This window comes from Pithys albifrons, chromosome 20 (assembly GCF_047495875.1).
Source record: "Pithys albifrons albifrons isolate INPA30051 chromosome 20, PitAlb_v1, whole genome shotgun sequence".
Taxonomy (NCBI): Eukaryota; Metazoa; Chordata; class Aves; order Passeriformes; family Thamnophilidae; genus Pithys; species Pithys albifrons.
In genome coordinates, this window is record NC_092477.1 from 13,256,609 (window position 1) to 13,400,175 (window position 143,567).

The following is a 143,567-nucleotide window of genomic DNA, read 5'->3' on the forward strand; positions in this document are numbered from 1 at the left end:
AAGCAAAGGCTTGTCCTGGCATCCACCTGTCCTGTGGCAGTAGGTCTCTGACCCCGAGCCTGCCCAGCCCTTCTGGCTCATGCTGGCACAGCCTGGGAGCTGCAGGCATGGTGCCTGTGTGGAGGAGAAGAGGCATGAGCATGGGCACAGACATTGCTCCCCAGGTGCTCTGGAGCAGCTTTGTGATCGTACCCATGTTCTGGCTTTTCTCCCTCATAGTCATGGTCTGTGGGTGAATTCCCACACCAGTTCCCTCCTGTGCCTCCACCCGTTTGGAGTCACCAGCTTTTATACTTTTTATAAAACAAGGTCCATTCCCTCAGGGAATTTTGAATTTAGAGCAGTTCTGGGAAGTCTCTGGATTTTGCATGCAGTCTTCAGCCATCACTAGAGATTTTTTATGGGTTTGTTTTTTTATTTTGAGAGGAACCTTTGGAGAAGTATTACTTGCCTAGGGGCTGCCCCAATTTTTTCCATTTGTGCAGGCAAAATAATATTGATGGGGAGGGGCAGAGACACCCACAGCACCCTCAGGGCTAAAGATCTTTCATAGGAAATTGATGTTTTCAGACAGATGAAAGCAGATCCTCTTCATTTTTTGTCAGTGCACGCAAGGAGCAAAGCACTGTTCAGGTGTGCTGACGTTATCCCTTGGGTCCAGGCTCGGTCTTGGTGGAGCAGCCATGCTGCAAATGAAATGTTAAAGAATAGCAGAAGCATTTTGTTTGTAAAGAAGTATCCCCTGCATATGGGTTGCAGCAGGTTGAGGGCACCGTGGGGCTTTCGGCTGTCCTGGCAAGGACACGGTGACAGGCTGGGGCGGGGTTCCAGCCCCCTGGATGGAGAGTGGCTGCCTGACTGACCCAGGGGGCTGCTGCTGGCACTGGGGCCTCATCCCCTTGCCCACCCTCTGGGCTGGGCCACAGCCCTGGGGAACTCTCCCTTGATCCTTGCCCATATTGATGCATCTACTGCCTGCTCTTTTCTCCCCTCCTGCCAACAAGGAAGGCAGTGTGTCTGCTTAACATTTGAGGGAATGATTTACAAACAACCCTTAATGTGCCTTTTAACCTCTGTTTTCATTGTTTAAATTTCAAATTTTTTGGATGTAAATTCCTTAAATCAGTTCAATATGCTCTGAAGGGTTTTTCTCGAATTTGGGATGAACTGCTTCCAAATGGAAACACACCACCAAAAAAGTTCATCAGTGATTTTAATTGACTCTTCACTGTGAGTGTACCCTTAACAACTGAACTGTTTCCAATACTCATTGATGCTTCAATTTGGCAGTGGTTTGGGTAAGGTCATAGAAAAAAATGCAGAACATAGAAGTATTATATCTAGAGTTCACAAGGGATTCCCTCTGGGTTTAATTGGGGTTCCTGTAAAGCCATGCAGAATTTTGCCAATGAAACTGGAAACCAGGTGAATCAGCATGAGGTTTGGTGAACCTGTATGAGGTTTGGTACAACCCAAGTGGCTGTGAAGTTTTGGATGGGAACCAGGAAAAATTCCCTGATTTCACCTGGTTCCTCTTTGAAATTGAAGACATTTTTTTAACTTGATACACAAAACCAAATCTGAAGGCTCTGGATTTCCCTTCATCCATTTCTTCCTATTTAAGGCTACTGTGCTGGAGTGGAAAGGGAGAACTGTAAAAGTGAGACTGGATGCATAAAAAAACAAAACGGAAAAACTTGCAGTGTTTTAAGGAGACTGAGTCGATGATTTCAAGGTAATGTTTTGTTGAAATCTGAATGTCTTGAGTGTCATAAAATGATACAATGTCTTAACAACAAGAAAAAAAGGCAAAATAGTGAAACAAAGTTTCAACAACTTCTATCTATCAGGCAGAGCTAGGAGCCAGAGTACACCGAGTGTAGTGAAACAAGATAAAACTGGAATAAACTGTTCATTTTTAGGGAAAATAATTCGGCTTTTCTGCAGATAAGGAAAGCCAGGGCAAGCACTGCCTTTTGGTTGTCTAGTCCAGGTGAGGTGCAGGTTCACCTTAATGCAAGTGTTACTTGTGCAGGTCAGTGCAGATTGGGCAGCAGTGAAAGCTCAGGCTCAGTTGTCCAGATCAGCTTTTCTGAGGGTAAAACACATGGACATGGAGAGGCTGAGGGTGGGCTAAAAGTTCCCATGTCAGATTTTAACATTTGAAACTTCATAGACTTCGTGGCTTCGTTGTTCATGTTTGAACCCAACTGAAGCAGTTTCAAAAATTTCTGCATTCTACTAAGGAAGGATGGTTTCCAATGCTCCCTGTCCCTGGCTCACAGCAGCTGCCCTGCCGATACTGGGGTGCAGGGTGGCCCCATGTGGGGCAGGAGAGAACCTGCTTTTCCAGCTGCATGTCCATACAGAGTTTTACTGGATGGCTGGAGTGAGCTGAGGGTTGCTCACACTCCTAGAAAAGTGCAGTTTGAGCATCTCCACTCTGGACCAGCAGCACATGAAACACCTTTTGCTTTTTTCCTGTTTGTGTTCTGTGAGAGGAATATCTAATATTCTTATTTCACCCAGAGAAGAAGGCTGTGGTGTAGTAGTACAAGCACTGTGAGGACAGTAAAAAAAGGCCAAACCCATTCAAAACATGTGTATGGTGCTGTGTTAGTTTAGGCTCAGTTAGAGGCATGTCAGGATGCTGCTCAGGGCATTGGCTGCATCCCTGTGTAATCTCCCCTAGTTTTACTCCCACGCTCTCGGTTTAATGAAAACTTCTTGAGGTCATGGTGCCCACTCTTCATGGCTGGGGGACAGGCTGGTGTCTGGGGAGGGTCATGCACCCCTCAGGCTTATCCTCACACAGCTCAGGTCCTAATCACTGTGGGGGTGGTGGGTGCCAGGCTGGGGCATGAGGTGGTCGCTGTGTTGCCTCACAGAGCTGCTACTTAGTGGGAGCTCTGAGTCTGTTACTGTATCTGTGCCCTTGATTTTAAATGTGAGATCCAGATTCCAGGCCAAATTCTGCCTGTCTCAAGTTTTTAATATCACATTTTTTTCAATCGGTTTCTAGCATGGATAAAATAAGCAAATTTTGACTTCTAAAGTGTATTTACTACACAAACCATACAACCCTCCATGACACAGTTATCTCCCACTCTTTGTATTGCAGCACTTCTCACAACCAGACTGTATGTTCAGATTTCAAACACTCCCTAAATGCCACCAGGACCCAAGTCAGCAGGTAGCAGAGGAATCTGGCCCACCATCACAGACTAAAATGTTTCTTTCCTGGATACAAAAATATTAACAACTGCCTGTTATTTTGATAGTGTGTAAAGGTTGTTTCCATTCTATTTGCTGCTGCATGCGTTGCATATGTACTGCACTGCGGGGGAAAAAGGCACCCCATAGATTCTTCCATCATTCCTTGCTGGAAAGGAGAGCACACTAGATGGGCTATACCAGAGCAAAACATACACGTGTCTATTTTACAGACCAAAGTCCAAAACATCACCTGCTGTCTGTTCTCTGGATTTCATGGTGCATTGGCACATGTTCAGTCTTTTCATGTCAGTGAGCCAAACCATCAGGAAAGCATCTGGGCAGAGTGGCTCATCCCCTGGCATGCAAACTATGCACATAGAGGAAGATGCTGAGGAAAAAGAAAAAAAGCTGGAATTTCCAGTCATGAGCCTGAAGCAGTCGTGCAGGATGAGTGGTCTAATGAAGGACAGAGCAGACAGCCTGGTGTTCTGGGATTCACAGTCACTCTGTCCTCCTGCCCAAACACTGGCTGCACAGAATCATCTGAGGCTGCATCATCAGGGCATCCAAGGCAGAAAAACTTAGGGGATTTGCTCCTTCTATTTCCTGTTATTCCATGTGACTTTGTGAATTTTGACTCTTAGTTTCATGGTTGGATCATAACAAGGTCTCAGGTGCCCGAAAGGCCCAGTTCAGTCAGGCTAGGGCAGCGTCAACCAAACTAGTTACAGGCAAGGCAAATAATACAACTTTCTTTCAAGCCTCAGAAGAGAATCACCTCTGAGGCCTGGGAACATCCTGCAGAAGTGTGTGTGGCAGGAGGCTGTTTTTTCAAGTCTCCCATCCCCACCATAGGCACTCACATGGTCTTGTGCTGTCGTGGGCAGAGTGGGAAGAAGGAGAGGCAGCCAAAGCCTTTGCTGTCCTGGCTGCCAGTCATGCCCTCCATGATTTACCTGTTCCCTGTTACTGCCTGCTGCACTGAGTTGCCTTTTCCTGTAGTTTAATTGCCTTCCTACTTTCTCTTGTGCCCTGAGCTTCAGGTGTTCAACAGAGGAACAGTCTGGACTTGGCCAGGAATTAATAGATACAAGAGCATCTCTGTTGACATGTTTCCAATCTGGAATAATTAAGAAGTATCAAGCATCTTGGAAAGCAGTTGACTCTCGTTAGATTTCCTGCCTGATCTCAGAGCCAAAGGAATCAGATAAGATGTGGTGATGTTGGGGAATGTTTATACAAACCAGACTCACCCTTGTTGCATGCTGTATACATGATTGCATTACAGCACTGATCTTTCACTAGACATCTCAATAAGTAGCCTTGAATGTATGCAATAACTTAATCCTCATCATCTCCCTGTTAAATTCTTCCTCTCTCTTTTTTTTAACACTCTGCTGTTCTTCTCCTTCTGAACTGTCTCACTGACACTGGCAGGATTTCTGAGTGATCATAGTCCCTTGTGCACAGTGGACTGGCTGCACCTGTGTGACCATCTCCTCTATGTGCTGTGTCATCACCCTGCTCTGCCTTTGCACATGTGCTGGATAATTCTGGGCAAGGGGCCAGAATGTGGTAGTAAGAGCCGTGACCCCAGGAGTCCCAAGGTCCTGAAAAACCTCAGAACTGTGTGCTGGGTGCTGCATCTGTGCACTGCATCCACCCATGAGCCTGTGGGGGTGGCAGGAGGTTGTTAAGCCATTGCTGAGGCCATTTCCCAGGTTCTGGGTAATGCCTGTGGCCAGCAAACGTGGCAGGTGCTCAGCTGCAAGAAGCCTCTTGCTTGGGTTTCCTTTGGTGGTGGGACCTGGGCACACAACCTGGGTACAAAGCAGATGCTCCAAGCAGTGAGGAAGAGGGTTATGGGTTATAGCCAAAGCACCCTGAGCTTGGGACAGTCTCCTCTTCCTTCCTCGTGTCTGTGCAGCCCAGGGTACAGAAGTGCAAATGCAGGCTCTGTCTCTCCCCAGGTTGGTTGCAGCATACCTGGAGACAGCCCATTATGGTTCTCACACCTTTCAGGTTGTTACAAGAAATGCACATGTTTTGAGGTTTCTCTGTGTCACACATACAGGACATTTGCAAGATGTAATTAATTGTGCCCACAGTGCAAATATCCAGGAGGAAATAAATAGTTTTCAAGGTGCATAATGTCTGGGAAGTGTGTGCTGAGCGCTGAGCTCTGGGGAGCAGCTTGATTTCCTGAATGCATTTTGAACCTACCACTTCTGACAGGTCTCAGTGTTTCTCCAAGCCATTTGCCCATCAGTCACAGAACCTACTTCAAGCCTGAAATAAGATTACCAATGTTTTCTAGTATTTTTTTTATTAACCACCTTCACCATCTTGTAATTTAAAGCACCTGTCCATTTAAATTTTCCTCCTGAGCTACTAAATAACCCTGCATGATACATACAATGAAACTAATGGCTTTTGGATGATTTTGTTGAAAACTAGCTTAAGAAAAGGGAGTTGAACAAACTGCACTGCACAAAATCCTTTTCATATTCCCTGGAAAACTGAGCTGGAAGAGCTTTCTGATTCAGAATATGGGGCTGAATTCTTATACAGTTATAACTTACTTCATACTTGAAAAATGAGGACTGTCTTGTGATTTCTCAGCATTGTTGGTGTCACTGTGTAGCTCTTCCTGTGGCATTTTTGAGGAATGCCAGAGGCTTTGTATGGCCATGTGCATGGCACACCCAGGAGCACTTGCCCACTAAAGACAGCTGTACAAAGAGACTATCCGCTGCCTTCTGCTTCACCTAGTCTTGTTCTTACAAAAATAGAAAGCTTTGACTTTTGCCAAGGAGTAATGAGTAGATTTGTTTCCAGCCAGAGCAAGAGCAGCTTTGTGCCTTTGCTGCAGTTACCACTTCAGTGTCTGTCTGAACCCTGAAGCACGAACCTGGCACAGGGGTGAGAGCACCCGAGGAGGGTGTGGGCAGTGCGGGGAACGAGTGAGACAGCAGATAGTTGTGGGCTCTGGGGGCTTTCACAGGAGGTTTCTGGGCTCTCCTGAAGCTGGGAATGGCTGTGCCAGCATGGCTGTATGCAAAGCATAACTGCAGCCCCACCTGGGAGACCCCTCTCTTGCTGACTCTGTGGCCTGCACCTGGGGCAGAGGCAGCTTGGCTCTTGCTTTGTGGCCAGGCAGGGGTGGCACCACTGAAGCTGATGAGGCACTTGGTCTCTGAGTGCTCTGCTGAGGTGGTGGGGCTGTGTCAGCCCTGGATGTGAGCAATAGGGCTTTGCAAGCCCATCCTGTGGCCAGTGTTACTGCTTGAGGGACAGAGCCCCGGCAGCTGCCCTTCTCTTCTTGGGAGCAACTGAAGATGGACAGCCTTGTGAGTGCTGCTACTGCTGCAGCAGGTCCCCAAGTGCAGTGTGGCCTGGAGCTGCCGTGGGGGCAAGGAGTGACTGATGGTGACCGACTGATGGGGCAGAACAACTTGATATCTTTTGATGGGCTTTTCCCTATTTAAACAAGGTCTTCACACCTCTGAAGGCTCCAGCACCAGCCTTCAGGTGTGTCTTGGGCTCCCTGTGAGCTGTGCTGCTCCATGGGGTGATGGATCAGGCCACACACCCCGGAGCTGGGAATTGGAGGAGGGAACTAGGTATTCATGGAGGGACACAGCTGCTACCCTGGGCCCAGCAGCCAGCACCACACACTGGTAGAAAGGATCAGGGTTCTCTACTGTGGGCCCCACAGACTCTGCTCAAATTTGGCAGTGCATCTCTGAGATCAGTTCAGTTGGTTGGAGCGTGGTCCTACAAACACCAGGTTCATACAGGTTTGATAACTGTATGGGCTAATTGCTTTAAGAGTTGGACTCTATGATCTCTGTGGGTCCCTTCAGAATATTCTGTGATCTCATACTCAGACCGTGCTGAGCTCCAGAGATGGCTGGCAGCCATCCACATCCACAGCTGAGTCTTTCTGTTTTTCCGCAGAAAGCCACCTCTCCTGATGGCTGGTCAGGCATCGTTATCTACATCCTGCAAGAGCTTGCCACAGGCCTCTGAGATTTGTCATAGTGAGTAAGAAAAAGGTAGTTCAAGAGTTAGGTAATGATGTGCGCTGAGAATTGGAGACTGCAGAGATAAAAGGCAACTAGTAGCAAAGCATAAAGACTGACACCACTTAAAAGGGCAGGAGAAGTAAAATGGCTAGACACATCATAGCCCTAATAGGAAACACATGAGAGATGCTGATCAGAGAATGCTGGCAAACAGATGAGGTCTCTGAAAAAAAAAAAGGAGGAAACAGAAAACAAGATGGAAAGATAAAATTTCAAAGCAAGCCCTAAATGGGTAGCAGTTCCAGCTAATAGGAAGACCTGTAGTGATTTTGCCAAGTAGTACACAGAGAAGCTGATGATCATTAACATCTTGATAAATTTATTATCAGACAATTCAGTCCTGTCAGTGTCAATTCCCTCCAAGAGACTAGAAGTGATTCTAAGGTGGGCAAAAGCAAGTGAATCCCTGAAACAACTGATCCTCATTGCCTGCATCTCCATATCCTAAACGCTCAGGAGTCAGCAGTATGACAGGCATGGGAGCAACCACCACAAGCACTGGGCCCACAGCCCTGTCACCTCCTTCCATCTTGTCCCAGAATCTCCTGTGTTCCCCTCATGGGATTGCCTATCCTATGGGATTGATTGCCCACTGGCTCCTGGCACAGATGGGGAGTAACAGTCTGAGTCCCTGCTCCATGCCACACCTTCCTATCTGCTGCACAGCTTCGGGAAAAGCCATTTTTAACACCTACTCTGTGCACATGGAACACAGGGAGGATCAACCACAGTGAGCTGGAGGCATGTTGGTGGCCCCCAGTATCACTGTGGGGAGGTGCCAGCAGAGCTTGGGGTAGGTTCCCACTGGAGAGACACTGGCTGTGTGTGCATGTGCTGATGGCAGGGATTATGCTGTGCAAAAGCTGCATCTCTACAGACCCAGCTGAGTAGGGAGGGCAACCTCTCTCCACATGCAGAGCCACTGAGCCCCCCATGGAGAGAGAGAAAACTGGATTTCCACAGTCCTGTCTGCTCCTGCCACCACCTGGAGACCTGCTCTGCATTTCCCCCATCACTTTCCAAAGGATTTGCATGCTCTGAATGTATGCTGAATTTGTTTATGGGGTAGGGAGTCACTAATTTGTAACTCATGGCCAGTAAGACTGGATAAAACACAGAAGTTCAATGAGACCTGAAGAACTGGCTGTCCCACAGGCAGCACAGCTGCAACACCACACTCTGCATGCTGGGTGCATCTCAGCCAAGGCAGAGCTCTAGGGAGGATTCACTCATTAGCTTTATGGAGCTCAATATACCTTGATTTTTTTTCCAGTTAATTATTCATAACTCACACCATGTATTTGCAGTAAGGCTTTGGCACATTCTGAAACTAAAAATAATCTTATATTTTTAATCAGGCTTCAGTATGAATGGCAGATGCTTGAAACCAAAGTAAAAATCATCATCAGTTGTATTTATTGGCTAAATTCCTGCAATATTCAAAGCTTGAGAAAAATCAAACATGTTTGACAGCTGGTAGAATAAAAGGAAAAGATAAATCCTACCCTGACATCATGCACCATATTTATCATAAGTTGTTAAACTCAGAGAAGCATCAGCCTTACCCTGGAATGCCATCACTGCTGTAACAGGGCCCCAGAGTTACGGCACAGCTGTCCAGGGCAGAGGCACCTCTGTGGATGCTGAGAGCACCTGTGGTCCTGGTTTGCTACTGACAGTCTGCCCAGGTGCTGTGGTGTGAGGGCACAGTTGTGCCTGCTGGGGTGAAGGGGCAGGCAGGGGTCTGTGTCTCAACTCCAACCTGCCAGCAGAGCTGTAGCTGCTGTTGGACACTGTGGGACAGTGCTCCTGGTCTCACCCCCCCTTCCCAAGCATGGCTGGTAACCTGCGCCAACAGCAGACGGCGTTGGGGACTTGGAGAGCTTCTGACTTCTCATTTGCTTCTCACTTGACAGCAAACTACTTGTGTTGTCTGTAGACAAATGCCTGATAGACATGATCACTTAGGTGGCTTCAAGAGCAGAGATGTGTTGGTGCTTGCTCCACTCCCATGTGTGCCAGGCAGAAGCCACACACGGTGCAGCGTGGGCTGCAGTGGGGCTGCAGGGCAAGGGCAGCTGGGGCTGTGTCCAGGGCAGCTACAGCACCTGGACAGGGATAGTGGTGGACCCTGCAGCTTTTTGGTAAACAGAGTATGATTGGTATCTCTTCCATCAGGGCAGTAAGATGATTTCCCAATAATTTAAGTACAGAAAGATAAAGTTTCAGCTAACTTGTTATCCTGATTGGTGACCACTAATTCCAGTGTCACATTTCACCCTCCAAATAATTGGGAAATTGGGATTTGCATTCATTCCCACTTCACCCATGGGTCAGAGGTCCAAGGCATGTCCTACAGCATTTGAACAGCTGGTTTGAGGTAATGGTAATGTGTCGGTACCTCAGAGTCACCCAGGCAGGTTACATCACCCTGGGCAACTCCTCCGTCCCACCTCAAAGGCACAGCAGGGCCTTGGCAAGTACATTATTCCAGGCTTTCCTGCTAAGATGACTTTTCTTTGTGAGTGGCAACATAAAAATTATTTTAAAGTCTATGTTTTAAATAAGCTTTTGGTTTTACTCCCTTTGAGATATATGTGAAGAGTCACATGAGTTAGACTAACCCTAATTAAACATCAGTATGGGCTAAGGTAGAATTCCTTCTTGTCCCAGGACTCCTGTTCAGGAGCAGTAACTTTGTGTCTGACACTTCCCTGTCCCTGCTGCTGCTTCCCTGCCAGACCTTGGTCTGGAAGCCATGGCTGGAAAAGGCAGAGGAGGCTCTTGCTGGGCAGCATGCACAGCTTGGGCAGAGGCGTAATTCCCACTGTGGGTGTCCACTTAGGCCTGTGCTGGCAACAGGCTTCTGCCAGGTGAGGGCAGGTTCAGTGGGCAGAGATTGTGAGATGTGCTGGAGTCAGTCAGTCACCTGCGTTCCAGGGTGGACGTGCAGTGTGCCAGCTGCCTGTGGGGCAGGCAGGGACGTGGAGCAGCTGGGTGGGCTGGTGGCTCTGGGGGAGCTGTGTCTCCCTGCCAGGCGCCTTCTGTTTGCAGAGTGGCACTTTATGCAGAGCCGTAGCGTAGACAATGTGTAAACTGTTGAGAAAGAAGAAAATGATTTTGGGTTGAGTGCCTTGTCTGAACTTTGTCCTTTTCTCAAGCAAAAGAAAATATTATTTCACCTTTTAAAGAGCCACACATAATAAGAGGCAAAATGTCAAGACCAGTGTTGATATAAACCCTCAAGGAAAACAAACATCTATGTGACTTCTCCAAAAGGTCTCACTTCCTCACCCCTCTCCTAGTTTAAACAGATTTAGTAACTGAGGAGGAAGCAGAGAGGGCGGGTTCTCCCCTGGTCACTGCTGAAGGTCCTGTGCATGGGCCCAGTCCCACAGCATCCCTGGTGCATGGGTCTGACCCCACAGGCAGCACTTGGCAGGATGTGTGTCTAGGGTGGGAAAATTTCCAACTGTCCCAAGGGAAGCTGGTTGCATGAGGCAGAGCAGGACAGAGCTATGGACACATTTTAGCACGTGGGGCAATGCAAACCCTGCCACAGCGAGGGACCTCTGCTGCTGGGGAGAGCGAGGACTCCACTCTTGTGTGTTATTCATCCAGCACTGCAGGAAAGTCTCACCAGCCCAGGTGGGCACACAGACACCCTCAGATTATTATCTGTTTGGATCTGTTGGCCTTTTCAAGGATTTAATAGGAGTTAGAGCTGGTGGCAACTGGCACCAAGAAATTAAAAGTTGCTTATATGTAGGGTCATCCCATTCTTGTATAATCTTTAACAGGAGTTATAGAGAAGTCTGAGGCCACTCAGAAGATGGAGATGTGCTGCATATGTGTAGAGCAAGGTGCCCTTCTAATTCCACTGTGCATCTTTGTAGTTCCTCTTGGTCTCACCTTCCTTCCACAGCTCTGCACTCCACAGCATCCTGATCCTGCAAAAGGGCCTTCATTTCAATGACGTGTCCCCTTGCTGAGGGCAGGTCCAAGCTCTTCCAAAGCCATTCAGCAGTTAGCCTGAAATATGAAATTCCCAATGACAGTGTTGTTACCAGAGAGCACAGACACAGTAATTCCTATCCACAGCAGCAATAACTGTCATGTGGTGCAACACAAAGTACAGAAATTAATAATTAAAAGCATTGAAGAGGTTCAGAAGAGCTGTGTTAGTATGCACAATCAGAACCAGGATAAATCACAAGCAGTTCAGAAGTATATTTGCAGGTTCACTCATAACCATCATGGTATTTGAAGTCCCTTTGGGAGCAATAAATGACACAGAGTCCATATTATAAAAGTAAACATGAGCTTAAGTGGCAAGGATTCATTTAAACCAAAAGGAAAAAGACTTTTCTACTTACACTGTCAGTTTAACATGTAGGGCAAGTTTTACCTAGGAGTATTTGTCCCATGCTGGGAGGAGGGGACCACAACAGAGGGAACTGGTTGACATTGGCCACTTCACCTCGAAGGTGTTCACCCCAGTAACAACCATGGGTTTCTAACTAAATTCTGCAAAATATGAGCCTCAAAATGCTTTTCCAAAGTGAAAACAAAAGGCAAAATGCAACTGTTTTTCCCATGGCATTTTTATTCAGTCTTTTCTTATATAAGTGACTATTATCCCCCTATATACAGCACTGGGGATTTATCATGGATGTCATGGGGTTCTATAGTACTTTTAGAGCCCCTGCTCCAAGGAGCTCTTGGACTCCTTGCTCTGAGATTCCAATCTTTGTATTTACAGCTCAGACCTCACAGTGCCACTTGTTCTCTGAGAGCACGAGACAAGCTCAAAATTTATTTATTGATATTAATGGTTTTAAACCACCTAAGTGGATCTTAAGAACCTGTTTTTGAAGCTTTTTTCTGAATAAGAATTTCAGCATTTTGCCCCAAAATGCTTGTTTAAGTTTAAATGATGACAGGCTTTTCCAATCTGACACTTGTTTTTGTTTTTTTCCTTTGGTAAAAAGCTTAGAATGTCCTTCAGCACAGACAGACAAAAAGACAACAGTCAAACAATCCCCAATCATTTGTTCAGTCAAAGCAAATGTGAAATGTCTTTGCCCCTCTGCTCCATTGGCACTTGGAGAGGGCACAGCGTGGCTCTGTCATGAGGTTCTTGGCACAAAGGACAAGGGACTTGGAAGAGCCAGGAGCAGACAGAGTGCCAGCACTGGTGGAAGCAGCTCTGTATCACCACTTGGGGAAATTACCCAGAGGCTTGAGCGAACAAGCCTTTCCCTGACAAACCAGCTCCCGATGGCAGCCCCCCCTCCCAGCGGGAATGCTGCCTGGGTGAGGGCACCAGCCTCGGCCTCACTGTTTGCTCTTTCTGCCCACAGACACCACACATTCTCTGATCTTAACTGGATCTCGCTTCTGATGTTGGCTCCTTCTTACAGGCTCTGTTTCAATTAGCTCCCTAAATAAATACAATTTTGATGTGTGGTCTCATGGTGGGTTATTAAACTGGCTCCAAAATGCTTTTCATTGTGAAGCAGCTCACTTTCCACTGAGTTATCCTACCCTGTAATGCACTTCACACTTCTGAAGTAAAAACGCCTCGGGGTAAACACACACAAGCACTTGTCTTTCGCTTGATAGTAGATTTTTGCCTAATCTCTTGAAGAATTAGCCTTCAAACGATTCTTGGTGGTAGGTGGAGCAGGGCTGGTGCCTCAGCCGTGTGCAATCTGCGGCGGCAGCAGCAGATGGAGCCAAGCGAGAAAAGAAAGCTTTGAGGGTTGGAGCGTTTCTCCCACGGTGCAGGTTTGGCGCTTGACTTGACCCGATTAGGAAAAAATTTCTCATTTATTTCCTGATGCTTTGAAATTAATATAGGGAATAATTATGCATAGCTCTACCAGCACAATACCCGGTGGAAAATGGTGGCTTTTGGAAAGTTTGGAGGTAGTTTAGCTTGAGGGGTGAAGTATACAGGGAAAGGGAGACAGAATAGTTGTGGGGTTTTTTTTCTGGAGAGTAATCTGGGAGGGTGGCAATAGGGTTTTGAGCACCGAAATATTCCTTCTTCTTCAGAGAGCTCTGAAAAGTTACTCAGCTGGGCAGGAATTATCCTCAACATCACCAAGGTTGCACTCGGAACACTTTGCCTTGAACAGCAGATTCAGAGAGAGGATGCAGCATTGGTGCCAGCACCCACTGTCCAAGGCTTCCTCAGAGGCGTTGCCTTCTCGACAGCAATAGCAGGAGGTACATGGAAGGTGACATTCGTGTGCAGTAGTAGATTGGCACAATCTGGTTCTCGGGCCCTCTGATCTAAACAAACTGGGGCTGGTGAGTGGTGGCACATTCTGTAACTGTGGGCCACATGGTTCCCTGAGCTCTAGAGGGGGGGTATGCTCAGCAAACCCTATTGCAAAACTCCTGGGCTGTGTGCACCAAAGTCTGAGAGCTCCTCTTCCTACTTGCCTCAGTTAAGATGCTCACAAGCAAACTTGTGCTTGACAGTCATCCATAATTTTTGACACATTTTCTGATGTCTGGTAGTCTTTTCCAACTTTGTGTCAGTAATTTTATTTGACTGTGCCTTCTTGACAGTGCTGTTGTTTTAGTGTATTGCCCATATCAGACAGGAACCCAGGAGGAACCCCTGACACTTCTGTGCAAAGTGTGATACAGAGAACACAGAGACTAAAGCAGGAAAAGCGTGACTCTTTTGCATCTTTCTGCTACAATCTAACAGTGGCAACCTGTGAGGAGATGGTATTACAATTGCTAGAAAAACAGATGACATTTATTTTCTGCACTCTGAGTGACCTGTACATCAGTACCTGTTGCACCAAAACAAAAGACCACATCCACCATAAGCAGTAGCCTGCTTCATTAAGAAAGGTGTTGGAACAGTAACATTTTGCCCCAGGCACATTCTAGAATCTGTGCTGATTTGGTGTAAGCACTATCTCCATGGACTAGGGGAAAACAGCTTACCAGGAGAAATGGAAAAAACTCAAGTGCTTCCAAAAGCCTCTGGGTTTGGTACAGGATAGTTACTAACTGGCCTGATGGTTCTGCAGAGTTGTGCTGCTTGGGCTGTGCCTCCCTGAGGGGAGCAGAGTTGTCCTCCTACCCAGGTCTGTCCTGTCTTGTGCTGGCTACTTTGGTTTGGCCAACACCAGAGCTCAGGGATTGAGGCAGGTGAATGTCCAGGTAAGACCTCAGCAAAACCAATGGAAGCACTTCCCTCCACCATCCTGGAGACCTTGTCCCAGGCCTCCTCTGCTATTACTTGTCATTTTCCTTTCCTGGGGCTGCACTGGATGTGACAAGGACAGCTTTGCTCCTGAGGCAGGACACTCAAGGTAGAGCTCTGAGTGCTTACACGACAGTTTTAGTACATGACCAAAGGTACTGACAGATCGAAAAGAGATGAATCAGGGGTTTTAAAGAGGTACAGAGAGTGCCCAATGTGCTCTGCTTAATGAATTCTTGAAGCAGTGTTCAGGAGGGTATGTGAGGCCCCTTGGTTGCAGACACTCTGGGGGAGGAGAGGCATGGCAGCAGAGGATGGACATGTGCTCTCCTTCCATAGACCCCTGGGCAGGCGGCTGGGAAGGGCTGGAAGTCCCTCAACCTCCCCATGCCCCTTCTCCACATGTTGCAACCATTTCAGAGACAAAAATGAGTAAGATCTTTTCATGCAAACAGGAAAAATTCTGAAGATATTCTATTTCTCTAAAAGTATTCAGAAAATGAATAAAAAGAGTAAAAGGATGGTTTTGAAAAGCCTCTAAAACTCCAGCCTTTTTTACAGTGCATTACTACACACACATTGTGCTTGTGGTCCTCCAGTGTCAATCAGTCAATGCAACTGGCAAACAAATCAATGCTTTACAGTTGTAATTACCCAAATGTTCTACACTTAGTGTATAAATATTAAATCCTCGTAAATAATCTTGTCAGATATATTTGATTTCAACTGTATTGTATTGTTGTTAAATGAAATGAACACTCAATTTATTCGCCTTGCAGTTCCATTGTTCAGCTTTATTTTGATTTCTTTCAAAAGACAAAGAGAAAAGCACATCCATCCTATGCAGCAGGCTACAGCCAAAACAAATGCACATCAAATAAGTTTATTTAAGCAGATGTGCTCATAAAATGTTAACAAGATGCCAAATAATTACAGGAAAAGGCTAAAGTCCGACTCATATGGAGTCCAAAGGTTTGAATTCTATTTAAGACAGAGATCAAATAAAATACTCACTGACAGTGTAACACCAACTCTTCCATCAGCAGTGATGCAGCCATTATTTTCAAGGCCAATAAACTTTAATGTGCCAGTGGAGTTGTATTCAAATCACATAAAACACCTGACCACAGAACATGCAGAATATACTAAAATGGGATTTATTGTTCAAAATACCATCCTAGGGCAGATTTGTTTATTCCCACTCCCATTTTGACATGGGGACTAAGTTGCTTATGACATGATGTTGCTTCAAATGTTGGTGTTTCTCCTCCAGAGAAAAACACATCCTTATTCTTTGTAAACTGATGGTCTTTGTTTACCTAAACCAGCCCACCATCAGCATCAGGTGTTGCAGATCCCTTGGGATCCCACATGAATCAGCCAGCTGATGGACCTTTGGCTCCCTGGATGTGACCTGCAAGGGTCTTGGTGACATGAATGCAGTCCAGGATAATCGGGGAGAAGGCTGAGGCCTTGAGGAGGGGGTGGCTGCAGGGCTTGGGCTGCCTGTGCTGCTTGTCCTCCCTGCACGTTAGTACTGCTGGTTAGCAGTGCTGGTTCATTCTTCTTCACTCTTGTGCAGAGGGTGCCCTAATATTTAGTGTAAGCTTAAGAGCCAAAGAGGTTCTTTGCACTGAAAGTCTCTGGGCTCTAAATAAATGACTTGTTCTCTCTTTGTGTCCATGCCTTACCTATGGAAAGGGTTTGAATACTCTCCCCTTGGCAGAGCTCAGCTCTCCTCTCCCACGGTCCGCAGGTGCCATCAGAGCCTGGCAGAGCAGCACATGCTCTCATGGGCACAGAAAGGAGGAGACCCCGGTGTCCCCCTGCTTGTGGGTGTGTTGGGATGTGAGGTGCCTGAGGCTGGGAGGGGACAGAATCTCTGCTAAAGCCAGAAGCCTGCCCCGGGACTGCAGCTGTTAATGTTGGTTCTGGCCCCATGGTCCTGTCTCCTCTCAGTCTGTGTAGAATCCACATGGGATGCTCAGCGGGGTGAAGTTTGGCTTTTCCCTGCACACAGGCACATCCTGAGCAATGCTTTGAGGTTAAGAAAGTTCTTTCTTTTTCTGCCTGCAAATTAAACTTTACAAATATGACCAGAAAGGATCCTCTGCTTTAGCCACTGGGAATGAAAATAAAGGGTAGTTTAAGATCCCATGCTTTTAAACTGCTCTTTTGAGCTCTGATGCACTTTGAGCACCTTGGCTTAGTGCTGCTGGAACCAGCTTCCCCCTGATGATTATTTTATTCTTATTATTTCACTAACAACAAGCAGTGTTCCTGCCTCCACCTGCTGGAGATCTGCGGGTCTTGCTGTGTCATGCAAGAGAAATTTGGGTAACATCTTCCTTTTCCTTCCAAATTATGGATCCAGCAGATATGATTTGCATGTAGTAGTGTTTGTAAACACTCCAGGTTGGTGTTGCAGGATGGTGACTAGAAAGTATGTGTCGGCAGATGCTTCTTTTTACGTATTTCACTGTAGTGAAACCAGGGCTGAAATTCAGCCTCACTTTGTTTGTTTGTTTGTTTTTAAGATGCCTACCTGATTCTAGCTCACTTTAGAGTGTATAAACAAGCTTTAAAATGTTTTCCCCGGACACTATCAGGATTAGAACTGCAGTTTCAGAGGTGAACATCCTGTAATTAATACAGCATGCCAATCAAATCCCATCAGTGAAACACATTTCATTAATATTTGCTTTTTTACTGATAGGCACATTATAAACTTTTTAACCGTTCACATCTGTGTCTCATAGAACAACTGTAACTGTAATTAAAATGCTATTTTTTCCAAGGTAATTGTATTTTAGAAACACACATTCTTGCTGGTGGACACAGTGTTTTCAACTCTGTGTCTCAGAGCACCGAAAGCTTTGTTTAGCACCAAGCATTCTATGTGTCTTTCACCTGCCACAAGGAAACAAAATGTTACCCTGAAAATTCCTCTTCATCTTTACCATGTTTTGCCTTTCGTACCTCCTGCTCTGGCAGAAGAAATGCTTTCGGACGTCACAATGAAATGCTAACGTGCAATGTTTCTTTGTGGAACTGAGCTTGAAAATTCAAGGTCTTATCGGCTTCACAACTGTCTTTTCATGTTTAACAGAAGCATTTTAATATTTTACCAATAACTTCTATCGATATATCTTACGAAATATTTTAATATATCTTACTAATTAACCACACATTTTCTTAGCATCTTTGACTGCACAAAGGCAGGGAATAGATTCGCTCGCATAAAAGGTGTCAGAAACGAAATTCTGAAGGCACTACAGGCTGTTGGTGTGTGCTGGTGGCTGGGAATCAGCTCAGGGAGGAACCTTGCCCTCCGTGTGCTCTGCGTGGAGATTGCTCCGTGCGAGAGAGGGAACCTGAGTGTGTGACCCCTCATCCTTCACTTCACTAACTTCCACAGCTAAGGAAAACATGACGTGGAAGTCCCTTTGACGGGCTGCACTGGCCTCCAGAGTAATCTTAGACCCTGTCAATATGAAAAAGCATCAAGATATTCGGTCTTCCCCTACGTTTATGAGAATGGGTTTATTCCTTGACACTAGTAAAAATGAAGACCCAGGTGCTGGTGTGCTGTTGATATTTAAGTGTCTGAGCTCAGTGTCTGCCCCAGCAGATCGCGGCTCCGCCGTCCGGAGCGAGACCGGAGCTGCCCTGGGGTCCCGCTCGCCGGCCGGGGCTGTGCAGCGCGGGAGCCTCCACAGGGGGAAGACACCGCGAGAGGGGCAGGCCGGCTGTGTCCTGCCTTTCCTTCTGTTAATTCCCCTTCCGAGCCCCCAGGGCCCCGAGCCCGGAGCGGTGCAGGGTGCAGAGCGGGACTGGTCCCGGTGCGGGGCTCGCCTACGACCATCGAGCGGAGCCCCTGCGCTGCCTCGATCGCACTGCTGCAGCCAGAATCAGGAGTGTAAATGCATTTATCGATCAGTTTATATGACGGGCTGTTTGGGGTCGGGGCTTGGTTTTTTTTTTTGTTTTCTAAAGCAGACTTAAGCAACGATGCACGCTGAGCACGCGCGGAACTCGTTCTACGTGGGCAAGTGACAGAACAAATCGGAGTTTGTACTCTGGAACTCGCTGCTTTCAAAGCATAAGGTCATCACCGGGGAGGTGGGAGGTGGTATGCTGACCCCGAGCTTTCAGGTGACTGAGACTGCAAACGAATGAGTTCACAATTGCAGGGGTCACATCGAAAATCACACTTTGAAGTTCTCCATCCACTGTTTTTCTCTCTGTATGGTCTCTTTTCACCCAGTTCGGTCTACCAGTCTGTGGTAGATGTGACTGTTTCGGTGGGCATGTGTCGGATAACCTGGTGTTCCTGGTGAACACCGTTCCTTGTGTGTTACACAAAGGTTGAATGTCAGAAATACCCAGGGAATGTCTGCGGGAAGAGCAAAGGCGAGACTGGACGAGGAGCAGGGACCCAGTTCCGTAGCCCTCTGACTCTTTCTCCCCGTTTTTCACACAGGGTTACGACACACCAAAACCTCTCGACTGAGGCAGAATCGGGCACTGAGACTCCAGTGAAAACCATGCAGGTCCCTCGTTTTGAGAGGAGCAACTCTGTGTTGCAGGGAGGGGTGTAAGATGGGGTCATCTGTCCTTGACTAACTGAGGCTGAGGTGAAAGTACGTATTGTCCGTGATAACCTCTGAGCCGCGGAGTCAGAGGGGTTCTTCCAGGAAAACAACTTGGGTTTTCTCGTCAATCTGGTGCTACAGCTGAGTTTATATAAATTTAAGTTTCTAAATAAATAGAAACAGTAAGCAGTAAGTTTGTGTTATTGATAAGGAGAGGGAAAAAATAACCGTGTTCCTCCATGCCCTCCGTCATGGGACAGAAACGGGACAGGAGTGCGGGCAGCAGAGAGAGCAGCGGGAGCGGGGCGATGGGAGCCCTCTCCTCCCAGAGCCCTCGAAGGGCTGCTCCAGGTTTCGCCTTGCCAGCACCCAGCATGTCAGATAACGTAGACAACGCAAAATACGGCAAGAGGACAAGGAAACTCTGTCAGGAGAGCCTGCAGCCTCTCGTGCATCTCTCGAGCGATCAGCTGGCAGCAGGTGAGGAATCCCACGCTGGGACTTTCATCACACACCGCTCGGCGTGACAAGCCGCCAGACGCGTGGTGCTGGAGAAAAGGAGGGTCTGAGGGAAGCGGGGCAAGAGCAGCTCCTGGACGAGTTGGCTCGTCGAGGGAGTGGGACGGCCTCCCCGGCTACCCCTCAGCCTCTCTTGGGGCTTGTTCAGCGTTATCCCGCTTTCCGTGCGGCACGCAGGGTGCAGCGTTTTGTTTCTCTCTTCTACCGCATGTACTTGGAGTTCCAAAGCAAATCCTTCCACCCCTGCATTCCTCAATGACAGCGCAATGATCGCTAATACAAACCAGAGCAGAGCGCTCCGCTCAGGGCAGCGCTGCTTATTCGCGCGGCTTCTGATATTTTCCATTTTAAGTGATGGTTTTGTACTGACAAAGACACCTCTGGAGAGCCCCAGCTGCCACTGCAACGCCGTCACCCCCGACTGCCGCTCCTGCTGTTCGCATCTTAACGTTAAAAGCGACGCCGTCTGTAGACAGAGCCCTCTCCTCTCTTCTCGTTCCCTCTTCCTACCAAATGCGTTATTTTTCATGTCTCTCTTCAAGAAGCGCCAAGGTAGCGACGCTTCGTGGGTGTGCCAAGGGCGCGACGTTGAAGCGGTGTCTGCGTGGTCCTGCCTGGCACACGCACCACGCCGGCCCCACGCGGGGCTCAGGGCGGCCCCAGCGGGGGAAGGAGAGAGGCTCAGGGCGGCAGCGGCCCGCGCTCCCCTAGGCACGGCGTGGGGAAACATTAGTCATACGGAGAGGCCTCTCAGCACCAAGAGGAAACGATTTCTCGTTGTTACAATTTCTTTCCCTGAAAATCGAGTTATATTTAAGTTCCTCCTTTAAACCTACAGAAATGACTTCGCATCGCCTGGGAAAAGCAGAGGAGAGGCCAGCTCCCTCCGCCTCCAAGGAGCTGGCTCCTCTGACGGGAACCCCCTTCCATCCGGCGAGCGGTCCAGCCGCCCGAGCGCTCCCGCCGCCGCGCCGGTCTGATGGCCCCCAGCACCACTTGGCACGAGCATCCCGCCCGGGCCGGGAGCAGGCCATGCTGCTCGGGGAGCGGGGGGTCCCGCGGGTCCCGGGATCCTGCTGGGCAGCCTGGCGCTGCCGCCGCACCGCCGAAGCGCTGCCGCGCGTTCCGCGCTGCCGCCCGCCCAGCTCCGTGCGCTCGCCGGTCCCCGCGGACAGCCCCTGTGCCCCGCCCGGGCTGCTCCACGCACCTGACAATTCTCGGGAGAAAAAGCGGAAGGCCGGAGTGGCCTCGTCCTTTCCCGTCCCTCCGTCGCACCGCTCCGCTCACGCCCGCGCGGGAATCGCGGCTTTTCCGAGCTGGTGCTTTGCGGGAGCGCATCCCGCCGGCAGCGACAGTCCCGGGACAGGCAGCGGTCCTGGGGGGCTCCTGGCGTCTGCCCGCGCTCCTGGGGCACCTGCCGTGTGGCAACGCGGGAGAGGCCGCCGAGGCGGGCACGGCTTCTGCCGCGCCGGCCCAGCCCTTTCCCCTGGAGCGATGGGGCTCCGCCAGATCCCCGGGGACGCCTCGGGGGCTGTCGAACCCCACGACCTCGGCAGGGTCCCCAAGGGCCCTTGTGGGCCGCTCTGGCCGGCGGGGCTGGTGCAGAGGCCCCGCAGATGAAAGGCTGCGCTCGCAGGCGTGCCCCGCGCCGGCAGGTCCTGTCCCCCCCGCAGCTCCCCGCGGGTGCACATGTCAGAGTTCACAGACCTGGCTGCTGCCTTTTACAACACTGAGCTGTAAAAGAGCGGATATTAAACCCGTATAATGGATCCAGCTCCAAGGAGAGGTTAAATTTCCCAGTGTAACGAAGGTATTTGCCCTGAACTGGGAAAAGACATCCCACTTACACCCCCACCCCAGCACCCTGGGCTGGGAAACTCGCGGGGCCGTCAGAGACTGGCGGTAAACTCTGCCCCCGGCCTCGCACCTGGCATCGGTTGCCGCGGGGACACATGTGCGCCACACACTGCTGCCAGACAGGGCTCGGCCCGCGCGCCCCGTCGGGTTCCTGCCCACGGGAACCCCTGGAGGGCGAGCGGCCGGAGCGAGAATGCTTCCGTTCGGTCCGAGTCGGGCGTGACTGGCGTCCGCCACTGCTGTCATGAGGCTTTTGCCGCCTGCCCGCACCGCCGGACCGTGCGGCTCAGGGCAGGTGAGGGACAGAGCTGCGCCGGTACACGGGCCGGGAGACACGGGGACCTGGTGAGGCCGAGGCGCAGCCTGCACCGCAGGTGCAGCCCCTGCGCGTCGCGCCCGGCGACGTGCGAGCCGCGGGGACAGCGCGGAGCCGCCCGGCGCCGCAGGAGAGGCCTGGCGGCGGAGCGGCTCCGCGGCGGAGTAGCGCGACCCCGCGGGGCCTTGGTGCCGGGTCGGGTCCTGCGGCTCCCTCGGGCGGGGGGGAGCTCGAGATCTCCATGCCCTGAGGCCGCCCGGCCGGGCGCTCAGCCGGCTGAGGGGATGCGAAGCTTAAGCCTGTCTACCGCCCTGACCTCAAAAATCTATTTAGGGAAGATGAAGGCGCATGCAAATGCGTGGCGCCTCCTCGCCTGTGCCTTTAATCATGGTAAATTGGCTCCCGTTCCTGCAGGCCCCCCGAAAAGGCGCACGGCGGCACTGCGCCGCGGCGGGGCTGGGACTCCCAGCGCCGCGCAGCACCCGCTGCTCCCCGGGGCTTTCCGGCTTCTCGGCGCGGCTCCGCCGCCCTGCCCGATCCGCCTCTCTCAGCAATTTTCCTACCCAAATGCCGCCGTGACGGGAACAGCGCGCAGAGATAGCATCGGGCGGCCTATATCAAAGAGATCCTACTTAATTAAAACACCGGCTCGGTACTCGACGGTTTTCACGCGGCGTGGCCTCCGACCGCGTTCTGCCGGATACCGTCGGCTCCACCTTCCCCATCAGCCGCCCTGGCTGGCCCCGGCCCAGTCCCGGTCACTGGCCCGGTCACCAGCTCCGTGAGGCTGTCGGGCTAGCAGGAACCCTTCCCAAACCTGGGGCGCAGCCGGTCGGTGGACGGGCCAGTCCAAAGTGGGTCGGCTGCGGGGCACGTGAAGGCTCCGCGTGGTTCATGAAGCATTTGTTTGCGCTACTGAGCAAGAGCCCGATAATTTATTGTTATTGTTATTAGTAACTACACTTCGCAGCTCGTTCACATCCATCCTTCCGAGGGGTGGAGCGCGGGCTGGATCCGTTGCCGCCGTGCGTGGCCGGGGCTCCTCCCGGGCCGGAGCCGCTCTGCCGTGGCTACCGAGCCAGTGGGGCCAGGTGGTAGGACTGCCCCGCACGACAGCGGCCGGGGACAGAGCCCGGCGACGAGGAGGCCCAGGGCGGCGACTGCCGCCCCCGGAGTCTCAGTCGGAGCTGTGGGCTGCAGAGCCGGTCTGGGGAGCTCCCGGTTCTGGGGACTATGGCGAGTCCGCCAGAGGGGAGTCCGCCGGTCTCCATGCCGGTGCCGAACCTGGGCAGCTGTCCGTTGTGCCGCCGGCCCGGTGCCCCGGCGCTCCCCGAGTGCTCCTGCCACGGGCGTTTTTCCGTGCGCCAACGCTTTGGCGTTCGGCTGGCCAGCGGGGAAGGACGGCGTTCCGGAGGGCAGCGACTTGCAGGTTCCAGCTGTGGGTGGAGAAAAACAGAACAAAGTGAGCCGGTGGCCCCCAGCTGTCCCGGGGTTCTCCCCAGCGTCCCGCCGCCGAGGTGCTGCAGAGCTGGGGCCGGCGGCCGCGCACGATGAGGAGGGAGGCCGATCCGCCCCGCCCAGGGCCGGGAAGCGCCGCCGTCTCCGCGCTGGGCAGCACACGGGCCGGTCGACCCCGTTCCCCTTTGCCCGCTCCCCCCGGCCCCGCCGCTCGCCCCGGCTGACCCCGCGGAGCTCCGGCCGTGCCGCCGCGCGCCGGCAGGGGGCAGGCTGCTCCCGGCCCCGCCGCACCGGGCACCGGGCCCGCAGAGCCGGGGCAGCCCCGCCGGGCAGCGCCGCCGCAGCCTCCCCGCACGGACACCCCCGCGTGCGCCGATCCAGCCGCGCACCTCGCGGGTCAGCCCGCGCAGCATGGCCCGACCGCACGGCCCGCACCACACCGCAGCCTGCGGAGCGCCGGGCACCCCGCGGATCGCGCCCACGTCACCGCGGGAGCGGGCGGTGCACGTCGGTACCGGGAATAATCCGCGCGCTAGCAGCCGAGAATACACGCGTTTGGGCAGAGATGGGGCCGCACGCGCTTTGCGGCAGCCAGAGAGCACAGACACGCACCCGCCGGCCCCGCACGCTTTCGCGGAGAAGGTCCGGCGCCAGCCTGCCCTCGTGCCGAGACGCCCGCGGTCCCCCCGCGTCATGTGCGGTTCTGTCCCGCACGCGGCCGGGGTTCCGCTGACCCCCCCGCAGCACCGGGTACCCGCGTGCGTGTGCACCGGGGCGGCACCGACGGGCGAGGAGCGGGGACCAGGCTGCGCGTCCCGGAGGCCCGCGGGAGAGTCGGTGCAGCGGGCTCGACCCCTGTTCGTTAAACCGATGCTTTCTTCCTCTTGCGGGAAGGGCAGGATTGAGACTGGCTGCGTTTCTTGTTCGACTTTCAAAATTAACCCAAAACAAGGGGATATGTCTTGCAAATAAATGGAGAATTCGAAGGAAGCCTCTGGGAGCGGGGGCTGCGTTAGTCTGGTTTGGGTTTATTTCTGCGATGGTTTTGCGCGTGGGTGTTTTAATTGCATTTTGTTTTTCGTTAAAAGCATCATATAAACCGATATGACGCCTCATTGAATTGTTCTCAGGGCAGGAGCAGGGATAACAATTATCCGACGCAGTGTTCGTACACACACAGCAAGAAGCAATTTGGTGTGATATTTGCGAGTAAAAGCCCATGAACAAAGCTGGAATTACTGCTACGGCTGCGGGGCTGGGGGATCCCGTTCTGCTTCCCAGTCCCGTCACTCAGAGCTGCATTTTGGTTGGGTTTGGATTTTCTTTTTTTCGTTCTTTTTTATAACGAGAATTTACGAAAACTCCTACAGAAACAGGGGCTCTAATTTTCCTCGCAGCTGTAGAAGATAATTTGATGGAAGCCCTGTGTGATGGAGAACTCTGAATCCTTAAGAGAAAATAGGAAAGGAATATAAAAAATTAATGTGAACAAGCAGCTTTTTCACTGCTGATTGAACTCTGAAATTTTAGCAGCCTTTATCTTGATCTCGGAATTAAATAATCATATTTTATTTTTTCAGCATTAGCGACAAAGATTTTCAGATTTGTACTCTCCAGAACAAAAACCAAATAAGCTCTATTACTGAAAACCCTTTCTAAAATATTTAACTAAAACCAAGTCACGAATTTCTTTCAGAGATTTTTGCTTACGAAAACGGCACAAAAAGTGGCTTTATTTTAAGATCCGTAAAACAAAAGCATTAAGTAATTCAGGTTAACACTTGTCCTGCTTATTAAGTATCAATATTTTGGGAGCATTACAAAATAAACTCCTTTCTTCGGCAGGGTCATGGCACACATTAAGAATCTCCGCATGGAATCCTTTCTGGATTTTCATTTCCTCAGATTTAGATTGTTAACGGTATCGGAAAGAAAAAAAAAAGAACCAAAACAAAACACAACTCCCCGTAAAAAAAAAAAAAAAACAAAACCGAAAGAGGAGGTGGCGGCTTGGGTCCGGCGCTCCGTGAGCACGGGCAGGCCGGTGAGGTTCGCTTTTCCCGTCGGTTTTGTTTCCTCAGAGGGAATCCCCGCGCGATGAGTTCGGACAGGGCTGTCCCGCACACACACAGGGTGCGAACACTCGCACCGCGCTCTGCACCGAGCCCCTTCGCGGCCAAACGCGTTAGTGGCCAACCCGAGCGGGCAGCTCTGCCACAGGAGCGGGCGCGAGGGCGCGGGCGCGGAATCGCAGCCGCGGAACCACCCGCAGCTCTCAAGCCGCTGCTCCGTCCGAGCTCTCCCGCCGGCAGCCCTTCAGACAAGGGCAGGAGCGGCGCAACCCCCCGCGCCCCTTCTCGCATCCCCTCCGGGGCCGGTCGCGTCGCCGCCGTCCGCGGGACGCAGCCGGATCCCCTCCGGGGCCGAGCACCCCGAAGGAGGGTCCGCCGCCACCTGCCCGCGGCTCGGCGCTGGACGCGCGCTGCTACCTACCCCGGACAGGGCAGGAGCCAGAAGCCGCCGTCGGACCGGGAGCGGTGCGGGGCGCGGACCGGGGAGAGGAGCAGCCGGGGCCCCGCTCCGCCGTCACCCTCGGCCAAGATCATTCTCCCCCTCCCTGGCCCGCGGGGGCTCGCCGCGGGGGCCAGCCCTGGGCCCGCGTTGCCCACGCCTCTCAGCCGCCCCCGGGGTGCGCAGAGCCCCGCGCCCCGGGCGCCGCCGCGCGTCGGGGGCCGCGGGGGCCCGGCGGGGCCAGGGCACTATTTGACGTCGAGCAGACGGATCACCGCGGCGCAGCGATACGGCGCGCACCAATGGAGTTCAAATGTCAGCAAGTTTGAGGAGGGGTGAGGCGCCGGGGGGTGTGTTCCTCCGCCGCGGCCCCTGCTCTAAACGGCGCGGCTCCTCGGGCCGCCGCACGGCTCAGGGGCTGGGAGAGCCGGGAGCTCCGCGCCCCGCCCGGCCTGCCGCGCCCGCGCTCCGCCCGGCCCTGCCCGCCCCAGGAGGGTCCTCCGCGCCGCGCAGGGCGTGTGTCTGGCGCTGCCGGCAAGCAGGTGACACCGCGGCTGCCCGGCGCCGTGTGCGCGGCATGTGCGCGCCCGTGTAGCGGGGCGGCTCCATGGGCGGCGGCTCAGGCTCCTGCCTCTGCCCCCCGTCTCTGGAAGCCCGGGCAGGAAACGCTCCTCATGTCTCCCAGATAAAAATAAAAGCGACTCCCTCCTCCCGGCCGCAGAGTGTCCCCGCGCCCGGCCCGACGCGGGGCTGAGCTGGCCCCGCCGCCGGGCAGCGCCTCGCCCCGCCGTCCAGAGCGCCGGGCCGCGCCGCCGCCCATGGACATCGCGACGGGCCCCGAGTCCTTGGAGAGGTGCTTCCCGCGGGGCCCGCCGGACTGCGCCAAGATGCTGGACGGCATTAAAATGGAAGACCACCCCCTGCGTTCGGGGCCGGCCACACTAGGAGTGCTGCTGGGTGAGTTGCCGGTCCTTTCTCGGCTACGCCGAAAGCGGCCCCGCGCTCCGCTCGCTCCCCGGCGCTGCGGTCCGAGGGGCCCGGGCTAATGTGGGCTGTAGCCGCTCAGCCCCGTACCGGCGCCGGGCGCGGGACTGTCTCCGCGTGTGTGGGGCGCGGTGCCGGCGGCAGCCGTCGAGCTCGGTGTCGCCGAGCGGCTGGGCCGGGCGGGCTGGGCTTCCCGGGACTGAGGCTGAGAAGTGGGGCCGGGCCGTGTCGGGACTGGGAGCGGGGCCGGTCGGGGCCAGGGCCGGCGCCTAACGCCGCCTTCTGCCGTTGCAGGGTCGGAGTGCCAGCACCAGGCCGTCTGCGAGGGCTGTCAGCGGCCCATCTCGGACCGGTTCCTGATGAGGGTGAACGAGTCCTCCTGGCACGAAGAGTGCCTACAGTGTGCCGCGTGCCAGCAGGCGCTCACCACCAGCTGCTACTTCCGGGACCGCAAGCTCTACTGCAAGCAGGACTACCAACAGTAAGGGCGCGGGGGGCGGCGGGGGTCCCACCGGGGCAGCCCGGTCCGACCCGGGGTGCGCTGCGGGCTCTAAGCGCGTTCCCGATCGGGCTGAGCCTGGCGGAGCGGAGCAGCCCCGCGCCGGGGCCCGCGGCTACGGGGTGGCGGCTCCGGTGAGCCGGGAGCCCGGCGCAAGCGGCGCGGCGGGCACAGATGGGACCGAAGACACCAAGCCGCGGCGCCCGACCCGGCTAGGGCGCTGCCCTCCCGCCCCGGGCCCGCTGCGGTCCGGACCCTGCGACACTGTCGGAGGGGACGGCGGTGGGGCGGCCCGGTCCCGGCTGCGCAGGCAGCGCCGCTCTCGGAGCCGCCCCGCGGCACCCTCCTGCCCGAGGCGAGCCCCGTCCCGCCGCTGCCCGCTGTCCCGGAGCCGCCCCGGGAGGCCCGAGGCCAGCTCGATCCGCGGAGCGCCTGATGTCACTGCCCGGCCGCGGGACTGCGGGCTCTGCGGGGCCGTCGGTGGCTGCCGCGGACTGGCCCGGCGGAGGGGCCGTCGGGAGCGGTGGGAGCACGGCGGGGCTCGGCCGAGGGACCGGGCAGCAGAGGGAAGAGCCGGGCGCTGAGCTCGGCGCTGGCCCCGGCGCTGCCCTCGCTCTCTGTTATTCCGGCTTTATCCCCAAATGTCAGGCGCTGTCGGGAGCGACCCCCGCCGCGTCGCGGCCCCGCGCGGGGACAGAGCCCGGCTCCGCGCCGGGCCGCCCTCCCCAGCAGAAGCCCACTTCATGCTTGTCACCGAAATTGAGGATCCTTTTTGTGCCGGGACGGGGGCGAACATGGGCACTTCAATCACTAGGACATAATATGGCTCTGCTAGAAGTCTGGCAACAAACAAAGAACAACAACTATTGGTTTGCATCAACTTTTGTCAGGCATTCAGCAGGCTTCCAGAAAGGCCTGAAGTAGCTTAGTGGCAACAATGTGCATTTCATAGCTACAGCATGAAAATCCATCTCCATGGAAACGAGTAGTAAATGCTAACATGACATGCTGAGTATAAATATTGTGAGGGTTATAACTCTTGTATAAATGGCCCAGATAAATGTCCCCCTGTTTAGGAAATACAACAAAACACGTTATTTCATGCCACAGCCCTCACCAACTCCCAGAGATTCCTCCACGGTCTGGGCACTGCACATGGGAATAACCCGGAGCTTGCCCGTGGGTTGCCTCGATCCTGGCCCTTCCAAGGCCGGGGCCACGGCACCATCGGGTTTTCTCGTGCCCCGTGCAGGGAACACGTCCACAGACTTCACCTTGTGCTCCTGCAAAAAATAAACCACCCCGTGATAGCTGTAGTTGTAGATCAGTGAAACTTCTGCCTTTGTAGGTAGCAACAACTTAAATATTTTTGCTAATTAGGAAAGAGTTTAGAACAGTCTTCAGGCTACCTAAAAAAGCGTTATTTGACAATGTAAGTATTTACATTAATTGCAAACAAATGTACCCTCAAAGTCTCATCTTTAGTTTCTGTAAAATAAAGGATCGCAACACAAAAAGCAAGACCAGAGAATATTGTTTTGTAAAACCAAAAATACTTTTCCTGACTGAAAATAGAAATGTTACTGGTTCAGAACTTCCCATATTATCAAAGGTGTCCAGTTGTAGAGGGGGGGAAACGGGGTAACCAGGCTGCTGAACAATAAAAAGATATCAACATGTTGGCCTTTGTTGAATCCCAGCACCTAGTGTGACATGACATGGTGCCCCGCTGTGTGTGCCCCCGAGGACTGACAGCGGCAGCGGTTCACGGGAAGGGGAGGGGAGACACGGTAAATCAGAATTTGTTTTCTCTGGGATTTTATTAGCCCAAAAGAGCAAACGTGAAACTATGCTGACAGAGATTGTGCACCCTTTCAGACTTGGAGAAATACTCGTTTATGGTAGCTAGAAGATAAAAATCGCTGTCCACCCGTGTGAGTGGCTCTGGGCTGTTGCAGTGCAGCGGGTCAGTTTTTGTCCGTCAGACCGCGGGGGCGAAGCCGTGAGTGAGCTGTGCGAGCGGGCACAGCCACAGTCCCGTGCTGGGACACTTGGACGGAAAAAGCCCGTGTGTTCAGTGAGCGTTCCTGGGGGTAGTGAGATGGAATAGGATCGGTACGGAGGAAGACAGGGATCAGTAATATCAGATGCTTTTTGTTATCCTGAGTTCTATTTACAGTTCTCGGGAGGGATGGGGGTGGGGAAGCGAGGGGGGAGGGGGGGAAGGGGGGGGAGAATAAAGTTTACTTAAATATCTCAGTTCCTGAAAATTGCTTTAAATAGATTTTGCTGTACGTATTAATGTAATTTTAAAGGTCAGATTTCTCCAGAACTCCCAGGACTATAATCAAGCGCTGTGTGTATATCTTTGGGAAACTGGTGTCTCATCTTTCTAATGAAAGCAAGCTTCTGATGGGTCAGATATCAGACCTTACACCTTTCCCTGGGTCAGGAATGATTGCTGCCCATCCTTGGATGAGGGCATTTCACATTAGGGGGAAGGGTGAAAACAGTTTTTCTTTTTCTTTGCATTTTTTTTCCAATAAAAATGCTGGCTGCGTGAAGCTACCCTTATGCTTGGAATGTTAGAATAAATCCTGGGGGAGGTGGATTAGTGGCCCAAGCCCGGTTTGAAGTAGTCAGAGGTGCCTGATAAAGGTAATTTATTACAAAAATATCATTAGTATGTCAGTAGGACAAGCGGGGCATGTATTTTGGTCTCTCTTAAAAGAAGGAATTCAACACATGAGTACATCTTGATGTTTTGAGTTAATGCAAAGTACTTATTTTGCTAAAATTTAAGATTTTGAGGGTCAGGTGCATTCGATGGCAAGGATTTTAAGCGAAAAAGCCCAGAGCAGTAAAATGGAACGAGGGAGGCTGGCTCTCGCAAGCCCAAGTCAGACAAAATCTCTTTGATTTTAATGAGAGCTTTACCAAATTGCTGCACACTTGGAACCTTGCACTTAACATAGTTTTGTGTTTTTTTTGTTTTGGTTTTTGGTGTTTTTTTTTTTTTTTGAGAACGTTTTTTTCCGATAAACTGAAACCTTTAGAATTAATGTTTTTCAAAAATAGAAGGCTTGAGGTAGTTGTATTTTGGTTCTTAAATTAATTTGTGTATTGTACCATTCATAGTAGTGATTCATGCTAAAAAATAGTATTTATAAATACTACATTTCCTTCCCATTTGTATATTTCCATTTTTTTGTGATTGTGCTTTTCTGGTTTGTTTTTCTCTCACTGCTCAGTGTTACATAACGATTTGCCCTAGTTATTGCTGATAGTACAAAAATACATGAGAAATAACTGTTTCAGGTTACGTATTTCATGTATAAGCAATGCTTATAACGTCTAGAATCATATATTCCACTTCTAGCTTTGGAAATAAAAGTTGTAAAAGAGGTTTTTATTCAAGGGACCAGATAGTAAACGCTCAGAGTTGCTATTTGGTAATTTTTCATTAATGCATTCTAAGTTTTGCTTTGGGTGGGAAAGATAAATATTCAGGTTTTTGGTCTTTTAAATGTGAGAGGCATTGTTTTAGCATCGCTTTTGGGTGCTATTAGAAAAGACCCACGATGTATTTCTGGTATGTTTTTGTACTGTTCTTCATCTTTGAGTCCTTTCTTGTCGTGGACTGGGCTTGTTTTTGCTGTACAGTCAGCACGGAGCAGCACGTCCTTCACAGGAAGGAAAGAAAACCCCACGAAGCCTCCGTGCTGTGGGGAAACCTTCCCCTCTCCAGATTTTGGGAATGCTTTCACGTGAGCGTAACATTGAGGCTGATGTTTGCCAGTTGAGTTGTGGTTTATATTCAAAATACAGCAAAAGCTTCTCTTCACTGAGCATCTCTTGGTTTTGTGACTTATTTTTCTCGCAGACCACGGTCTGTGGAATGTGGCAGGAGCCCGGTGCAGGAGTTGCTCCCGGATTCTGCTGCATTCGGCTGCCCGGATTCAGAGCGGGCAAGGCAATCTGCTACCAACAGGATTTGGTTTGTTTTCAGTTTTCCTGTTTTATTTTTACCCGAGGAGCACCATTGCTGTGCCGCTCCTGGGTGCAGTTGTGCAGCACCGTGAGCTCGGCAGAGCCGCTGAGGAGCTGGGGCTCCCTCCAGCTGCCCTTGCCTTATGCCGGACGGCCACTGGTGCTTGTACGCGGGTCACCAGGAGACAGCACAGAAACCGGGTGAAACTTAGAGACAGGAGTAGCCTAAGCACATGCCCTGGACATGGAGTAATGATTAAAGTTATGTCATCCACTAAAAATGCTTTTAAAAGTCGCTGAAAGACTCTGGCACTTTTGCTGGAAATCCCTCCAGCCCCGCAGCATCAGTCACATCAGCCCCATCAAAAATCCACTGCACGGTCAGGCTTTCGTGGCACCTCGAAATAGTCCCCAAAGCGGGAGTGTTGAGGAAATGTGTCTGTTATTCCAGGCGGTGACGTCAGCAGAGTGGCCGTGCTGGGGCCGAGCCCCCGCTGGTCCCCCGGGCCGGGGGGCTCCGTCCCCGCGGTGGGAGCGGCCGGGCCCCCGCGGCAGCTCCGGGCACGGCCACCCGCTGGGCTGCTGAGAGCTGGCAGGGGGCTGCGACGGGGCGTGTTTCCAGAATTTGGGGAGACATTTTGGTTTTCTGCTGCAATCACGGTAACACTACACAAAATAATTGCAAGGAAAAGATGGGATTTGCAGGGATCCCTGGCAGAAAACAAAAGGAAGGATCATTGTGCAATGTAGGTAATATGCAATTAAATTAACAGGAGTATAATTTATAATACTTTGCTACTAATCTGAGGAAAAAAACCCTGTAGATGTGAAATACACTGCAAAATTTTTTTTCACTGAGTATTGAAATAAATAGGAATATTTTGTATTCTGTTTAGAAGTCAGGCCTGTTATTTTTTGGCCTACACTTTTGAAATAGTTCAAAGGCATACATCACCTTTCCAACTATCAATAGTATATCATGATAAAACAGCTGGATTATAATGTCTCTTCTTAGATTATTAGTGTATTTCGATGGTAAAAATATACCCCTCTCACTTCCCTCTGTTGTGGAGCAGCCTGTAAAGTCTGGTACATCCTGAAGTTCTCACTGCTCTGGTGAACCTGAAAGTGGAGGGTGACAGATTTAGTAATGGGAGAGGCTCTTCATTTGGGCAGATATCTGGGCAGAAATATTCAGGAGGAAAAGGAGTACACTTTTCATAATGCAGCTGTGGTTTTTGTTTTTCATTCCAGACAAAATTTGGATTTATACTAAATTCACTACTTCTTGTGGTAACAGGAATTGATTTAATTTTATTTAATATCTCCTTTTGGAATGGTGAGTGCAGCAGATAGAGGGAGTGATTAGAGGAGGCCTGAGCCCCTGTGTGCCTGGTGTGGAGGCCAGTGGGAAGTTCGGGAGGTTTCGGTGCGGGAGGAGCGACCGGGGCCCTCCTGGCTGTAATGAAACACTCGACAGAGTCCCTGTGCCAGCAGTCGCGCTGGGGCCCACGGAGGGACACGCACAGGCAACCTCAGCACCCACAGATTTCTGCTAGTGTGGTTCAGGGGGCTGGACTCGGGGGGAGAGAGGGGTCAGTAAATTCTTCATGTTTGTTGTCACTGCCAGGCAGAGCAGGAGGGTCTGTGTCTGTGTGCCATGCATGGAGCTCCCTGTGCTGCGTGCTTGTGGCAGTCTGGGGAGAGAATGGAGTGTAAATATAACAGCAACATTTCATGGCAAAATTAGAAAGGGATTTTCTACAGCTTGGACTGGCTTGGACTATGCCATGAGTTGCATCAAATGCAGAGCTAGGAAAAGGCTGTGAATTTTAAACCCCAGCAAGATGGGAAAAGGCCATTGCTGTGTCCTCTGTAGAGGTGTATGAGGGCAAATAACAGACTTGCAGAAAAAACGGGAAAATGCTTCTCTTTGCCTACAGTTTTTTTCCCTACATGATAAGTCATGTTATTGTTCGAGTCAAGTAAGAAACAAGCAAGTAAATAAAACTGTAAAGCGACTCAGAGAGCAATCTCCAGTAAAAGTAAACAAAGCAGGTATTTCTCTGGGATGGTTTGGTGTGGTAGGAAGGGGTTTTGGCATGATTTGGGATGATTACCTTACTCACAAGGCAAAGATTGACTCGAGATGACAGTTTCTTGTTCATTGCAAAACATAAGACTGCCACGTTTGTTTTAAAACAAAGGACAGAGTTAGCTGTAAGTAACAATGTGTTACGAGCCCCAACAGCCAAGTCTGCAGCAGCAAAAGAATGGAACTAGAGGAGTTACTTTGGAGTTAAATTGGTGCAATTAGGAACAGAAATTTCCTTTCTCCGGGTGAACTGGAATAACTAAATGAAGTCGGCAGGAAGTTTTCATCAAATATCCACCTTGCGGACTGTGTAGTTGTGTTATACTGTAGCCAAAGCTATGAATGAAAACTGATCTTTTAGTTAAATAAGTATGACAATTTAGCAGAGGTATTTTCTCAGTTACAATATTTTATAAAATGTGACAGAGAGGTAAGATCATTTTGCAGCAGTGGAAGCCTTAACAGCACCAGTAGCATTTGGGCAGGAGACGTTGCTTTTCTCTATTAATAACTAAGTACAAAAAATAATTTAAAATAAATGTTGAAAGTTGAGCTAGACTTCTGAGTTTGAGAGTAGAGACCATGAAGGAGAAGAAAAATGTCAATACTCATAAGGTAAAATGAGCCTGACTTTTGGTTTGAAATAAAATGTTACTCTTTCTAACATGCATGCTAATATAGCTCTGAATCTTTGGTGCTTTGTTCAGGCAAATTATTCATTGATTTTAGATGCCTCTTTAAATTCAATATAAAATTGAGGTAGATACCTTTTTTCCTTTTTTTTCTTTCTTTTTTAAAATATTTTTAAATATTAACCTTACATTTACTTTACATTCATAGACTTGCTTTGGCTAAACTGGCACTACTGAAATGAAATACTGTCTTACCCTTGCTTTGCTCTCTCACAGTTGCTCTGGCCACACTGTGAGAGCTGTGCCCAGTGTCTGTGGCTGCTCAGCCCTGAGCCCAGGGACAAGGCCTGGCACCAGAAGCACTGCCAGGAGCAGGAGTGGACAGACGAGGGCTCTTGTCCCTGGGCCTCAACAGGCTGCTCCCAAAACAGCCATTTTGCAAAATAGGCTCTGGTTGTTACCAAACAACATACTGATAATTATTTTCTCCTTTTATATGACCCACACATACCCAGAATAGATGTGCAGCCGTAACTCTTTATCGCACGATGAATATACCTTGTTGGTAGAAACACCACGTGTGGCATATAATGCTGTTTGAGTGCAGAGTATGTTGAAGCAAAATCCCAAAATCCTTAAAATGAAGTTCTTGTTGCCACCATTAAGTATCTGCTGTCTTGAGGGGTGTAATGTTGGGGTCGGCACTGACAGAGGTCCACAGGGTCTGTTAGGCTGGGTGTGGGACCCCCGAAGCCCAGCCCAGCCCAGCCCACCTGTGCACAGCTCTCCCAGAACAGGGGGTTTTACTCACCTTTCAAAAACTATTTGCCTCTGGGCAAATGAACAAGTAGACTTTTGTGAGATTGTATTACAGTAAAGGAATTGTTAATATGACTAATTTCAGTTCGTTATTTTCTTGGGTTTGAAATTTTACAGTGATCTTCTTCACAGATACAGCAGAGCTGCTATGGAACAAATGTTATATCAGCCTAACAAGGAATAGCACAAACCTTGATAAACGTTTGTGCTCTGATTCTCCTGTAACAGCCAAATAGGTTTACAGAGAACACTTTTTTTGTTGTGGAGGTTTACAGAGAACACTTGTTGTGGTGGTCATTTGCTTTGCTTGCAAAACATAATATTTTTTAATATGCAAATAATTTTCCTCTGCAAACATTGGCATGAACTTGTGATCATGCAATTCTTATTGGCTTCAGTGAGAGCCATCCTTGCTCATCAAAGGAGAGAATTTGGCTCTTGATTTTACTGCAGTCAGTGTTCTATGTATAATGTACACTCTCCCAGTAAGAGTTGACAGGAGTTATGTGCTGAGGACCAAATCCTCCTGGTAGCTGTTAGGAAGTTTACTTTCATGTGCTTGTTCCTTGGTGTAACCTGAATTACCATTCACTGATTACAAAAACAAAACAAAACCAAACAAAGAATAATAGTTTGTATCAATAATATTTTTTGCCCTTGTTACTGCTGCCATATGTTAGTATTATGATCGAGCATACTTTAATTTGCAGAAAAAATTATGAATATTGTTTTAAAGCATTTCTAGTTACAGCCGGTGCTTACTCTGACAGAGAGAAGCACCATCGCTCCTTACAGGCTGGCTCTGGTGAATTCCTTGTGTGTTAGTGAGGAGGGAGCATGTGTGTTGCAGCCTGGGAATGGGGGACCGAGTGGTGGGGACAGCATGACAGTGTGGTGGGGACACGGTGACGTGGTGGGGGCAGCACTTGCTCCCAGAGGTGGAGCTCAGCAGGGCGCCGGGCACTGCCACCTGTGGAGCTGAGCCCGAGTCCTCAGCAGCTCTGTGGAGCCGGACCCTTGGGCTGCAGCACAATACCTGCCAAAACTCATTAGCCAGAAAGGTTACAGTTCTCACTAACACCTGTCCCCTGGAACAGTTGTTTCCAACCTGTGGGATCCTGTCCTTTGACAGAACCAGCTTGACAAGAGCTTGCATTTTTCTATCCTGTAAAAATGCAGTTCCTTCCTTCCCAATAGAAGCATCTTCTCTCTGTTCTGATTTTTTCTTTCATGCCACAATTTTAATCCAGTTTGGCGGGTATATGGGTGCACTTGCTGAGGTTTTCATTTGGTAATGCATGTAAAATGAGACAAGTGATTAATCTGGTATCATACAAAGCACTATAGGAAATCATGAAATGAAGACAAAAACCTCAGAACAAAACACTGAAATGACTGTAGAAGAGGTAAGCTACCTGGGTCAGGGAGATACCTGGTACAGTGAGGTCCAGCTGTAAGTGACAATCTGGTAACCAGAGCATTGTTCATAAATACTCAGGATTTTCTTCAGGTGTTTCTTGGTAGTTGATGCTCTGTGCTGAGCCATCTTAAGTGCAGCAGTGCCTTTGCTGTGTCCCTCAGTGTTGCTGTGCTCTGGGTGTGTGGCAGATTGTGGCTGGGAGCAGGCCCTGCCAGTTCATGAACCTAGTTCCAACTTTTTGAATGGTCAGGAGCCACAGGAGAGGTACTGGATGCTGCGGGGGGGACTCTGGAAAGGTAGTGGGCAGGGTGAGGAAGGGTTGACCCAGCTGCTCTGGCCTCACTGTGGCTGCACAGGCTGGAGCTGGCCAGGCACCATCCATCCTCCCTGGCATGTTCAGCATGCTGGAGCCATGCTGGTGTGGCTGGTGGCTCACAAGGGCCCAAAGTCATGGGTTAGGGTGGATTGATGGCAGCTGGCAAGGGGCAGCAAGCTGGTGCTCCCTGCCTGTGTGGGGTGGGGCCATGCAGGTTACCTGTCCAGGTGGGTCTGCTGGTCTTCTGGAGGTTGGCTTTTCTGACTTTCAGGGAGAGAAAGAAGAGATCCTCCCTCCGCCTCCACCCCTGCTGTTAATAATCATGGTTTTCAGGCTATCTGCTCCATGGAAGTGTGTGTGTACGTGCAAGCTTGAGTCAGATTGTTTTCCTGCACCAATACTTGTTACGATGCTTTGAATTCCACAAGGCACAATTACTACAGTGTGCTATAGCCATAACTTTAAAACTAGTTTTCCTTAAATTTCAATAGAGTTCAAGAAAATTAATAGGCAGCTTGACTGTACCTTTTTGCTTTCAATTTAATCCCACAGATTCAAATTCAAAACACCAATTGGCAGTTGATGTATCTCCATCTGATGCATATCAGAATGGTAGCTTTTGATGGAAATTAAACACCACTGTCACAGTCAAATCTAGAGTAATATCTCTTGGTTTACCCGAGAGTGTCTTTCTAATTTGTGGTTCAAGAGTGCAGAAAGACATTCCCACTAGAGCAAAAGAAGATCATGAATATTAAGAAAATTAATCCTTTTTCAATCTTTACAAATTGTGAAGAAGTATTTCCATTCAGAAAAGACAAAAAGGATTCGTAGTTGAAAAATTTAACAGTACACATTACAAGAAGTAAAGACCTGAGCTTGGACAATCTGTTTAGTTGAATATACATTTTTTACCTTAATCAGAGACTCAAGAGAATAGTTGTTTTAGCCTTAACTGTAATCTGTGTGTTTTTCTCAATTTTGATCAGTGTGCCATGTATTCTTTCTTGTGTTCTATGTTCAGTTCATCGTAGCTTTGCAGAAATCTTTAGACTTCATTTAGAAAATAAAAAAGGGGAATTGTAGGAGAACAGAAATTTTCAAGCTAGTGAACCAAAGACAAATTTGCAGGTGCAAGCTGCTAAGATAAGAATGGAATTTGTCTAGAGACCTTGAGACCTGTCCTGCCTTTGGACCCCTACTCGATGAGCAGAGTGTGCAGCGGGTGTGAGCACTTGCAGGGGCTGCAGTACATTCTCCAGCAGCCTGTCAGCACCTGTGGACATTCCTTGGGGAGAGGAGCTGATGCTGCCACTTGACAGGCCCTGGCGGGGGCCTGAGCCAGTAAATCCCTGCTCCCAGTAGTGCCAGTGAAGCCAATTGCCCTGGCATGCAAAGGCTTGTGGTATCACGCAAGGTCACTTCACCTGACAGTGAGTGTCTAGTGAGAGCTCAGTGGAGTTCCTTGCTGAAATTTTTGGGGATGTGGCTCTTCACAGGCAAAACCCACCCTAAGCAGAAGTTGCAGTTTAACATCATGAGTTATCTTTGCAGGTGAATCTTGGTATGGGCTTCATCTGGTGACAAGTTTCCCCAGTGGAGTGTGACCCTGTGGGGTCAGCCCCCACTCACACTGGAGTTGATGCATAAAGTGTGGTGGTGCCCTTATGTGAATTTTGGCACCAGCAGTGAGGCTGGTTATTGTCAAGAGCATTTATGAAATGGTGCAGAAGTACAAATGGAGTAAAACAATTTGAAGGAAGAAATGGCCTGTGAAATGTTGCAGCAATGCTCTATCTCGGCATTATTGGTTTGAAACTACTGGGCTCAGTGCTTGGAGCTGCAAGAAGCAATTGATTCAGCTGATGGGAGCAGAAAGCATTACACTGACAGCTAGTTTGGTAGTGGAGGAACAGGTGGATCCCACTGCCAGGGACTCTCACTGCACCCTGGCTGCTCCTGAGCGAAGCTGCTGTGAAACAAGGCTCCACAGAGGAAGCAGAGTTTGTATTTCAGTGGCAGGCTTCCCTCGTGAACCTCGTGTCCCTCACTGGGGTCTATGGGGGCTTGTATGACCTTTGTGGAGTCCCTGAGCTCCCATGGGGCTATTCCATTCTGCCACCAGCTCCTTTGATTGCACTGCCTTGGCCTCGCTGCCCAGGCTGGGGCCAGTTCCCACCATGGTTTTGTGAGGGTGGAATAAAATAGCCGTGATGGCACCTGCACTCATTTTATGTGGGAGAATCCTCAGGGATTCCAGGGCAATTACAGGGAGAGCAGCCTTGCCCAGTGCAACATCCTCCCCGTTCTGCCACTGCTCCCCACAGAGAGGACAGGAGGGCTGCGTGAAGCAGCGCCGGCACCTGCGGCATCCCCTGTGGCAGAGCCTGGAACAGGGTTGGCATCAGGGTGGGCCATGGTCCCACCACGCTGGCCCAGTGTGCTGGCACTGAACACCACAATCAGTGAAGCTCACTCTGCTGATCTGTGTCCTACAGAAAAGCTGGAAAACAGGTCCAAGGCAAGTGTGCTGTCTTGGTTTCACACATGTCCCTTGAACACTAGTTGTCTTGAGTAATTGAAGCCTGTCTTTTCCATGGCTTTTCTCTTACTTAAAATTCAGCTGATGTTTTGGCAGGGGTTTGTCTGAGCGCATAGTGGATTCATTCAGTAACAAGAGCTGTAACATTCAATTTGTTGGATGCCACAATTAAACCTCAGATTTTTCACCCAACCCTCTGAAAGGCAATTGCACATTGTCACTCAGGTAGGAATACACACAAATAAGGGCAGTCTGTGGTCCCGGATCCCAACAATGTGATTTTCATCACCTTACCCGTCTTTGGGGAGTCTTCAGTGTCCATCTGGAAGTACCTTCAACCCTTTCCAGCTACAGATCTTGAAACAGCTAGAACAGAGAGAAAACCAAAATTACATGTAGTTTATTGCCATTTCAGAAGGAAAAGTGTTTGAAAAAGTTTATTCAGGAAGCCAGGGGAAGTTAAGTGGGAGACATTTGCCATTTCATCAGTCTGTTGGTGATAGCCATTCATGTCATAAATGGCTTGTGTCATTTGATGCCAAAAATAACACAATTTTTCTCCCCAAAGGCCTATAGGGTTTTTTTGCAATAAATGTTTATTTGTTAATAATATACTTTAAACAGTCCAGCCTTGACCTCAAGTCTCCAAAAGAATCCATCTTCTCTCTGAAAAATCCTACAAAGTTTGTGTAATTTTTTCTGGGAAGGTGTAATTGATGGCGAAGTGAAGGGCAGCGTGTTTGCTTTAACTACTGCAGCTGGGTGGATTAACTGTTTATAAGGGCCTACTGTGCTTTGAATGGTGACTTGCTTAGATTTCAGGCTTTACTTGACAGCACTTCCTAATTGTTCCTTGGATTTGCTTAAGTTTGATCAGTAAAAATAAATTTTTGTGCTGAGCTCACCCCTCGTCCTTCCCTCATCACTGCCTTTAAAGCTGTGAAACACTTGTTTGTGTGGGACACCCTGCTCCCAGCAGCTTCCAAATGAGGTGACCAAGATGGGGGCTGAGCAGGGCTGGACTTGTTCAGTGTCTCCTTTTGATTTCAGAAGAAATGTCAGAGGAATTTGGGTGCTGAGCAAATAATCTGTATGCAAATATTTTTGACAGGCTTTCAGGGTAGTAATAGGAACCTCTAGAGTGTAACATTGAACTGGCAGGTATGAAACCTGATTAATATTTGAAAATGTAATAAAGGATTTTGTAAATATGCATGATATAGAAACTGTTGTTTTGAAAGAAAATAGTGAGGTAATTAATTTATAATATGTTGCACTGTTTTGAAATAGCCTTCTCAAAAGCTGGAGTTGGATTTCCACTGGCAAAGCGCTTGTGGAATGCCAGTGACATGTGATCAGTAGCCCAGTGAGGCAACAATTGTCTTTTCACTAAATCACCAACTACCACTGATTTAACCAACGTTAAATCACACTTTTCAGCTGCTTTTGTTTTGCCATCAACCACTCTGATCCTTCTCTCTTATGATTTTTCATGCAAACTTTTACTAAACAAACAAAGTATTAAGGCATTTGTCAGATATTTTTTTGTTAGTCCTTAAATGAAAATGTAGTTTTCTAGAAGAACTCTGGAGGACTTATTTCCTTTAAGATGATCAGAATTATGAGAGAGTTACACATTTAATTTCTCAAAGCATTTCAGCTCCAAGTGCTAGTTTGTTCTCAGTGCGACAGGCCCCTGGAGAAAATAAGGAACAATATGTGTAAAATGAATGGAATTCATTTTTTTCTCTGAACATTTTGTGTTTGTGGAGCTAAATTATTTAAATAACATGTACACTCAGGTGCTTTGTGTAAAACTTATTTTAGTGGAACTCCATGCCACTAAATGTTGTTTACTGAGAATGTTTGTAGTTTATTAATTGTGACAGTTATATGATGCTTTAAAAATCTGTATTTTGAGACTCCAAGCCTCTGGCTTGGGCTGTGCTCTCGGATTTAGAAGTTGGTTAATTTTACTCAGTCTCCTCAGTAGCAGGACAAAGTTACAAGCATAACTGGTTGAAGGACAGGGGTCCTTCGGCTGACCAAGCTGTGTGGTGAGTGATCATTTACTTCCCAGGGGCATTTTTCTGGGGCAGTTTGGGACGCAGAAACCTGAGCAGCTCCTCACCTCTACTGGCAAGGGCTTGGCTGTTCACAGAATCCCAGGATGGATAAGGCAGGAAGGGATCACAGGATCCACCTGATCCAACCTCCCTGCTCCATCAGGGTCATCTTAGAACACGTGGCACAGGGTTGTGTCCAGATGGTTCTGCAATATCTTTGGTGAGGGAGACTCCACAACCCTTTTTGGGCAATCTGTGGGTGATCACCCACACAGTAAAGGAGGTCTTCTCATGTTCAGGTGGAACTTGGTGTGCATCAGTTCCTGCCCATTGTATGGGGCAAGTACACATTTGTGTGCTTGTGTAACGGCTGTAGTCACACAGGTCACCTGCTGCAGGGTGTGCAGCCTCCTCCTCTGCACCAGGGCTCACGGTGTGATGGGCAGTGTGCTGTCCTCCTGCTCTCTCCCAGAAACAATTCCTGTGCAGACCTTGTGTGTGTCCTCTCAAGCCTTCCTTGGGCAGGGGAGAGCTGTGCTCCCCGGGCTCCTCTGGTCACCCTGACCTGTGTGAAGGCTGACTGAGGCTCTCCCAGACAAGCCCACGGCATGGCACGGCAGGGCCCACGCGCCAGGGCAGGAGTACAGGGGGCGCAGCCGCTGACACTCCCTGAACTGCCCCTCCGGGCTCCGAGAAGCTTCTGATTCATTCCCGAGTGATTCATGCTGTCAGCCTCAGCTGCCTGTTTGTGAAACTGAAAAGAAGCAACCTGGAAATGAAACAGTCCCATTACTGAGACTAACATGGATTTGCTTCTGTAAGAGGATATTAAAAGTCCCTTTGTTTGTTGTACAGAGACTGACTTTACCATGTTTTAGTCTCTTTGTCAACTTTCTTTGGTAATAAAGAAATTGACAAAAAATTTAACTTTCTCCCTGTGCATGAGCACTTATGCTAATTAATTCAGGAACTCTTTTGACCTTCTGTTTAAAGATCACAACTGGTTCTGTTCCTGCCCAGGCACAACCATCCCTCAGCACCTTTAGCTGTTCATGTATAGAGAGCGTGGCTGTGTGGGAATGGCTGGCATCTATATGCTGTAATATTCTTGTAATAGCTAATGTTAACAAAGTTAAATGGACAAATGAACAAGAGAAAGAGTAGAAAAGCAAAGGAGCAATTAAATGTAACTTTTCATCATGAAAAGGATTTCACTGGTTTATCTTCTAATAAGATTATGTCACCAACACAAGTGCCCAGGAGCCTGTGATTGACAGCCTCCTGTACTTTTATCAGGCAGTGTGACACTAAACCTCAGGGCCTTTTGTCCGATAGAGTGAGCTCACGGAAACTTGCCGTCCTAATCCCCTTATTCATGTCAAGCACAGAAAAGGAGTCCTGATCAGATGGCACCTTACAACAGTGTCACCTCCACCCCCTCGGCGCTGGATGGACATGGGACATGGGACGCTTTGTTCTCGGGCTGCGCTGTGCTCTTGCCTGCAGCACTGCAGCTCCACTGCCTCGCACGCCTTGCCCAGCACTGCCCTGCTGGCCCTGCTGCTGCCCAGGGAAGCCGTGCACAGGCTACGGGAAAATCAAATCCCAGGGAGATGGCAGGAGGATTTACAGGCTAACTGGTTTTGTTTGGATTCTGCTTTTATTTCTCTGAAGAAAGTAAGGCCTCGAAGGAAACATTCCCTTTTGCATTTTTCAAACTTCAGCTTCTTCAAACTTTGCACATAGGCAAAAAAGTGGAACTAAACCCCCTGTCTTTTCAGAGAACTAGGATCAATGTTGTAGAAGTCAGCAACCCATTCCAGTGCCAGTATTTAAGTTTCATAGCTCCAGCCCTTTCTTAGTTGTAGGAATTCCTTTGTGCATATCCCTGTGGTAACCTATTGGAACTAGCAGTTCCCTGTGGTGCCTTATTTACTTGTCCAACTGTTTGGAAGTCTGTTAGTCTAAAGATCAGATGCTCTGAAACAAATCTTATTACTTTAACCAGCTCTGCAAATTCTTCTTTCTCCATTTTTATTGACATCTCTTCAGCTAGAACTAATACGCATGCAGCAGGTGGGCAAGCACGTCTCTCAAAGTTTAGCCCCTCAGATTTAACATGAGAAACTATAAATCTTTTTGTTTTCCTTGGAAAATGTGGGAAACCACAGGTATTTGAAGAGTTGCCTTCTTGGTGGATTTGTGAAATTTATATTGGTTGCTGCAATTTTTGAAACAGAAGTCTGGGAAATTTTGAAAGAATGTTGCATTCTGGAGCATAGCGTCGTTAATTACTTTTTTCTTGCATTCAAGCTGTAATCAAAAGCAAGGGAATTGGAAAATTTTAAGATTTTTTCTTTTTGTTCAAGCTGGCACCACTGTCAGAGAAACTGTGTCAAACTTCCTCTGCCTCATCTGCTACAAGCTGGTTCCATTGGCACTACTCACCAGTCCTCATTTGAGAAGGCGTGTCCAGCTCCTCTGTATTTTTCATCTCTATGCACATTTTTAAAGTAATTTCAGATGTTAAAAGTCAGTGCTAATTAAACGTTTTAAGAAATCATCCTTCAGGAATTCCCCTTTCTCCTCCCTGTCCCCCACCCCGTCTCCTGGCGACCTAGTGCTCCCCAGTGGGTGCTCACATCTCGTCCTGGGCAGATGCTTCATCTCTCATGGCACCTTGCTCCAGCAGATATCAAAGTCCTTTGCAGAGCGACTTGCCTGGGGTTCCTGCAGGCTGAGGCCTGTCCTGGGTGCATTTATCCCTGGGACACACCATTTCTTCCCATGCCTTCTTAGGACCAGGCTGCCCCAGGAGTCAGGATGGGAATGTTCTCATGTCTGGGGTGTGCTGAGCCATTTGCTGCTGCTTCACCTGCGTTTGTTTTTCCACCGTAAGCACCGGTGGCTGCTGACATGCAGTCCAAACAGGAACATACACAGGGCCTTATTTAGGAAACCCAGCATTCAAAGGAACCCTCAAGGCTGCAGCTTCCCTGCAGCAGAGCATGTTTGCTTTGAGCAGCCAGCTCTGTTCAGATCTCTGGAGTGCGATCCTGTGTCACTTTGCTGTGGCCTCTGCAGCACAGACAGGGCTGGAGGTGCTGAGCTGAACACAGTGTTATGTACCCTGCAAATAGGTGAGGCCAGTGCAGGAGTCCATAAATGTCTGTAAACTTCTCAGGTCAGCTAAATGATAGGCAAATTGAACAGTGTGATGTCAGGGTGAGCTTGGGAAGAAGCTTAAGTAAAATGTGTAAAACATCATCAAAAGCCTCACTGAAATGTAAGAGTAGGAGGGTTTAACACAACCAAAGTGTTAAATGCAGACAGAATTGGTGTGGTATGAAGCTGCATTTATGTCAGAGAAGGGGACTTCAGACAGCATCCGAGATCCTGTTACTCTCCTGGGTTTGAATCTGGGGGGTGTTCACTGCTCTCCTGGGATCTGCCAGCTGTGGTACCTGTGTGCGGTGTCCTACCCTAACACCAAACTCTTCTGATTCAGAAGGTAGCATGTTCTGCCTCTTCCAGAGGGAACCAAACCTTATCCTCACTGTGTGCCCTGATGCTTTACACAACAGCTTCTCTGCTCCTCTTGATGTGGCCTGCCCTTCTCTGAGCAAGGTCAGTAAACAGGGGAAAACCATCCACCCAGAGTGAGTTTGGGGTTGTGCTTCTGTGTTAGCAGCACTTGATACTACAGCATTCTCACTGAAAGAAAAGTAACTTTTGTTTGGACCAAAAAAATATAAAAAACCTTTGGGGATTGAATTTCAGAGCCTCCCTGCCTTCCTCTCAGCCCCCTCTGAAGGCTGAAATGATTTGTGAGCCAAGGCCTGTGACCCAGGGAGGCATCAAGCAGCAGAGAAAGGAAACATTTGGAGTTCAGAGGGACACTGGGTCTTGATGGCCAGAGTAAGACAATGCAGATGTTTCAGATCATGAGGTCTGTGATAGCAATGAGGAAATGCCCCCAACTGCCTCTGGGCTAGGGTCTTCTCTGCAGCCCTTCTTCCTTGGTGTAGTGATGCCACATTTCACCTGATTGTTTTTAGGATTTATTGCAGCAGAATCTCGGTGTTTATTGCATTAGGTAGCTCTGATGAGCAGTGAGGGATTTTAATTTCTCACTGGGAAGTGTGTTACTGTCCTGCCGCATCGGTATTGAAGGTGGCAGGGACACCCAAAGCAGTGGTGGCAGGACTGGGCTGTGCATGCTGCCAGTGGCCCATGGAGGAGGGTTGTCTGAAGGGAACTCAGCCAGAGGAGCAAGACTTTTTGGGCAAGATTCTAAAAATCACGGCATGTCCTATTGCCTTTTCTGATATAATCAGACATTTCCTGGAAGGAGGACAAATTCTGGGACAAGGAAAAAAATACTGGTGGAGGAAGAGGAGAAATCATTTAGGATCCTGATTCAGCAGCACATCTGCTGAGCATCGAGGCACTGACCACTGGCCATACCGAGTCTGCCGAGTGCCAGCCTGTTGATCTTTGTGCTCCTGCCCTTGGGAGGAGTGGAGAGGAACCATCAGGGTAGCATCCACCCTGTGGACAGGAGTTCTGGAACCCAGCCCCTGCACAGGAATTTGAACCTGCACAGCATCCAGGGCAAAGCAACCCTCAGCATCACTGCTGGGCCAAAGACGTGGGTGATTCAGACATCCAGGTTTGTGAAAAAGTGGGCTGGCTGTACACGTGTACAAGCACCAGAATGGCATAGGCTGTGGCTCCCAAGTTGGAGAAACAATCTCCAATTCTGTCTGCTTTAAAGCTTAATACACGAGAAACAGCAGATACCAGTGCTGTTGTGCTTGGGTACATGCTGTGCTCTCTGCTGGACAGAGAACGGGTCCATACCCAGGCCCAGTGTGGGGCTTGGGTTCCAGGGGCCCTGTGGGGCCCAAGGATAGCTCCTGGCCACGGTCTCAACCCTGGGCAGGAATCGCAGTGGGAAGATGCCCAAGAGATCAACCTGGGTACTGAGGTGGGTGCAGGAACAAACACCTCACAGTCTCGCTGGGCAGTTCCAGCACAGCAGGAAGGACAGTGGGCATTTTTTCCTGGTGAGACTCCCCAAAGCCAGGGAGGAAAGCCTCATCCTGCGCTGCTGGCAGAGCAGGTGAGCAGGGGCTGGGCCAGGGCTCACCTCACCAGGTCTGCTGCAGCTGCTACTGCACCGGCAAATCCCGAATTACATGTCTGCAGCAAAGAGGGAGGAGACAGATTTTAAAATACTGTTCGCTTAAAAAAAAAGCCATCTGCCTGTTGGCCAGAGAGAGTGTGGAGGTCGTGCAAGGTTTTCCTGGCATCTGTCTTGCTGGGAGGAGGGCGCTGCCTGAGCCCACTGCAGGAGGGGGTGGCAAAGGGGTGCAGGGGGGTCGGCCAAAGCTGCTGCCCACAGCACGAGTGCCCGACCATGCCCAGCCCCTCACCACAGCCCTGGACAGGGCTGGGGAGCACCAGGGCGAGGGTCAGTGGCGAGTTTGCATCTTGGCACTGCTGTGAGGGAACTCTGACTGGAGCAATTCCTGTGAATGCTGCCAAGCTAGAGCCTGGCAGAAGAGTGAGAATTTCCTAGCTGTGACAAATGCCTGCCTGAAAAATTGCGTCTGTTCACCAGTGGTGTGTTCAATTAGCTTGAGCTTTGGAAAAACTCGTCTCTCATTTCATCCCTCTAACAGCCTCTCCTGTGATTTGAACCTCCTCTGCTCAGAAAAATGTTAGATAATGTTTTGTTTTAAAAACAATTCAGGAACTTCTTATTTCTGGTGCTCCACTTCACAGCCCAGCTTTGACATCTGATGCTAACTGGAATGGGAACATTCTTTCTGGATTGTGTTCACTACTGAGAGTAAAGTTTTTTGGGCCCTTTGAATCTGATGGTAAGTTACTGTTCTCTTAATGGGTATAGCTAAATTAATGAAACCAGAACTCAGACCCCAGAAAACTTCTGTCCCAGGGGTCTAATTAAGAAGCCACTTCCTTGATCTGTTGTGATTGTAATAAATGTGACTTTGTGATTTTGAAGAGGTGACTGCCACCTCAGTGTGGGTCCTCACCAGTCGGACAGGCGCAGCATTGCCTTTTGATTTTGGCCTGGGCTTCTGATGGGATCTGAACATGGCCTTTATTGTCATTATGGTTGAAGGAGTGTTGTTACAGGCACAACTGGAGTCTTGTAAGCATATACTGGAACATCACTTAAGATATTAAAAAGAGGTTTTTCAATAACAATTGTGTTTAGAAACAAATGACCTTGGTTTTCCATTTCTGGGCTGTTTTGTGTTAAGCCAAGTGATCATTGTTCCAAGGGATACAGTCTGTCTGCTACATTGACTTTGGGATTTCAGGCACAAGAGAAGCAAACTGCCTACTTTAAAATGATGCTGAGCTAGCAATAATCTTTCTGCATCCAAAACAGCTCCACAAAGTACCATCTCTGGTGATCAGCTGATTTTTTTTTAGGTCATATGTAAATTAATAACACATCTGCTTTCCATATGTCCCACATACACAGCTTACATATGTTTTTGGATGTATTATCTTAATCATATTTATTGGCCAAAGTAAAAAAAGAAAAAACAAGTTGAAGTTTAAAATATTTTTGGAATCATAATATTATAAACCCAACAACTATAAAGCAAATGAGTCATGTACTACACTGTAGTTAGGGTGTACAATTACAAGGAGCATTTAAGGGCTGTATTTCTTTGCTGGATCAGACTCTATAGGCAACGTTACTATCTTTCCTGTATTTTCGTCTAACAGAGATCTAAAGAAAAATTAATTACACTTCTTTGACTGATTGTTATTTTCCTGAAGTATGGTTCTAATCCTTATTAACATTCTCTAAAGTCATGCATGAAATACTACTTTTGCACCACACTCTGTGGCATATGTTTTCTCTTTCCAGTGTATTTTTCAAAATATCTTCTACCCTCACTGCTGTTCATTATTTTAAGATAGGTTTAAAGTTTGCACAGTCTCAAAACTGATGCAATACAGAGCGTTGCAAGGGAAAAAAATGACACATCATTCTGCTCATGAACACAAATTGCTTCTGATTATTTAGCTTTGAATGTTCTCCTCATACTGTTTTTATTAAAAGCCTCAGTATATTTATTCTTGATAGTGTCTTCAATTAAGTTAAAAAGAGTCCCTTTTCTATAGCAGTATGTAAAGAAAATAGTTGTTACAACCGCAAAATTACCAAAAAAACCTGGTTCTAGTAAAGTACTACTTCAGTTCAACAACCACAGCACGAAGTTTGCTGTTTTCTTGTAAACTTTCCAGCCACTAGATAAACAGTGTCTGTGTCTTCACACAGAGCAGCACCCTCATGTTGGTTGAGGACATTTGTTTTCCTACAGCTCTCTACCAAACGTGTGCTCCATTAATCCATTTATCAGTATGGAAAATTTGTGTTTGGATATAGAGTGACTCTGGCCAGTGGTGAGTAGGTCTTTGCTTTGGTAACAAATTGCTGGAGGAGCTGGGCAAAGTGCTCTGGTTCTGCTCATTGACTCCCAAGCACCATTAATTTGAGCTGTGACAAAGGGAAGGAAAGTTGTTACACGTGGGATCCTGTGTCTTCTGCACACATTGCACACAGCCAGGAATGTTTTCCTTTTCCTTTTATAATTAACAATTTAGGAAAATAGTCTAAATTTAGCAGTTTCTGGAGCTCCTGCTCTGGTGGCTTCACAATAACTGATTTTTTGTGTGAAAACATTGTCTTTTACTGCTGTGGTGTCACAGGCTATTATTGTGCAAAGGCATAACTGGACCAAACATGTCAGTAACATGTCAGTAACTTTCCATAAATTATTCAGTCTCTTTGGGAAAACCCCTAATTATGTGTTAATTCATTTTCTACTTCAGAGAAGTTTTGTCTTGAACTTCAGAGTCAAATTGCTGGGGAGCTTTTTTTTTTTTTGTTACTGTATTTCTGCTTAAAATTCTTTGTGTGTGAGCTCTGACACAGAACTGCAAGGATCTGGCAGAAATAGGATGGCAGAAATCAAAGAATGGAGTCAGCTTTAAACTTGTTTAGGATCAGCCCTGGGAGTGCAGGATGCAAAGGTCCCTGCCGAGCCACGCTCCGTCCTTGGCTCAGAGCGACTGCCGCACATCCCCAAACGGATCCTCAGCGTGCTCCAGGCAATAAAGCTGTTTGTGCTTTGAAGGCCATGGGGTATGGAAGAGAGGGCTGTTTGAAACATGTCACTTTGAACTGTGTTGGAGGGTCCCAGGGAGCTGACCACCTCCATCCCTTGGAGGTCTGGTTCTAGTCTGCAAGCCCTGGAGCCAGCCCCATCGTCTGCTCAGGTGGCCCCACTGTGAGATGTCAGGCTGATAAGTGAAAGTAGAGACTTTCGAGTGAAGATCAAGAGTTTACTGCTTGCACTGCATCCCTCACTGTGTATGAGAGTTCAATATGGCAACAAAAGGGTTTTCCTGCCTGTAGACAGATGCTGCCTTTTCAAAATGTTGCTTTGCATTTGAAGCCTCAGCATATGCTGTAATAAAGGCCATCCTGAAACTTCAATGGATTGCATCAGGAGGAAATTCAGAGAGGAAGGAGCTGTAGGTGGATCTGTGGAATATTTATGGATTCACACTCTATGAAAAAAACCCAGGATTATCAGTTTGGGGTCAGTCACAGCTCAAGATCAGTGCCATCTTATGTTTTAGCTCTGTGAGCATTCCTGGCAAGATTGCTGGGTAGGGAATGGGGGCTGGGATGCTTCTGAAATACATGAATTGTGGTGCTGCAGAGGGGAAAAAAAGAAGAGAAAATGTTGATGCCACATTTCCTGCCCAAAGGGTGGATCATCCTGTTAGCTGATTCACAGAAGTTATGTAGGTGCAGGACGATGCCACATTTAGCCAGTTGCTGTATAAACAGGTGGGAACTAATTGAATCTCCCTCTCGAAGTGAATCCATGTGCACCCTCTGTGGCAGTGAGGCTCGGCAGGCAGACGGGAGCATTTGGCTGTTCTGTGTCACCTTGGCTGCAGTCTCCTCTCTTTTTCTTGCCATCTCTGTTCTTCAAGACTAGTGACAGACTTGCAGCATAAGGAAGCAAGTGGCCAGAGGCAGGGACATTGTGATCCTGGCTCTGTCCCCGAGAGACGTTAGGTCAGCACTGTGAGTGGAGAATGGGGGAAACATTTCCCTTGGCTTTTTATTTTAAAGCAGTTATTTTCAATATGCTTTTGCATCCCCTTTCCGAAGCAGGCTGGCCGTTAAGCTTTACTTGTAGATGTGTTTGTGGAAAATAAAACAAATATACTATTGTTTATTCTTCAAAATTAATCTCACAATGTGTATTTAGTAACACTGGGGTGGTTGGAATAGATTGTCCAAAGCAACACATGGGTGCAGCGTGTGGTGGCTTATGGTGGATAATGACCACAGTACAAATGCTGGGGTTGGAATATGGAAAATGTGCAAAGGAGAGACAGAGTAATTGTGGTGAGGAATGCTGCTCATTTTTGGCAGTTTGCTCAGTGATAGCACTGACTGGAGGAAAGGCTGTAAATTCCTGTTGGGTTTGCGACTGACAGTAGGGAGCAGTGCTAAGCTGGCTGCCAGTGAGAGTCACATGGGCTGGAATGGATTTGTGCTTAGAAATGTAAGAATTTTTAAAAGAAAATATTTTGTGCCTGGAATTTGAATTCAGTTTGTGTTATGCTGGGATTTTTTAGGGGTTAGATTTGTAATTTCATTTTTTTACAGCCAAATTTTTGTCTCACAGCAGTGTAAATCTACAATACTTTCACTGACACAGAGCAAAACCAGTTTAAAGTTTATGCAACTTAATCTAGCTCAGACCTTCTAGAACAGGGCTGTCAGGTCAGTGAGAACTCTCAATCCTTCAATAAAGGTGCTGTTATTAAGTATAAATACAGAGTAGCTTTTAATAGCTATAATTAACATGTGGTGTTGTTTTAAATGAATAGAAACAGGTTTTGTGTTTCCATTTGGAAGACAGGAGATTTACTTGGTTCACTTGAAGAGTGTGAGTGGCTGTGAGGGTCAGGGCAGGTGCTGACAGTGGTGAGGACGGTGTGCAGGAGAAGAGAGTGTGAGACAGAGAGGATGCTGCCCCATGACTTCTGCCAGCCTCAGGTGCATTGTCATTTGGAGATTTCCAGGGGAATCGAGCCTTTCAAAGCTTTGGACTGTACAGTTTCAACATGTAACTATTTATTCTGAAGGTTCCAGGTTCCATCTCATTCCAGTCAAGCATGTGAATGCTGGCAACAATCAGGGTACATCTATTGCTGGTGCAAATACTGTCCTGGGTCTTGTTTTGTTGCTGTGGCACAAGGCTGAGTGGCCGGGGTGTGGGGTGTGTCAGTGGCTATGGTCGGGCGAGGGGTGTGAACTCTGCTGTGCAGCACCGCCCTGGGGCAGACCCCTGGTCCTCCTGCTGCTGACTCCTGGAACACACTGTGTTCTGGAGGCCCTGGGAGGCTGGGTCAGTGGGGTGTGACACCCAGCTCGTTGCCTTGCCTGTGGCTGGGGAGCCCTGGTGGAGGTGAGCAGTTTGGTCCAACTCAGCATCAAGCCAAAAGCGTCAAGTCAGTTTTGGAGGCAGCGTGTTCTGGGCACACCTGTGCTGTGTGGGGCAGTTTCCCTCGCGCCAGGCCTGCTGTCCTGGCACTGGGCCAGCGTTCTGTGGGTGCCAGGACAGTGCTCTCTGGGTGCTGGGGCTATCAGCCTCTCCAGAGGCCCTGGCCCGCTCCCAGCTGACTTCACGCCAAGAGGAGCAGGGCTGCGCCCGGGCCGCGGGGCTCAACGCCGCGGTAGGCAAACAGGCACGCAGAGAGCTCACCGCGCACGCTGACAAGATCAGGTTTCGCACAAAATGCAGCAGCAGCCAAAACCTCTTAAACGCTGCCATGGGAGGACCTAGTGGTGCAGCCCCCTCTCCTCCCTCCTGCAGCTTCCAGGGTGATCACCGACACTGTGCTCCACGACGGCAGCCTGGGCACAGCAGTGGGCAGCCCTGAGCAGGAGCTGGTACCTGTAGCCTTGGCCAGATGAGTGCCCTCTCCATTGCCCATCCAGATCACACCAGCCCTCGAGGGCTCACCCCAGGACTCCTCTGTGGGGTGGAGAGTAAAGATGGGACCTGTCCCAGACACCCCATAGCTCACAGGTGAGGGTGTTCTCCAGGCTGCTGAAAGGTGTGAACCCCTCAAAGGGAGGGGAAAGCTGCCATCTCCCACGTTCCTAACCCACAAACTTGCAGTCCACAATAATTTTTGCAGCCTCCAGGTGAGGGCCTCTCCATAGGACTGCAAAATCAACCCCTAATTACTCTTTACAGTGTTGTAGGATAACATACATTAAAGTGAGTCCCACAAAGGAGTAATGAACAGCCCCTTTGCACCATACTCCTCCCAAGTACGTATGGAACTGTATGTGTATAAAGGTGACAAAGGTGACATCCCCTTGGCAGAGGAAGCACTGTGTGCTGTGCATGGTGAGAGGCGCTGGGGCACAAATGCTGCAGTGGAGCCTGAACAGTAAAACTGCCCTTTGTCAGAGCTGAGGATGAGTAGGGTGAGAGGGAGATTTGGCAGGCTAGCCTGGAGCCACCTGGGGGTGTCTCTCCACTTGCATCAACACTGGCACTGGAACTGCTCCCACACACAAGGTGAAGGGATGTTGCTGCTGCCTCTTCAGTCCTGGGGGAAATAACTGGTATGCACGTGTAAGCCTGCCAGGCTGATCCCTGCACGATACCAAGCAAGATTCCTAAGGCTTCCTCAGGACAGGTTTAGTGTCAAACACCCTCTGTCAGCATTTCCCAAGCTGTTTTACCCCCTGTCCCACTTCCAGGTGAACTTGACTCTTACACCCCCACGTTTCTCAGCCTGGGCACAGTGCCGTGCTGACATGGCTGTTCCAGCTCCACAAGCTAATCCAAAACCCCTAAGCATTCCTGAATCCTGTCAAGAGGGAGCACCCACAGTCTGAAAGTATTGGCATGTGTGGAAGATACTGGTGCTGTGGTCTGCAGAGCTCCTGGAAGTTGTTACTCCTGCTGATGTGCATCAGCACTTCTGGCAGCCTGTTGGAGAGATGCTGGTGAGGTGAGCAGTGGGCAGCCATCAGCCTCCTTGTCTGAACCTGTGTGCTGATACCTGCAAGCGCAGTGAGCAGTACCCTGACTGACCGTAGGAGTTGTATTGGTTCAGCCATATCCCTGCATCCACACTGTCCAGTGTCCATGCACCCCTTTTCACTGGAGTGCTGTTAAATTCCTGGACAGTTTGCTCTCTCCAGTTTCTGCTCCATCACTCCCTTGCTGCCGTGGCTGAGGCTCAGGGCATGTGGAGCTCTACGGCACACTGTCCTCTCACCTAACTGGTATTAGTAGTTAAATGTCTCAGAATTTAGAGTCTCCAGACTCAAACATCATCTCACGGTGTGTCAGCACTATGACTAACATTTGTCATGTGCTGTTTACTCTCCTGTGTCTTTCCCATAAGGACAGGCAGGGTTGCTCTATGTTGGCTTTTGCTGAGGTCCTTGGACTACCAGCTACACATTCAAAAGAAGCACGGTGGAAAAAGGTGCATAACAAAAAGAAGAGGGTTGTTTGCTGTTTTGTCTACAGGAGATTATTACATATGTTCACTGAAAAACTTTCTTCTTCCCTCTCTCTTGTTCATTGACATCATCACTATCTTATTCATATATGACATGACCTGACTACTGACTGTCTGCGATCTGAGAACATCTAGGCACAGGGTTCCTCTGGACATAACTCACACAAAGTTTTAAGCTCTACTGGCTTCTTTTTTTCAAGCCATCAGTTGTATTCCATGTACTGAGGCAACGAATATCTGCACGTACCATGTACAGAAAGCATCAGGGGAAGAGCTGATCTTTGCGGGGACTTTAAGCAAGGGATCCAGCAGTACCTCATGACTGCATCTTGGAACCATCCTGAAGACAAACATCTAAACCATTTTATCACTCTTTGCTGAGCCTCTGCTCTTCTCCCCCCAAGAGGCACAGGTGAGGGCAGTAGCTCCTCATTACTGGCTTCACCTGCTGTGGAGTTCCCCAGAAGTTTGAAAATGGTGACTCTGCCTGGGTTACTTTCTGGGTGCTGGGCTGGGCTGCAGGACCGGAGTGGCTGCAGGCACAGGGGTAGTGCTGTTCTTCAGGGCACCCTGAGTTTCTGGGCAGGTAAATGTGCTCGAGTTTAAGAGTGCAGGGAAGTTATTTTTGTTATCCTGTTGCAAGCGTTTCTAAGGGCCTGTGGACTTGCAGTTGTTTGGCTGCTGTGGTATCAAGGTGGATCATCTGTCTGGACAGCACCAAGCACAGAGTGCCCTCCTTGCTTCTGTCTGGGCCAAGGTCAGCTCTGCAGCACGAGCAGGAGGACCACAGGAGAAGAGCCCTGGGAAGAGGCTGAACTTCAGGATGGTGTGTAGTGAACCTCCCAGGAGAATGAGTCTCTGGCATTTCACTGCTGCTGCAGAGAAGGTACCTGTGATTTTTTTTGGTGAATCTTTTAGTCTCTGGTGGTCTGTAAATAAGCATAAAATGCATGTTAGTTTTGGCTCAGGTTTCTATGCTCAGATGAACGAATTTGAATGAACTTGTTTTATCTGTGGAATCTCTCTTGGAACTGATGTTTGCAGAGAAGATAAATGTGCTGCTGCCTGCCTGCTTGTCCTGACTTAATCTGTGATGCACTGAGCAGTGTCCTGGGGGAATTAGGGGGGCTGGAAGTGAGCTTGGGATGTCAGGCTGCCAGGACCTGGTACTGTGAGCTGTATCAGTTCCTCTGTCAATGATAAGTCTATGGATTGCATGTTAGCAGCAGAGCTAGTCATGGTTGCAGTGATTTCCAATATATTTTTTTTGTAGGGCAGCATTAGACATTGGTGTTCCTGTTATCACAGCATCCAAATGAAGATATGTATTGGATAAAAATCATTCTCCGTTTGTGTGGGGTAGGGCAGCACACCTGTCTAGTCCAGACCACGCAGGTCTGCCTTTGGATGGAAATGTTTTCTGGGTTGCTTTTAGAAAATGTTAAACCAGTTTCATGTTAACTGAACTGTCTTTCCAAAATTTTGCTACCAAGAGCTTGTGAAAATCCTAAGTGAAAGCATGCTGAATGTTGCAGATGTCAGCAAGTTACATTTGTAAGTTGTAAACCACAAAAAAACCCCAAGCTATTGAAACTGTCTTATAATAGGAGTCTTTAATGATGAATCCAAACTTGGATTCAACATCCTTAGAAGGATGCAACATGGTCTCAAAATTTCATTGTCATATAAATACAGTGCTTTACCAGAGAATTGCTTAAGCATCTTTTAGACTAAGGATTCATTCAAGGTGGAAATAAAATGAACTGAAAATGACTGAGGGGTGAGCAATGAGCAGTCCCCATAGGCCAAATCTCAGTAGGAGAAAACACTTAAAGTTTCTTTAGTGCTGGCAGGTTCAAAAGTCAGGGCTGGTTTCAATTAGTCTGGGAGAGTCTCAGTGATAAACAATTCCTGTGGTCTTGAAGCAAAGGGGCTAGCTGCATGCAGCCATCTCAACTACTTGAGCTGGCCCTATTCCCTCTGCTCTGGGAGTAACTGTCTGTTTGAATGAAGTATTTGTCATCATTTGTATATGAATTCTTCTGAGTTTTTGAGAGCAAGAAAAACAAAGTTTTCTGGTTAAGGCATTTTTGGTCTGAAAATCCCCCAGGGTATCAGCTTAAAATATGCACGATGCTCATGCAATTTATTTTCTTTAAGGGGCTGGAAAATGTGAGCGTGCGCAGATGTGCTTGTGTGCACTTGTATATGGCTGTGTGATCCTCGAGTTCTGCCTGAAGGAGAAGCCTCTGGGGCTGCCTGCTGTGCCTCTGGGCAGCACAGCCCTGCAGGTGTGTGGGGGGTGGCAGTGCATGTGACATGCCTCTCTAGGGCACCCACTCAGAGAATTTTGTTTGCCTCTGCCTGTATTATTTCAAGAGAAGGGACAGGAGTTTCAGGTCATCCCAGCTGTGTGTGTGGCACAGAAGCCCGTCCAAGGGTCCTGAAGCAGCTCTAGTTCTGTGGCTGTGTGCAGTGGCAAAGTCCATTGTCCCAGTCCTGCTGGCAGATGTGCCCAGAGCATCACTCCATGGCACTCACAGCTCAGAAATGCTGAAAAGGTGTTTTTATGTCTTGTACATGTTACAAAGCAGCAAAGTGAGAGGCTGAGATTAGAAATACTCTACCTCTTAGTCACAAAGATCATATCCTTAATGCACAGTGCCAGTTGAGTAGGTAGTAAGGTGATAGTTCATCTGATCATTGCCTTGAGTCTCACTCAGAGCTCATGCCAGTCACTTTTTTCCAGGCCTGTCAAGCCTATGGTGACTGGATGTGCCTTTTCAGGTGATCAGAACAGCCCTCTAAAAAAACCCACAAAAACCAAAAAAACAAAACAAAAAACCCAAACCAAAACAAAACATAAAACGAAACCAAACAACCCCCCTTCACCCCCCCAAACCCTAAAATCAATCAACAGTATAAGCTTCTGAGACCCAACTCTGTGTCTACCCAACTCTCAGAAAAAATAGGGCTGAATATATTTTTTTTAGAATCACCTTTACTGTGTTTCAATTTTAAAAGCATTAAATAGTCAAATCCAACAAAGAATGCAAATAACAGTCCCTAGCCTCTTGTTTGATATTTTTAGCACTATATGCTCTTACTCCTTAACATTTCTATTTCTAGCAGAAATGCAAAGAAGCATAAACTTGCCTTTTCCATTTGGGAAGAAGAAGCCAATATTTTTCCATCCTATGGCCAGTACAGCACCTATTCAAATGAATCTTAGTGAAAGAAAGAAATTTTTGACAAATACGATTTTTGTGCAACAAAAAAACCCTCACAGGATAGTTCAATAAGGGCCCTTAAATCACACACGGTGCAAATCCTTTAGAGCAGGAGGATCTATTTTTACCATGTGAGTTTCCACAGCAAAAGCTGATTTAACCCCTTAGGGTGAAGTTCATGCTGGTGCATGTCTCTGTGCAACCTCAAACTCCCTTTAGCATATGGATGAGGGACCTGCAGAAATCCTGAGTGTGGAGTGGAGAGCAGATGTCTGTACACAAACACCCAAATGTGCACCAGGAAACCTCCATGTTGCTGTGACATGGCTCCTGCCCTGGCAGTGGTGAGATGTCGGGACTGTGCTGAGCAAATGCTGTGGCAGTTCAGCTGTGAGCAAAAAAGTCTTGCCCTTGTGCTTTTTGGAGCAGGAAGAATTGCATAAGACAACTGGGAAACTTTATTCAGGGGGTGGGGGACTATACCAGTGTGAGAGTTCAGCAGAGACTGCAATGTGTGAGGATGCAGATGTCACAGAAGGGAAGAATGTGAGGGGGCAGAAGGCTCTTGGCTCTGTAGGGATGGATGGAGTGCAGCCTTGTCAGGCACTGCCGCTGCCCGGCCCAGGTGAGCAGAGGACAGGTGGTGCTGTGGGCAGGTGAGGAGTGCAGACCCACTGCTGTGCCAGTACCCACAGCAGGGTGAGCTCCTGCCATGCAGGGACAGGCTCCAGCCACTGTTTCTGCGCAGGATGTACACACTGCAATTTCCCTACAAGCCAATACAACATAATTCCTCTTTTTTCCAATTGTTTTTTCCCTTTCCCCCCCTCTTTTTAAGTAAGTTTCTAAGTGTGGCTTCCACAGCAGTAAAACATGTGTGAGGGGTGACTGTGGCACTGCCACAGCACCTCAATCACTGAAAGGCAGTTGGTGAAGGAAGCCGCTCAGAAAGTCTCGTTTAGATGTTGTATTTTCTCCTTCACAGCCCAATACAGGTGCTGCCAACTCACAGTAAAGATGGACACTTGTATTTAAAATATTTGCTTGAACTCAAAAATGTGAAAAACAAACACCTGGGTAGCTTTGTAAACAAATCCAGATCAAAGTTTGCTATTGGATAGAGAAATTAGAAGATAATTCCTCCAGCCTGATTCTTGCACCTCTCACTGCAGTAAGCTTTGGTTCTAAACTTTATTTCATGTTGAACTTCTCCTGAAGATTAACTTTAGTCTGACAAAATTCTTTAGGGAGTTCTGCTTAAAGCCCCTAGAATACAAACTGGTTTTAGACAGGACTTGAGTTCCATGATGTCTAATTAAGCAGGATTCCCACAGCGTTCAGGGTAGACTGTGTTAATTTTAAAATGCATAGGATTAATTCCAGCTTCAAAAATCTGACTTGTCATGTGTAGGTAAGAATTCAGAGCAGTTTGCAGGCTCTGCTGTTAAAATGGCTCGGGGTGTCAGTGTTGAGTTGTGGAGAGTGTATAAATCATATGTGTGTGTGATTCTCAGGCTGGTACCTGGGGATTTGCTTGATATGATTATACACACAGCTCTGCTCACTTAGTTCATTTCACGGCTGCCTCAGGAGCAACCTCGGGAGGCGTTTACATTGATTATTTCCCTCACAACAGCCAACACAGTTCAAATAAAGCAGACTGTGCATAATTAAAGGCATCATTGCTTTCTCACTCAAAATAGTAATGGGGCAGTGGATCTAATTTCCTACTTAACACAGCAAAGCTGTGCTTATTAACTATTCCTCTGATTATTGTTTACTAAACTCATTTTAATAATGGTGTATTTTTCCTCCTGGAAGACCCAAGTTGTTCTGCATGTACTGGGCAAACAACGGCTCAAGAGAAGGCCCATGTGCAGCACCTCAAAAACTGGGGCACCCACTGGGGATCGTGGTGCAGACTCACCTTGGTGCTGTGCTGCAAGATGTGCACCAGGAAAAATTGTTGCATACAGAAGGGTCAAAAAGAAAGAGGTGTATGTGTAAGTTCCTGTGTCAGAAACTCTCAGGAAGGCCACTCAGCCACTTGCCTTCAGGAAGACAGACAGGGAAACCCTAGCACAGCTCTGCTTGGTGCCTACCCTCCCCTCACGGGTGCCAGGCTGTGAGGCTGCCATGGCAAAGCTGAGGAGCTGCCCTGTGTTGCAAGGGAGCACCACACTGCAGGCACTGTCCTGTCAGCACACCCAGGGCAGTCCTGTCTGAGCTCGCTCATGTGGTGGACAGCTGTGGTTTCTGACAATGTGGTGGTTAGTGTAGAAGACGCCCATTCTCAAAGCCAGCCTTGTATCTGTTTCCTGTGGGAGAAGTTTTTAGCACTGCCCCTGGACTCTGGCCTGCACGACTTCAGAGAACTGTTGTGTTCTTATTTCATTAGCATAATAAAATCTGCACCTCCCAGTTCATTCCCCTGAGAACTGAGACAAAATCGAAAAACCCCAGCTCATGCACTGACACCACTTGTGGCACTGAAAGAGAAAGCTGGTGAGGAATGGCTGCAGGAGGGTGCTGATGGCCCAGAGGGGCAGCTGATCCAGCCTGGTGTCAGGCAGGAGTGTGCCGGCTGCGAGCCTTCATCCAGACACCGTGCCCTCGCAGCAGGAAGCAATTACACCACACAGGGTTCCTGCTCAGGCAAGACTTGTACGTGGTGTCAGGTCCTAAATTACCAGCTCACCAGAAATACATTTAAAAATTTAAGACATTTTGTAATGTCTCATCTTGGAATTGCCAGACCTGGGCATCCTTTGCTAAGCTAAAAATCCAGGGAAACCTGGGGCTAAATTCTCTGAATTTAGCCAGGTGTGGCAGGCAACACACTGACTTTGGGAATTTGTAGTGAGAAAATGTTAATCTGGTCATTTTCTCATCTTCCTCTTGCCAATCCTTCCCAAGGCTGCATTGTGCTGGTGGGTGTCCTGAGACCTGGTTGGTTTGCATTTGCAGTGTTTGCCCCAGTGGAGGCACAGATGACAGTAACTTTACGATGAGTTCTACATGCTCTCACATGTTGAAATTGTTCAGATTTTGTAGAAAAGGCAGACATCCGCTCAGACAATATCTTGCTTTGGATGAGTAGGGTAGCCTATAATCCAAAATCCTTGAGAAAAATCTGTCAAACTTCATTACTTTCAGTGAATGAGCACTGTCAACTTTCCTGGTTCATACTTCTCTACAAAAGTTATTAAATTTGCCATAAAATGAGGACACGACTACATGTTTATTTCCCTCTTGTCTTTTGGCCAGTCCTACCATCCTTGTCCACCTCAGTCCATGCCATAGCTGTGCCCTGTATCTCCTGGTGCAGTTGGAGGATAACAAAGTACATCAGTCAGGCCAGTCTGCTGCCTTTGCTTGCCTTTGCTTGAGAGAATCATTCTCGACATCCCTCTGCCTCTGAATGATGCCTTTGGACACTTCTGGAGGGACACCAAGGGTGACTGTCCCCTGCTATATTCCTGTGGTGGGACATGCAGGCACACTCTGTCCCCAGGTGGGGAGGGTAGCCCTGAGGGGCCAGGCTGGAGGCCCTGCTGCAAACCCCCATGCCCAGTGTGCTTTGTCAGCAGCTGCCTCTGGGGCTCGGAGTGGTTTTGTCCAGAGCTGAGTCCTGAGGCATCGGCTCTGGCACTGCCACAGCATACTTTGCACCCAGGAGGTGCTTGTGCCCAGCTCTACAATCTCAGAGCAGGATTCAGGTCTGAGCTGCTCTGAGTACAAGTGACACTTTGTATAAATGGACTGACAGTAAAGAGCCCTATATCAGTTAACCTCACGTTTTCTTTAACTTGAGCAAACTCAGTTAAAACAAAAGCTGGTGATTGTAAGAAATAACAAGTCACAAACTCAGTTTCCTCTGTGAGCTGCTAAATATCTGACAACCTTCTGGTTAACTTTAGAAAGGACCAGTGACAAGGGGGTTATTGCCATTGTAAATTGTGTCTAACAGTTTAATAGTTGTAATACCTGGTATGTTCTTTTAAATCATATGTGTCTGGAGTGTTGCAGAACAGAGAAAGCATCTGGATCTAGAGCAGCCAAACTAGTAAGTTGTTTTTCTGTTTACAGTATGACCCTCTGCTCATGATAACTTCAGGTGCGTGTTGGCTATGTATTTAATGTGTGAAAAAGGTGTCTTCTTGTGTATGGAAGTTAAGATTATAGTGATATTTTCAAGATTGGAAATGAGAAAACAAACACAGTAAGCAAGCCCATGTTGTTAATATTAGAAAAGGTCTGTCAGCTGGCTGGATGGCTGTGTTATGTTGAAGACAGGAGGTGAGGAATGTCTGTCAGGGCCGTGTCTCATCCACAAAGACTGGCCTTACTGTACTCGAGCTGTGACAGTCTGAAGTGTTTCCACTCCACAAATGCCCTGCAGAGCTCCAGCAACTTAAACTTTTACAGGCTGCAAGTACATGCCTATGTAGTGTCTATTAATTGAGTAGTTTGTGTGTGAACATACCACTGGGTGTAGTTGAGGGGGAAGGGGGTTATATCATTTGTGACTGTATTTTAAAGACTTGCCACAACTGCTTCTTTTACAGAGGAAACATTTTCTTTAACTGATAGATAACTGAGAGGTAATAAATGGGATTTTGAAGAGCTCAGTGTTGTAGTTCTGCGGTCTCTCTGTGTGGTATCAGTTTTGGAATAGGTGGAAAGGATTCAGCTTGTCTGTCTGATGGAAGACAAAAGCCATAGGGAGGGATGGGGCTTTTCACCACAGCCAGAGAGAGAGCTGTGGTGGACCTGTAGGACATGTCAGGCAAGACACTGAGACAGATAAAGAATCATCTGAAATGAGCTATCAATGAAATAAGCTAAAACCTCTTTAATAACTGCAGTATACTGTGCCTCAGATGTGGCTTTTGTTGGGCAGTGCAGGGCCCAGCCCTGGCACGCTGCTCTCCTGGGGAACAGGCTGCACTCTGTGGTCCAGCAGCGCCGCTGATGCCCCGTGGGGAGCTGGTTCAGCCCGAGGCCCCGCGTGTCCCTGGGTGCCCTCCACGGCAGGCAACCCTCGGGGCATGGCTCTTGCCAGACTCCTTCCTGCTTCCCTTCCCAGGGTGGAGAGAGGAGGACTTGCTGCAGACCTTCCCTTTGTGAATCCCTTGCTTGTCGCAAATCCCCCTTCTACCCACTCCAGACATAATGCAGAGCTGAAAGCAAAAACATTCCAGATCTGTTGTGAAACAGAAAGAGTAAAATAATTCCTGTGCTGGAGGTGCTTTGCTTTCTTCCTTCCCTCCTTCACCTGGTGGTTTTCAAGTGTCCTGTTGGGACCTAGAGGATCAAACCCCTGTTTGTTCATGCACAAGGCTGGTTTTGGACATAGCTCTGGACAGGGTTTGTGGGGCTGGCAGAGCCCCCGGTGCAAGGTTTACTCCCTCACTGTGGCAGACATGCAGGGGGCTACAGTGCTCAGGCACACATGGGTGCCCTGGCAACCCTGCCCTGGGGAGACCAGCACAGGCTTATAAGGGAAAGAGAGAGGAGAGGTCATCTTAATCCCAGAGAAACTATAGTTGTTGTCCAGTAGTTGTAAATGAGATAATTGGGAAGCGGGCATGTTTCGGTGAAAACTAGAAAAATTGGAGGGTTTATCAAAACAAGTTGCCTCCTGTATCCCAAATTTATCCCAGCCAGCTGCTGGTGTTCAGTCTTGCCAGATTTCTTCCTCTTGCTTCAAAAGGGAATTGGCTAAAGTATTTTTAATCATAAACAAATGGTTTAATCACAAACAAATGTTTGAGAAACTTGCGAGGCATAGGAGAAAAGCCCCTGTATCATCCCTCTCTCTGTGGATAAATAGGAGGGGGTTGGGAAGCACTGATTTCTGACAGGGTAACTTTTGTTGTTATTGTGCATGAGCCTCTTGACAGTTGGGCTCTGGAAAAGGGCCTGTATAGGTGGTTGCACAAACACTGACACCTGCACTTATGATGCAGTGAATTCAAACTGAAAATACTGTGTTGGGATGGTCGAAGAGGTCCCTGGTACTCTTTTGCCCCCTTACAGAGATGAAGCCGTGTTGGCCAATTTTGACGGGTTTCACACAGGAAATTTAGCTTGCCCAGGGCCTGTGGACCAGCCACGCACAAAGTCAGTGGGATTCTCCACAGCTGTTTTTTGTTCTGTGTCCTCTCACCAAGAAAGGTATGTGCACCTTTTTGAGGTGGTTTGTGCCAGGACTGCAAGCTTGCTTTGTGTAGGCTGCTGCTTTCTAGCTGGTAGGCTAATTGTGACTACTTTTCTGTTTGTTATGGAGTATTTCTACCAACTCTGTGGAAAGTGGTATTTTGTGTTCTTGATCATCAGCTGTGACTTGGGAGCCTCTTGCTGTGTTCACACAGCTAATGTGCAGATACTTCACCTGAGTGTTTAAAAGAGCATTTACTGGATGATTTAAGATGTCACTTAGTCCTTGTGCTGCCTCTCACAGAATGGAGCTGGACAGAATGTGTCATTTGTCTAAAGTTTTATGACAAACAGTATCACAGTATCAAACCTCAGAGAACTGCTCATGTGGAGGAAGATGTAGTTTGAGTCTGTGATCTGCTCAGTTATATTATTCCTGGGATCAAACAAGTGGGATTGACTCCTAATAATAATGGTTGCAGTAGGCATAAATAGAACTTGATTTTCTCAGATTCTGGATTTGTGATAGTGTTAAATACAATCAGTGACACATCATTTGTGTCTGCAGATGTTGACACAAGAACTGATGAGGACCTGGAACGTGTGGAGTCCACTGCTCTGTTTGCAGCTGTGCTGCTTTGTACTGGCCTCATTCTCCAGCTCACAAAACGAAAAATAACTGAGATTTGTCTTGTCTTGGGCTGACAGTATAGCCAAGTGATTGCCAGTCCAATTTGGCAGTTTTTAATCATTTTATCTCTGTTCTCTCCTCTCTGGGGAGACAGGCAGTGTTTAGCAGTCTGCTCAGAAAGACCTTGGGGCTAGTTTCAGCGGCAGTGGCTCAGAGCTCCGATTATTAGCTCTGCTCTTAGGAGCACACTGCAATCCTTCCCAGGGGAGTGGTGTGAAAAATTAACACAGGCTTAGAGCAGCAGTGCAGCAGCAAGCTATGTAACTGTAATTACTCCATTGATATTCCTCACACAATAACACTGTCATCAGTCATTTACATAAACTTTTTCTCCATGAAGAGGGAATGGCTGCTTATAACCCTATTGGGTGCTTCCAGAGCATGCATTATACATTTTATTTGTTCTAATTTCAGGCTCAAGGCCTGTAGGAACAGAGAGAGGAAATGTGAAGCCTTTTCGTTGTTGTCATTTTTACTCTTGCAGCAGTAAGTGTGCCACTCTGTATATGTGAGCATGTAAGCAGGCAAAACTGGCTTGACAGGGTTCTGGGAACCATTTCCAGGATTTGAAATGTTAAATGTAATTTTAAGAAATACAACGGTATATTTTAAATATTTTAAACACTGTGGTACCCAAGCTCTGTCCAGGTTCTCAGTCTCTTCTTGCCTTTTTGGTCAGGACAGGTCCACAAACAGCAAGTCCTCTTGGGCTCTGGAACTTGTTGGGACACACTGGCTTTTCCAAGTTTCCTTTTTCTTCCACAAGCACATGGCATGGCTCAGTGCCCTCTGCCTGTACCAACTCTTCTATAGCTCTGTTTATCTCACTGTCACCAGAAAGAATGGCTGTGAAAGCCACAAAGGCTCTCTTCCTGGCAGCAGGTGATCCAAGAGTGCAACAAAATATAACTGGTTAATAAAATTTAAAATTAGCCCCATCCTGTCTTCTGCCAGAGACACACATTATTTTTGTGTCCCTCTTACCATGTAAAAGCCAGAGTTACACAAAGCAGATTACCCCTCCCCAGGCCAAAGCATGGCAGAGCTGAGCATCCCAGAGTGAGTGCCTGCAGGTGGCTTCTGGCCATGGGGTCGGGCTGCTGGAGTGGGTACCATACTCTGTGCTCCTCACACACAGGGGCCCACTGGAGTCCTGGGCAGCTGGAACAGCTGGGCATGCTCCTGTCTCAGCGTGTCCTGTGGCTGCTGTGTCGCCCATCTGCAGACTGGGCCAGAGAGGAGGTCATTTAGTTCTTGGCCTCATTGGGGACAAGATGTCCCTGTCTTCCTAGCAGGAGTGTTAAACTTTTGCAGATATTATGCTTCCTCTAATTAAAGTCTTTGGAGCCAGGTATTCCCAGGGCCGAGGCTAATAACGTATTCAGGAGCATAATCACCCTGTCTGGGCTACAGCGCGTTTATTGATGGCACTGGTACCTGCTGGCGCTGCCCGTGGCCGTGAGCCCTGCAGGGCACAGCCGCCTCCAGCGCCGTCACGGTGACACCCTGAGCGCTGTGGCAGGACACATCTAGTGGGAAAAAAGGCACATGATAGTCAAATTTCAGTTGCTGAATATTTAATGAAACCTGCAGTGTTTATTTGGTTAGCCTGTCGATTTTTATCTTTCTGTCAATAGCTTCTCATATGTGGCACGGTGATGATCTTTAGCAGCCTGTCCCCTGGGAGCCAAAGCGCTAAATGCAATTATGGATTTTATACCGCAATGTGTTTGATATTTCCACTGATCTAATTTGCAGTCTGGTAGTTTATTGTTTGGCATTTTAATGGCGTTCAAATGCTACGGAAAATTTGATTTCTCTGTATAATTCACCCTAACATCATTAATGCTGGTAGCCGAATGGCATGGATTTTAAAGGGCTAAATATACAAGAAAATATTTTTTTTAATATGGACCAAAGCAGGCAGAGTTTTAACTAAAAGTAAAACCATGTTGCATTTTTTCACACTTCCTTTGTCACTTTTCATTAAACATTAAGATTATTTTGAGGAAATGGTAAAACAAATGCTGGACCTTGCCAAACAAAACACAAGTGCAGTGTGTTTTATGGCAGAAGCTGAAGTGTGCAGTTCAAAGCTTCTCAGTATCCTTTTGAGAGAGAAACAGAATGAGAATCATCTTTTAAAAGGTCTTCCCTGGCTGCTTCTCTCTTCTGTCCCAGACCACTTTTGCTTGATAATTAATCCTCCTTATGTACTTTTTCCTCTTGTAGCTGGCAGAAGCCCTGAGCCGACCACTTGATTAGATGCATCTATTTCACTAAAAAAAGCAAACAAAAACCAAACAATATCCAATCCCAACAACAACAGCCTCAACTGCAAACCACAGTGTGGTCGAGTTTAGGGCTGGGGCCTTTGGCAGAATGAAGGGGCACACAAAGCTGCGTGGGGCTGGGTGGCTTGGTGGAGTTAATCGTGGTGTTATTTTACACATCTACAACACTTTTATTGTGCAGTAACTCATGAGTTATGGGTCCTCTGCAACTGCAAAATAAATCCTTTAATTAACCACCTAGTCAGAAACAATTTAACCTCCTCAGTGTATCTCATAAACTACATTAGCCCCAGATTTATTTAGAATAGTGTTGTGCAAGTGTGATCTATTTACATGAAGGAGTATATGCCCTTTGTTATGTCAAGTATTCTGGGACAAGGAAACAAAAATCTATTTTGCATGGTTTCATCCATGACTTTTACTGATTTCACTGTTTTTCTCAAATAGAAGCAAACGTAGTTTTGCACTGTTAGATGAAAGCAGGCAGGGTGATAACCATTTCACCTGGGCATGTAGCATCGAGTTTCTGTGTTCACTGCTTCTTGTTATGGACTGTTTCACAGACAACAGTGTTAGAGAGAAACCTCACTCTCCTCTCATGTCTAGGGAAGTTAAACTGCACAGTGGCATGTTGACAAGAAATGGTTCTCTTTCTTGAGTGCTGAAGATTTCTTTTCTGTCTTTCAACAGAGTTGTGAACACAAGGGCAGTTTGTGTAATAAATCTTACAGGCTGACAGAACTAGAACGTGCTTTGTGACTTCTGAGTTTAAGAATATTACAGCGGTTCGAGAGAGTTCCTCTTTTAATATAACCAAATAGAAAAGAAGACAAAAATAAGGAATCACAAAGGAGTGTGAATGAGGTGCCAAAAGCACTAATGAATGAATATAGAACAATCAGATTTGTGTTTCACAAAACGCTTCAGTGTTGGGCTGACATACCTTTTTGCTTTATGGATGAGGTTCCTACTGAAGCACAGGTTCCCAGTGCCTCAGACAACGGTGGCAGGTGATCCTGATGCTTGCACTCTTTCCGACAGCAGTGGCAGACACTGATTATATTTGTAACTCTCCTCAAATCTTTCCCACAAATAAATTTTCCTTAAAAAAACCCAGTTTTTCTCTGAGCTTACTAGATATCAAGACCACAAGTGATCACCTAGAGACTAAACTGTCGACTGCCGCATTTCCTTTGGCAAAAGTCCTCCTCAGGTCCTCGTTTTGTCCTGTACCAGTTTGTGTCACTGTTGGGCCACAGCACAGATGGGCATTTGGTTTACCAGTGCCAGTGGAGGTCACCTGGAGTCGCGGAGATCCTTTGCCAGACCCTTCCTTTTTAAGGAACACAAGTCAGGGATAGGATCACAGGCAGCAACTGTTCTTCAGGCACCCTTGCCAAAGCACAGGCAAGAGCCATGCCATGACCTCAGTGGTGTGCTGGGGACTGGGGCTGCTGGAAGCACCGTCCTGCCCTCGACTGCTCTGCTGCCCCTTCAGACAGCAGAGTCATGGCCTCAATTGGGATCCCATCTTCTTCCTCAGGAGGGGCCACAGTGGGCCGGGACAGGAGCACAGGAGATGGTGTGATGAGCAATGGTAGTCCTGCAGCTGTGAAAAAATAAACAAAGCACTTGGAGACTCCTGGTGGTACACAGACTGCAGTGGCAGTGCTCACTGGAAATAGGCTAGACCATCACACAACCGTGTTACCTCCAGAAAATGTATCAAAACCCAACTGTATGAGTCAAGCTCTGGTCTAGGATGTTTCAGTTGCTGTTTTCGTTTGTAGGAATGACAGCTAACAGGCTGTCACAAAACTGCCGAGAAATCTAGTTAGCAGGAATTAAAACAAAAAAAAAAAGCCATCAAGTTGTGGTGTATGGCAGGCTGACATGAGGCTTGGCCCTCGAAGTGATCTGCTAGCAGATGATGGATGGATGTGCACCTCACTCGGCAGCATCACCAGCTTTGCTCCGTTCTTGAAGATCTGTCAAGATGTTAAATGGATGACTGCAATCAGCAGTGAAATAAGACCTGTGTAATCTGATGTTCCACTTAGAAAAGAAAACAAAATTCCTACCACCTAATATGAGACTACACCAGCCAACACACAAAGGCCTTTCAACCCGGCCAGGTATCTGATAAAATCTTTACACCTCATTATCATTTGTAATTTAGTGATATGGGTACAGCTGTATCTACAAACAGTGCACGATGACATTTCCAGGGATTTTCATCTGTGGCCATTTCCAGCTAACAGCTCTTCCTTCATATGTGTACTTCTATATGCTTTTTAATGTGTTTTTTATTCAGAAATTATCTGGCAGAGAAGGGAGGACTGCCTGTTAAAATGTCCTTTTAAACGACAATTTGTGTAGATTAAAAAAAATGGCAGCCTTCTGCTGCTCTGCAAGGGATGTTTGAGTTTCACGAGTTCCATTTAGTCAAGTTATTTTCTAGAAGGTGACAAGAAATGTAGTAGCATTTACTGGTAAAATCGTGGAAAAGATTATTCTGGGAGGTATTGAGAAACACCTGGAGGATAGTGCAGTCATTGGTCACAGCCAGCACAGCTTCATGAGGTGGAAGTCCTGCTTATCAAACCTGATTTCCTTCTATGGCAAGGTAACCCACCTAGGTGATCAAAGGAAGCCAGTAGATGTAATCTTTTCAAATTTCAGTAAACCTTTTGATACTGTCTCTCTCAGGATCCCTCTGGACAAATTGTCCAGCACGCAGCTGAATGTTACGCAGTGGGTGAGCAAGAGGTTCATGGGTCGGGCAAAAAGAGTGACAGTGACTGGGGTGACATCAGACTGGCATCAGTCACTAGTGGGGTTCCACAGGGCTCCATCTTAGGCATTATGCTCTTCAACATCTTCATAAATGACTTCGCTGGGGGGCTTGAACAAATACTAGGTAAGTTTGACCATGACACTAAATTGGGAGGAGCTGACGACCCCCTGGAGGGCAGAGAGGCCCTGCAGAGAGACCTTGACAAATGAGAGAGATGGACAGTCACCAACCAAGTGAAGTTTAACACAGGCAAGTGCCAGATTCTGCATCTGGGATGGGGCAACCCTGGTTGTGTGTACAGACTGGGGAACAAGAGACTGGAGAGCGGCTGCGGGAAGGGCCCCAAGGGCCCCGGTTGTTGGCAAGTTGGACGTGAGTCACCAGTGCCCTGGCAGCCAGGAGGGCCAGCTGTGTCCTGGGTGGCCATCAGGCAAAATGTCATCAGCCAGTCAAGAAAGGGGACTGTCCCACTCTGCTCTGCACTGGTGTGGCCTCACCTGGAGCGCTGGGGGCAGGTTTTGGTACTGCAATATAAAAAAGATACTAAGCCATTAGAGAGTGTCCAAAGGAGGTCACAAGGATGGTGAAGGGTTTGTAGGGGAAGGCTTATGAGGAGCAGCTGAGGTCACTTGGTTTGTTCGGCCTGCAGAAGGGGAAATTGAGAGCAGACCTCATTGTAGTCTTCAGCATTCTTACAAGGGGCAGTGGAGGGGCAGCCCCAACCTCTGCTCTCTGTGACCAGGGGCAGGACCTCAGGAAACAGCTGGAGCTGAGTCAGGGGATGTTTAGGTTGGGTATTGGCTAAAGGGGTTTCACCCAGAGCGTGGTTGAGCACTGGAACAAGCTCCCCAGGGCAGTGGTCACATCCCCAAGCCTGTCTGAGATCAAGAGGTGTTTGGACAATGCTCTCAGGCACATGGTGTGATTCTTGAGCAGGGCCACGAGTTGGACTCTGATCCTGATGGGTCGCTTCCAACTCAACATATGAAATATTCCAATGACAATTATATAACCATAATTTCTAATGACATTTGTGAAATTTTGAGTGAGACAGAACTTTCAACCTGATTTGTATACTGGAAATCAAACAGCAATAAAAGTTATCGCTGTTGTCAGTTTTAGAAACTTTATATGATTCTGAAAGACAAGATCTTAAAGACTTCTAAAGCCAGGCAGAATGTGTCATGTCTCTTCAAGCCTGCAGGTGTTTCTGGGTTCTCCTTCATGTCCTATGTGAAGTGGCTCAGCCCCGTGCAGGGCACTCCTTGTTCATTGGTGTGGCTGTTCCTGATGCTCTGTGTAGGGGAGCCTGGGTATGTTGTGAAAGTTGTATCATGTCTCATGCTGCTCTTGAGTGCTGTTTTTAAAATGCCAAGAGCGATGTAGTCCAGTTTGTTTCTTGAAAGTCAGGAGTGCACCTTATGGCATACAGGTGATACGTCATCTAGCCCTTCTGTAACATTTTCATTTTCCCTGAGTCCCAAGTTTTTTTCTGAAAGTACATCTGAAGACACCTCTTGTACAGTTGGTCGCACTGTGAACGTGCCAATAACTGGCTGTTCTTGTGTAACTGGAAGGGGCAAGTGGAAATCTAAATTTTACTGAAAATAAAGTTTGAAATACATATATTGCATTTATCATATAAAAGCAGAGCTCTTGATCCTACAGTTATCTAAGATATTCTATTTATTTTTAGTATGTCTGAATAATTTCCCTGAGAAAAAGAAGAGAAAATGTGAGAAGGGAGAAAGAAGGGAAATGATGGAGGGCTAGAGCAAGGGGAGAGAACAGGTTAAACAGGCCCAGGTGATGATTAATGAAGATGTGGACTCTCCCAAACAGTGGTGTTGCAGCTCACCAAAAGATTGAAGCAGGGCTCTGATGCGACTGCAGACCTGGGAAGGGAGACCAGGTCTGGTGAACTGAAAGGCTTATGGTGGATGGCTGCTGTTCTGTTCTCAGTCTCCCTGCCTAACACAATGTTTGAAGTCTCAAATCGCTCAACTTTCTGGGCTGAAAATAGTCTGTATCCCATCAGACAATGCAGTACAATGTACCATGAAACTGCTTAATGCTGTAGAAAATTGCTAATGCAACAAAACAGAGCTCCTTGAAAAATCAGCTAACACCTTATAATGCTTTTCTGGGTCCCTTCTGACCCCATTCAGAGCAGCCTCACTCCCCACAGAACAGCTGGGCTCAGAGATGCTGCGTGGGTGTCCATGGGGCTGCTCCCCAGGATCCTGGAATGCTGAAAGGCTTCTCTTACAGTCCCTCTGAGCACTGCACTGGGGCCTGCAGGTCCCCAGCAAAGCTCAGGCCCATATCCTGGTCAGGGGGAGCCCAGAGGAGACAGACTGCAGGACCGTCACTGTTCCACAGCAAAAGGAAAGCCAGTTCCTAACACTCCTATTTCTCTGTATTATGGCAGTTTCTGAAGCCCTGTCCAGGTCATGGGTAGGTTCTGCCCTCAGGATAAAGCTCAGACATGGACCTTGAAACACCTGATGACTCTGAGTCTCTTATTTCAATAAATGCAGACAAATCCCCCAAATATGAATAAGGTCTCCCTGATTTAGCAGTGCACATTACAGACTGTAAAATTTACATTAACAAAATTACTGATGTAAATGCAAGGAAAATTTTTTAAAAAAAGATATTGTCAGTATATGCATAAATACAGGAACTCTTATAAGGAAAACCAGTTACAGAATTTCTTACTTTTTGGGGGAATAAAAGTTTATAAGACATGTCAGCCTTTCTCAGGGGGACAGAAAAGTTAGAGTGGCAGAAACAACTGTTGTGGTGATTCTAGATATATTTTTACCTGTCTAATAAATTACCTAAGCAGGAATATCTGGGTGATCATGGGTAACCTAGAGAAACACAGGTGAGGAGATGAGATAAGGTACATGGCTGCTGTCCCTGTGGTTGCTTTAGCTGCAGGAGAAGCATAAAAATACTCCAACCCAGCGTGGCATTACATGCATTACCAGAGATTTTTAAAGGGCTCCATGTCATTGAAAGTCAGACAATATAAAAGGTGCTTGAGCCCTTCTGAAAGGAGGGGGAGCCTGTGGTTGTGTTGATAGACTTAAGCTCCTTCCAGCCTCTCCGCAGCTGGGTAAATCTCTCTAGGATTGGGCTGGCTAACAGAAATATTGGCATTCCTCGATGCTGGGTGAGAGAGTACAACTGATTCATTTCTTTGCTCTGCAGAGTAATTCTCAGCAGCTTCTTTTTAACTGAGAGGATCAAAGTCCCCAAATGAGAATGTGGTGAACTTGATACTTCTCCACAAGCCCAATAGACATGGACAATATACATTCTGTAACCGAAACCTTTTGGGGTTTGTGTAATACAATACCCTTTCTGTAACCCCCACCCTTCCCTCCATCCTCTTGACCCTGCTGCAGCTAAGGGACTGGACAGTAGAAAAACATGTCAAGCATGAAAAGCAGCAACTTAAGGGCAAACATGACCCCTCTGCTGCTAGTTACTGAACTTCTGAAAGTACATCAAGCAAGCAGAATCATCTGAAAAGGGAGGCCAGGGACACCTCATGTTGTGCGAGATGGGAGGTTAGGTCTTTGCTCTTTAGAACTGAAGTGTTTTGTTTTAATCACGGGGAGAGCTGCTGGCTTGGCACTGTGTGAAATAGATTTAGAAATCCTGAGGAAGGAGGAATTTCTCAAAACAGTAAGGAAAACAAAAGTCAGCAACAGGGAAGCGTTGGCCAGCATTTTTACAACAGGAAATGTGGAGGATTCTGAAAAGAGAAAATTAATGGCACTGGGAGTATGATCCTGTTAGCTATTATTGTTGACACCTCATCGTTTCCAGACTAAAATGCCAGCTAAGGCCATGCTTCACTTGACACTAACTTATGTCATCTTTGCCTTGCCCAGAGAAAAAGAAATGCCATAATAAAAATGGAGCACATAATGAGAAACTCCTTTGTGTGTGCAGTCAGCTCAGCAGCCAGGACTTTGCTGCAGCAAACTTCTGCTTGATTGCACCAAATATTTTGCTGCATTTTATTTTCTGAGATAGAATAAATGTTCCACTTTGAGCAGTGGAAAATGCTAGCTATACCTATTTTAAACACCAGTGTAATGCTTTATAGCCCATAGAGGGATAATTACAAAGTACAAAATCACAGATTTTATAGCAGACTTTCCCAGGAGTGCAGTTAGGAGAACAGCATGTGTCATGTAGCCAATTTAGATAATGATTCTGATAAAGATAAACTGAATTGTTTATAATAAGTAATTGGGCTGACAAAGGCCCAAAAGACAGGGAGGAACATGAGAGCTGCAGCCCCTGCCCATGGGCACCCTGGCTCAGGCTGGGCTGCAGGGCAGTTCTCCTGACCTGCCAAGGTGGTGGCTCCTCTCAGGGTCTGTGCTGGGGAGAGCTGTGCTTAAGGGAGACAAAGCAGCTGAACTGGGAGACCTGAAAACTGGGCACCAAAAGCCTGAAAATGAGAAAGCAAAGTCTGGCCTTCCTTACTCCTTAGGAAGTCCTAGGGCTCATTCAGAGCTGAAGCATGAAGAATACTGGCCTGGTAAATACACAGTGGCACTTTACCACAGGCACAGGATTACTTGTTGAGTAGATTATCTCTCTTGAGATAAGACAGAATCCTTCAGATTTAGTGGAATATCTTGCCTGGCCTATTAGCAGATGACAAGATGCAGTTTGGGTCCAGTAAACCTCTATCAATCACAAGATGAAGTAAAGCCCTAATTATCATTTAATTGCTGCCTTCAGCTTGAGCTGCCCTTCTTCACAGCTTTCAGCATCCTTTGGAGATTAGGTTGCACTGAAATGAGAACCGTAAAGGGCCTGGCAAAGGTGTGAAATTCCCCGGGTAACTGAATTAATGAAGGCGTGTTGTGGTGCTGGGGGGGTTCTGGTCTCTCTGCAGACAGAATGAGCGAGCACGAGGGCTCTAATGGGGAATTGGCGGCGGTTGCTCTCAGCCATTTGTTCTCAAGGAGGAATGACAGAACGTGCTGCTTTGGCCGGGCTCGAGGGGAACAAAGGAAATACCACTCACAAATATTTGATTTTATGATAATTTTAGGGAATTACCTTGTGAACTGTTTGGCTAAATAAGAAAAAGTAGCAATGTGTTCACATAGGCCTGTGCGGGTGAGTACAAGCAGCAGAATATGAGCATGGGTAACTGGGATTTCTTGGGCATTGAAGTGGATTGACAGACAGATTTGTGATGTTTGGGCTTTGATTTAGTTTTTAAGTCAGGCTCATTGTTGGCCTGTTTTCATATGTCTGCATGGCAGGTGTGTTTTCTAAATAAATTGCAGCAGCAGAACAGTTTATTATGATGAAACTGTGACATCATTAGAACACTTGTCTGCACTATGTAACTTTGCAACATTGAATCCAGTTTCAAAGATAATTACAGGTCATTAGTGTCTGGCACACTGAGTTTAATAACAGAGTAAATATTGTGGTGATGTTTGGAAATGCATAAATAAATAGATAAATACACAAAATAGAGTTGTCTGGCTTTAAAAATTTGCTTTTAAAACTGGTATTGCCTGAGAAACAAGCATAGTTGGAACCGGTCACTTAACCTTGTTGGATGAAAGACAGAGTACTATGAATCTGTCATTTTACTGGTCTGCTTGGCAAGCAAATGCTCCTCTTCCCAAACAGCTGTTTCACAGTACACACTTGCTGTGCCCTGGAACAAGGTGAGCCCTGCAGACTTAATACCTGGGAGCATGGGTGCTCTAGTAACAAAACAGAAAAGTCCTGTTCCTTTCAGTAACTACTGCTTTAGCAATTTTAAGCCTAAGCAGGACACTGGATGGCTCCAGCTCATTCTGTTCAATACTCCCTTGCAATCATTAGGGCTTTGTAAGTGTCTCATGTTTGACTACACAAAGCTGGTTCATGGCTTGGCAGAACATCCTCGGAAAGGACAGTGATCTGAATACTGCGTGCCAAGCACTGAAGAGATTCTCAAATTCTGATCAGAACAAGAAATGAGAGTTACATAGTAACTGTGGCAGGTAACAATACCCGAAGACTGATGATTACTTCACTTGTAATAGATCACATAAAATTCTTCTTGCTCTTGGGAAAATGAAGGTTGGTCAGCCATTCTGAGAGCGGTGCACTCAGCCTGCCTGGGTCATGGAGAAAGTTTGTGTCCCCTGAGCTTCTGCATGCTCACAGTGTGACCACACAAACACAGGGATTTAGATCACCCCTGTATGCCTTTAGGCTTCCGGGTATGTCTCTGTTTTGCTGTGCAGAAGTTATGCTGTAATGAATCCAAAGTGCTTTTTCTCAGCTTCCTAGTTGAGCATCCTCTGATCCTCCAAGCAGTGAGACCTGACAGCTGGTTACTCCAAACCACTTGCTGCAGGTACAGCACAGCCCAGTGTGTGTGGAGCTGCAGTTTGCATTTGGCCTTTTATCTCTCACCTTGCTTCAGACTTGGGGGAAAGTCAGGCTGCTGCACTCAGTATCCTTCTCTGGGGAATGACTTTATCTACACAGCAAAAGGCTCTTGTCCAAATGAAGCCAAGCCATGCCCAGGATGTGGAAGATGAAGCACCTGAAGCTCCTGCTCCCTGCCCCATGGGAGGAGCTGGCCCAGGCATGTACCAAGCCAGGCAGAGGCTGCACCAGCCCAGGCAGGGTGGGCTACTCTGCCCATGGCTTAGTGCATGGGGAAGCACCTTCCACCAGAGCAGGCAACTTGTCTGACCCATGGCTGCTGGTGCAGCAGCTCCAGTTAAAGATCAGGCTCAGCTGAGTGCTCAGGACATTTCCTGACACCACTGTATTTTCTGGACATTACTTTTCACCCTGGCTTTGTTAGCCTTCCCCTAGCAACTTCATGGCCAAAGGCGCCCTTGCCTGCATGTGGCTGGGCCAGGGCTGGCTGCCTGTCGAGAAGGCTCTCAGTTCTGTCATCATGTTCAGCTGGAGCTTGCTGTGGATGGGAGAAATCCACAAGTTAGAAGTAAGGGATGGGGATTTTGTTCATTTTAAACTAAGCTACATTTCTATACTTAGGACATGTGGAAATTTTAGGGAGAAAGACTGGATTAGTATTTAGGGAATATTTAGGACTTCATTTAAAACAGACATTTATTTTAGCTTTAGCTACAGCATCTCAAGAACATGTATGATATATCATCTTTTTTATGAACACAAGCCAATATGGCATGGGTCCTGATTAGTAATTCAGAAGATATTTGTTTTTTAAATGCTCATTTTATTTTGTTAACTGACACTTCATGAAAGATCTTAACAGAGAATTAAAAATAATGATAAAGGGAAAGTCAGAGAGAAGCTGTGAAAGGTCCTTCTGCATTTCAGGGCTCAGTGCAGTAGCCAAGGATCCTCTTTCAAGCCCATCCCTGGTGCAGGCAGGGCTGGACAGATGACAGAAGGTTATTGTACAGGTATTAACATTGCAAAGGTACCTTTGAACCTGTTTAGGTGTAACATAGTGGGTTTGGGTCAGGTGTGAAAGCCAAGGGGTAACAAACATGACTTGCTGCTTGTTGGGATTGTGGGATAGATTTTGTACTCCTGTATTCAGTTTGCTGGCTCTGGTGGGGAAGATTGAGCTTATAAGAGCAAAATGTGATTAGAAATGGACGCCTCTTTGCTTTGCAGCTATTATGATGTAAAACTGGAAAACATTTTTTCAATCTATCCACACTTTGTGCTATATTTTCCATTTCAGATTCTTCACTATTTTTTAAATAATTGTTTATTTATCAAGAATTCTGATGGAATTTTTTCTTAACTCACAGAATTTTCTTCATAGAATCAAAAGTAAATTCTTTAACTTGGAGGCTGATTTGCTTACAACAGCAATTTCTCTTATTTTTCCTAAATAATGAAATAAGTAGACCATAATGGAGAATAAAGAGTTTACATTCCCAGTGGAAAAAATACATCTGTGGAGATGAGTTTCATTAAACTGTTAACCGAAACAATGACTTTTAAAATTGATTCCATCTTTAGCCAGCATAGTCAGTGCTCTCCTGAAGACTGTATTTATGAAGTATTCTTTATTTAAGATAAGCAAAAACATAAAAGGAGGACTTCTCACCCTCTTTTGTTGCTCTGGGTCAACATCTCAACCTCTTGATTAGATTTGCAACCTACTAATTAGATATAATTCATTACCTGCAAGAATGAGATCAGAAATCAGGACTGCTTTTCCGAATAAGGCGATCCTTCCCCTCATCCATCATGGCTCTAAGTAACCAATTTAAAGTCAGACAAATGCATAACCAGCATTATTACCTTGTCATAAATAGTTAGGGAGGAAGACCTGGAATAAGCTGGCATTATAAATGGTTTTTATCACATTATTTTGCAGTTACTTGTCAGCCACTTTGCTTAAGATAAATGTACAGCAATAATCGGATTCTAAAACTGAGCTGTGGACAAGGTTTTGTTAATTGTGAAACCTCTTCTGGCAGAACTCTTGTCACGGGGCACAGTTCATTAATTTCCTTATGAGCTTATCACAACATCTCCATTTGGACTTGAAAGTCAAATAGGTAAAAAAATAGGAAAGCGAGTCCAACACCCTCCTTCAGACATGGAGAGGTCTCACAGCAGACAGTGGCATGGGTGTGTCTCTGTAGGACTGCTGAGCCAAGTGACCAGAAAGAGGTTCTTCAACTCCTGGTGGTTCCTAACATACGTAGATCCCAGTGCCGCGTGCTCTGTCGTTCATGGAAAGGAGCCTTGCACCAAGACAGAAGGGATGCTTCTGCCATGGGAGGCTTCTCGGAAGGACAAGCACGTTCCTCTCGTTGGATTTTTGCTGATCACAACTGTCTTTCTCTGATAGAAAGAACCACATGATTAAATCCTAATTGCAGTGATATTTTGCTGATGGGAGTGGCCAGTGGCTGCAGCACTGGCTGCAGGATGTTTCTGGAGGACCATGTTTCCATCCTCTCTGGGGGAGCATGTGGAGTGTGTGAGACCTGGGAGTGCACTTGGAGCTGCAGTGCCACCCCCTCACCAGTACCCGTGATTTTCCTCTGTAACTTAGGGTAACAAGGATCTATAGCCTTTTTTTTCTAAGAGGCAGACTGAAAGGAATACAAGGGCAAGGTTCTAACATAAATCCCAAACAGTTCTCTCATCTCTGTTTGTATTCACACAAATAGTGACTTCAAATTTTAAACTGTGTTATGAAAGAGCATCAGGCCATAACTTATGCCAATGTTTTAGGGATCTTGGAAACCACTCTTAAAATTTGGAGGTTTCAAATATGGAAGCAGCTTTCAAGCTTGCCAAGGGAGGCCAGAACAGCCAAAGCAATGGGCACTTTTCTGTGGAGTGAGACACAGAGCTCGAGAGTGGGGAGCTTGAACTAAGGACTAGTGTTCCCCTCTGTGATGGGAAAAAGGTCTTCACAAATCTTTTCTTGCAATAGTAACAACACTCTGATTTGTATTCAATTAAAGTGTTTAGGGGAACAGTTTTAAAAGCAACAGAATTACCTCAGTGTGGTTGTGGTGACAGAGAACACCTCCTCTGGTGTCAGAGAATATGGAATTACTTTGGCAGTGGTGCAGTGCTAAAATACAGACAGAAATCACAAAGTAAGGAGATCTGATTAACTGTAAATCAAGGGTTTTATTACACTCCCCCCCCATAGGTAGAGAAGGACAATAACTCGATTTTTATCTCAGCTGCAGCACAAGTAGGATTTGAGGGGAAGATACTAAATTATTTACTTTATACAGTGCTGTCACTGAAGAACAATCGTGTTTGGTGTGCCATGTTGGTGTATCTGGCCTCAAAAAGAAATGGTGGAGGAGTATTTACTGCCTGATGTTTCTATTGGCTTTCCTAAAGCCATGTCTAACTGAAAGTGTTGAGATAATTGCACCTTAAAGGAAAATGTAACAGGAATAGGGACACTTGCAAGTGGCAGGCCTTCAGAATTTGAATTGTCCTTCCATTATCTCAAAGGTTAAGCCATCACTAGGCAAGATAGAGAGATGTTATTTTCATTTTTATTGAAATTCCCTTGAAAATTTCGGGCCCTGTATCAGCACCTTGTCAGATTCCTTGCTGGGTGAGCTGTGGAGGTGGCTGCCACCGTGTCAGTGTCCAGGCTCCATCCCGCTGCAGACTCTGGGGTCACAACCAAAGCCACAGTGGGTCCCCTCAGAGCTGCTCTGCACAGCACTGGGGTCCTGCTTAGCATGCCCTGGGCTTTCCAAACAAACACATTCGGAAAGGCAAGGAAGTGGTTCCAACCGATTTTGGTATTCCAGAATCTCGTCAAAGGACTGATCAATCCCAGCATTTAGACAAGTTTTCCTTTTTTATTTTCTTTTTTTTTCTTTTTTTCCTGATTCTTGAAGTTTCAGTGGCTGTAGCAGGAGAAGCAGTGACAAACTCTTGGCATTAATGTACTGAGCATAATGAACACTGGCCATACAGCACATGGTGCTTGTCTGCTTATTGGTGAATTTAACTCACTTTAATTGCAGTGTTACTTAACATGATGGAGATGTAGCCCTCAGAGGGATCATTTGAGGGAGGAATAATGTATTTGTGTAAAATTAAAAAAAAATAAACCAAACAACTAGCAGATAGTACTACTAGCTGTAGTAAATTACAGTTTAATAATTATTATCTAGATAGTATTTGGCTTAAGGTTAAAAAAGAGTCACTTCTGGAAAATAGGATAAAAGGTTGCCTGGAGCACAGCCATGGGGACTGTCTTTTGCAAGCTGCACTGATGGTGAGACATTCACCGGAGCACCTGGGAATAAATTGAGTCTGCTGGGAGGAGAAAGTATCTACCCCTGGGGCATGTCAATGGAAATAGAAGGTGACAATAAGCCCAAGGCCTGCTTGGCCATATCACATGTGTCTCCTGATTCTATTGAAGGTATTGCACAGCAACCTGCCCCCTGAACATATCTGACACCTGGGAGGTTTCTGTGCGAGTGGGAGGTGTAAGACCTTTACCCTCTGCAACAGAGCTGGTGCCGTAGGCAGTGGGACACTGGTGGTGTCAGAACCTCCTTATGTCTGTCATTTGTACCCTGAACATTAAATATCTTCCTCATTATTCATCCCACCACACTAGAAACAGCTGGTCTTCAAGGGAAATTACCTAATGAATCAACAATAAGGCTATTGTGTAGGCGTGACATTTCTGATAATAAATTATTGCTTTCAGGAGGTTGACCACACTTGTCAGGGTTTTGTGAGTTACAAATTCAGCTGCCTTGTCTGATGCTGTTTTACATAACTGACAGCGTAAAACTTTGGCATTTGACTGTAAGTTATTCCCACAACTTCTAGATCTCTATCATAAACTTTCTTCCTTTATTCAGAATAATCTTTCGGCACTTTCGAATCATATATTGAAATTACATTAATTTGTTTAGGTTTGATTGTATTTATTGTGTCATATATATCTTGGAATTAACTTAAATATTTTTAAGTGTAAGGACTGCATTTTTATAACATTTAGCTAAATTACATGTCTGCATATTTCTTGTATGCCTACACTTGAAGGAATAGTTTTTCAGAAACCCATGGTGTGGAGGAAGATCCCTTCTTAGCTTTCAAAAAATACATGGGTGTAACTAATTAGTTTAAAAGTGCTTGGCTCGTATGAAGTATGCTTCAAGGATGATTATTCTTTTTTCACATGCAAGTGTTATTTACCTTGTACTTCATGTATCTGGGCATGTGACTAGTTAGTGATGAAAACCAAAAGTCTTTGCTCCCTCTTAGCAAAATGCAAATGGTACTGAAATGCAGTCAGTATCTGCATCAAATTGTGTGTTTATCTCTGTGGAATTCTGTGGAACCAGTTCTTTAGCTTTTAATACTGTAAGTCTTTTCATAAGTAGCCAGCAAGGAGAGAAGGACAGGACTTTCGTTTTCTGCCAGATTTCTCCAGGCAAAATGCATTCTTGCAAATGTGAATGAAGCCAGGAAAGGTGGGGCAGGTTGGAGTGGAAGTCAGTATTCTTATGCAAGGAGTTGTGGAAGTTAAAAATGAGATCTGAGACAGGGAATACATGTTCTAGCAAGTACACTGGGTTTCAAGCGCTCCCAGTGACTATTGTTACACTCGTTTTTTTTCACAGGTAGTTGATAGCTAAAGTCTGGACAGTGCTGCTGCTTTGCTTCTCACAGAACGTGTTCTAATTTAATGCAGCAGGGCCTTTTGAGGTGTTGTATAAAAGCTCAGTCAGGCGCCAGTGGATTTTTTTTTAAATAGCAATTCAGATTTTCAACAGGAACAGACTAACCAAAACCCAGTGTATCCAAGAAGTATCTTCAGACACTCCTGTCTGAGAGTGAGGAAAGCAGCATTGCCCAGTATGAGCAGGGCTCTCTGAGCTGGTTCCACGTCTGACACTGTGCCAGGATCCCTTTAGGGTTTTCTAAGAAGGCCAGGTGTAAGTGGAGCAAAGCTAAGAATTATTGCCCTGGGCCCACCTCCAAACCCCCTAAAACTGGAAAGTCCATAAGGAACCTGTGAGGTCAAATGTTCTCTGGGAGGATCTCACAGCATTTTGAATACCTTCGGAGAGGTGCCTGGAGATGGGATGCTCTGCCTCTGGAAGCAGGCAGAGTGCTGTGCCCTGGGGGAAGCCTCTGCCTTCACTGCCTCCTCATCTTCCAGAAGGCACGAAGGGATCTCCTGTGGCTGTAAGGGCTCAGCTGTGTGCCCTCTGGCAATGCAGGCCCCGTGCCCCTGGCTGGTGGCTTTGGGGTTTGAGTCTGTACCCGCACAACCGTGGTTTGTGAGCAGGACCCCATCACTGCCACTGCCACACTGCCAGGGAAGCCGGGGCCCCACTGTGCAGTACGGGGGAGATGTCGTGACCTTTCAGGGTAATATCTTGGCATCAGTTAATTAATTGTGTGATTTAACCGTGTTGATGGGGATGGCGTAGTGGTGGACTAACTGGTTAATTGTGGATGTGTTCTGTTTATAAAACAATACCTGTAACTAGGGCCAGGTACACAGGGCAGCTAAAGGCAGACACACGTGGGCAGGAGCAGCTCCAGAGCCTTATGGTCCTGCTGCCCTTTGTGGAGGGGCTTTTCCATTGTCTCCTGCCTTTTCTGCTCTGCCCTTTACTCCTGTTCCCTGCTATCCTGAGGAGAACTTGTCTCCTGTTCTTTGGAGGATGTGTCAGCTGCTCGTGACCCTTGGGGCCCGGTGCATGAGGATACTCCTGTGGGGCTGCAGAACCCCCTCTTCCCATGATCAGCCATGGACCACAGCACCATTTGGAGGGTCTGAGGAGGTGGGCTTGGAACGGTTCACACAAGGGCACTAAGGGTGTTGAGAACAGCAGTAGTGTGTTCTCTGGGATGCTTTGGTTTGGTTGGAGGTCACTACTATTTAGCATGAATGCCATTCAGTTGTGATGCAGAGGTGGGAAGAATGAAAAAAGTGGAAAAAGAATTTTAAAATGTACAGCCAAAGGCTGGCCCTAGATAATTTTGGGTGGGACTATATTGGCCCAAAAAAATATAGCTAGATCTTTATGATAATCAAGGTTCTCTGAAATCTATGTATTCTTTCTCCAAATGAATGTCATTTCAGGGGATCCATTGTTGAAAGCAGGTGCCTGCTGGGCCATTTCCTTTTCCAGCTTATGGAAATTCAGCTGAATCAAACAAAGCTGTCATAATGGTGTCCCATTGTCATTTCACTTTCCTCACCAGCCTTCTGATAAAGATACGTTCCATTCAGCAGCATACAGACGTAAGAGCAGTTCTGTCTCCAAAATCTGGCTTTGCAGTGTAAGGCCTGTTGAGTTTCCATGGCAATGGCCACAAATTCCTCCCCAACTCTTCAAAGTGAAAGACATATTTGTTTTACTCGTGCAACTTTGTAGCACAAAAGCTCTCTCTCTTTTTTCACGTAACACCTGCTAATCTGCGCCTGGGCCCTTTGAAGCCTCCTGCTGATCAGAAATTCAAATACATTTTTGCATGATAATCTTGGTGGTAATCTAGAGCTTGTGTCTTTCATGTTGTGTCTGAAAACAGTTTTCTTTATAAATCACCAAAAGCGTTGGCCTTGGTTGCTCTCCATGGGAGGATGAACCGATAGGGAAACGGGGCTGTCAAGCAGCTCGATGTCCATTCTCTGAAGGTGCATCCTGGACAGAGCTATTAGATCAGGGATTTTTAACCATCCATTCACCCTTTGTGAAGAGAAGGAGAAAGAGGAGACAGAGGAGGGGAAAAAAGGAGGGGAAGGACTTTCACAGATCTGGTTCATGGCTGAGTGGGGCACCCAGGCTGTGGTGGACAGAGCATGGCACTGGCAGCTGGGTGCCTTCTGCTGACATTTGTCTGTTCCTGTGTCTCAACAAAGGAGTGAGTGTGGCTGAGAAGCCCAACAAATGAATGTTCGATGAACTGCTTTTCTGGTCATCTTATGGATGACCACACAGCTGCAGCTCTGAATTTGCAGTCTGAATGGAATTCCCTCTGCAGCTGAGCTGCTGCATCCTTGCCACTGGGTGGGTGCTGTGCCGAACCAGGGGTTGGTGCTGGGCAGGAACTCCCTGCCCCTCAGCTTCCCACACTCTTCCCTCCACCGCACACAACCCCAGTCCTCAGGGCTGTCGTGTGCAAGGATCCTGGCTGGCCAAGGCAGGAGGTCCCAAAGCTGCCAGGGGTCCTGAAGTTGCTCATGCTGTGGAGTGGTTTGACTGTCCAAAGGGCTGTGAAGGTCTTATGCCTGTTGGCCTGTGGCTGGAGTTGGAGCTGTGGTGCTCCACGAATGCTCAGTGACATCTTTGTTTGCACCACTGGTAAAGGATTCAAATGGTTTGCCCTTGAGGTACTGCTGGTTGTACATGATCTACCTGTGTCTGCCAAGGCACACCAAATCCCCAGATCCCTCAGGTATTCCAGCTCCAAACTAACTCTCATGTGATTTTCCAGTGATGCTGTGTCCAGCCAGTGCCCGTGCTGTGCATGTGCTTGCAGGATGTGCTGTTCCTACCTTTGTGCTTTGGAGGTTTGAAACAGAAGGGTTTGAGTTTCACTGCAGCTTGGACCTATGCTAGCCTCTGTGGCAGGGCTGTTTCAAATGAGCCAGTCCTCACAGACCCTTTCCTTGTTTGAAGTTATCAAGTTTTTTTTCCCATTACTTAAAAAAACAAAGAGATCTTCCTGGATAATTTCTCAATAATTCAGTGAATAGATGCAATTTTCCTCTTGGAGGAGAGGAGGAGTTTTCCTGCGTTACAAGATGTGACCCCTGTTCAGCCCTTGCAGAGCTCAGCCCCGCCATCTCCCTCCAGCAGACTGAGCCCCCTGGCTGCAGAGCTGGATCAGGCCTCCCAAGCACTGTCTGGGAGCTGAGCTGGGCAGCTTTTCCTACATACACTAAATTTCATAAAATCTGAACTTTCAGAAAAATCCTTGTTTATGAAAGCTCACAGTGCATTTCAGGGAGGAATGCAGACTTGCTGTTCTGTACAGGATCACTAGCAAAATATTTGAAAGAGGTTTTTGTGTTCATTGTGTGCCGCATCTTACTGTTATTCAGACTATTCAAATTCTCTTCCTTTCTTTAGGAGGAAGAGTCTGAGTGTATAAGGGGGGTGTGGTTTCTGCAAGTAGATAATATAACCATGTAATATAAACATGTCAATAATTTCCTTAGGCTCTGTGATCCATCAGGCATGTTGAGAACAGTTGGCAAGTGTCTGGGGAAGTTCCCAGTGCTACACAGCAGCTACAGATAAGATGTCTTTCTGTCATGCTCAGCTGCAGGATCCACACCTCTGGGGCTGGAAAGGTCCATCCTGTCCACTTTCCTGGAAGAGAAAACCTCTGCTTTTGAAGTCACATGCCCGCAGCTTGTAGACTAACTGATACAGCAACATCAGCAATTTACCAAAGGAGGGGACAGGGGGGCTAAAGAAAACTGCAGCCTAAATTTCAGTCTGGCTTTATTTTTTTGCTTTAGGTTATATGTCTTAAAGAGAAAAATGCTGACAACATGCTTGCTCACAAAAAGCCCTTTGAGCCAAAGCTAAGAGTTTGCTCAAAACTGGTAAAATGTCAGACCTAGGACCTAAGAGCAGCACTGAAATTTCTTCTACTTCCTTGCTTGATTTTAATTTTCTAAGGCTGGGGAGATGTTCAGTATGCCTGCTGCTTCCTGCTCTGAGGCTGGGTCAGAGCCTGCTTTTGTCTTTTGGAGCAGGCGGTCACTGGTGTCTGGTGTGGTGAGGATCCACTGTGGTTCTGTGTTTGCTCTCTCTGTATCTCTTACTCTTCAGTCTGGAAAGTTTAAAACAATATTATTTGAACTGAAACAGTGCAGCCAGGCAACAAGGGGCCTCTGGCCTGCGGGAAGGGATTTTCCCCTCTGCAGAGGGCAGCTTTGTGAATGGTAACATCTGCAGCCCAGTGTGCCTGTAGAGACCCTGGCCGACAGCACCAGGTCCGTGCCATAGTAACCACGCAACCCAAGCAACGGCCGCCTCACCTGAAACATCCTGGCAGGAATTGTCTGGTTTCTGTGCACTCTCAGCTAGCCATGGGATGTTGTTTCAGTAATACTGTTGGGCTGGTTTGGTGTTCAAATTGAGGTCCTGACAACTGGCTCTGAGTCATCATCAAGATTTCAAGCCTAAAATTGGGGGTAGCTTTTGATGAGTATTATGCCTGTGTAAGTGGAACAGACCCCACACATTTTTCTTCTGCTAGCAATCTTAGTGCCTCCTAATCACTCAGCAGTGACTACTTGTGTCTGCCAGTAGGTGTTCGTGATTTTGGTACAGGTCCTCCTACAAGGAAATGGAGCCCAGGAATTCTGTATTGCTGTGGTTCCCACCTGAGCACTGCAGAGAAGCACTGCTGGAAGAGTGGGTGGAGAAGCCACTTCTACACCCTGTAGAGCTCCAGATGTACCCCAGTCAGTATTGCTGCATTTGCATGTGGGGCTGAAGGACCTCTGTTACTGCACAAAGTATGAATAGCAACTTATTGACCTTTGCAAACCTTTTGTAAGATTGACCACCCTTCCCTTGAAATGTAAAGAACTCGGGGCCTGGAATTACTGAGGAGTTTAGAATGTGAATCCCAGGGAATCTCCTGTCCGAATCTCCTCCCTCTTCGAACCAGGGGATGCAGCAAATGGGCTGTGCTCCCAGAGACATTATGTCTTGCTACAGAATAGTACTTCTTGCTTTCCCCATATTCACAGCTCTTCTAGCTACCTTACTTATATCTAGCAGATGCAATGTCTTCTTTGCCACTGAAGCTGATGGGTCAAGTCTAATGTCCAAATATGTAAAAAAGTATCTATTCTCAATGTCCTTAATTACAAAAATTTGATCTGTATGGAAAAATGGAACCCCACAACTGCAGTAGTGATGCCAACGTGACTTTTATTGCTTCCTGTGCTGAATCATGCACTAGGGCTGTCGTTTCCCAAGAGAATGCAGGAAAAGTTCTTCTTAAACCTTTGGGCTCTCTGTGATCTTCTCACTTGCTATTTATAGCTGATTAAGTCTCAATCATGTGATATGATGATAGTTTCCCCCACGCTTTATTTATCCCAGAGGGAATGAAAGGCATTCAGCACCTCACATGAACAGACCCTTAATGTCTACGTCTTGCTGCTTGCTACAGAATATGAGCAGTAAGACAGAGCACTCCTCGATTTTCTTATTCAGACTCATCTCAAGCTCCAGCTCAGACTGGAGATTTGCTGAGTAAATAGTCTCAACAATAATCTCAGCCTGATTCCAGCTAATTAAATCCTGTACAAACATCCCTCTCTGGGCCAATATAGTAAAAGACAATGAAAACACAGAAAACCAGACATAGCTTTCCTCCAGATTTTGCTTGGCCCTTTAATCCTGTATCTTTTGAAAGATAGTAACGTCCATAAGATGAGGGGTCAGCCTTCCTGCCCTTAGCATCAAGCAGTGGAATTTTTCAATAATGAACAGCTGGGTCACCAGCGACACAAAAGCTGCTGTAATATCCTGTAGGCTTACGGGGCACAACAGAAATCCCAAAGCAAATCATGATGTACACAGAAAGGGACCGTCCTTTTCTATTATGAAGGCCACTTCAAACCAGTCTCGACACCGCCTTTTCTCCAGCTTTTCGGAGGCGAGATTATCCCCTGCGTATATTTAATCACACATTGTGGGGTGTCTTTGATTGCCTTTTTAGAGTCAGAGAAGTTAAAGAACATACTTTGAAGGCTCTTATTATCAGCGCTCCATCCGCGTGCTCTCATTCGAGGTGTGTTTACAAACAAGTGTTGGGACTGGAGGGGAGCAGGAATGCTGCCCTGGTCCCACGGCTGGGCTTGGCACTGCTTTTGCAGAGTTGGTTGTATTAACCCTGACTCCAAGTAAGTGTGGTGAGTGCTGGTGGGAGGGGAGGGTGGAGGGGTTGTTCTTGTGGTTTAATTTTTATGAAACCCCATGGAATTCATGATCTTTTCCAGGGAAAGACGTTATCTTAGAGGGGTTTTCCTAGGCACCCAGTAACGCAAAGAGTAAACCAGGGTAACATGACCAAAAACTAAATGCAATAAAAACTTTTTAATGTATCACAAAAGTCAGTCTGAGATGTATGCAAGATATGCTGGAGATTCCTGATTAAAAGCAGTTTGTGTCAAGGAAGTTACCACTTGCAGCATGTACAACATCTGACAGTGATTAACTGGAGCTAGCTATTAGATTTTCCTAAAGAAACAATACTTAAACATATCTCCTCAAGTATGAAACACTTTATGTACTGTATCTGGTACACCTCATTTAAATTGACTTAGATGGAACAGACACACTAAGTCTAACTAGTAGGTTATTAAGAATATAAACCTGGTGCCCAAGAATTTACAATCAGTTATATGGGAGGTATCCTGACTTTCCTCCTTTTCCCAGGGCTTTCATTTACTAAGCATATGCTGTAAAGATGTCACATTTACAGCAAGGGACATGTTTAGGATGTTTCTTACAAACAGTTTTAAGTTACATACCTGTAGCAAATGCATCTTGCTAAGCTGCAATGTGCTGTTAGAAAGTCTGCCCTGGGCTCAGGAAAATAGGGGTGAAAGGAAGAATGTACATGTTTGGACAAACACATTTGTGACTTAGTTTTTCAGCTCCCTTCTTAGTGCTTGTGAATTTTTGATAGAAAAATGATATAAAATTATTTTATACAAGATGACAAGCTTTCCAGCTCTGTATAAACCCTTAGAGGCTGGAGAAATATGGTTTAAATTAAGCATATCATAATTCTAATTCTGAGGGCTAACAAAAAGAAGAGCTTGGTGATTCATCCAGCCTGGAGTTTTGGTAGTTGCAGATAAACTATGTGCTCTAAGTATTTATAATTCCGAGAATTTCCTAAGAAATACCTTTTTGTTTCCTTACCTTTTTGGGTCAGGAGGCTGATGGTTACTTTGGGGCTGTGCTTGCACTTAGGTGCTGCTCAAATTTGTGTTCTTGCATTGCAGGGGAGGAGCAGGCAAGTGGGAAGACTTGAAGTTCAGCATTTCAATCGGCCTTTAATTATAGATTTCCCTACTATTTGTGAGATAAGTGGTTGAATTGCTGAAGTAACTAGCTACAGTGCTATGACCCCAATCAAAATCACTGCTTCAGAGTGTGGGAATCATACAAATAGTGTTTCTGTCTCTTTGCTGTGTGTCACACTGGAAGGTTTTTAAAAGGAGTTATGATTCCATGAGCAGCCAGAGGGGATCTGCTCTCCATTCTCGTTCCTAAAATCCCAACCTACCTCTACCTACCCTGTCTGTCCCTACAGGGTCAAGTCAGGAACTGCACTGAGCTCCTCCAGAGCAGAAGAATGCTGAGGGCCGTTGTTTACTAGGTGGGAAATTACGGGAGCAGTCCTCTAGGGACTGAGAGCTGATTTATCTTTAAGTTTGAACTTCTTTAATTTGTATAATACCAAGTCTAATAAACTATTCATTGAAGATTCTCTCACTTGCAGATAATTTAAGATAGACAAAAACTAAACTGGAAAATATTGCTTAAAATACATGAATGAAAATTTGAAGACAGTGTCTTGAGCACAAAAGATATATTTTGCTACATTTAATTTAATAATCTTCCTCAGATTTACAGAATTGTTTGCTGAGTTACTGCCAGGTAGAAGTCTGCCTTATGCATAAAACTGTCTAGAGTTTGTGTTTTTAATGGAAATCACAAAAACTGCTGGAATTCCAAGGGCTGATGAGGGCCAGGAAGAGGATGGACTTGGAGGATGTGGCATGTGTGCTTCCAGGGGTGACAGAAGCAAGTCATGCTATGAGAACTGACAGCTTTAGAGGTACTTGGTTTTCTAAGAGTTGGATTCAGTTGAAGTGATCAGTGCCTGAAGCTTTGCCAGGGTTCACCCTTATCGAAGGGATCACTACTGGAATTCTTTGATAGTTGTGGCAAATACATTCTGTGAGGTGTCAGAGACTGGAATGTGCAGAGAGCAGAAGAAATCACAGGAGTAAATGACACTTCTGGGCTTGGTGCTCAGTGCTGTGTATTCTGTCCCATGTGGTTTCTGACATTTGGCAACTGATGGCCAAAGTCAGCTCCCACCAAGCAAGGAAAACCCAGGGGCTGCAGGTGGCTCTGAGTACCTGGCATGGGGCATAGCCATGGGGAAGCTTTTCCTGTACTTACAAAGAAACATGAACTTTTGTTGACCAGTCCAGGAGTCTCTTAGAGGTGACTGTTGCACACAGTCTGGATATTTCAACATCTGTCCAGAGCCTTGTGTTGGGAAAATGATGATTTCTGCAGTACTATTAACTACCAAACCTGCACAGTCTTTTTCCTGGTGCTGACAGAATTTTGAAATAAAAATTAGAGTGTGGTTCAAGCCACCTGTCATCTCACTTAGGTATGTGACTTAATGAGTGTGGAAGAGGGACTGATTGGGTTTGTTCTAAGTGGTTTTGTGACCAATTACTTTGATTGTGATGGTTTACCCATGTGAAAGCATCAGATTTAAATAAAGCTAATAATTTTAGTCAATGGTAAAATTTAGTCATTGACATTAGCAAACAGGTTTTCATAGTGTACAGCTGTGAGAGTGCCTTCCTGACCAAAAGAATTGGTACCTGCCCTGTCCCTTTCCCTGTTGCTGTTAAGTTACATTTATTTCTTGGTAAGAAAACATGAGCTGGAGCTTCTGAAGGTGCAGGATTTCTCTCCCCTGCTACCTATATGCAGAGCGCCAGTGGCTGTGGCAGGGACACACCTGGAAACTGCTCTCAAAGGCCCCCAGATCCCTGGAAGTGTAATAGTCCTCATGGGGTGGGTGAAAGCAGTTTTGTCACTGGAGCTTTCAACAAGCAGTGGTTGGATACTCTTTATCCAAAAGAAATCATATCACACTGTGCCAGTATAAAACACGCTGCTGCCAATGAGACATTAAACCAAAGCCCACATTTGGGGTGCAGAGGAAGACTAGGCTGGCTGCAATCAGATGACAGATATTTTTGTTAGGAAATAATACCTTCCTCTGATTTCCTGAAAGATTGAATATAAAGCATAAAACAAGGGATGGTGATGAAATCCAGAAGAATTACTTCTGTGTATTCTAGAAGAGAGTAAACAAGTACCTCTATGCCACCCAGGTACACTAGGCACTGTTTGGACAGCTGCACTGCCCACTGAAAGGTATTGCTGGCAACATGAATGCCAGGTTCATATAAAATTGTACACCTCTATAGACGTGGCCATGATGATAAACCCAACACAGCAGAGAAGTTAGGCTTTCTGATGCATACCAATTACTGATGTAGAACATGCTCCAGTGAGAATTACTTGAAAAACTGCATTTACTGCTTCAATAATAGTAAAAGGTCGCCTCGGATCACATTTGCAAAAGGTCAGATGCTGATGGAGATAAAAGCCTGTGCACACAGAGCAGAAGATGGTGGGTTCATTGTAACTCCATCTGTAGCCACAGCTGAAAACCAGTCAGGATTAGACATGGAAAAATAGTTTCTCCCATTTTGACTGATTCTGGAGGAGCTACTTGTGCTGGAGGAGCTACTTGTGTAGTAAGGAATGTCTCTGTGCCTGGTAAAAACCCTTGGAAAAGGCAGATGCATTTTTAAAAGCAACATTACGGGTTCTTGAGACACATCAGGGGGAATGTTTCCAAAGGGGTTTTGCCAGCACAGTTACATAGAGTAGTTTGTTTCATGTGACATGACATGAGGTATGTAATGTACCATGTATGTAAGCATGCTTTCCAGCTTGAAATATGTTGTATGAATCTTGTAGGCACAGGGAATTGTTCTCCTCTGTTTGCTGGGAGGTTTTCAGTGTGAAATTGTGGGAGCTCAGTTGTTTGTGGCAGGGAATTCCACATTCTCCAAAGTCAGTTCTTGGGAATTTGGGAAACACGTCACTCACAAGTTGCTGCTCTTCTGCAGCCAGCCTGCAGCCCCACCAACAGCTGACAAATCACAAGAATAAGGACAGAGGTGTTTGTACCCAATATTGCCTCCCCAGCTGTTCTCAACCAGTTGTGATGGAAATACTATAAGCTTATTCTCTCTGTTGTGACTTTTTGCTTTAAAGAAAATACATTCCTGGAGAGGTTCCCATAATTGAAATTGTCCCAGGAGGAATTAGCATCTCTGTACACATCAGGCCCAGCAGGAGCAGGGGTGGGGGAGGCCTGTGGGACCAAGGATCCCACCTGAGAAACTCCAAGTCATCATCACCATCGTGCAGTCCAGCTTCTCCAGCTCTGATGTGCAGTCTCTGCTCTGTTCCAGCACAGCTCAGGGGAAGTGAATTCAGTTATGATGGATTTCCATTGTCTTGAATTATTCTGCTGGCAATTGTTGTGATGCGGCGTAGTCCAGAGGTGCTCAGTGAAGCAAGTAAGGCCTGTCCCTGCACAGAGCATAGATGGAAGTCTTTGTCTAATGAATTTCTATTCATTAAAAGCAAAATGCATCCTTCTTTCTCCAAATTGTCTGGTATCGCTTGAGAGACACAAGAAATGTCATATATCTTTGAAAATACAATGTTAGTACATACTAGAGACTCTCAAATGCTTCAGTGAAGGAAGACAGCATATATTCATGGCTGGAGTCTTCCCTTAAATCTGATTCCATTGTTTGTTGGTCCCTAATTCAATCACAATGACTCTCACACTCTAAGGTGTAATAAAAAGCAGCAACTGGCAGTAGTTCCTGCAGTTGCTGGGACCTGGCAGGGCCTTACTGGGTACACCAGAGCATTTGGTCCCATTTGTTGGTAGTTTCTGGAGGATGCAGTGATCAGCTTCCATGGAAATGAATGGGCTTTTCAAGCTGCTGATTTCATTTCTGGATGGACACAGCACTCCCAGTGATGGGGATTCATCATCTTGGCTGGATGCAAGTGGAGGGCAGCCAGGACTTTGCACTGATGCTCAGAGCAGCCACTTTGCACTGATGCTCAGATAAAGTGTGGGACTCGGACAGAGCTTTCCAAGTATTTGACAGAGAGCTGTCAGGAAAGCTCAGCACTATTCCTATTTCTAGGCTGCCAGCAGTGTCTAGTAAATTTTCACAGAGGATCACTGCTCTCCACAATTTGGTTTCAGTGTTGCTCTTCCTTAACCCCTTTGTTCTGGTCAAGATTTACCTTTGTCTCTAGAGCAGATTGCTAAGGAAAACAGGGTCATCATGTGCCTGTCATGTTTGGGGTACTGGTGCTGCTGTGCACACTCCAAACAAGGCCTGGGACTGGGACTGGGACTACTCTGCTGGCATGCCATTCCTTTTGTTGTACAAAATGTGGCACAGGTTCCAAGGAGGCATCATCAAACAGGGACTCCCAGAGTTACAGGGTTGGGAGAGGAGCTGCTTGTGCACAGGGTGATCTCCCGGGCAGGTGGGAGGCCCCAGAGCTGCAGCCCTGCCTGGTCTCAGGGGCTCAGTGAGCACCAGCCAGCACAGGGTGGTGGCAGCTCCAGCTGGTCCAATGCCATCATGCCCTGGCATGCAGCCACTCACAAAGTCTGGTCACCACCAAGGGTTTGTACCTTACCTTCTGTAGTGAACGGGGAAGGTACGGACACAGACCAGATCCACCAACTCAACTTTACAATGTGTCTGGATGGAATGTTGATGGATTTGGGCCTCAGAGTGACTAATTAGCATGCAGGATTCCTCAAAAGGGTTAACATGGGATCTTTTTAATTGTCAAAAGAGTTGCAGGCTATTAGTGTTGGCATATTCTTCAATAATCTGTTTTATTTTTACCTGCTGGGAGCTTAATTAAAAAACAAAGAGGCTCAATTTAAAGCCCATTACTATGCTAATTTTCTAAGAACTGGGCGGTGATTAAGAAGCTTTAAAAAGAGGAGTTTAGTTTGCTCTAGGGAATGGGTTGGAGGCAGGTTTTATTTCGTTTCATTAGCTAGCAACAATTATTTATAAACTAAATGGAAATGATATTAAAGAGTAATGAAAAAAACAGCATCTATGTATTATTGAACAGCAGAACTTTTTTTAATTTAGCATCGAAGTGTGCAGAGCCTTTATTACTGCAACTTGCAGTTAACACAGCTAAATGCAGTTGTTAAATATAAGAGGCTTTTAAAATATGCCCATAAATACAGAGCTGTCTGGTTCGCTTTTCCTGTAGATCACTAGAGTAAGTTTATAAAGATATCAGTGTGACAATAAAGATGAACCACTGTCTCTTTTAACAAAAATTTTATGAGGTTTTATGCAGGAAAATTTCTTAACAGCATAAATTGCAAAGATTTTTTTTTTTTGCATTATATGTGTAATGTTTTATAATCTAGCAGCACCACAAATGTTCCACTGCCTTTTGCCTGCCATGTGAGCCCAAAATAATACTTGTAATTCCAGTCATGTTGGGATACCTGGAAGAAGCCTCTACATTGCATGGACATTTGGAGTTGAAGCCAGGCAGGGACCAGCAAGCGAAGGGATTTTACTGAAGATGAGGTGGGTGAAGAGGTGGGGGAGCAGCAGTGGGGACAGTCTGGCTCCCTGTTTGGCTGTATGAGTGGGCAGCTGGGAGACAGGGCAGGGAGAGGATGCCAGATTGGCAGGAGCTTAGGAGAGGGCTGCAAGCCTGGGAAGGAAATTTTGAACTGAATCCCCCGAACCCGGTTATCTGTTTGTGGTGTCTGTGAGGATGTGGGCAGAGAGATGTGCCCTGTTTCTGCCTGAGGAACTGGTACTGCTGGTGGGTGTCTTCTCACCTGTGGGAGGAGGAGGAGCTGCCGAGCCCGTGTCTGAAGGAGCCACATCTCTAGTGGCACCAGAGCCTTCTACAGGAATAAAGTGTTTCTATAAAATACTCCAATTAATGTGGCATGACTGAGATCTGACTTGCCTGCCCCCCCAGATGCTGAGTACACTCAGCATTTGAATTCGCACTGAAAAGTTGGTCTGGTCTTTTGAAGGAATAGGAATCCCACATCCCACCAGCCAGCACTGCCATTATGTGCTGAACCCTTTGTGCTGCCACTCATCCTAGGAAAGCTCTGGTGCTGTTCCAGGGATGGGGAGTGGGAGGAAGTCTATAACAACTGACAGACACCAACATTCACCAGGCAGAGGGTCAATGAAGAAGAGGAAGAGTGGCTGGAGGGCCAGCAATGGGTGCCAGCCCATCCTTCTGGGCTACCCAGAGCAGCTGGCACTTAACTCTGTAGGAGTCCATGTCATTCTGGCTGTGACACCAAAGTTGTTGATGGAGCATCTCTAATTTAAATAGTTGCAGCCAGTAAAGTATTTTTTGATGAAAGAAATAAGTTACAAGAAGAATAAAAATTATCTACACATCAGGTATTCAAATGTCTATAGAGACCAGAAGGACTCCTGCTGCCTGAGCCTTCTGCATGGGCCCTGGGTGTGCCATGAGGTACAGCATCCTGGAGCCATTCAGGTCCTGTCAAATCAAAGTTCTCCATGGGGCTCCCACAGTCATGTTGGCAATAAAACACTACAGGTCTGCTGCTCCTGTGGATAAACTCAGGGCTGAGGTCATACAGCAGAATAGTTTCAATTTTTCTGGTTCTAAAGGCAAAGCAAGCTGTCCAAGATCCCTGAGGTCATAAATGTCCCTTGGCCTTCTTTTGACCCTATATACACCTTACATTCTTTCATTAATGATTGACATTTGGTAGGTTTGTGCCTTTGGGCATCCCGAAGTTGTAGCTGCTTCTTCATCAAAGCAACTGTTTACAGCTGGTTTGAGTTGGATGCCATAAACACTATTCTTTTTGTCTCAAAATAAAAAGCAGCTTAAGTCCCCAATGATAAGGATTTCGTGCTTTGTAGAGGGAAAAATTCAGCTAGGTTGGGACGGCCAACTACTCAGCAAGTCAGAGTACTTTATACTTCCAGCTAAACTGCTTTTATCTCCTCAAGTGAGCGGGCTATAGATTCTTATCATTGTGGCAGAAGTGATGAGGGTAACATCTTTAGCTGGAATCATTGGCAACATGTGGAGAAAGCTTAAGATGTTGTCACACTTTAACTTGGTCCTAATCTGTTCAAAGGCAGTTGATACTTTCTAACTGCGCCAGCAGGTAGCGAGAAGGAGTCAAAGACCGTCAGGGTGAAATAGCTCGCGCTTTTCTTTGGAGAGTTTATGACTTTCATAAAGCGGATACAAAGACACTGTGGCGGTAACTGTTATTGTCTAAATGAAGAGCTTATGTTCACCCAACCATATTTCATTAACTTGTACACCCAAGCTTCTACATTTCCTGCCTGCTCGGCGCAGTGCTAGAAGCAAATCTTAAATATTTTAATGCCTGTTGTCAGTGAAGTGAGAGAAAGAGCAATGTGTGGGTCAGCAGTGTCCGTATGCAGCAATCTGACGTGTCCGTCACGACCAGTGTGGACAGTCGTTTGCTGCCTCTCGCCTACGGCCCTCACAGCATTCCCAGGGCAGCTGTTCTGAGCCTTGGGATGTCTATTGGTGTGAGAGCCGGAAAAGGAATCTTTTCCCTTTCAACAACAAATTGAGATACTGCGAACAACACTGGAATGTCAAATTTGGGAGTTCTGCGAGGGAGGAGTAGAAAACAGCTTTAGGACTGAACTGCCAGTGTAGCTGAACATTTTTAAAGTCATCTCTCTCAGTGAGGACCCAGTTCTGCTCCTGATTCTGCCTAAGGAGTTCTGCATCTCACTTACTTGACGCAAAAGCTGACGCAGCTGCTTCTCCCTTTTTATCTTCAGCAGATGATTTTAAGAACGTCAGAGCTCCTGATGAGCAAACTTCCATGCATTTCAGCAAATACTGTGTTTTTAAAAAATGTGCTTTGTCAACTTTGTAGGAAGGACAGTACAGTCAGAGCAGGATTTCTTTTCAACCAGATATTCAGCAAAGCACTTCATTTTTGGAAACATATATGGAACCCTCAGCAAAAACATGTGACATTTCTGTGATTTATAGAACAATTTCAAGCCATACAAATTTTCTCTTTGAAAGAAAGGAATGCTGTGCTGATAAGGTATGAAGGGACTTTGTACACTGTCTCTAACAGGCATCTCTATTTTTCTGTTTGTGTGTAATATATATACATACACATACCAAAAGTTAACCAGCTTTGACCTACTTACAACTTTCCTTTAATTAAAAAAAATCTGAAAAAGTTAATAAAATGTTTAGACAAACCTTTCAGTCTGATGAGCTTAAGGGAATAATCCTCTTTGCATGCCTAATAATGTTGTTGGCATCTAATGGGATTTCATTTTCACACATGTGGATGTGTCCTGTGTGATATATGTTTGACTGCTGGAATAACTTAAAATCTGTACAGACGTTCAAGGCAGGAGGAGGGTCTGGGCTTGCTGTAGGGCCCTGCTTACTGATAAATCTCTTTGTGTGGGTTTAAAGTGTCTAGTTTACTAAAGCCTGAATACAAACACAGATGCTGATAGCTGTCTTAGGACTCTGTCAGCCATATTTGGCCTTACAGAAGCCAGGAGATTTTAGTAGTTCTCTGTCTAATCTTACAACTTCAGTTAATAGAGCAACTATAGTAATCATCCATACCAGAATGACTAGGCTCTTTTGTTCATTAACTTAAAAAAGATGAATCAGATGTTTGGAGTCTTCAGAAAAGCCTATATTAAAAGAGATATTTATTTTCCATACTAATATTAATAGTAAGTAATTGGCATAATGTTAATAAGAGGTATGCCACATTACAAGAATAAATTACCATTCCTAGACTTTACAGGAGACAACTGTAGTTGCCTTCATTTGGGGGTTTGAGTTGGGGATTTTAGTGTTCCTTTTCCTTTTTCAGTGGTCCTTTTCACAGACCACGCAAAGCTCTGTGGCTCTGGTAAGACTCTTCTGTCTTTATCAGAAGAATAAAGTTTGTGAAAGGACGACAATAAAGAGAAACTGTGTGAGATGACTGGGGGAGAAAAATTTCATCCATTAAAGGTCAGGCTAAGAGAGCATGATTTAGAGCAGAATATAGCTGAGACGTTTGTAAGACAAGCAGCAACTTTTCATGCTCAGATGGGGATTCTTGGGTTAAATTGCTATCTTTGAGTTCTGAACTTGGAAAGGTATTAAAGTGGAATTAAACCTTTATACAATCCTGCTCTTGTGTCATTCAGGATTTTGGGGGGTTCTGTTTAATTGTACATCACAGCAGGGTTCTGAGTGACTGGTGCTCTAAAGAAATGAGGGGTAGAGTTAAGTCTGCAGCCCACTGCTCCCTGCTAATCCTTCTTGTTCCTTGAAGAAGGATTTACTTTTGCTGCCAGCTTGTGAAAGACTTTCCTCCTCCCGAAGAGATTGTTGTGGCTTTCCTGGGGAGGTGTGGTTGCTATAGCAGGGAGTCACGCCTGGGTATTCTCTCAAACCCTACTGAGAATTGGCCAAAAAAGAGCTGAAGAAGAGTAAAACTGGGGATTAAAAAATGGAACAATGGGAGACAGGAAGATAGGAGTGGGAACAAATGGGAATTACAGCACCAAAAATAATGCAAAGTGACAAAAAGAGGAAATAGAAAAATAATAGCTGACAGTCAGACTGAAAAGACAAACACTACAAAAGAACAATTTATTTTCAACAGGCAAAGAACATAAAAGGGCATCTGGGAAATAAGACACAGCCCTGTGTTGAGGGCTTTTTTGCTTCTTACTGTATTGCAAACATATATGCACCAAGTACACAAAACTACTCCATGCCCCCCTCTTGATTCCACCTTTGCCACAATCTGTTTATTCAAAACAAAACCTTCTTGGGTTTTAAACTGTGTGTTTACTTCTTTGCTTTTAAATTGTTTTTAATTGTGTCTGTTCCTAGGGACAAAGTATAGGATATTTCTGGGCTTTTCATGTAAAATATTGACATTTAGATCAACAACAGAAGAGAAGATCCAGCTCTGCTCAAATTCTGTTCTTGAATGCTTTCCAGAGAAATAACTGCCTTCAGGAAGAGGCCAGTGGGCACTTGGTTTTGCTGCTGCTTACTGGAGACAAATTCTTCAGCTTGTGCCATGGCAATGCCCTGATACACATACCTGCCCCTGCCCCAGGCTGTGCCCCCTCCTCACCCCTCTGCAGCTCCCTCCTCACCCCTCTGCAGCTCCCTCCTCACCCCTCTGCAGCTCCCTCCTCACCCCTCTGCAGCTCCCTCCTCACCCCTCTGCAGCTCCCTCCTCACCCCTCTGCAGCTCCCTCCTCACCCCTCTGCAGCTCCCTCCTCACCCCTCTGCAGCTCCCTCCTCACCCCTCTGCAGCTCCCTCCTCTCACCCCTCTGCAGCTCCCTCCTCACCCCTCTGCAGCTCCCTCCTCACTTTGACTCAGCCAGCTCATCCCTGTATCAGGGCTTTCCTGTAGGAGTTCGAGAAGCTGTATTTTACTCCTAAACCCCTTTGAACATTTCCATCTTGGTGAAAGAAGCAGAAGTTTTCATTCAGTGTAAAGTTGGTCACAATACAAATAGACTTTAAAGGGGAGCCAGTGCCACATCTAACAGCAAATCTCTCTGAATGTCTTTCCTGCACCCTACTGCTTTGTATATAGGGGAGGCAGAGAGATGTAGCAGATGAAACATTTTGTTTATGAAGTGTCTATGTTTTGTTTTATTTCACATGTTTTTGCAATATAGATAACAGATTACACCACCGAGCTTTCATTGCCTTGTGCTATAAAGATACTATAAAGCCTTTCTGGGTATTAATAATAGATTGTGTTGATGAGTTTGGAGAAGCTGGCAATAGACCCCCCACTGCAAAGACATTAACACCACAGGACTAAGGTATCTTTCCCTTGCAAATCAGTTGCTAAATTGGCTGTGCTGATGAGTTTGGGCACAAACTCTCCTACAGCATCACTGCAGCAGACACAGGAAGTGATTTTGTTTTATACTGGCAAATAACGTTTCTTCCTCTTAATGTTCATAGTTGCAAGCGAAGGCCCTGTGTAAATTCTTTCCCTAAGTCATTCTTGCCAGCCAAGAAATAACTTAGGAATTACATTTGAATTGCTTTGACATATGATTATTTTTTCTGTAAAAGTGAAGGCTGGGGCAGTGAATCTCCAACAGTACAATTTCCCTGCTTATGGGGGCTTTAGGGTGAAATCTCATATAGAAATTATATTAGAAGAATTTCCCTGTGTTGTTGGTGATGTAAATTCAAAGACAACTGTAAATTCAGTGTGCCACTCAGTGAACAAGAAGGATAAGACATCAGTCAGGGCAGAGAATATTCCATGGACTGGAGCCAGTGGTCGTGGCCCTGAGCTGGACTGTGCCACTGGGCCCTACCATAGGTCAGAGGACATGGATGATGGAGTAAAGGGAGGAAATAAAGGTGGATTGAGTTTAAAATGTGTAAATAACTGAATAAAAATCCAAAGGAAGAAAAACAAGAACCCATTTGGATTTTGGTGACCCCCAGGCTGGGCAGAGCTGCAGCAGAAGCACAAACTCCCTGACCACATATGATGGTTTTATAGCCTTTTGGTGTGATTTGAAGCATACAAAAAGCACAGCACCAGAAGCCCATTTAGTCTCTTTGAAACTCACAGACAAAAATACCATCATTTCACACGTTTGCACTGCCTAAAAATACAATTCGAACAAAATCATCATATTTTGTTTATTCATTAAGGCTTCTTAATTGCAGCCCTGGCTTTATCAATTCAATTGGCGCCCTTAACTTTTATAACAGTTTCTGTTCTACAGAACAGATTAGGAGAAAATTGCAGCCATAATCTGTACAGTGCAATTGCCATGCTATAAAGAGGAATGGGAGTAGCTGAGAAGAGCAATTGGATTCCCAAAGGTGGAGCACAGTAGAGCAATATCAGTGACTTTGTAAATGAAAAATTGTTTTAATTCCCTTCTAACAGCAATAATTCGATTCTTCATAAATTTTTCCATCAAAGTGTTGTAAGGAAAAATGCTATAAAATAGAACAGCATGGCAGTGATGGAAGACAGTTGAACAAAGTGGTCAATTAGGGGATGAAAATTAAACAAAGAGAAGAATTCATTCTGTCATGTTCTGCTCAGAGCGAGAAACTCCTCTGCACTTTGCATTTTATGTTGTACTTTGTAGTTAAGGGAAATGTAACTATTTAGGTCATTCTGGCCCCACTTCAGCAAGTTGCATTAGGATGTAACCTTTGAATTCTGTGTGTCTTCAAGCTTTTGTCTGAGCATCCCAGAGGTGTGGAGTGGCCAGCAGGTGCTGGGCCACCAACAGAGGTATCGTGAGGAGCCTCACGGGAAGAAGTCACAGAAAGGGTGGTATTTCTTTGGGCATGGTTTAAAACAGGCTGTTGTCTGGGTATGGCCAGCCCGAGGTGCTCGTGGGGCCACATTGCTGGGTCTGTCTCTGGTGGGCAGAGAGAGGATGGGAGTTGGTGTTTCTGGCAGTGTCCATGGTCAAAGTCCCACCAGCTTCAGAACAAGACTTGGCATGGGATAACCTGCTATCCCTATTGTTATTTTAGCCATCGGTTTGCCTCTGCAGGGCAGTACAGCACTTCTCATGGAGATACCAGTGAAATATTTATCTGAAGAAAAAGTCACTCGGTACCAGGACAGGTGATACACATAAACTGGGAGCCCAAATCCAAGTTGTGAGGTGCAGATTTAATGCAAGCTTTCACCGGTAGCTGGTGTTCCTACTACTACAGCACCTATGGGTAACGGGTTAATAAATATTTTGTGCAGTTCTCCCTGAAGAGGAAAAACGTTTCTTTGTTTTAGTTTCTTCCTAAGTATTAAATTTTTTTCCCTAGAAGCTTTTAATTTTTGCACATTTTATTACTACTTGGTGAAAGGGAATTAGCTTTCTTTTACTGAAGTTTCAGCTATGAAATTAGGTTTTAAAAACTATGTAATAATTTATTCTGCATGGAAAATATTTTAAATGGAATGTTTCTTTTTTAAGAGTGAAGGCTTTTTTTCAAATCATAAAATTATAATATTTTTGTTTTGCTTTAATGCATTTGAAATGTTTTGAATGTTCAGAATTGAGTGTAACCAAGTAACAGTTTTTCCTCTTTGTAAGCTCCCATGAGCTATAAGATGCTACAAAAATGATCAAGTCCTGTGCTGGAAAAGGCCCATGCATAGTGTTTTCTCCATTCTATGTAACCTAAGGAAAGAAGTATCAAAATTTCTCCCAAAGAACAAGTAACAGATGTCTTTCATTAGTAATTTAATTTCTTCTCTTAATAAAACTCAGTTGTGTGAAAAGCATAATATATTTTACTCCAGCTCTACCCCGTTTGGTACCACAGGAGTGTGGAACGAGCTCCCGGCGGCAGAATAGGCTGACAGGAGTGTCCCAGGAGGCTGAGAGAGAGGGGGAAGCATCAGAGCTAGAGACGACACTGACAGTATTTACAAAAGCTTGCAACCACCACCTTTGCATATTTATTACATAGAGGAAAGCCAGGTATCTACCATGGTTCCTGCAACAAATAATGTCAGAATAACACAGAAAGGGAAATGATTGAAGGTCTCTGATAGGTAGGCAGCAGCATCTGTCCTCTTGCATACATCAAACATGGCTTAATAACTTCCTATTTACTGCTTCATGGCAGAGGCCCAGTAAATAAACAACCTGACTGAATTAGTCTATTTTTCTACCTCTGTCTTGTATAACAAACCTCTTGAACCACACTTAATGTGAACAGCAAATTTCACATGGAGATCTTTCAGCATAGATCAAATTAGTTATAATAAAACAATTAAAATCTATTTGCCCATGGACAGGAGGAAATGAAGGACCTGGGTGAGCCATAGAAAGGTAAAGTGTGGGTTGTCAGGACACCAGGAGAGTAAACATCAGAGCTGTGATTCTCAGGAGCAAAGCAGGGTCAAACTTACTGCAAGATAGCTGTGCGGGAGGTAATAAATCAGGGGTCTGTGTTGCACACCAGATGGCTGTGCCATGCAGGAAGGCACAGTGGATCATGTAACTGTGGTTGTTTCTAAGGATTACTGATTCATCCTGACTTTGCAGGGATATCCTAACAAATAAAATCTTTATGGCCTCTTCCGCTGATGAACATTTTCATCTACTGTTTAAAGACAGGACCACATGTCTTAGCATTTGCATTGCCCCTGATACAAATTAATTTAACTTCAACTAGTTTTACCTGGTAAAGACTTTTTGATTATCTAGTACTGTAAAGTTGCTTCACAGCATGTATTGTAGATACTGCAATGGACAGACAGACCATTGTTCCAAGGTTTAGCTTGGCTGAATCCCACAAGTGTTCCAGGCATAGAGGCAAATACACTTAAAAACATCTAAACCTATTGAGTTGTCTTTCAAAATTGTCCAGGCAACAGAATTTATTTATAAAACTCTGCAATCATTGATTCAAAACAAGGTTTTCTTGTTCTGCTTTTCTCCTTTGTCCTCTTTGAACAATTTTCTTTGGAATGTTTTCGTTGTGCTTAGGAGTCAGAGATTTCCTGGGGCTTCTAATAAAGGCATTTGATTTCCACTCTTCACATACTTTAACAAGTCCAAGGATTTTGAGGTTTGACATTAACTGAAGAGATCTGGAGATAATCAACCATGGGGGTAAAAAGCCAGAGTTATGCAAATTATTCGTAAAATGTATAGAAAGCAAAAGAAATACTCCTTTAAATGTGGTGAGTCTTTGTCTCAGTACAGAATATCTGTGTGCTCCCCTTAAAATTTACAGCTTTGATTGAAACCTGTAAAGGGGTGATCTGTAAAATATTCCTGTTATCCTACACTTCCCAACAGGTTTATTACCATTCATTTATAAAATGAATAGTCTAACGAGCAGTGGTTTAGATCACAGCTATCAAAGTCTGGTCATTTGTCAACATTAGTTTCCTGTTGTGAGATTGCCTTGTGCAAAAAGAGTGCATAACCTTGGGTTCCTCTTGAGAAGCTGAAAAAATATCTATAAACACTTTATAAGATAGATTTAATGCAGATTTTATGATCTCAGAATTCCATCCAACATGGCCCTCTGTGTGTGTGTAGTGCATGTTACAGTGCTGAGGATACCTGTGTACAAAGAAGGGAATATTTTTGACAAATTTGGGATATGAAGTCCATGCAGTATTGTCTGGGCAATTTAATGTTCATTTGAATGAGTTAGTACTGCACTGTTGACTGTGTAATTCGTTATAGCTAAAAGGCTGCCTCAGGAAGCCCTGTTGCAAACGCACCAGCTTTCTGGGGTAGCTGATTGCCCGTAAACACAAAATATTTTTTGTTCATGTTAGACATATTTATTTTGAAGAAAAATTATAAGATCCACTCAGTAAGGCAGTGAAGATGCTGCTCGGGGAAACATCACACTCCACAGGACAAGGAGGTTATTTTCATGTCCTAGTTAGAGGGAAGATACAGGGGATTTATGCTTTCGGAAACCGTGGTACATTTGTGTTTTCACTGTCACTGGATGGTGGCACCTTGTGTGGTTTGCTTGGGAGACAGTCGGAGGGCGGCAGCCGCAGCCGCACCTGAGGGGATCACAGCCCCACCTGAGCGATCACAGCTCCGCTGGAGCTCAGTCCTCCCCGGCCTGGCCCGCCGCGACCCTCACGGTGCTGCCGGGCCAGCACCTCCCTCCCATCTGCTGCCGCGGCATCGCCGCTTCCCGGCGCACACCCCTCCCGGGAAAGGCTCCCCGCTCTCCCTGCGCTGCGGTGGCAAGGTGGGCACCTGCCCGCGGCGATGGGCGGCGGGTCGGGGTCCCTGCAGTCCGTTTTTGAACGTTTCCCAGCCCAACAGCGCTGACGGAACACGCGAATGGCGGTGGAGCCGCCGCGGTCGCGGTCGGGGCGCGGATCGGCACGTCGGGGCCGCCCCGTCCCTCCCGCAGCTTCCCCGCTGGCGGCGGCCGAGCGGAGTGCGGGGGTCAGTGCTGCCACACCGGCCCTCCCGCGCCGGGGGTTTCTGGGTATGCCCCGTCCTAAGGACACCGCTCGGACAGGTGGCCAGGCTCGGTGAAAGGGGTCACATAGGTTTAAGCAGTTAAATAGAGACAACTTTTTTTCAGTGCTCCTTTTTTCCCCCGTCTGTGTGTTAATCCTTTCAGATATGTTATTGTGTGGAGATAAAAATATTTTTTGCTTAGGAATTTTCTGGGCTAAAGCATTGTAAGGAAAACCTTGTGGACAAAGCCAACCAAGCGTATGAAAAAAGCCGGTCTGTTGATGGCGGTGCCCGAGGGTTCTGCGTGGCATCAATTTCTTTATGATAGATTTAATTCATTACGTACCCCAGAAAACACCACTCGGTCCACCTTACAGAGCTGTTACCTTGCGGTTGTGGTGGCACAAAGATGTGCACTGAGCCAGCCAAGCTCGCAGTGCAATTGCTCCTCGGCACAGCTGCGGAACCCGCAGGCTCCCGGCTCTCAGCCCTTCTCTCAATGCTGTATGCAACCATATTGACATTTGCTTTTCCCTCCTGCCCACTCTGACTCCAGCCCTTTGCTGAGGGCTCATGACTGCCATTTTCCTGCACTTCTCAGCTCAGACAAAATGGAGGCTCTGGAGGAATGAGTAACTACTACAGTCTCTGCCTTCTAAAATCGAAGAAAAATGCTTTTGTAAAAAAGTGTAATTTTGATGACAAAAAAGAAATTAACCAACCCCATGCTAAAAGGCAGAGTATAGTTTTTTTCCTGTGAATCCACGGGTGCAGTTGTGTTTATTTCCTTGTCAAAATGTAAATGTTCATGCGACTTGTGCTGTGATGTATTGCCATAAAAGACACTGAATTTCACATCACCAGCCCACCGTGTGACACAGGGATGTAACTTAGCAATCTGTCTTTATTTGAGGCAGCCCTCTTCTGAAAAGCTCACTTAGGGAGATTCCCAGTTGCTGTTAAAAGAGCAAAATAAATCTAAATAATTCTAGCTTTATCTTAGAAAATTAATGATGGATGAAAGAGGGGGGTTTATAGACGTTTAATAAGGAGTAGTTTGGATACAGTGTGTGTTCTACAGTCTGCGATTATAGTGGTAATTTAGCAGATTGTATCACTGCCTATTTCTGCCAAAGGATGTTTCACACCATTTAAAATGCACAATATTCCCTTCAGAGACAGGTTGTTCTGGAATAACTCAACATCCAAAGAAAAGCCATCTTATTTCACTCCTCTCTTTATCAATTGCATGTGTGCAATAGCATGTGTGTGTGTTGGCTTCACCTCAGCCAAAGCACTGAGTTTTCCTGTGCATTTCTGTGTTCGCTTATCAGCGTCCTCAGAGACAGACAATACCAAAAATGGAAAGCCATGAAATCTGCTCAGAAAGGGTTTAAGTGCTGAAACCAGAGAGCCTGCATAAAACAAAGCATGTGCTGGCCCTTCCTCTAAAAGGTGAATTAAAATACATTTGGGTTTGAGCAAGTTATCCAACTCTGAGAGCTCCCTTTTGTTTCTCATTTTGAAGAGGAAAAAACCAGTGCGATAAGGACAGGTCTTAGTGGGCTTTATCCAGCAAAGACGATTTGGGGAATCTCAAGACCATAGGGATTGAAATTTGAATAAATTGCATGCCTGTGATGTTTCCAAGCCTAAGGATGCGAATCCTGCGAGTGCAGGAGCATGAGCCAGGCTGATCTGTGCAGGTTTTGCTGGAGCTGGATCTGACACTACCTTTGATTGTGGTACCTCTTCCTTGCAGGCTGTTTGCTGCCAAGTGCAGCGGCTGCATGGAGAAGATCGCTCCAACAGAGTTTGTGATGCGAGCCCTGGAGTGCGTGTACCACCTAAGCTGCTTCTGCTGCTGTGTGTGCGAACGCCAGCTGAGGAAAGGGGATGAGTTTGTCCTCAAGGAAGGGCAGCTCCTCTGCAAAAGTGACTATGAGAAAGAGAAGGACTTGTTGAGCTCAGTCAGCCCAGACGACTCAGACTCAGGTGAGTTTTCCCACACCTGCTCTGACTGGAAAAGCTGCATGGGTTTGTGTAGCTTTCTTACAGAGAAATACATCCATTTTCACATCTGCTTTGTATGCACGTGCCACCTGTGCAAATTTGTAGGCACAGCTGAAAACATCCCTACTCACAGTCTGCTCCCCGTAACGTGATTCCCTTCCTTAACTTGCTGCTTAGTAAAGGACAAAATCCTTCTGTTTTAAAAAGTATTTTTCTATAATATCATAAAACATGAATCAGACTGACTTCAGCTATCCAAGGTCTTACTCAAGTGAGTCCTCAGTATGTCCTCCATAGTCATTCTTCCATCCATTAACATATTTTTCAAGGGATCTTCTGCATATATACTTCCAGCACAGAGCTAGGGAAATGGTCACCACAGTAATATGATTCTAAAGAGGATTCTCTCTGCCAATCACAAATGGTACCTACCTTTAAGAAAGATTGCAAGTACAACACAGAAGTACTAAAGAGAGTCTGAAAGAAACTGAGATGTTGGTTTGTGCCACCATAATAGCACACTTGTTTCCCAAAAAAATGCATAAGAAAATCAATAGTTTCCATTCCGTTAAATGTACAAGTGACATCAATGTTTACCTGAGGTTTATGGGAAAATGCGTTATTCCATTTTACCTAAGAACAGAAATTATCCTTAATCTCCAGTCTGAGATACATATTCTCCACATTGCTGAAGTTTGTATTTCTGTGTCAGGAATGCTGCAGGACAAAAGTCTCTGCAGCCTTGACAATGCATGGAGCATTCCTGGAGCAGCTATTGTTACTACTCTAACACTGTTATATAAGACTATTATAACTGAGTCTCTGCTCAGTAAATATCATGTCACAGAATTTCAGCTTTTGGAGAACATGCCCAAGGCCCCTGAGTTTCCTCCTTACCCATCAACATGTCATTTGCCACCCCCCCTCCCCCCCGCTGGCTCCGGGACCCTGCTGTGCCCCTACCCCATGTCCAGCCAAACCCCCTTGAGCACCCAGTCTGGGTGAACCCCACACTGTGGCTGGGCACAGACATTCTGCCATGCATGCCAGTGCCAGCAGCTGTTTGACATCGCCTTTGGGCAGTGGTGGGCTCCTCTTCAGGACCAGATCTGGTTTGTGATCAGCAGTGAGGAACCAAAGTAGCGCAAACCCGTCTTGGTTTCAATTTCGTTTCCCTTTGGCACAAGGGAGAGTTTCTTACTCCTGGAGATGCTTTTTCTTCCTCATTATTCTCTGTTTGCCAAACCCAAACCTGAAAAACAAGCTGACACATTAAATAGGTTGTTTGTCTCCCATTGTCTAACACACTGAAAACACTGATCTCCCAGGGGCCTGCATGAGTGCGCACAATCTGCAGAGCCCTGGCCGAGAATGTGTCCTGCTTCAATCAAATATTTATCCACTGGACACAAAAGTAACTCTCCAATGAGCAGTATTAATCCTCACAAACCTTTCCTTAGAAATGGCATGCTGGAAAGTTAATAATGTCATGGTTATTTAAATGGCTGAGCTCCTCTTTAATCATTAGGCTAAAGATGCTTATTAAAGTAAAAGGTGATTAAACTGCTAGGTGCATAATAATCAGACCCTTAAATGAACTAAAATCTAATTTGTTGACTCTCCAAACATAATCTTTCAGCATATAAAAATGTCAGTGTGTTTCTTCATGTTGAAATCCCTATAATAATGTGATAGTGTTTTCTGGAAGAAAAATCAGTAGTCTGCTCCAATAAAACATGCTGAGTCAAAAAGTTGATTTTCACAACAGAATTTGTATTTAGCCTTCAACCTTTGCCACTGCAACTGAGATTTCCCAGGAGAATATACTAACACAAGTAGTATCATCAGACTGTATGAATATTCAAAATTTAATTATAGAAAATACAAATAGTATGGTCTACACAAGCACATAGATGTATGCATTTACTGAGAAAGAGTTTTTGCTTGTACATCCAGACACATCATAATGTGCAGAGGAAGAATACCTATGCCTTCTGTTGGAAATGGAAATGAGACGGTAAAGATTATATTTAATATTATTTCTAGAGTTCAAAAAATCAGAAAAATAACTGGAATTTGCACTGTATTTAGTTATACAGGCTTAGAGATACTTGTGTGGTACTTGCCTTATGCTGTTTTGCTGCCATAGTGGTGTGGGCAGATAATGCTTCAGGAGAAGCTGGACCTCAGCTGTGAAGGGAAAGGTGTCTATCTGGTGATGAGCACACAGAGAGAGCACAAAATCTCTCTACGCCTGATTCCTGAAAATATTAAAGCATATTATGAATTTCCATCCCCTGATTAGTCCCACGTTCTCAATTAAAAATTGAATGCATTTTTATACTTTTGTGCCATTTGGTTTAGGCAGAACACGGAGATCTAAGATAGGTTCTTCCTGCCCACAGCTGATTTAGGTATTCAAATAACCATGGGATAATAGTTGAAGCTGTTGGCTGAAGAGCAGTTCTCAAACTTCCACTCTTGGTGGAACGAGTGCCATTATATATCCTGTTTTTCACTAGTTAAAAGTGATGATGAAGATGGAGATGTTAAGCCCACCAAAGGCCAAGTAACCCAAGGAAAAGGAAGTGACGATGGGAAGGACCCAAGAAGACCTAAACGGCCAAGGACAATACTTACTACGCAGCAGAGACGAGCATTCAAAGCATCCTTTGAAGTGTCTTCCAAGCCCTGTAGAAAGGTAGGTGCTTCACCAGGGACCAAGTCAGCTCTGACTCCAGACCATAGCCCCAGACAACCCCTGTCTCTTCCCAGGGGAGCAGCAGTTCCCTTGGGATAAGAGCAGAGCACTCTTTTTGCACAGAACTGTTTTATGGGTAAAATAAAAACCATGAAATTACTTAATGTCATTTTCCTCAGCTCAGACAATCTATTCAGTACTAATGAAACTGGTAGTGACATCAGGGGCAGAACTTGAAAAAAATATGCAAAAATATGGGGAATTTTTAAAACTGATTAGTGGTTTGGGTTTTTTTTGTTTTTTTTTTTAACATATAAAAAAATTGCATCATTAAACATTTCCTCCTGCAGGTCAGAGAAACACTAGCAGCTGAAACAGGGCTCAGTGTGAGAGTCGTCCAAGTCTGGTTTCAAAACCAAAGAGCAAAGGTAGGTTGTTTGTCACATTCTCAAAAGTCAAATGCAGGTTGTGTCTCAGCATGGGCTCTTGCCCTGAATGTAGCTCACACTGATGAGGTCCACAGCTGAGCTCTGCAGGTTCTGAGTGCATTGCTCTCTGCATCCACACTACAAAGGCAACTTCTGAACACAGCCATTGTTGCTCAAAGCAACAAATGGTTTGGAGTAAATTTTACATGCAAATCTGAACTGGAAACGTAAATATCTAAACTTAGAATTGGAACTGAGGCCACAACAGTGTGTGCATGAGTATAAATGGTCTGTGTTAACTGATAACAATGTTAGTGGAGAGCTTTCTAAGAAAGCAAAATTGTTGCATTCAGAAACAGGAGATTGTTCTGTTGTGCTCTTTTTCAGATGAAAAAACTAGCACGAAGGCATCAGCAGCAGCAGGAGCAACAGAACTCGCAGCGACTAGGACAAGGTAGGGGATTTGTGATGAAGCAAAGTGAGAGGGAAAGAATCTACAGGTGTCTGGAAGTGCGTGTGCCACATGATACCTTAGTACAGCCATCCAGGCCATGTGGAGGTCAGTGGGTGAGTTGTGCCATCAGCATTGGTACTGCACAGAGGAGTGCCTGAGTGCCCACGTGCTCCATCAGAAGCTGTTACTCCTTCCTAGAAAAAAGTGCCATACGGAGGTGCTTCCACTGGAGGAAGTCTCCAGGGGGCTTGCTCCAGGTAGATCCTCCAGTTTGTTTTCTCCTGCAGTACGATGTGCTGTGCTCAGCTGGAAATCTGCAAGGTTGTCAGCATTGCTGCCCCAGCCAAGGCATGGGGAGACCCTCCAGTAGCCCCTCAGGTGACTGGACCCTGGAGCAGGCACTGCACAGGTGCACCAGGGCTTGCCCTGCTGCTCTGCAGGTACTCTTGAGGGTCTCCAGCTCCCAAGGCCTTGCAGTTTCAAACCCTCTTCTTTACCCAGAGCCAGAAAAACTGGGATCAGCAGAAGTCAGAGAATAACTAGGCTCTTGTCACAGACAGTACATTGGGAGGACAAGATCCAGCACTCATGAGCTCCAGAAATTATTTAGTTAGCACTCACAAATCTTTCAGCTTATTTTCTCAGGGCGTCTACTCTCAGACAAAATTTGGAAAGCTCCTCTGACTGACAGGATCCCCCTGCCTGCATTTGCTGGGGTTCAGTGTTGCCACTAATGCTACCCTGTACCCCAGCAGTGACCATGCCTCTTCTTTGCTTTGCAGAAGTAATGTCCAACCGAATGGAAGGGATGATGACATCTTACACACCACTTGCACCACCACAGCAGCAGATTGTAGCAATGGAGCAAAGCAGTTATGGCACAGACCCATTTCAGCAGGGTCTTACCCCTCCACAAATGCCAGGCGACCACATGAACCCCTATGGTAAGGCATGCCTCATTCTGCCACATCCAGAGTAGCAGGGTCCGTGTGCTGGATCACACGCCAAAGGGCAGCAGCATTACTGGCTTGTAGTGTATTTTTTTCTGGAGTTCATACCAGGGAATTTGTATTGGTCAGTTTTGCATGTGTATTTTCTTGTACACATAAGGGGGTAGAATAGAGCTCATTTCAAGCTCTGGACACCCTTCAAAACCTTTTCACAGTATAATTCTGATAAATGGTTAAAGGAGCAACATCACCTCTCCAGCTCCACTTTTTTAAACCACTGTCCAAAATGTTGAAAAATAAACATTGCCAAATTCTAGCTCCCTCACAAGTTTTTCCTTTGTTCTTAGAAGCTTTTAGAAAAAAGTGCCTTTAATAAAGAGAAGTAATCTATTAATTCCACAATGAATAAGCAGCCCTGTAAAATCACTCAGGTTGGATGTGTGGATTTGTTAAAGGACAGTTTTTGAGCTACTAAGAGATGAGTTACCACAGGACATTTCTCCTACGGAGCTTTATTCTCTGTCCCCAGTCAAGATGACCGTTTGCTTTCACAATTGCTTGACCACACATCAAAGGCATTATGAGCACTAAATGCCTAATAATTGATTCTGAACAATTGCAGTGTGGCATTTAAAAAGAATTTCAGAGTATATTTCAGACTGTGATTCTCGGCCTTGTGGTAGCCAACAAGGGCCTGTTTCTGACTCCTATCTGCTGACCAGGACACTTCACTGTAGAGGCTCCACGTACACATCGCTGTCACAAGCACAGCATGCACAGACCAACAGGAAATCTGCTTTGGGTTTATGTCATTACTTTTGCCACTGAGACAAGTCCATGCTGCACACCAGGAAATCTGGGAGGTCCTGTAAGGAACTGAGGACATACGAAATGCCCTCAAACTTGTGATTTTGTTGGTTTGCTTGGCTTTCTAACTAAAACTTTTGGGAGGCAGGTTCTGTGCTCTAAAAAGAGTGCAGAGGATAGCACAGAGCCCTTTCAAATGAGTGTGTGAAGAAAAAGAACTGGACTAACGTTTTGTTAAAGCCCCCAGGACTTGAGCTAGAGGTTGCTCTGGTACCTTTAGAGCTGAAGTAAGCTTAAATCTTAGTTGCTAAGGGAAATCAAAGGTGCAGTTCCAAACCAACCCTGGAAGAGTGAAATTTTCTGAAAGGAGAGTATGTTTACAATTGTAGTTCACTTGAGGCCAGAGAAACTGGGTCTCCTCCTGGGTCCTGGCACATTGGGAGAACTGTCTTTTACCTTGTGTGTAAATGAAGAGCACTGTTACTATGGGTCTTAGACCATGCTTCCCTGCCACAGGTGCTCGATATCTGGTCCCACCTTCCTCAACAACCCCAGTGCCCCCACAAGTGCCAGATCCCAGCCCATGGAGAATGGGGCACCTGTTCGTCCCCAGCCCTCTGCTTTCGTCATCGGCCAAGACTCCTTTTTGTGCTTCTGACTGAAGCCTTAATTAAATTCTGACAGGTTTGGGCGGCACTGCTACCAGCTGACCCCCATGGGCTGGTTTTTAGCCCTCCTCCTCATTGGTCAGACCCTTAGAGCCAAAGTACATGTGACAATGTTAACATGTGACAACAGGACCAGGAGCGTTCCCATGTGCTGCAGTGTGCAGCATGTGAGCATCCGTGTCCTGTCCTCCCCCAGCTGCACAGCATCCAGCTTAACATGTACGTTTCATTTGCAGGAAATGACTCCATTTTTCATGATATCGACAGTGATACCTCTTTAACTAGCTTGAGCGACTGTTTTCTTGCCTCTTCTGAAGTTAACTCCATGCAGGCTAGAGTAGGAAACCCCATTGACAGGCTGTACTCTATGCAGAGCTCCTATTTCGCCTCATGAAAATAAAGAAAACAAACAACCGGCGTGTGTTTAGCCACTGACTTTTCCAGTGCAGACTCTACAGCCATATGTTGCCCAGCCCTTCCTTCACAGTGACTCTGCTGCCTCTGGACTGCAAAGAGCATTTTTTTAGGAAGACTGTCTCTGTTTGCATATATGTGTATGTATGTATATATATTTTAATACCTACCTACATACATACATACATATATAGAGAAACAAAACACATTCACCCGTCCCATACCCTTGATTCCCAGCTTACACCAGACCACGAGACAAGCATGGAAGGAACGGAAGAACCTGCTCGTCCTCAGCCTTTGATTTGGTTTGGTTTGAACTCATCATCCTAAAGAAAATGGATTTTGTGGAAAGCTAGACCTTTTCCTCCTTTCTCTCTTCCTTTCTTTTGGATGTTTAAACTTTTTTTTTTTATTAAGCCACTGATACTGACATCAGTTGACCATATGACAAATAAATCAACGAAACTGGAGATTCCTCCCTTTTCTTACTGCATGATTCATACTATGTTGTGGATAAATTGCCATTTGAACTGTGAGAAGTTAATGTAAATGTGATGTTCAGCATTTGTTTCCTTTCTACACTTTTTCTACATAACCTAGATCTGCTCATTAGTTTATAGCCCTTGTGCATATGATACTGAGGAAACTGGTTAACAGTATTTGTGGAGAAAGACAGTGCTTTCAGAATAAGAATGGTTTATGAACCTGGAGAGAAGATGCATGTTAGGGACAGAGGCATTTAGGTCAGCATTGATCTTAGGTAATTAAAACTAAGGGTGCTTCTGAGACAGTGTTATTTAATTTTTTTAAGTGTGAGATTAAAACACTTGCATTTGTTTGTAAGTTTTGCAGTGCCAAATTTCAAGTCTAGACCACAACTGGCAAACAAGTGTTTGTTCATTCTGTTTTGTTTACTTATGTTTTGCATGAGGCATAAATATGCTGTGCTCTATTGTCCATCTGAAATCATTAAGCACTTCTTTAGTTAATTACCTCGCCTCAGCAAGAATCGAGGATACACAGTTCTAGCCTGAAACACCACAGGTCCTGAAATGTGCACTAGCTGGGGACAGGAAAGTATCAAAGAGACCATGATGGGAAGTTCAGGTACGTTGAGCTGGAGTCTAAGTCAGTCCTGCAGATTCCCCTGCCGTGGGGACTCCTGGCTGTGACTCCAACCAACCGCTCAATGCCAGTGCCAGAACAGGTACACTGAAGGAAGGCGATGTCCCAGCCGAAGTCTGATTGTCTCTGATGTTGAAGTTTGAGCATATGTCATATAGATTTTCATAGGTCATAAAATATCATAAATAATAATAGTATAGCTATAAATATTGCCTGGTGATAATTATAATGTGGAGAGGCAGACAAGTACAGTCATGGGTCTCAGTGGAGAAAACTTCATGGGGAAAATTTGCCAGGGTAATATCAGTAATTATAGGGTGTGTTCAAAATAGAGCTCATGGGGAAAGATTGGCAGGATAGGCACTTTCTTAAATAAATACCTTTAATATATTGACCATAATAGCTGAAAAACAAGTCCAAAGGTTTGGTTAATCTAACTCCTCCAGGCTGAGGACTGGTACCAGGTCTGTACTGCAGTGTCCCTTTGGGGCTCGGCACCTTCTCCAGGAGTGTGGGACTCTGGGACTGCCGTGGAAGGGGAGCCCAGAGTAAGAACCCTGCAGCCTGAGCACCCAGGGCAGGAACAGCCCTGCTGGGGGTACTGTGGCCTGGGCCTTGAGGGGGCCTGGCATCACTGATGGAGACGGGGCCTCCTGGTGTCCCGGAGCCGTGGGTGGGAAGGAGAGGAGGTTGGGTCCAAGGGGAAAACATGAGATTGTTTCCCCCGGCAGGTAAAAGTGAACCAAGTGTGTTGGAGGTTTCTTGAGAAAGCCAAGTTTTATCTGCAGGATAAACACGTGGGTTCTCACTCTAGAGACAAGGAGAGCACCGTGGAGGAGGCTCCATGTGTATCTGAGTGCATGGAGCAGTAGGGCAGAGCACAGCCCAAGGCCAACCCTGCTGCTGTCTGCTGCACACAGCCTTGGCCAGGGAAGGGACTGGCTCTGCGAGGGTGCTGGGGACACTCCTGGCCCTGTCCATGCAGGTTTCCATTGCTGCTTTCCCCAGGGAGCGGCCATTTCCTGCTTTCGGGCAGGGATGTGTTCTTCACTTGAGGATTGTGAGCCCCTGGATATATTTTGAAATTGAAAGGATTTTCTTTTGTTACCCATCCCCTTCAGTTATTTTTCCCTTTCTATGTGTATCAAAATAAATAACAATTTCCTTTCTCTCTGCATGATAGCAAACATCTATAAAGAACTCAGGTGATCCTCGCTGCTTTCAGGGCAGAAGGCAAGCAGGTTTCATATGGCACATATAAACATTTGTCACCACCGATCTCAATGGATTCATCGTTTCCCTCCTCACCCCTATGCTGTGCTACTTTAGAGTCACAGAAAAGCATCTTCACCCTGTCAGACATACCAGTGTATAGACTACTCACACAGGCACAGCCTTGCTTCATATCTTATTACTGTCAGGATCAAAATGGCATTTTTAGTGTTTACAGGGACTTGTATGAGAACTATAATGTGACCTACAGTTTGGAGAACTGCCTTGTCCCAACTCTACCTCTGTGTCTGGGTTGGATGTTGGAAAAACAATCCATCTCCAAGGGAAAAATCAGATATCCCGTTTTATAGCTGAAGTAACAATAATATTTTGCTGATTTTTTGGATGACTGTTTGACACCTTTTTATTCTTTACTTTTCTTTTCTTTTCTTGTACATACCATCTCCTTTCCCTTGGTGTGTTGTATGATAATGCCTTAGCTGTTTGTTGCCCCATGTTCTGCCACATTTGGAGCCACACACACAGCACAATCAGGCCCTTGGCATGTGTAACATTTTCTGTGCCATGGTGGACTGCTGGTGGTCCAGGGAAGGAATGCATAGCCAAGGATTTCCAGTGGGCCTGTAATAGCTGGCAAAGGCCAAAGTTCATTTAAGCAAAATAAATGTCACTTTCTCTTTGTGGAATAAATTACCCTACTGGAGTGTGATCATTGTGATTTTAACCTGGGACCTGCAGTAAAAGATTATACAGCAACCTCTGACCTTTTTGATTTCTACTTTACTCTTCTATTGTCAAGGGAATGTCGTCGATCAGGTGAAAGTAAAATGTTTAATGGGCCATATCACAGTAATATCTTACATTGAGTCAATTGATAAATTCTTGCCAAAAATTCTTAGCATCTGGCACTTCCATGGAAACCACAAACAATGATTGCACATGTGGGAGCTTGAAGGTTAGAGGTCATGACAGCAGTTTATTACATGCCCCTTACAGTGATCATTTTCCATAGGAAATGGACCCCTCTAATACAAATGCATCAAGTGAGCTCTTCATGGCATTTCAGTCATGTTGTTTTGGCTAATCAAAGAATACGTGTGCAGCTAAAGTAGTGACAAGATGCAATTAAGTAAAAGATGATTTATTAGGTTTCAGTGTTTGCTCAATAATGTATAAAAAAGATGATTGTGAGATCAGAATGAATATGTTTGGTACAAGCTTCCTCAGAGGTACTTATTGTGCAGCTGCAGGTCTGTGATGGTGGCAGACAGAGGGTTCCCAGTGTTCAGGAGGGGTTCCTGAGCTATATGGTCCTGGGTCCCAGCTGAGCTCCGGGCCAGGCAGCAGCACTTTCCCTGGCATGGCTGGCTGTGGAGAGGCTGGGGAGGGGATATGCCTGCTGTGCACTGCTGTTCTCAGCCCCTTGTTACCACCACACTGTGGGGCAAACCTTGGGGGCTGGTGGCATATGTGTTTCACAGTCATGACATGGAACACAATTATGTCTCTGAAAGTAAAGGGCAGTGGCTGCAATCACTTATGTTGAAACACCATCCTGGGTATTTTCAACTCCCTTTCTTCTTTCAACTCTGTCACCAAAAGCATCCAGATCGCTTGGCTCAGTTGCAGCTAACTGTGCCTGAGATGTGGCTCATGTTAGTCGCACAGCAGCTGCTGAGTGGATTTTTCAGACCCATCCTGCACAAGCTGGATGAGCATTACTAGGTCCTTTGAAGGGTCATTGCTCATCCACCTCACTGTACATCATGGCATCATGCCAGCAAACCTTTCAGTGATGATGTGAACCCACTTACCTCTTCCTACTATGCTCAGGACTCCCTTTCTGTTTCTTTAAGGGTCAGAAGTATATCCCAAGCCACCATCCCAGGTGACCCAGGGAACCTGGCTCTGGGATTTTGTTGAGATGCTGTGAGCTGGGGTTTGTGAGAGCACTTCCATGAACCCTGTCATAAGAACTCTGGTTGTTCCTGAAAGTCACTAGAAATGAACAGTAGAATTGTGAGGAAGAGAAGGGTTCTCACAAGCCTGGAGCTTAGTCACAGCTGTGAAAGGACAGAGAGACTGCTGAAACACAACATGGCTGTGGGAGCTGGAGCCATAGCACCCAGAGTCTCAGTGCTCCAGATTGTGCTTTACACAACCCCATGGCCAAACCACCTCACGCATTTCTGACAACCAGCTGCTCCCTGTGCATGCAGGTCCCTCCCCAGCCCCTCTCCCTTGGCCTGGGGGCATGGGGCAGCTCTGGCCAGGGTTTCCAGCACCGAGCACCGGTGTTCCTAAGTTAGGGAGGTACTTGGTCACGTGCTTGCCTGAAGTCTTTTGGCTTTGGTGGGCGTTCAGCATGGTCTTGCTTCTCTGAGGCCAATCTGACTACACTGATGGCTGTTTCCCTCCTGGCAGCTGCAGCCAGGTCCCTTTGGCTTAGTGCACCCTGGTTCTGCTCAGCAGTAGCTGTGAAGGGGCTGCCGGGTACCTTGCATTGGGAATTCTGTTTTTAAGTAAACACCCTATTTTTTAGCTGTGTATGGCTGTATTACTTGTATATTTATATATTCTGTATTTATGTTATCAAAATGTAGTATTTTGTAGCTGTCTGTTACAATTTGTTTAACTTGTAAAAAATATGACTATGCTCTCTCATATTTAACCAGCTCCTTTCACTGTAGATTCGCTGCTCCTTTCCTTCTGTGTTGGAAACAAACCACCACAATGTATGTAGATTGGAAGTTTTTTAATTTAATTATTTGTCATTATTAAATTATTTATTAGTGTTTTTAAATTTCATTTCACTGCATTTTTCTTCCTGCCACCACTGCCTGTAGCTAAGATCCATGAGTTTCTCATGCATTGTGTTCCTTCCCACGTGCATGTGCACGTGCACACAAACACACTCTAAACAGAAACAGAAAAAGAAAAAAAAGAGAGAGATTACACTTCAGTATATTTGTAAATAAAAGCAACCTGTAAACTAAGCAGGATTTTCTCTCAGTGTGAAGTTTTTTCTTTGCCTTTGCATCCTGAGAGCGTGTTCTCTGTGTCCCGGGGCTGGCACCAGTGTTCCCACAGGCCCAGGGACGGGGATGGCTGAGCGCTGCCTTAATGCTTTTAGTGGTGTGGGACTGGAGCCCAGACTGCCTGGGGGAAGGACACAACAAGGGCAACGGCAGAGGCTCTGTTCACACTGGTCCTTGGCCTCTGCAAGCTGAGAGCTGTCCTGTAGAGATGGGGACAGACTGTTATACATCACGGCTTCTCTGGCCAGCCGTGACGAAGACAGGGAGCCAACCCAAACAGCCAGCCCGGGCAGAGGTGATGTGCTGTGCTGATTTCAGAGACCCAGTAAGATCTTCCCTGTGCAAAGCACAAGGCAAGGGGAGCCCCATACTGGAACCGACGAAGCTGTGTAAGTATTAGCAATGGATTACAATGTATCTGTCTAGTAATGGCACATTTGAGAGCAACATAGAATGGTAAGTACATGCTGGTGTCCCTTGGGCCATGTAAACATGAACATGAACTTCAGCTGAGGCTTGATCTGGTCACACCTGATTACTCATTGCCATCCCTTCGTCCAGAGACACTACATTTCTATGCCTCAGGCATAAAATCTCTATTTCTATTTTTTATTAGAAATCAAAGCACACAGTTTTATAGATAACCTGTATCACCAAATGGGACAGCCCCATTTCCACCCCCCGTCTCATTTCAGCACGCCCCTGTACCCCTTGTGCAGCAGGGTGGGTTCACCTGCCTTGAAAAACAAGCCATTCCAGGACCCAAAGGGCCTTGCCCAACAGCAGAGACATGGTGTATCCCAAGAGGGGGGTGCTGGGACCCACTGGGTTGCTCTCTCTGAAGTTTGCACATCAAGCAAGTGACACGGCACAGGGCATTGAGAGGTGGCAGATTGGTGGCAGAATAAAAATCAGTTTAAAACTTTTTCCCCTGTTTGGTTCCAAAGATCCACATGTAACTGCTAAGCAGAGGTCTCCCTGCTCAAACTCTCTCCAAGGTAAGGGAGGAGGCACAGCCCCAGGTCCCACCTGAGGACCAGATCAATAAAACATCTTTGCTCCCAGTCAGCACCTTCATTCCCTTTTGCTGTCCATCTCCAAACTGCATCATCCTGTCCCACTCAGCTGGTTATTGGTGGAATGTCACTGAGGAAAAATGAATTGCTATTAGCAATTGGTTTCACCTAAGTCAGAGTTAGCTACTCAAATATTCATGCTCTGTATGCATCTAATATTTATGAGGGAAGAATTACTGAGTTGCCTGTAGCCATTTTTGAATCTCCCAAAAAAAGATAGGTGAAAGGGATCAGCAAAAAAGAGAGAAAAGAAAAAAAGATGATTAATACATTGGGGGCTTGGTGTTGTGCATTGTTTGTACCATGTTTCTCTTTGGTGTCAGTGAGACAGAATAGAGACTGATTTATGTGCCACAGCTGTAGCAAACAAAAGAAGAAGCGACCAGGGAAATGGCTAGAGGTAAAAATGCCGGTGCAAAGGGCTAAAGGCCTGCACCTGGGTACTGCTTCCCATGCAGCCTGCCCCCCAGCCCCCCCAGCACCTTGTAAAATCAGATTATCTGCTGGACACAGGAGTTCAAACAGCCCTTCAGAAGATTTGTCTTAATAATTGCTGCCTTATCTTAACTTCTGCTTTTTTATCAGCCAAACTGCTGCTGGGAGGCAGATCGTGAGGATAAGGTTCTGTCACTCTTAATTATTATTACCTCTTATAATGAAAACACATTTGTTCATCCTTCTGTGCACTTGGAAATGGTGTAACTAATGAATGTCTCCTGTTCTATCAATATTTTTAATAGCATAAAGGAAACATTATGAGTATGGCCCCACTGTATAAATGATTGTACATTAAATGCTATGAAATAGATGGCACACTTGCTTCTCATTTGTTTATATTCAAATATAAAACAATTAGTAAGAATGGAACACATTTTGACATCCTCGAAACACCGTTCTTTCCTCAAACCCAAATTTTACAGTTAAGATGCCGTAAGGCTATTTGTGATCACAGAAGGAACATGGTAATTAGCCCCAGAACCAGCAGGTACATTCTGAAGTGAGGTGAAAGACAATGCTATTTCTTTGTTTTCTAATGACGTGAAAACAAAACAATTCTCTCTGAAAGCTCACTAATGAATTTGGCCTGCAGTATTTGTCAAAGCCACAGCCACCATTTTCAGTCCCGGATTGATTTTTGTCATAGTTTGAGAACTAAATATGAATCACTCAGATAAAGTGAAAGCACGGCATCAGTTGTACATGTGGAAGACCTTAAATTCCAAAATGATCTGCACATCTCCATCTGCTTGGCCTGCAGCTCCTCGCACGGGTCAGATGGTTCCCACCAGTGGTGGCCAGGGTTGCGTGTGCTCTTCACAGCCAGCTCAGCGTGTCGATCACAGGCTCTCAGAGTATCACCTGGTGAGCAGGGCCCAGTGCTGGACATGGCCAAAGCTTGCTCCAAACTGCAGAGCAAAGAAAATAATCCTGAGGGGAGAATTATGTAAAGCACAACATGAACTAGAGCAATGTATGTTTCACTGGCATTGAGTGTTGAGTCTTTGCACCATCCTCTGGATTTACCCTTTTGCTCCTCTCTACCCCCTGGATTTACACTAACTGCTAATCTCTTGACCTTCAGTTAGTAAGAGGACATCACATTTTCTTATCTGTAGCCAAAAAGAGGAAGTGAAATGACATTTTCATATGCCTGTGGGATGGTACATCCACAAGGACCTGTGCAGGGAACTAACACGACATCTGCTCACTCCAGAATCTTCCAGCCATCCCTTGTGCCCACTGACTGACTGGCAGTTAGGGCAGATCCATTGTGAAGAGCAGCAGGCAATTACAGTTTGCTGAGATCCTGGCATACACAAATGATGTTCAAAGGAAAAGGAATTCTGTAAGACAGGCAGATAAAAGTAATGTTTTCATGGCAAGCTTTTAGGAGCTGATACCAGGAGGGACAGGTAGGAGCTGTCCACAAGTCAGGGGAGCCTGGTACAGGTGCTCAAACCCCTCATGTCATCCATCAGTCACACCGACATTTTTTTCATTGTCATGTGCTTCTGTGCCCCTCCCCTTCCAAACAAATCTTTCCATATGCTCTGATCTTTTGCTTAACAAACAGGCTTAGTCAGAATTCAAGTGTTTTGGCATAGTTGAGCCATTTTCCCATACAAATAACTGTAGAAAAGAATAAGGATTTCTTCCCGCTTTCTACCTGAAATACTATTTCCTTAATAAACCTTCCTTTGGAGCAGCAGGACTATGACAGCTCAACACAGGTCTTCCCCAAAATACTTTTAGCTTTTCTGCTGCTTCAGTTCAGTGTTCAAGACAACATTTTGTCATGCTGCTTCTTCCCCTCAGGTGGTGGGGCCTGGGGTGCACATGCAGGACTCCTGTGGGAGTTGGAATGAGGAAGGTGGTAGAGATCTGGTCCACCCTCCTCCTAGAGGAGCAGAATTGACAGTGCATTGATGTCCACATCTTTATGTGGCATTTTGAGGAGTGCTTGGGGAGACTTGTGACCCTCCAACCAGATGCTGACCCTTTCAGCCATGAACTTTGCTGACTCAGCCCAGGGGGCAAGCCCTGGCCATGGAGTGGGACAGGGACCTTCCCCTGCAGCAGTGGGAAAGCACAGGCAGTCGCTGCAACAAGGACGTGGGTCACAGTGTTAATGCTTTTCTAAGAATGGAGTTTGTCAATGAGCTGTCTGTATGATTATAAAATGAGGAGCACGGGCTATGAAATGCCTTTTCCCTCTGAACACCCATTCTGTAATTCCCTCCCTCCCAGGGAGCATGGCTGGGGTGTTGTGCAAAGGAGTGGAGTTGCACAGTCCCAGACAGCCAAACTCTCCCCACTACACTTCTCCGGGTACTAGCACCACTCCGTCAGGCTTAATTTGTTCCTTTGTTCAGCTGGTAATGAGTAAACTGATGTCCAGCAGCACCCGAGGAGTAACTCCTGATCAGATTACCAGAGAATCGTCCCAGCTGGGCTATCCCATCACACCTGTGTTGTCAGATTAGCAGTGATAAGGAGCTGCTGATAAGCCTCGCACTGAAGTGCTCCCAGGGAACCCTGAGCATTCCCTTGATCTTTTCTTACACTTCTGCACCACACTAAAATCTTTTGGTTTAGGACTAAGAGGAGGAACTAGGTAATTATACTGCCAGTGGCAACAGTCTTTTATGTCGGACACAGCAATGGAAACTTGCTGTTTACTGAAGCAGGCAAAATATATCTGACTAAAAAATTTAATCACAGAGCCCTGGATAACTTAACCTCTTCGGTTTTGTTGTTTGTTTGTTTGGGGTATTTTCCCTCCACTGCTGTAAAGAGGGATAAGTTCCCAGGACTGTGTATTAGGCAGAAAGAAACAAAAGTGTGCTGGAAGGCAGAATGCTCCAGGCTGGCGGCTCCTGGGATGCTCCAGGGCTGCGGCTTCACACGAGGCTGCACCGGTGTCTGCAGCTCGGCACCCAAAAGGGGCCTTTTCTGCCCGGTATCTGTATCAGCTGATCACAACACAAAGTTGGAACCAAGAGCCCGGTTGTGGTTCATTGCCTGTCTGACTTCCAAGGGCTCCGAAATGAGTCCCAGCTGCTGGATCTGAGCACAGCAGCCACCAGCCCGTGCCGCCCGTCTCAGAGCGCTCCAAAGGGTTTGTGTGTGTTGAGATATTGAGAGCACATGTCCCTCTCTTTAAAATATTCCTCTTCTCACTGGTGCACCAACCGTTAGTTTGCAAAACGCTTAGAACTGCAAATCTTAGGCAAGTGTGAAAGGAATGGTTTCGCGAAGGACCGCTGCAGAAGCTGTGACAGAGGCCGCGGCCGGGCCAGGCGGACCCGCTCCCACCCCGGCCCCTGCGGGGCTGGAACGGCAGGGATCGGAACTGCGGGGATGGAACTGCAGCTCCGGGATTGGCTCGGCACAGGGAGGAGCAGCTGCCTCGAGTCCGGTAAGTCAGCATCTGAGCTGCGTCTCTGTGAGCCTAATGCATTTTTAATAGCTGAAGGCTAATTATAAATCAATAGCACAGTAAAAATAACTAATAAATAAATAAATCTTGATAGATAAATTATGAATAATAAATTACTAATTTTAATTACATCTGTAGCAAAAATTGCCCATTTCTTCACTTTCTTAATCTCTGAAGCTTTTGTGAGGCCTTTCAAGCACAGAAGATTCCTGTAAAATAACTAGAACATGCATGAAAAAGGGCAGGCTTTTGAAATCTAATCTTCTTCTGCTTAAAACAGAGGTAGTGCTGGGCTGTTGACAGTAGGTCTCTGAAGACTCTCAATATACTTTTTATTCTATGGCTCTTGCACCACATAGGAAATTAATTCAGCAACAATATTTTCATTAGATTATAACCAAAGTTCTCAATCTTAGGCACATTTGTATGCTTGTAATACATTCTAATTACTTGTAAAGAATAAGTCTGTGTACTGGTTGGTTTACTGAATATATTAAATTAATGAATAAATAAATTTGTCTCCATGCTGGGAATGCCACTCTGTGTCAAAGCTTGCCCCTGAAGGAACCAGAAATGCACTCAGTTGGGGTTTTGGTATAGGATATGATTTGTTTCATAGGTGGAATTTTCTGTCTCTCACAAGAGAGATGATTGGGAAAAGAACCTTTTTTCCCCTAAACAACAGAAGTTAACTGTGTGAAGAGCGTTTTACTCCTTTATTTCTTTTTTTTCCCCCTTTCTTCAGAGTTGTTTTTTTCCCCCCACTAATTATTGCCCATTATTGATTAAGTCGGGAGAGTTGCTCTTTCTGGATGACCACAGCACCTCACGTTGTTTCTCTGGGATGGAGTTCTCAGGAATTCACCCACTCATGTGTTTTCATGTATTTCTAAGTTATGCAAGTAGTAAGGAAATAGCAAATACATGAATGAAAATGGTGATATTGGTGGCAAATTGTGTCAGATTTTAGTATTGTATAGTGTCTGCCCATATTGTGGAGTTTTTGGTTTATTTTGTCATATTTCAGTTAAAAAAGAAAAAAATTATTTTTAGCATGGAAGTCATCAGAAGTGAGAATTTTTCTCAAAAGATGGGAAATCTACTGTTTTTAAGAGAGCTGTTAAGTTGTCATGGCAGAAGGGACAAGTTTCTCTGTTTCCTCAATACAGAACTGTAGGAGGCTCATCTTGCCCTCTCTCTCGTGGTTTGTTTATGAATGTGTTACCTGCTGTGTTTTCATTTCATTGAATGATTTTCCTCTCAGGCCCATCAAATTAAAAAGAGCAGGTCATGGCATACAGGGAAGCTGCTCTGGTGTTCTGGAGCCAGCCACCCTGTTCCATGGACCTGATGCTCTGGAGCACTTGCATTTGCAGGGAAATGCTCCTTGTTTCTCAGAACAATTGTATCCCAGGCAAGTGCCAAATTTTCTGATAAATGGTCTTCCAAAAGCTAAACCACTGCTGGTTCAGACTCTTTTCCAAAGGTGAGATACTGTGACATCAGGAACCATGTCTCCAGAAGTGCTTACTGAGGACACAGGGCAGAGCATGAGGGATGTTACACAGGCAACACTGTTCCCATTGCCTCGTAGTGAAAATGTAAATTAGATTCAAGAGGTAAAACAAAACAGGCTTCTGGTGCTGCAAGGCTGCTCTGTCAGGCAAGGGACTTGGTGGCAAGGCTGGAGTAAAGAAAGAAGGAAAGTTTCTCTTCCAGACTATTGAAATCAGAATCCATGGAACAAGACAATGTGGTTTTTAGTATTGTTTGGGCTGCAGTGATTTGTCAGAGAACTGTTCACCCATGTGAAAATGCATAACCCTGTCAAGCTGCCAAGTGAAACTAGAGGTGATCGGCTGTGTAAGCACTAGTAAGAGAGGATAAAGCTGCCTTTGGCTACTTTCAATTACACACCCAATTCCTTTAAGGCTTCTGAATATTTGAGAAAGGAGAATATGAAGAACTTGTTTGTTTACATCAGATTGTGCTGTGTTTTCATGTTTCTCAACTGCTTTTGGAGCATGTGAGCACATACCTGGTGGCTTTGTCAATGCAGCAAACGAATCCTCCCCAGGAGTGAGGAGCTGTGTCAGGCTGATGTTGTGCAGGGTTTCGTCATTTCAACCAAGTGGGAACTGGAGCAGAGACAGGCATTAAACAGCAAATGCTTTGCAAAGCAAAGTGTCGGTGCTGGTGCTGCAGTGATGATTCAGGCAGCCCTGGGGCATTGCTGAGGCTGGGCTGGGCTGGAGGAAGGTGGTAACCGCTGGCAGATCTCAGCCTTTCATCATGTAGGCACTGCTGGAAATGAGGCCAGGCTCTGCTGGGCTTGGTGCTGGGCAGAGCATATGGCAAGTGCACTTAGTTTCTCTCTCCAAGGCTGAGCCAGGTCAGCCACCCAGGGCTGGCAAGGCACCAGCTGTCCATGGGCAATGAGTCCCTCCCTGGAGGCCTGGCACCCTGCAGACAGCACCAGGGAGGTTTGGCAGAAGCTCTGAGCATCACACCTTCGTCAGAACTGAAACACTTTTTCGTGGCTTGGGATGCTCTCAGGATGGCCTGTCTGTGCAAGTAGCTTTATTTCCATGTGTGATTGTAAGTGAGATCTTTTGGATGAGGAATACACTGAAGCTGACAGCTTAGTTCTTCTGAATTTCTGTACAGTTCTCTGTTCAACACCAGAGTGGTGCTGAACCTGCCCTGATTAGCCCAAAATTACCATAGCTACAAAAAGCAGGAATTGATTCTCATACTTTGCATATCTCTACATAGAGTGACTGCAAAGACATGCCCCTGAGGCTATCACAGTAAATTTCTGGACCTTAATTCACGTGTTTAAACTGTTACTCAAATTTGTACACCGGACCCATTGTAGCTGTCAGTAATTTTCAGCTTCCATCAAAGAATTCTGTACCTTTCTTTTCTAATCTTCTTAAAACATATAGTGGCATTCAGCTATTGGAAGGGGCACCCTAAAGAGCCAGGACATCACAGCCCACCTCCAGATGACCAGAACTTCACAGCTCAGAGCTGTCTTGCCCTGTGACAAACCAACCTGGACTTGCAGTACTTGCTTTGTCCCAATTCTGCTTTTCCTTGCATTGTTCCACCCACCCTCTTCCAAAGGAGCTGTGCCACAGGGGCAAGGAGAGCAGTGCTACTCCTGCTCACACTGCTAATGAAGTAATGCCTCAATTAGCTGTCAGAGGGGAGTTTCTGAGAGCTGGAGCTGGTATCTGCAAGTCTGGAATATTTGTGTTTCTGTACCAAAAGAAACAATTACACCATAGGAAGAAAAACAAACCTCCGCAAACTAAGGAGATAAAACCAGACACATTTAGTCAAAGCAAAGGAATAATATTTTATTAATCATCATTATTTTGCTTTGCCACACTTTATAATGCTGTAGGAAAAGGTTGTTTGTTTGTTTGTTTTTATTCTAATGAAAAATCTGACAGACTGGAATGGAAAGCTAACTTTCTCAATATTGTGTAACAAGTCTGAAATAGTTGGGTTTGAACCAAATTCACATATGAGTGTTTAAAGCTTTTAAAAATGAAAACACAATGGTAACATTGCTATCTTAATACTACTGAAAATTAAATACAAAGTTTACCTGACATGACATTTCCATGTAAATATTATTTTATTTTATATTTCTGAATTTAAAATTAAGACTATCTGAATAAGACCAATTTTCCCCCAAAACTTTTGCAAAACTGCATAATGTTCCACATACCTGTCCTGACTTTCCTTTAAAAATAAACCTGCAAGTTTTATGTTTCTGAGGCCGGCATAGGTGTGTCCTGAACAATGTCTTATATATGTGAAAATCCAAAGGTATTTGTAGCTTTTCTTTCCCGGTTTTGCAAAAGAATCAGTTGTTCCCTCTTATACTTGAGGCTTCTCACAACTTACCTTTCAGACTTGTTGTGGCTGCTGAGTATGAAGGAAAGCAGAGCGTTCTGCTGAGTGCTGAGCAGCAGCCGTGAGGTGGGCAGGGTTCACTGGTCCATCCTGTGTGCCAGCAGCAGGCTGAGCAGTGCCTGGCTCTGAAGGACAGAGCGCAGAGGGTTGTGACAGAGGATACACACTGCAGCCAACAAATGGGAGTGAGGTAAAACAGACGCTTGGTGCGCACAGGTGTGAAGAGGCTCTCCAGGTAAGGTGTGCTTGGACAAGCCCCACCTGTAAGGCACCGTGCCACTGGCCCAGCCCCTGCCATACAGCAGATACCAGGAAATGCCCGTGGGGAAGGAAAAGCTGCTGCACCCATGGACCAGGCAGTGCTAATGACAGGATTTGCTGTGTCCCTCTGGGAGAAAAACTTCCCATTCTTTTTCCCTGGTGCCCAAGTCACATGCTACCTAGTGAGAAGGTGTTCCTCACAGTCTGGCATTGATATGGCAAATAGCAACACAGCCACTGCTCTTGGCAGCATTTCAGAGCAAGATTTTCACATGGATTAACTGTTCCAGAACAGTTTCTCCAATATACGAGGTACAAATATTCTCTTCTTCCAATCAGACATGCAGGTCTTTCTTGTACAAACACTGTGGCCAGCAGAAGAAAAAATCTTGCCTGCTAGTTATGCAAAATGCCTTCAGCGACCTAGTGGCCGATTCCAAGGGTGCTGATGGAGGGCAGGACTGTGTTCCTCATGGCACAGGGTCTCTCCAGCTCTTTGTTCCTGCTCACCTACTCTTGAGAAGCAAATCTGTACCAGAGATCCTGTCCTTTTCTAAGGAACCAGCAGCCAGAATCGGACATGTCCCAGTTCACAGCCCATGTTGGCGATGCTTTGTCAGAAACCAACTGATGTTTCTTGTCTCTTTGTTAAAAATACTCGTATTGTCACCTGTGGTAATAACTGAAGGAGATGGCAACTTCCAGACCCACAGTCTGGTCTGGAACAGGGATTCACAGGTGTTATAATTTCCACTATGGTAGTGCCTGAGGTTTTTGTCATTAACACCTTGATTTTGCATCAGACCTTTGTCCCTTGACTTGTGCACTCCCAGACTGTGCATAAACATCACATGTACCCTTTTTATCAGAGGTTGTTATGAATAGCTGCCATCATAAGCTGATACAAATCTCTAAATTTTTCTTGTAATTTGATTTCATGTTGATGTGGGTATCAAAGCTCCAACACATCAAAGCAAATGTTGTCTGTTATGATCAAAGTCTATAGGATTTTTAATGTAATCAACATCCAAAAGCTGAAAGAAATGTTACGGGAAGGATTAGTTGGGTTTCAGGGAACTGAATTAGAAACAAAATTCTAATTGATATTCAGTAGCATTTTGGCATTTAGATCCTAGAAGCCCTGTGGAAATCCTGGATCAGGCCAGTGGGTGATGCACCATTTCTGCACCGTGCTCAGTAATTTTATCTTCCAATAATTTTAGTTAGGGGCACTCCCAACATCTATCTCATGAATTACTGATGGAGTCACATCCCCTGCAGCACTGTTAGGATATTGTATCATGCATCTTTTTTAGCTTATGACTGTAAAAGATAAGATCTGAAAAGAATTTGGTGGTGAGGTAGGTGATGAAATTCTGCTGCTGTGTTTGAATAAATCAGTCAGGGATTGTTTTGAGTCCTGAATATGTATTCGATTTCCGCAGGCTTCCAGGTGAGCATCTTTTGTGGAGGGAGTACAAGCACTGATAATGCAGATAGAACACAGTAACTATCAATAATCCAACGATGCCTGAAAATCAGTGAATACATTATTCCGAGATAGCAAATGGACTAAGAGCCTTTTGAGTGGTTAACATTGGGTGCCAGGGAATGGGATGTTGCCTGTGTTGTCTCAAGCCTGTTTTGTGTGCATAGGCAAACACAACTTAAATGATCTCTTTCGAGATGCTTATCGGCCTCTGTTACTCTTTGCACTGAAGGCGTAAAAAGAGTTATTCAGCAGCAGGGAGAAGGGGCAGGAGACCACTGCATTTTTGACCCTTTTCCAGCTCCTTGGGGATTATCTGGCCAAGGGCATAATTTTATTTAACCCCAGCACTAGGCATTGTCCCTTTGGTGTTCAGTGCAGGTGTGAACACAGTGAGCTGGTTAGATGGATATGGAAGATAAATGCAGTTTAGCCATCACATATGATAAATCAGGGAAGGGGCAGCCAGCTGCTGAGATGCTCTTAGTACCAGGATCTTTGGGGAAATGAGGACACTGAACAGTGATTTCCTGTAAGACCCACCAGGTGAATGCTGGGAAGTAGGTAACTAGGTTAGGTCCTAATGAGGCGGGCACAGCTTGTGCCATGTCTTGCTGAGGCACGAGTGGGTAGTAGCAAGTGGGCATGCTGAGATCTGCTTGCTGGCTCCCAAGCTGGGAGAAAGGTAACCACAAAAATACAGAGAGTGGAAAAAATTATTCTGTGCTTTTAATGCACCTGCATCAAACATACTGGGAAAGCAAAGTTCCAGCACTGGAAAAGAGAGAGCACTACTTTCTGATCACCATTTTCTGATGGCTCATCTGCTTGAAGCCGACTCAGACCTGCCTGTTTGCTCCTGCATGGAGAGCCACCCACCAGAGGAGCTGGCAAATTATCCTGACACCTTACACAGGGTACCTTGTTACCTGAACATGGAGCAGGCTCTGCCTTGTGGGGAGGATCCTGCCTGCAGACCCCTCGCAGCAGGGCAGCCCAGCTGATGTCATGGCCCCCTCCCACGCTGCCCTGCACCTGGCTGGGATGTGGACTCACATCTGAAATCTGCCTTTCTCATGCCTTTTATGTCACCATGCATCTATATTTCTAGGCAGGGGCATTTTCCCTTCTTCCATTTTGTCTTTCAATAAAACAGTGCAAACAAAGAGGTATCAAGCCCCTGAACATCAAGTGGGAGAATACACATATATTCTTGGGCTGTCCAGGCTATAGACCAAACATCCTGTGACACAGCAGACGTAGTTTCCCCATTGTCTGGGTGACCCCAGCTGAGCTGGAAGGAATGGCCCAGGGCGGGAGAGAGGAGGATCAGCTGTGGGCCTGATCCCAGCTGCACCAACCAGCTTTGTGGCACGCAACAAAGGGCAGAAGAAAAGACTTTTTGTCCTTGATTTCGAGAGTGACCAACCTCCGTCTCATTGGAAGGGATGACGATTAACCGGAGAGGATTCATACATTGTCTGGCACTCGAGATCTCCCAGCAGTTGTCCACTCCAGCGTGCTCAGATAATGGGCGGCACCTTGGTTTTGTCAATGACTCAGTCGGCTTTGTCTGCCCATACCAGACTGCCAGCCCTGACGAGCTGGTTCACTGTGGCAGAGAGAACTCACTGAGAGATGGTTGTGGTAGAGAAAATGTGTGAAAAAATTGCCAGGACAGGCTGAAGAGTGAAGTGAGGTCTCCTTCCCATAAACCTGGGACAAGTGAACAGCACTGGATTGACAAGCATTTTGTTGGGCCTCCATCACCTTATGTATAAAATCCCTTCTGGGAGGACAGGCTCCTTATGTTGAGACCTCTAGCCTGGAGTGAATTTTATGGAAGGACTCTTGACCCCTGCAAAAGGGCATAACATGAGAGCAAAAAAAACCACTGTGACAGTGCTCTGCACATTTCCCTGCAAGAGCAAGATCTTCCCACCCGCTCAGCTGGGGAAGAATGAATCCCATTCAGGGAGGGAAGTTTGTACTATTGAGGCTGCCACCACGCACCCCTTCCTGATGCTAATCCTATTCTTCTGTGAATCAAGTAATTCTTGTGTGAGAATTCTTCTTTGGCTAAAGGAAAAAGATATTTAACTACAACAAACCTACTACCAGCAAATGTCAGTCTTAGCTTCTTGGGTCTATACTATAAGCTCCAGCTACCAATTTCTGACTGTCATTTTTTACAGCAGAGGTACTTCACACTTGACATGGATCTTCTGGCACTGATGGTGCTTTGCCATCCTGCTGAAAGCAAGCATGTGCAGTCTTCCAAGACATGAGAAAAACTTAATTAGGCTTAATGCTAGGAGGCACTGACAGAAATGTTTTAAATAATGTCTTGCAACACTTGTTAGGGAGTGCAGGAAAATTCTCCTTGCAAAGAAATGCCTTCATTAGTTTGAAAAGTAGAGAAGTACAGCCTTGAAGGATTTAAGCCTTGCTTGGTTACCAGCCTGCCACTCCTCCAAGCACTTAAAAACCGTCCTTCACGTTCAGGTGACTGGGTCATTCTAGCAGAGGCTGGGGAGAGATGGTGTCCTCAGGGCATCCTCATAGTCAAGAGTGCCCTACATCCTTATGAAGCAAAGTTCTGAAATATGTTTTAAAAATCTTATTGCAACACCTCCAACAAACCAAATGGTTTATGTTGTTATTAATTTTTCTTAAATCAAATGAATGCTGGTAAAAACTGTCTGACCTATACCTGGAGCTGACCTTCCATAGCAGTAGACAGCAGCCCCAAATATGGATTTATTGCCCTGTCTGCACACACACCAGTCCCATTCCCACAAGCGTGTCTTAGTTTTCCTGGGTGCTCACCTCCACCAGCAGCAGGAGGATGGTTCCCTCACTTACCAGATAACTCCCTGTGGCAGTCCATGATCCTTCCTGTTGCTGAGAAAAACTGCATTTCACCAACTTTCTGAATTTTCTTTTTTTTTAAATTTTTGTTCTTGTGTTCTCAGCACACTCATTAGTTCAAGCTTTAGTCAGCTGAAAATGAGTTACAGCTGGGCACTGAGTGCAATAGAATGCTACTATTTATTCAGGACCTTTGATGTACATGTCTCTCACTCAAAATGCAAAACAGCAAGATCTGGCAAGAGACAGCCAGCCAGTCTCTGTGGCTCAATTCAAAAATAGAATTAAAAATACATTAATACACCTGTTACATGACAGGAAGAGCAGAATGTGGCTGCTGCTGGGCCTCCTCTGTGAGTCAAACATTTTGTATCTTTCTCCTTTCAGTACTGGTGCGTGGCTCCCTCTAAGCCTTCTGTTGTGGTAAGACAAAACTAATCTTTTGACCAAGTCCAAAAGAATGCTCTAATAAACCACTTATGGATTCCATTGCCCACGCAAATGTAAACGTTATAGCATCTGTCACTGTGACAGGCCTGAACATTGTATCTGTAGTAAGTGGCATAACTGACACAAGGAGGCATCTCCTAGAGATGCTACTTCTGCCAGTTCAGTCATGTCCCAGTGTCTGAATTGGCATTGGAAGAATTGATGGAGTTTTCTCCCTTCTGTGGCCACATCTTGCTCACAAGGTCTCTTCTAAAGGTATTGGCAAGACTAATCAATTGTTGTTGTCTGAGGATGGACATGACCAAAGATTTTTCTATGCAACATAATTTCAACAGTTGGTATCAGAATTTAAAGGACTGTAACCAAGGTCAGCCTGGGTGATGCACGTGAGCTTGTGTAGTTCCTGTGTGTGTTCAAAGCACCCAGTGGATACACAGGACTGCTCTGTGCAGCTGCAGATGGTGTGCAGTGGAGATAGCAGCCTGGCAAAATAGGTTGTGCAGCTTGTCTTGTCCATGACACTTTGTTAAATACATTATAGCTTCATCATTGCTTGTGGTTTATTTTGGCAAGCCCACAGCATCATATTTCTCAAAGTCTTCTGTACCTTAATAAATCCAGGCACATTTGGAATAGAGAAGGGAAGAAACCAGATGCATTGTGCACAACTGGTAACAGTTTCCTGCCACGCCTGACTAACGGAGTGAAAACAAAACTCAGCTTATTTTGGAAGAGGTCCCATTCAAGGTATAGATTGTGTAAATTGCCCTTAAGGAGAAGGGACACTTACTTGGGGGGATGGTTGTGGGGTTTTTTTAAGGTTTGTTTAAATTTTTTTTCAAGGAGCAGTTTGATTTTACTATGAGGAAGGAGAGAACAGAATCCTGCCAAGCAGGACTGGGGCTCTGGCTCTGCTGTTGCATTTTCTGTCAGCACAACTCTTTGCAAGCAGCAGTGAATATCCTGATGCATAAGTCCTGTGCAGAGTGTGGGCTACACAGGACTCACACCAATGTGGGGCTGTGGCACCAAGGATGGGTGGTAAAATATGGTATTTAGAAATGGGAAGCTACCACTTTACCCATCCAAACACGACTCCAGACTGGAAAATTCTCCATTTAATCATACTTGGTTAACTGACATCATTAACCCCAGTCACAGAGTTGTGCTCATTTATGTGCCAAACACTGTCTTTGGTCTACACATGTATTTTTTTTCGCATGAAGCAGGTTACTTTCCATTAGTTCTGGCAGCTACTCCTTGCTGTAATGCTCTTAAAATAGTGCATATCTTTTCTCTTGCAGGATATGGTTAGTGTTGATGATAGCACTTGGCAACTGTGTCATTTTACACAAGGCTGGCATCTTCTTGCACTAGGAACTTAACTATTTCCTTGACTACCAAGGCATCTTCAGTTTGCCACCATTATCAGAGCTAAATTCAGCCAGAGGAATTGGTACATCCATGTACACTGGTGACTTCTCCTGAATCCAGTTAGAAGGGGCTCTTGAAAATCCAAGAAATTAAATGGCTTCCTATAGATCTGCTTTGCTGTAGTCCGTCTTAGGTTCCCATAGCTCTTGATTCTTCATTGCTGAACAGGTGTAAGATGCTTGGAGAAATTGATGCTGTGCTCCTGGATGTGTAAGATTTGTTTTTGAGCTGCCCTTCAGCAAACCCTCTGCCCAGGTTATGTTGATCTGCACAATTGTCAAGTAATGTTATTATACAAATAATGAAAGAAAAGAAGGAAAGATGAACTCTATTTTGTTTCTTGCCATAATAGACATTTAGAAAACATATGCAACTTGCTTAGCACTGCAGCAGATTTCCTTGCTGTGCTTTTCATGGCACATTTCAGGACATAGCTGAAAGCTGCAGGCCAGAGCAATATGAAGCAGGACAGTTAGAGACATTCCCACAGATTGTTTCAGCTTGGGAAGATGCTCTTTGTGATCACAGCAGCTGGAAACACCAGGAGCTGAACTGTGGCAGTATGAACAGTGTAGTAGTTAACATGCATAAAGTATAAAGTTTTATAAAGTCTTCAGTGTATCTGCCTTGTCAGAATTTACAATAATTTAAGGTGCTTATTATTTCTTCAGGCATGGAACTCATAAATACTACTCAGTGCTATTTGTCATTGACTTCTCTGTCATGCATAAAGCAAAATTAAATACTTATCTCTATATCGTTAACGTATTAAACATTAGGATTTATGGGGTTTGAGATTTTACTTGCTCTGAGAACATTAACTTCCTGATGAAAGATCTAAATGCAAATAAAAGGAATGCCAAAACACCCTGGAACATAATTAAGAATACTGAGGTGCGAAGAAGCCCCAGGCACAGGAATGTGCAGTTTTCTTATTTCCCCTGTCATGGTGGGCTAGTTTTCTGTGTTCTCCATTTTTATGCACCATCCCAATGTGCCACCTTATTTCTTTGTCATCAGGTGAAGAAAATGTAAGTTCAGTCTTGTATGGATTATCAGAGGAATAGTGTTTCTGGCTTAAAACATAACCTTGATATCATCTGTACTGAGAAACAACTCAGCAGTGTCTAGATTTTAAAAAATCATAGACTGCTCTTTCCATGTAAGGAAAATTCCCTTGGTAGCTTTACTTGATTTGTTGCCCTTGTTGCTACTCAAGGGTTCCTGCAAACAGGAGCTGAAAGAGACAACATTTTAACAAATGTGTATTTCTGTAGCAGAATAGAAATGGGCTGGTGTACAGATCAAACTAAATCTACATCCTATTTTGTCCATCCAGTGCAGAATGATCACTACCACTGTTTTTGTCCTCTTCACATATGATGCCAAGCTATGCCCCAGCAGCAATGTTGGTGGACAATCCATATCCACAGATTGAACTTGCTGTCACTGTAACATCCTGTATCTCATCCCAAAGGACTTATTCAGAAGACTTTTTCCATTCTACTTTGTTCTAGTTGATTTAAATGTCCTTAGTGACATACTCTACCCTTTGATTACGAGACTTCTCACAGCCTTGCAGAGCTCACTGACAGCCCAAGGTTTGCCATTATTCATTTCTTCCATCATTCCTGCTTTTATGATCCATCAGTAATTCCTCTCACACTTATATGTCAGCTATAATGCCTCATCTTTGAGGTCAACTAACTTCACCCCTTTTGTGATTTGGTCCATTCTTTTGGCCCATTTTATTATGTTTGGATTCTTGCTAGTATTTGTGACTCTTTCCATTTAAATACAAGTTTATGCAGATCCATTTATGGACAAGCCAAATTGTCCTGTTCCAGGCTGTTGTTGTAGGTGCATATGATGAGTTTTTTGAGGGGAACAAGACATAGCTGGCTGACTTCAGCTCTGTCTCGGTCTTGTTTTCTAGTTCAAGGGCAAAGAGCCATATCTTCCCTGGTAGCTTCTGATGTGCACAGATTAAAGACTTTTTAAACATATTAATAACTGAAAGAAAAGTGGTGTATTCACATTACCAAAGTAAAAGATCTTTTAAGAGGCTGAAGATTCTTGAAAAATTAAAGAATCTGTTATTTGTTGGAGATTATAAAATCCAAAATGAATACTAAAATGTCAGCAACAAGACTTCTAGCATAGCAGTCCTCTCTTTTAAGGGGGCCTTTTCTCATTCTGTGCGTTACGGATGTTTAATTGAAAGGCTACACACAGGGTCATCAACAAGGCTCACAATGCCTCCAGCCTTACAATGCGCTCCACTTCAAAGGGATTGGCTGCATTCCTGAGCCTTGTACCAATAAGCACTAATAACACTGAAAAATGAAAACTGAAACAGATGTCTCCAATAGTATTGATTCTTATTAGCTGTTCACAGCTATTCTTACACCTCTGGGCATAACGAGGCAGAGCTGCAAGCTGGGTGTGTGGCTGCTGAGCCAGTAATGCCGTTGGAATGCTCCCACGCTGCTGCATGCTGCATTCTTGACAGACTGTCTCTATTATGATCTTAAGAAAACTTCTTTAAAATGTCATTTAAAAATGCATCAAATATGTAAACTCTTACTTAATCAGGACAGGATTTGACTGTAACATGTGCTTCTTAAAATTAAACCAAGTAAATTACAAAATGTACAGCAGGACTGACCTATACATTTATCTGTGCCTCACTTCCAATCCCAGAGCAGTTTTGGCCACTTAGAATGAGTTTAGGGCAGGTATGTGGCAAGAGAGCAGAAGAATGGCAACCAAGAATTTAAAAATTGCTGTGTGTACTGCTGTGCTGTAACTGCTCCAAGCAGACATCAGTTCTTCACACAATCTGCTCAGCAAACAGAAGTGAAACCACTCTGGTATAACCCACAAATGTAATGAATGACTATCTGTATTCTTGGCCACAAAACCAGAGCCTAAAAAAAGTGCTTCTTTGGGTTTGCAGAACTTTTTTATCTGCCTGGTTTTCTAATACGTTTTTGTTCTTTGACATCATCTTTCTCCTTAGAAAGAAGGGCAGCCCTGACAGACAGGAAGTCCAGGGGAAACAGATTTTAACCTCATCTAATGCACAGGCAATGGAGGCTGCTCCTGCTGAAGAAGTAGATAATTTTTTTCTGAAGGTTGGCAGTGTGAGAACATGTTTCAGAATGCACCAGCAACCTGTGCAACAACAGGAAAGGCAGAGAGAAGTGAAGATGCTCTAAGAAGGATAATGTGAGCAGAGCTGAACCACCTGACACTTTGTGTCCTTTTATGGTCCAGTCCAAAATATTTTCTGTCACTAAAGGCTACACAATAAGGTGTATCCAGATGCTTCATCCAGATGTAGCCTAAAATTCAGGAATTTCAAATACACAACTGGTTAGTAAGAAAGCAATAATAAAGGAATAATTTCTTATTAATAACTAAAGAATCTTTTTTCCCTTGGTTAATATAAAGGTTGCTGATGGACACAGCCCATGAACTCCAGTCCTGCTGTTGCTGCTTCCAAAGCAATGCTGAGATACAGCTTGAATTAGCAGAGAAGAGTGTCATATTCACTGAATCAGCCAGAACTTTAGACCTCTTGAGTCTGAGTATCAAGAACCCCAATGCAAACTTTATTTTACATTTTGATAAAGTCGATACCCTGGTACTCACCAGTCAGGGAGATGGGGAGTGTGTGCAGTTAATGTGTGGTTAACCTTGGCCCCCACTGCCATGGTGCCAGAAGGTTCCTCTGCATCCCTCTGTGACCCTTGCCATCTAACAGGCCAGCATAAAGTTGTGCTTGTAATTAATTCCACTGAAGACAGAGATGAAGAATCACCATTCAGGTTCTTTACCATTTGACCATTAAGTATTCATATGATAAATCTAAACAAAACAATCCAACCAACCCCCAAAACACAGACAATGCAATTATTACCAAAGTGAAGGTCAGACAAGCAAAGTAGGAAAGCTGAAAACTCTCTCATAGAGTCAGCTGTCCACGTGAACAACATGGGCAAAGGCACATGATCTTCTGCTCCAAGGGAAATTCATCCACTACTCTGCTTTCCCCTTTCCCACTGCCAGCTAATGTCAGGGTTCTTCTAAAGGCTCTGCAATGATGAAAATCATAGTAAAGAAGGAAGCAAGGATGATTGCATCAACCAAGGGAAGTTTCATGGAACAAGTATTTATTGGGTTCACTTGGATCCATTGAAGAGTAACAAGTGGAGTATCACTCAACGGGCAGGATGGATTTCGAGGTAGACAGACAGATTTAGGACTTAACTAGAAGTAAGAAATGTTGCAATGACTTGTAAAACATGTCTGCTGGATCTGGGCTTCAGCTATCCCCACTTTTGTCCCTAAAGTCCATTCCACAAGTTCTGTTATTGGGTTATATCCCAAAGGAGATTATTTTACACACATCTATATTTAATTTGCAGTGAGGGGAACACCTTGGTTTGTTTTATGTCAACATGCCTGTTTAATTTGACTTCTGATTGTTTAATGACACTGCTGCAGAGGTAGCTTTTATGGGGCACAAAAGAAAATTTAATGAAAATTATTCACAAGCCCAACTTCTGACTAGTAAAATCCAGACCTTAATGTAAGAGGCAAAGTCCCCATCTGGTACTTCTCTTTGAAAAGAACAGCCCACATGAAGGATTTATTGTGACATTACAATGCTTGATGTCAAATAATCTAGGCAGAGGAACAATATTGCCCTAAAGAGAGCCATCAGGCCCTGTGTGACATGGGTATTTGAAAGGATTAACTGCACTTAAATCAATATGGGCAATGAAAACAGGAATAACCAATCTCTTGACCGCTCAATTATTTAAGAGTGTCTTTAGTCCCCACAGAATGGAATTAAACGCTTCTTTAAGAGGACTGACAATTAAATCTATTTCTTTAATGTCAAGATAAGGACATGGGATCTGTGACTGCACTGCAGCATGAGGACGTGGCATCTCACAGAGAGGAGCACATCAAGGAGCCATAGGATGAGACTGGTGAGGGGCTTTCTGGGGGAGGGGACCTGGCTGCTCCCCACTGACACAGCTGTGGGTGCTGTACCTGCCTCAGAATCACACATGGGGCATTCTGGAAGGAACCACAGCGGCTCATCTGATCCCAGCTTCCTGCTCAAGCAGTCATGCCAGAGCACGTGGCACAGGATTATGTCCAGATGGGTGTGGAATATCTCCAGTGAGGGAGACTCCACACCCTCTCTAAGCAATCTGTTCCAGTGTTTGGCCACTGCACAGGAAGAAGTTCTTCCTCATGTTCAGGTGGAACTTCCTGTGCATTGGTTTCTGCCCATTGGCTCCAACAAGCAGAGTCTGGTCCCTCCTTTGACACCTCCCTGCAGATACTGACAGGCATTTATGAGGACCCCTCTCAGCCATCTCTTCTCAAGGCTTAACAGGCCAAGTTCCCTCAGTTTTTCCTTTTAAGAGAGATACCCCAGTCCCTTAAGCAGCTTAGCAGCTCTCCACTGCATCTGCTGCAGCAGCTCCCCATCTCTCTTGTACTGAGGATTCCAGAACCACACATGGCACTCCAGGGCTGAGTAGAGGGACCAGATCACCCCACTGGCCTCCCCAGCCATGCCAGTCTCTGCGGCAGCGTCGGGTTAGGGGACAGCCAGTCCCGTGGCAGTGCCACCAGGCAGGACTGGCTGCACAAAGCCACCCTCATATGAAAGGCTGCATCCAGAGACAGCTGCTTGGCTGTCCTAGTGCAATGCTTTAGGAGTATAAAATGCAGGCTTTAAAGTCCACAGAATACTAATAGTTGAGTGTTATTTCAAGCAATACTGTCAATGTAAGATCATTTAATTGAAGTGGACTGACAATTTCAGTTATTTGAGTTTTGAAAAGTTTGTGTGACCTATCCTAATATTGTTTTTAAGATTTTTAAGATGTTTTATGGAGCAACCACTCTGACCTTTAATGATGATAATGTTTCTCCTGAGATGTTTGTTCATCTCAAATGCACTGAAGAAATTCCTGATATGGAAAATTTTAAGAAGTTTTATTTTCAGGTGATAAAAAGGAGGTAAGAGAAGTGGGATGTATGTGTAGCATTGAATGTTCATCCATCATATTGCAGATAGCATAGGTGACAGGGATATATCAGACACCTGCGTGCCTCCTGTTAGAGTTCTCAACCTGAAATGCTGAGAGATTAAATTAGAGACAAGCCATTGCACTAGAAATCTGTGGAAAAGCAGAAGTTCTATCCACAGTTGTCCATCATTAATTTCAGTTTTTCCAAGGCTTCTGTGAGTGGCAGGACAGTTAGTAAGCCTGAATTTTTATTTTTAAGATACTTCAAAATAAGGCAAATCTCTTTTGCCTTCTCTGCTTTGTAACCAACATGTGATAGTCATTCTCAATGTGCCATAAGGGTGACTTCTGCTGTTGAGTGCTGACTGATGATGGGAAAGCTCTTTCTAGATCTTCCATCCCTGTTTGCATTTTTTAATCTATCCATTAAAATATCTTTAGAGACTAATTCTTTTCATCCAGGGAAAAAGGTGCAGTCCAGAAAAGCTGATGTTTTTCTAAGTATTTTTTAAAAACAATTTGTGGATATGTATAGCAGAAAATCATTACTCATTATTTTGTTCTTGTCACTTATAAGCATAATAGCTTCAAGGTATTGTTGATTAATGATTTCTAGTTCCTCTGATGTTCTTGTACTAACTTGCCCACATTTTGAAGTCATTGAGTAAGGTTCAAACAAAGAAAAAAAAAGGCAATTGTCACTTTGTAATCAGAGATTGTAGATTTTATAGTTTATATGTGCCCTGACACATACCCTTGCTATTGATCCAATAGCTGTGATGATGAACCTTACCCTCAGTACATGGCTGGATTTGTGGTCACCCTGCTGGTTATTTTCATGCCATTGCTTTGTTGATTATCACCAAATTATTTACTGCCTCATCTCTTGCATTAGTATTACTGAGTTGTTAATTCTTTAAAGCATTTGGATCACTTTCTCTGCCCTTTCTGCCCTGTTATTCCTCACACATTTCTAGTGGTTCCTTCATGGCTGGAGCGCACACCTTTCAACCATACAGGAACCTCTAAGCTGCAGTTTTATTGATGCTGCCATCACTGTTATCTGCCCTGAAATGCTGACAGTCTTGACGTAAGATGATTCACAACAGGTAAAGATCACAAAGATCTGCAGAACATCAGGTATCAGTGAGCCAGTGCTGGTCCACGTTGTCAGACATGGCCACAGCACATCTGCAACTGGAGCACTGCTGACACTTTTATAGCTCCAGCCGCACCTTTGCTGTCACAGTCTGTGTTTGCAGTTGCACATGTGAATGGGGAGAGTGCATGGGGCTGCCCTGCAGAGCTGAGCACCCTTCCTGAGCCACAGGGAAGGTGCAGCCACAGTCTTCTGTGAGGGAAAGGATACTCTGCTGCAGGCACCTGCTTTGCATGAGCAAGTTCAGGTGGCTGGGTGAGAGCTGCAGTGTCCCTTTTCCAATTCCTTGGAATGAAAGTATTAAACTGTTCTCTATCATACAATTTCAAGATACTGATTGTCATGCTTGATGAAATTTACATTAAACTATATATATATTTATACGCATTAGAGGCAGAAAAGGCAGATTTTATTTGCTTGCTGAATTCAGAATTTCAGAGTTCAGAACTAAGGTAGAATTTCACAGGAGAGGAATTTTTTTTTTTTCCAAAACAGAGTTAATTCTGTGAATCCAAATTTGGAGCATTTATTCTCTGCTAGCTTACTTCTGCAACACCTGAAGGATGTGGACCTTGAATATAAGTGACATTGCTGGCACAATGTTACAGCCTGTGATGCTAAGAACCAACTATTTTGGGCAATAATCCTAATGCTATGAGCATGTAGACCATTGTGTAGTGGCCCACAGTCAAGAGAAATTGCAAGGGACTGAGCAGCACAAGCCTCTCCACAGCCACAGCACTTCTGTGCTACCTGCTGCACCAACATTCGCTGTTAGCAGAGCTCTTGGGAACTGAAAACAAAAAGGGAATCTCTCCCTCACTCCCTTGCCTTGTATTCTGGCATCAGCTGACTTGAAGGCTGGATTTCAGCCACACTGACACTGTGCCACAAGCACAGAGAGCTCTGTTTTTCTCATTATATTTTACTTTCCATCTTTTGTTACTCCACAAGAATTACTATTGCTGCACATTGCATGTAACACTGCTCCAAAGTGGTGCCTGCAACCTAGGAAATGCTTCCTCACAGCTGGTGCCAGCCTCCTCCCTTTCCCGCCCTGTGACCTGAAGGCGTTTTCTGGCTCCCCTGGAAGGAAGACACAAGTCTCAGCAGGAGAGCTTCAGCTAAGCCAAGGAGGAATCATGCTGTGTGTTTTCAGGACTGACTCCTATCAGTTCTGTCCCAGTTGTTTTGACCCAGTCACCTGTGGCTGCTCTCTGACAGGGCTAGTTCATGCTTGCCTCTTGCCACTTGCTAAGTGGGAGAACTTGTCTCCTCAGACTGTGCTGTCACTTTTTTTCACTTGACAGCAGACTGGTTTGACATGGTTCTTGTCACTCAAGTGGTGTAGAGCACAGATCCCTTTAATCCATCTAACAAGAAGTTCTCTTGTCTTCTCTCAGCACAAAAAGTAATTACACAGCAAACCACAAGTGTGTGGTTTCATGCAGGGATATAAAAGAAAAGATGATGTTTGCATTAGGGTATACAGAATAATCAGACATAAAGTCTGTCACATTTTGCTTCCTTTCAGCCCTTTTCCCACACCTCAGGAAAGCCAGGGCACAGTTTAAATCAAGCTCAACAGTTAGATCTTCAGCTGGGCTCACCTCTCCTGATACAAGACCCTTGGCTTTCTGTGGCAGGTCCATGCTGTAACTGTCTGACACAGGGTTTTTTCCACGGGCTTTGCCACAAGCTGCAGCGGACTCTGCCCTATGGCTCTGGTCCTCCTCATTCACAGAATGATTCAAATCATGGACCCCTTTCAGAGGCCCCAGAGATGTTCACCCACATTGTGACCACTATGCCTGTGGCAAACTGAAGCTGTGGCCTTCAGTTCTCCATACCAGGACTCTATTATTATTTTTGAAGTTTCAATAAAAGAGAGGTTCAGTCTTTTTCAGGTGATAAAATAGGGATATTTTCCTCATGTTAATTATATTTGCTGTTCTCTAGTGCTGAAACAAACCTGGAGCATTACACTTTAATCTACCTCTTTGCCCAATTACTAACTGATGGACAGGAAAATGAAGTTATGGGAGACAAGAATTCACCCAATGCTAGTGCCTGTTCCTTTTCCTAGTAGTTGAAGGTCTGTTCTAACTGAATGGAAATAGAGTCATGTATACTTAGGCAGAAAGACAAGGAACGAGCAAGAAGTAAAATAAGAAGTCTAATCTTCCTAATAGTTCCCAGCCCAGGGAACTGAGTGTCACAGAGATGGGAAGGAAGGAGCTGGTGGAATGGTAAGCTATTTATTCTCTTATAAAGAAATATGACTTGGACAGTGTGTTTCGGAAGGAGCACGCTGAACAGGCATGAAATCAGCATTTTACTTTGTGATTATACAGATAGTATAAGCTATGAGCCTAACTGTAAGTAGATGCACAAGAACACAGGATTTGCAGCCTATCTACTGCAGAAGAAACAGTTCCTGTCTATGACTTACAGAAACAGGAAGGAATGGATGTCTAAGAACTAGCTATAAAATCCAAGGCATAGACCAAAACTCTGTTTCAAAAAGCAGTAAGATCTGTCTCTACAGCATTTCCCCCATGTCCTGGTGCAGGCCTGGACCCTGCGGAGTTTCCAGCGACCCTTCACCCCATTTACAGGAGGAGAGCCCTGGGGCCGGAG

General features: G+C 46.0%; 2 protein-coding genes across 2 annotated transcripts; one reads left to right on the top strand and one right to left on the bottom strand.

The window, feature by feature from the left end:
- Positions 1 to 22,895: 22,895 nt before the first annotated feature.
- LOC139681369 (uncharacterized) lies at positions 22,896 to 23,978 on the bottom strand. Its single transcript, XM_071574718.1, has 2 exons — positions 23,673 to 23,978; positions 22,896 to 23,261 (listed from the first exon to the last, which is right to left on the bottom strand). Exons 1-2 carry the CDS (start codon positions 23,976 to 23,978, stop codon positions 22,896 to 22,898), a joined length of 672 nt encoding a protein of 223 aa, XP_071430819.1.
- A 2,239-nt stretch (positions 23,979 to 26,217) lies between these two features.
- Positions 26,218 to 113,329, top strand: LMX1B (LIM homeobox transcription factor 1 beta). The gene is made up of 8 exons (XM_071574593.1): positions 26,218 to 26,751; positions 27,073 to 27,259; positions 106,187 to 106,419; positions 108,960 to 109,138; positions 109,489 to 109,566; positions 109,954 to 110,020; positions 110,803 to 110,964; positions 112,682 to 113,329. The coding sequence occupies exons 1-8, from the start codon at positions 26,613 to 26,615 to the stop codon at positions 112,837 to 112,839; spliced, it is 1,203 nt and encodes a 400-aa protein (XP_071430694.1). The 5' UTR covers positions 26,218 to 26,612; the 3' UTR covers positions 112,840 to 113,329.
- Positions 113,330 to 143,567: the final 30,238 nt, after the last annotated feature.

Excerpts from the sequence above, each read along its gene's own strand:
- LOC139681369 (XM_071574718.1), bottom strand. The coding sequence starts at position 23,978 with ATGACGCGGGGGGACCGCGGGCGTCTCGGCACGAGGGCAGGCTGGCGC. Across the intron at positions 23,262-23,672 it reads TGCGCGGGCTGACCCGCGAG|CTGGAACCTGCAAGTCGCTG; the intron begins GTGCGCGGCTGG and ends CTCCACCCACAG.
- LMX1B (XM_071574593.1), top strand. The coding sequence starts at position 26,613 with ATGGACATCGCGACGGGCCCCGAGTCCTTGGAGAGGTGCTTCCCGCGG. Across the intron at positions 27,260-106,186 it reads TGCAAGCAGGACTACCAACA|GCTGTTTGCTGCCAAGTGCA; the intron begins GTAAGGGCGCGG and ends TCTTCCTTGCAG. Across the intron at positions 109,139-109,488 it reads CTTCCAAGCCCTGTAGAAAG|GTCAGAGAAACACTAGCAGC; the intron begins GTAGGTGCTTCA and ends TTCCTCCTGCAG.